This window comes from Ananas comosus, linkage group 16, assembly GCF_001540865.1.
Source record: "Ananas comosus cultivar F153 linkage group 16, ASM154086v1, whole genome shotgun sequence".
Lineage (NCBI taxonomy): Eukaryota > Viridiplantae > Streptophyta > Magnoliopsida > Poales > Bromeliaceae > Ananas > Ananas comosus.
The window spans coordinates 8,920,059-9,059,258 of record NC_033636.1 but is presented as its reverse complement, the minus strand read 5'-3'; the positions used below and the strand labels follow the sequence as shown (position 1 = coordinate 9,059,258).

The window sequence follows — 139,200 nt, the reverse complement described above, 5'->3', positions numbered from 1 at the left end:
TGTCGGCGTCGGCGAAGATGCGTCGTCAGCGAAGATGCGTCGTCGTCGAAGGCAGCAGAGTAGGAGGGAGAGAGAGAGGACAAGAAAGGCGGAAGGGCGAGAGAGGCGTCGTCGCCGAAGACGGTGGAGGAGAGTCGGAGAGGAAAAAAAAAAAAAAGTCGCGGTGCGGCCTCGGCGGGGTCGGAGGCGAGGAAGGTGGGGAGTGCGCAGGCGAGGGCGAGGGCGAGAGCATAAGGGTGAGAGGCGAGACGGGCCGTTTCTGCCTCCGCTCCGCCTCCACTCTACCGACGAGAAAAAAAAAATGAACGAGAGAAAAAAAGAGGAGAGGGAAAAAGTAATAAGGGTATTTTGGTCAGTTTGGTGAAAATTCGGTCCGAATCTGCAAAATCGAAAAAAGTGGCCCACTTTTTCAACAGCGCAAAACTAGTGGATTTTTTATGCAATTTGGCCATATTTTTCTTTTGCTATTAATAGTATTTTAATTTTTTTTTTAAGTATAAGAATCTAAAAGATGTTAAATTTAAGGGAAAACTTCAAAAACCCCCCTGTAGTTTCGTGCATTCTCACTTTACTACCCTGTGGTTTAAAACGTATCAATTTGCCCCCCTGTGGTTTCATTTTTATCTTTTCGGAAGCTTTTTCGTTAACATTTCGTTAAATTATATACAAAAAACTTCAGATAACCATCTATATTTATCGAATATTCACTTTAGTATCCTTTAATTTTAACTTTGTCACTGATTTAAGAAAAAAATAATAATAAAATTGATAACAAAAAGAGAAAAACGAAACCACAGGGGGGCAAATTGATACGTTTTAAACCACAGGGTAGTAAAGTGAGAAAGCACGAAACCACAGGGGGGGTTTTTGAAGTTTTCCCTAAATTTAAATTACTAAATCAAATACTGGCCCATTTTTTATTCTAATATTACCTATCGTTCCCACCGTACGTTGTAAAGAGTTTGGTGTTCAATATCCGAAGTCCCAATTTCGAATCGCATTTTCAGCTAAATTTATTTCTAAAAAAACAAAGCAAAATATTACCTACTACCAAAAAGTGGGAGTGGAGAAAGTGGGCGGACCCCACCAATGCTCCAAGGAAGGAGAGCTCAAAACTAAACTTTATTGATGTTAAGTTAAAGTCAAATTGAATAATGTGTAACAATGTCTTATACACCGAATGTTTAATTTTTTTTACATAATATTTATGAAGTTTTATTATAGAGGTACAAATCTATTAATTTTTCTATCTATATTTTTTATATATTATAAATTATACTTATGAGATGAAATTTTAATTTTATTATATTAATTATTAAAAAATAGGTTTTTTTTTTCTCTCTCTCACACTCTCTCTTTCACACACCCTGCACCCTTTTTTTTTTTTATTTTTTTCGCTCAACACCTTTTTTTAAATTTTTTTTCCTACATCAAGTATAAAACTTTATCGCATGGACTAACCCTATTTTTTAATAGTCGATATAACAAAAATTAAAAGTTTACAAGGTGTAAAACAAGTTGTATACGAGTGTATAAGACATGCTCATATATAATTTATAATTTGAATTTTTTTTATTTTTGCCTACACCAAGTGTAAAATTTTAGCGCATGGACCAGCCCTATTTTTTACACTTGGAGCAGGAAAAAATAAAAAAAAAAGGTGTTGAGAGAAAAAATAAAATAAAATAAGCAGTGTAGGGTGAGAGAGAGAGAGAGAGAATGAGAGAGAGAAAAAAAAGTGTGCCCCCTCTTTGCTTGAGGAGACTATTAAAAAATAAGATTGGTCCATGCAATAAAATTTTGTAGGCAAAAATAAAAAAATTTTAAATTATAGATTATATATGAGCATGTCTTCTACACTTGTTGTACAATTTTTTTTACATCGTATGAAATTTTAATTTTGTATTTCGACTATTAAAAAATAAAGTATTTTTGCCAGAAATATGAGGGTCCTTCTTTGTTATCCTGTACAACTACTGAGTGCACACAACTTTCATACATGTATAATCTACTTTTATTATGACAAAGTATTCGATCAGATTATATTTCCTAGTTATTTCATTTATTGTGTATGTTTAAATTAGATACTTGCATTTTTATACGTACAAAAAAATTTTAACCCAAAGTATATAAGTTCTCTTTGATACTGTCAAAGACGTGTATATGAGCATATCTTATAAATTCGGTGTACAACTTTTTTACACCGTATGAAATTTTAATTTTGTTATATTGAATATTAAAAAATAGGATTATAGAGGTGTAGGGTGTAGGGTGTAGGGTGTAGGGTGTGTGTAGGGTGTATGGATATAGATAGATAGAAAGCTAAACTTTATCATATGCAATACATGTGCACGTCTTATACACTCGGTGTACAATGTGTGAGAGAGTGAGGGAGAGTGAGAGAGAGAAAAAAAAAGTGGAGTGAGCCCCACCTCTTTATTTGAAGTGGTTGCTGTACACTATCAATTATTAAAAAATAAGGTTGATCTATATGATAAAATTTTAAACTTGTGTAGGAAAAAACAAAAAAGAAAAGGTGTTGAGAAATTGTATATAAGCATGTTTTATACACTTGGTGTACAATTTTTTTTATACCGTATGAAATTTTAATTTTGTTATATCGACTATTAAAAAATAAGNAAAATAAGGTTGATCTATATGATAAAATTTTAAACTTGTGTAGGAAAAAACAAAAAAGAAAAGGTGTTGAGAGAAAAAAAGAGGAGGAGGGGGGGGTATAGGGTGTGAGAGAGAGAGAGTATGAGAGAGAAAAAAAGTGGGTCCCACCGCTTTCCTTGAGGAGACTATTAAAAAATAGAATTGGTGTATGCGCTAAAATTTTATACTTGATATAGGTAAAAATAAAAAAAAAATCAAATTATAAATTGTATATAAGCATGTTTTATACACTTGGTGTACAATTTTTTTTATACCGTATGAAATTTTAATTTTGTTATATCGACTATTAAAAAATAAGGTTAGTTCATATAATAAAATTTTACACGTGATATAGACAAAAATAAAAAAAAAAATGTTGAGAGAAAAAAACAAATAAAAAAAGAAAGGGTGAAGGAAGTATGGGAGAGAGAGAAAAAAAAAAAAAAAAAGAGTGGGCCCCACAGGAGCGAGGAGGGCTCTGCTGTACACATGGTTTGGATTCTCCTTTCATGTATGGTACGTAGGGGTGGAAACGAGCCGAGCTCGAGCGAGCTTACCTCGGCTCAAATTCGGCTTGAAATTAATTTCGAGCCTAAATTTAAGCTCAAGCTTGGATTGAAATTAATTCGAGTCGAGCTCGAGCGAGCCTAATTTCAAGTCGAGCGAGCTCGAGCCCTAAACGAGCCGCTTGAAATTCTGAACATTATACGATCAATAGTTTAATTTATATAGAACATTATCTATAATTTGATACAAAAATATGTCTAATAGTTCAAAGTACAAAATAATTATATGAAATATAGTATTATAATATTAAAAAAAATAATTTATGAGTTGAATATCTAATTTTTTCAGCCTCACATGTCTTTTCTTCCGCCTTCAATTTCTATATTATTCATTTTCATTTATACAGTCAAAAATAAATAAATTTTATAGATAAATATTGGATTAAACTACCCAATCATATATAACTAAAATTAAAATTTTATATGAATAATAATTTTTTTACTTTAAAAATATTCTATATGTTTTTTCAAGCATACAATAAATAGTAAGATAGGCAACGGCGAGCATATGATGTTACTTGGTAACTTAGAGAGCTTCCGGCTTGGCCACTTAGGGTGAGAGGCAGAAAATGAGAAAGAAAAATATTGAAAATTTAGAACTCTGTAAAGAAAAGAAAGAAAGAAAGAAAAGAAAAATATATAAATTTAGTAAAATTTTACTTTTTTATTTGTCTATTGGGTTTGTTTTTATGGGCCAACAACATTGGCCCAATTTTAACTAAACTCAGATTATTCACTCAACCTATATATAATTAAAATATATTATATTTATATATATTTTAATATATATATATATATTATATTTATATATTTTTTAATATATATATGTATATATATATATATGTATATATGTATATATATATATATATGTATATATATATATATATATGTATATGTATGTATATATATATATGTATATATATATATGTATATATATATGTATATATATATATATGTATATATATATATATGTATATGTATGTATATATATATATATATATAGTGTAGAACTACTATGCTATCGAAATATAGAGGATTTGATGTTTTTTAATTTTTGACCATTTGATTAAAAATTGTATCGTTGAGATGATTGCGGTCTCCCTAGGATTAAATAATACTCTTAGGATTGAGTGGTCCCTATAAGGTAATAATAATATTAATCCAAAGATAAAAAACGATTAAAGGGATTGATCTAAGAATCAAAAAATCGAGAGCACCAGATCTCTATACTTTCGATAGTATAGTAGCTCTACTATATATATATATATATATATATATATATATATATATATATATATATATATATATGATTTCGAGCTTTTCGGGGGCCTAATTCGAACGAGCGGAGTAAGTACTCAAGTCGGTTTGAAATGGTATTTCGAGCTTTGTTTTTTTGTTCAAGCTAGCTTCATTTTTAATTTCGGAGTCGAGCTCACGATGGCAAATATCGAGTTCGACGCGTGAGCTCGAAGCGAGCGGCTCGCTCATTTGCCAGCCCTAATGGTACGCCTTTAATCTTTTTTTTTTTTTTTTTTTTAGAGATAGGTAGAATGTTATCCGTTTTATTTATTTTATTTATAAATAAACTTAGATGGAAATGTGAATCAACTAGGATTCGAACTTGATATCTCGAATATCAATCATCAAGCTCTTTGCTACTTGCGCTAGGAACAGTCGGTCCCTTTAATATATTGATATTGATAAGGTAAGATAAGATAGGAAAATACCAAAATTGAAGGGTACAAGAATCTTGTAAATGGACAAAACAGGAGGAAAAATATCACCAGTGGATTTTGCATCATTAAGTACAGTATTATGATTTTATTTTGTGTGTTTAAATTTTACTCTAACTTTGTCAGAAATTAATTGTCCAGTGCTACATACAAACTCCTATATGCTAAGTATACTTCAATTATTTTTAAAATCAAATTTGATTTCTGATAGGGTAANAACAATTCTTTCAACAACTTAGAGTGTAATGACCCCCCGCCATAGTGCAAGTGGCAAAAGATTTAGTGATTGATACTTGAGATTCTAAATTCGAAATCTAATTATTTTATATTTTCAGCTAAGTTTATTTTTTATTTTAAAAGAAATCAACGAAATGGATAGTATGTTGTTTTTCTCTCTTAAAAAAAAAAAAACTAACTTAGAACGTATTTGTTTTGATCGAATTCGAGGTGGAGGTGACATAATTCTTGTAACAGGAATTCGCCTATGTTTGGACGAAACGGCAGAGCTCGACTTCCATGGGGCCTACACCGCCTGCATGTGTGAATTCGTCTCAGAAAACCACAAGTTGGCTCACGGACGAAATGGCGGAGCTTGACTTCCATGGGGCCTACACCCTTTCTTGGGAGGAATTCTACACTGTCACACTTGTACCACGTCATCAATAACAAGCCAATCACATTCCTTCTTTTTAAACAAAAGTACAATAAAAATATTTTTTTACAATCATGATGGGACATATATTCTTAAAAGGATTAATTTGATTAGTTTGTTACGCCACGTCACTAATATACCCGTTGCATTCTAGAATTTTTCCTACCATACAGACGGAACTCTAGCTTTACTGAAGTGTAGATCGATTTTACCAAACACACCGTTATACAATAAACCCATACAAGCGTACTGAGTCCCAAATTTAACTTTATATAGAGGACTGGAACTTCCCTACCTCTTGATCGGCTTTTGGATAACTAGGTTTATCTATTACTTAGGTCTATCTATTTATTTTCTTGTGCTGCGTAAAAGTAAACAAAGTATCATATCTATATTTTTGTGAATAATTATTTTTATCAATTATAATTTTTTGTCTAATTAATTTTTTTCATAGTATGCATCATACTATCTGTTAATTTCGCAGGTCATTTATATTAATAGTTTGTTTAGTATGCATCGTACTGCCTGTTAATTTCGCGTGTTATTTATATTAATTTCGCATGAATGTTAGTATACTCAATGAATAGTTTGTTTTTCAGATCAACTTAATACACGTAATTATTTTTTATAAAATAAATAAATTTGAAAACTCTGTTTGAAAATGTCAAGCCATTTGGACCAGGAAAATGGGTGGTTAGTTTTTCTTTTCTTTTTAGATGGTGATTCGAATATTTTATAAGTAATTTCCTAAGAATATAAAAGCTTTTTTGTTTTGACTATATTTGCATCATATGTGACCATTGTTTCTTCAATAAGATTCTCTTATTAATGTAATGGCATGCTAATTTAAGCCAAATTGACAATAGTCAACATCAAAAGAGGGGATGAAGTAACATTCCAAAAAAAAAAAAAAACAAATGGTATGGGACTAAGTACAAAGCAAGTAGCCAAGTCCCGCACTCGAATTTATCTGATTAAATATTAATATACTACTGAAATAAAAGTGATGTAAAATTATAATTTTTGGTGCATCAATAATCACAGTATTACAATATTATTTTTACATTAACGATGCGTGAATATTTAGTCAACTAAATTAGTGTAGATTGGAATATACGCCTGTTAAAAAAAGTGATACTCAATGACGAGTAGAGCTAGAATACTTTTAGAACCACCAACTTATTGGTGCTTCTAAGTTTTTATCCCTTGGATATGCTTTTCAATTACTAATACCCTTTGGATCAAGTATTATTCCACGTAGTACCACCTACCACTATCATCTCAACCCTATATCTCTCCATCAAAAAGCTAAAAACTCAAAAACACCAACCTATTGGTGCTTTTGGGGGTATTCTAGCTCTACTCAATGACTTCTAAATTTAAAAATTAATTGCTTTATGTTGTTTCTAGAAGTTCATCATATTGATTCGGTCCATGAAATATATTTGCTGTCCCACCAAAATGGCTTGTTTGACCACTTGCTCGGATTTTATTTATTTTTTTTTTGAGAGATAGATAGCGCGCTACCTGCTTCGTTTATTTTATTTAGAAATAAACTTAGCTGGAAATATGAATCAACTAGGATTCAAATTTGAGTTTCGGGTACCAACCACCAAGTCTTTTGCCACTTGCTCTAGGGACGGTCGGTACCAGTTGGATTGCTGAGGATTTCATTTGTCTCTTTTACATTTTTTTTTTAAATGAAAGACAGATCCTCAATAAATGTTAAGTTTTTTTTTTTTATATAATTTTGCACTTGTCGTTTTCCTCGTGAGTTGTAGTTGTTAAATTATAGAAAACTAGTTAACGGCCCGTACGATACGGCGGAAAGGTATTATTACAGCAAATTTTTTTTTTTTGAGAGGGTAAGGTAGTATGTTAACTGTTTCGTTTATTTCTTTTAAAAATAGTTATTGGATCAAGTTCATCTAATACCTTAATATAACTAGTAGAATCATTTTTAGACCCCAATATAAAACATAAGCAAAATGGGAGGAGAAAAGTAATTATTGGAATATAAGGTAATTAATCAAGTACAAAAAGAGGAAAGATAAAAACAAAAGTTGGAACAGGATCAAAATGTATTCGGCAGAGTAATTACTAATTAATTAGTAACATGTATGCCCACCATATTATGATAGAAGGTTATAAATCTAAATCAGATGTAAGGTATTTAATCCATCTTTTTTAATATTTTTTTAGAAAAATATTTTGAATGTCTAAAAGATTTTTTTTTATATATATAAATTGTTGATATTGTCGATGTGCCCATAAATAAGGTACACATTAATTGTATACATATATAAAGATATTATTTGTTCCCAAAGCGTACAAAAGGAAAGTAATTATAGCAATTTGAGGATAATTTATCAATCAGCATCATTATTTAATTAATTAATAACTTTATTGGAGGAGGAGGATTAATAAAACTGGTTAATTTAGCAACTGAAATTAAAAGTTCAGGAGTGTATTTTGACAATACTGGTTGAAGGGGAGTTACTAGAATGAGAAATATTTTGATGTATCAACATATTAAAAAGATGTACGCAGTACTCGTCAGCAATTATGCGCATACAATAATTGTTTAAAATGAAATAATAAAAACGTGACGCGTACATACAAATTATATTTTGTTCTAGGTAGTAAGCTTAATATATATTATTATAAGATGCATCTTATCTAAATAATTAGGTTAGCATCTATTAATTATTGTACGTAATAATAATTTGATCAAGTTCATGTACTGTGTTTGTTACTTTATGACTTATGTAACAAATTGCTTTCTAAAATGCTATAACTATTAAAAAAAGTTAAAATTTACTATATTCTATTTATGTCTTATTAAATTGGAAAGGAAGACATAACCAAACACGTCCACAACACATGGAGCCAAAGACGACCGACCTGAGAACATGGCCCACACTTTTTTTTCCCTTAATTCATGAGAAGCTTCCTGACAAATTTTACAAACACAACACAACTCAGACTTCCCTTCTCACGAATATATCTGTATCTCTGTTTTATACTGCACGACAGTCCAAACAAATATTACGATATTAATTATATGGCTGTCGAGGGGAAGGAGAGCCGGCGGCCGCATGTGGTTTTGCTCCCGACGCCGGGGATGGGCCATGTGATCCCGCTGGCGGACTTCGCCGTCCGGCTCACCGCCGCCCACGGCTTCTCCGCCACCCTACTCACCTTCTCCAACTTCGACTCCCCAGCGCAGGCCGCCTTCCTCGCCTCCCTCCCCTCCGACTCCGTCACCTCCGTCTCCCTCCCCTCCATCTCCCTCTCCGACCTCCCCCCCGACTCCCCGATCGAAGCCCACCTCTGCGCCCTCCCCGCTCGATGCCTCCCCCTCCTCCGCGACGCCTTCCTCTCCTTCCGAAACCCCGCCGCCGCCTTCGTCTGTGACCTTTTTGGGGCCGTGACGCTGTCGCTGGTGCGGGAGCTCGGAGTGCCGGGCTACATATTTTACCCTTCCAACCTTACGATGCTCACCCTCGCGCTGCGCCTGCCCCGGCTCGACGAGACCACCGACGTCGACTTCGAAGACCTCCCCGACCCCGTCCGCCTGCCCGGCTGCGTCGCCATACGCGGGACGGACTTCCCCGACCCCTTGCGCAAGAAGTCACATCCCGCCTACGCTCCGGTCATCCGGATCATGAGCAGGTAAGAAACATCGTACGTTTCTAAAATAATTGATAATTTTAAATAAAATAGTAGATTCTTAGTTCGAATACAATTGAGTTGTCAAAGTAACGATTTGTTTTGCAGTTACAGCGACGCGGCGGGGATCCTGGTGAACAGCTTCGAGGAGATGGAGCAGGAGGTGCTGAAAGCCATCAGAGAGGAGGAGCAAGCGGAAGCAGGGAGGCCGCCGGTCCACCTGGTGGGTCCGATGGTCCGGTCCGGTTCGGACGAGGCGGACGAGTCGGGCTGCCTGGAGTGGCTGGACCGGCAGCCGGCCGACTCGGTTTTATTCGTGTCTTTCGGAAGTGGCGGCTCCCTCTCGACGGAGCAGATGCAGGAGATGGCACTCGGGCTGGAGGCCAGCGGGCAGCGCTTCCTTTGGGTTGTCAGGTGTCCGAGTGACAAAGAAAAGAACGCCGCCTTCTTCACATCAGGTACTAAGCTATTTGCTATAAAATTTGATGATGTGCCGATATTATAATATATATAATTTTGATTTATTAGTATAGAGTTTTTACAATTCTTCGCACATCGATTTAGTGCGTAAGTTATTTCTTTCATAGGCCAAAGTTGGTTGGAGAACTCAGTTGCTATACTTGATTTGTCGCATTTTACTGTTTATAAATGATGTTAGGAAACAAGGACGATCCGTCGAATTACCTTCCCGAGGGCTTCTTGGAACGGACAAAGGACGTGGGCCGCGTGGTGCCGTCGTGGGCGCCGCAGGTCAGGGTGCTGGCCCATGCTGCGACCGGCGGCTTCTTCTCGCACTGCGGCTGGAACTCGGCGCTGGAGAGCACCGTGCACGGCGTGCCGATGATCGCGCACCCGCTCTACGCCGAGCAGCGCTTGAATGCCATCCTGCTCGCCGAGGCGGTCGGAATCGCCATACAGCCGCAGGCGAGGGAGCCATACGGCGTCGTCGGCAGGGAGGAGATCGCGGCGGCGGCGAAGGAATTGATGCAGGGGGAGAAGGGCAAGGCGCTGCACCGTCGCGCCAAGGAGCTGCAGGAGGCGGCGTCGCGGGCGCTCGCGCCGCCGGGCGGGTCCTCGTACAAGTCGCTGCAGGGACTTGCCAATAAGTGGAAGGAGGGAGCTAGTCAGAGCGCGTAGCAAAAGCTTGAAACACGTTTTATAAAATATTATTAATGAATCAGTATTAATAATGCTGTGTCTTTATATCGCTCTCTATTCGTAAGCTTATTATTTTAACTCTCGATTTCGTAAAATATTTTGTAATTAAGTTACCAATGCCTCCTGGGTCCTTCAATAAAGTCTTGTATTAAAATCTGACGAGAATTGCCACATTATTTCTAAATCAATTTTGCTATAAATTTTATCAAAATTATTGAACTTTTTGATGAGTGGTACTTAATCGAAACAAATAATATAGCTTAAGAATTTAATTGAGAAAATCTTAAGTCTAAAATCAAAATAAAAATAAATATTTGGGCCAAATGGAATGGTATAATTGATTTTTTCTTTTTTTAATTCTATGCATAAAAGAGTTTATCTATAATACTATTGATAGTATATAAAAGTATTTAATATTAACTTTGTAGTCCTTCAATTTATAATAGCATATATTGTGCCAAATAATAAACTCTATGCATTCAAAAACTATAATATAGGTAGCAAATACTTTTCTTTTGCTATTAATAGTATTTTAATTTTACTTTTAAGTATAAGAATCTAAAAGATGTTAAATTTAAATTACTAAATCAAATACTAGCCCATTTTTTATTCTAATATTACCTACCGTTCATACTGCAAGTTGTAAAGAGTTTGATGATTAATACCCGAAATCCTAATTTTGAACCACATTTTCATCTAAATTTATTTTTTAAAAAAAACAAAGTAAAATATTGCCTACTACCATAAAGTAGTTTGATTTTTTCCACTGTATTGGTAACATCATGATTGTCATGGATTGGGACAGATGAACCACTGTTTTTCTCTAAAAAGAAAAATGCTACCTGTATATTTTTTACAGGAATATATTTGACATGTAAAGATCTAAAAATTAATAATTTTATTAAATTTTAATAAATTAAAAAAATTTGATGAGAATAATGATTTGATTAGGACCTATAAAGTATTACTTAATTAAAACAGTAAGAGAACACAAAATAGCGTACTACCAAAAAACAAAAGATTCACAATAACTGTCTATTTATAAAAAAATAAATCAACCAGATATATAACCAATTTTTTACATTGTATTTATAAAATTTTATTATAAAAGTAAAATTCAGTAATTTTTGTATTTACACTTTTTATAGATTATAGATTGCAGTTATTAAGTTAGATTTTAGTTTATTATATAAATTATTAAAAATTTATTTTTTTTGTTCATGCAAGAATTTTTAGACATGATGCAAACAAAAAAAGAAAGAAAGAAAAAGGTAATGGTTGAGAGGGGAGTGGAGAAAGTGGGTGGGCCCCACCAATGCTCCAAGGAGAGCTCAAAACTAAACTTTATTTATGTCAAGTCAAAGTCAAATTGAAGAATGTGTAAGAATGTCTTATACACCGAACCGAATCTATAATTTTTTTTACACAATATTTATGAAGTTTTATTATAGAGATACAAATCTATTAATTTTCGTATCTAGATTTTTTTATATTATAGATTGTATTTATCAGATGAAATTTTAATTTTGTCATATTAATTATTGAAAAATATGCCTTTTTTTTCTCTCTCTCTCACTCTCTCTCTCTCTCTCTCCCTACACCTCTTTTTTTAAATTTTTTTTTGCTCAACACCTTTTATTTTTATTTTTTTCCTACATCAAGTGTAAAATTTTATCACATGGACCAACTCTATTTTTTAATAGTCGATATAACAAAATTAAAATTTTATACGATGTAAAAAAAGTTGTACACCGAGTGTATAAGATATGTTCATATACAATCTATAATTTGAATTCTTTTTTATTTTTGCCTACACTAAATGTAAAATTTTAGCACATGGATCAACCCTATTTTTTACACTAGGTGTAGGAAAAAATAAAAAAAAAGGTGTTGAGAGAAAATAAAATAAAATAAGGGATGTGGGGTAATTGGGAGAAAAAAAAGTGGGCCCCACCTCTTTGCTTGAAGAGATTATTAAAAAAAATTATTGATATATATATTAAAATTTTACACTTGATTTAGGCAAAAATATAAAAAAAATTTAAATTATAGATTGTATATGAGCATGTCTTATACACTTTGTGTATAATTTTTTTACACCGTATAAAATTTTAATTTTTTATATCGACTATTAAAAAATAGAGTATTTTTACCAGAAATATGAGGGTCCTTTTTTGTTATCCTGTACAAACTACCGAATACACACAACTTTCATGCATGTATAATCTACTTTTATTATGACAAAGTATTCGACCAGATTCTGTTTCCTAGTTATTTCATTTATTGTATATTTTTAAATCAAATATATGCATTTTTATACGTACAAAAAAATTTTAACCCAAAATATATAGGTTCTCTTTGATACTGTCAAAAGCATGTGTGTATACGATCATGTTTTATACACTCGATGTACAACTTGTTTTATACAGTATGAAATTTTAATTTTATTATACCTACTATTAAAAAACAGGATTATACGGTTGTAGGGGTGTAGGGTGTATAGTATGTAGGGTGTATGGATATAGCTAGATAGATAGAAAGCTAAACTTTATCTTATATAATACATATGCATGTCTTATACACTCGGTGTATAATTTTTTTAACACTTGGCGTAGGCAAAAAAAAAAAGAAAAAGGAAAGAGTGTTGGGAGAAAAAAAAAAAAATTGTATAGTGTGTGTATGTGTGTGTGTGTGTGTGTAAGAGAGAGAGAGAGAGAGAGAGAGAGAGAGAGTAGTGGAGTGAGCCCACCTCTTTATTTGAGGTGGCTGCCGTAAACTATCGACTATTAAAAAATAGGATTGATCCATACAATAAAATTTTAAATTTGGTATAAAAAAAAAAGAAAAGGTGTTGAGAGGAAAAAAAAAAAAAGAAAAAAAGTATAGGGTGTGACAGAGAGAAAAAAAAAGTGGGCCTCACCCTTGAGAAGGCTATTAAAAAATAGATCGAATTGCTCCATGCGCTAAAATTTTACACTTGATATAGGCAAAAATAAAAAATTCAAATTATAAATTGTATATGAGCATGTCTTATACACTCGGTGTGCAATTTTTTTATACCGTATAAAATTTTAATTTTGTTATATTGACAATTAAAAAATAGAATTGGTTTATGCGATAAAATTTTACACGTAATATAGGCAAAAGTAAACAAAAAATGTTGAGAGAAAAAAAAAAGAAAAAGAAAGGGTGAAGGAAGTAGGGATGTCAATGGGTATGGATACCCGAAATTTTATCCGAACCCGAACCCGGATATATCTGATGGATATGGATATGGATTCGAATATAGAAATCAAAAATAGAAATCTAACGGATATGAATTCGGATATGGATTTTGATTGTACCCGACCCGAACCCGAACCCGACCCGAACCCGACCCGAACCCGAATTTATTTTGCATTATATATAATATATATATAAAAAATTGATGTTATATTTGAATTTGTATTTTAAAAATTTAAATTTAATATAATATATTTTGAAATATTGAAAAAAGAAATAATTATTTCAGGTTCAAATTTTCGGGTTCGGGTTCAGGTTTCGATTTTGGTCGGGTTCGGGTTTGGATATGAATTTTAAAATCCGTCGGTTCGGGTCTCGGGTTTTTGGAGTCGGGTTCGGGTTCGGGTTTTAAAAATTCGCCCGAATCCGACCGTTGACATCTCTAGAGAGAGAGAGAGAGAGAGAAGAGAGAGAGACGAGAGAGAGAGAGAGAGAGAGAGAGATGAGAGGAGAGAGAGAGAGGGGGGGGGAAAAAAAAAAAAGTGTGACCCACCTGAGAGAGGGGGGAGCGAGGAGGGCCTCTGCTGTTCACATGGTTTGGATTATCCTTTCATGTATGTAGCCCTGTAATGCCTTTTTTTTTTTTTTTTTGAGAGAGAGAGAGAGATAGGTAGAATGTTATTCATTTTGTTTACTTTATTTAAAATAAATTTATCTGAAAATATAAATCAAGACAGATTCGAACTTGAAATCTTGAATACCAACCACCAAATCTTTTGCCACTTACGATAGGGACGGTCCGTCACTTTAATATATTGGTATTGATAAGATAAGATAGGTAAAAGCCAAAATTGAAGGGTACAAGAATCTTATCAACGGACAAAACAGGAGGAAAAATATCACTGGATTTGCATAGTCTAAATGTACTCTAACTTTGTCAGAAATTAATTGTCCAGTGCTACATACAAACTCCTATCTGCAAAGTATAGTTCAATTATTTTAAAATCAAATTTGATTTCTGATAGGGTAAGTAGATGGTTTTTTTTTTCTTTTTTGAAAATAACAAGAAAATTAAGAAAGTCCGAGTTTGGAGCTTAACGGGTGGGCTTGAGCTGGGCTGTTGGAGCCTCAGCCCAGCCCAAAGCCCCGCTCGAAACATAAACAAGCCGGGTTCGGGTGTCGCTCTCGAAAGTCCGGCCCGACCGAAAATATCCCTTAATCCTTTTTTTTGTGTGTCTATGAGTGGCACAAACAATCCTTTCCACAACTTAAGAGTGTACTGACCTCTGGCCATATTGCAAGTGGTGAAAAATTTAGTGGTTGATACTTGAGATTGTAAGTTCGAAATCTAATTATTTCACATTTTCAGCTAAATTTATTTTTTTATTTTAAAAGAAATAAACGGAACAGATAGTATGCTATTTTTCTCTCTCTCTAAAAAAAAAACAACTTAGAGTGTATTTGTTTTGATCACATTCGAGGTCGAAGTGGCATAGTTCTCGTAACAGAAATTCGCCAACGTTTGGACGAAACGACAGAGCTCGACTTCCATGGGGCCTACTCCGCCTGCACGTGCGAATTCGTCTCACAAATCAACAAGTTCGCGCTCTATGCGAACTCAAAGTCGAGCTCTGCCATACAGACGGAACTCGTGGCTTTACTGAAGTGTCGATCCATTTTACCAAACACGCCGTTATACAATAAACCCATACAAGCGTACAGAGTCCCAAATTTAAGTTTGTATAGGGGACTGGAACTTCCCTACCTCTTGGTCGGCTTTTGGATAACTAGGTTTATCTATTACTTAGGTTTATCTATTTATTTTCTTGTGCTGCGTAAAAGTAAACAAAGTATCAAATCTATATTTTTGTGAATAATTGTTTTTATCAATTATAATTTTTTGTCGAATTAATTTTTTTCATAGTATGCATTGTATCACCTGTTAATTTCGCGTGTCATTTATATTAATAGTTTGTTTAGTATGCATCGTGCTATCTGTTAATTTCGTGTGTCATTTGTATTAATTTCGCAAGAATGTTAGTATACTCAATGATTAGTTTGTTTCTCAGGTCAACTTATTACGCGTAAATATTTTTTATAAAGTAAATAAATTTGGAAACTATATTTGAAAATGTCAAGCCACTTGGACCAGAAAAATGTGTGGTTAATTTTTCTTTTCCTTTTGGATGGTAATTCGAATATTACATAAGTAATTTCCTAAGAATATAAAAGCTTTTTTGTTTTGACTATAATTACGTCATATGTGACCATTGTTTCTTCAATAAGATTCTCTTAGTGATATGGCACGCTAATTTAAGCCAAATTGACAATAGTCAACATCAAAAGAGGGGATGAAGTAACATTCCAAAAAAAAAAACAAACAAACAAACAAATGGTATGGAATTAAGTACAAACCAAGTAGCCAAGTCCGGTACCTAAATTTATCTAACTAAATATTAATATACTGCTAAAATAAAAATGATGTAATATTATAATTTTTGGCGCATCAACGATCATAATATTACAATACTATTTTTATATTACAATCAACTAAATTAATGTAGATTGCAATATACACTTATTAAAAAAGTGATAATCAATGACTTCTAAATTTAAAAATTAATTGCTTTATTAATTTTAGAAGTTCATCATATTGATTCGGTCGACTGAATAGATTTGCTGTGCCATCAAAATGGCTTGTTTGACCACTTGCTCTGATTGCTGAGGATTTCATTTGTCTCTTCTACATTTTTTTTAAAAGAAAAGACAGATCCTCAATAAATATTAAGGTTTTTTTATATAATTTCGCACTTGTCTTTTTCCTCAAGAGTTGCAGTTCAGCACCAACTCTGACCAGCTGTGTTTGATACTTTTTGACTTATGTAACATATTGCTTTCTAAAATGCTATAAATATTCAAAAAAATAAAATTTACTATTCTATTTATGTATTATTAAATTGGGAAAGAAATGCACCACCAAACACATCCACAACGCATGGAGCCAAAGACGACTGACCAGAGAACATCGCCCACACTTTTTTCCCGTAATTGATGAGAAGCTTTCTGCAAAATCTTACAAACACAACACAACTCAAACTCCCCTTTTTCTGTTGATACATATCTATATCTCTATTTTGTACTGCACGACAGTCCAAACAAATATTACCACATTAATTATATGAATGCTGAAAGCCGGCGACCTCACGTGGTCCTGCTCTCGGCGCCGGGAATAGGCCACGTGATCCCGCTGGCGGACTTTGCCGTTCGCCTCGCCGCCCACGGCTTCTCCGCCACCCTCCTCACCTTCTCCAACTTCGACTCCCCGGCGCAGGCCGCCTTCCTCGCCTCCCTCCCCTCCGGCTCCGTCACCTCCGTCTCCCTCCCCTCCATCTCCCTCTCCGACCTCCCCCCCGACTCCCCGATCGAAGTCCACCTCTGCGCCCTCCTCGCCCGATGCCTCCCCCTCCTCCGCGACGCCTTCCTCTCCTTCCGAAACCCCGCCGCCGCCTTCGTCTGCGGCCTTTACGGATCCGAGACGCTGTCGCTGGTGCGGGAGCTCGGCGTGCCGGGCTACATATTTTACCCTTCCAACCTCACGATGCTCACCCTCGCGCTGCACCTGCCCCGGCTCGACGAGACCACCGACGTCGACTTCGAAGACCTCCCCGACCCCGTCCGCCTGCCCGGCTGCGTCGCCATACGCGGGACGGACTTCCCCGACCCCTTCCGCAAGAAGTCACACCCCGAGCACGCTCCGCTCATACAGACCCTGCGCAAGTAATAAAAAAAAAAAAAAAAAAATCTGTTCTCTGACACCTTATCCTTTTATTAAGTATATGTTTATCCAGTAGCTTAAGTTTTTAAAATAATTATTAATTATTTTAGAACTATGCTACTGTGCTATGAATAACACTAAGTCACTGGTACTATTAAATTTTTAGTCATTAGATTAAGAGATGTGGTTAGGATGATATGGGCTCCATAGAATTGAGTGAGTGGTTGGTTGAATAGTATGATCTAACGAGTGAAAATGATTACAAGGGTAGATCTAACGGCGGAAAATTTGGTAGCACCAAGTATTTTGTGCTATTAATAGCATAGTAGCCGGACTCATTATTTTAAATAATAATATAGTAAACACTGAGTTGGAACGTGGTCAGTATAATTTTTTAAAGTAAACGGTTGTTTCGCACAGATACAGCGAGGCGGCCGGGATTCTGGTGAACAGCTTCGAGGAGATGGAGCCGGAGGCGGTGAAAGCCATCATAGAGGAGGAGCAAGTGGAAGCAGGGAGGCCGCCGGTCCACCTGGTGGGTCCGACGGTCCGGTCCGCCGGGTCAGACGAGGAGGACGAGTCGGGCTGCCTGGAGTGGCTGGACCGGCAGCCGGCCGGCTCGGTTTTATTTGTGTCTCTGGGGAGTGGTGGGACCATCTCGACCGAGCAGCTGCAGGAGATGGCGCTCGGGCTGGAGGCCAGCGGGCAGCGCTTTCTCTGGGTCGTCAGGTGCCCCACTGACAGCGAAACGAGTGCTGCCTTCTTCACCTCCGGTACCAGAAGATTCCTAGCTAATTGCTTTTCTTTTATTTTGGAACTGTTTGGCTGCACAATAAAACAAATTTAGTAAAATTTGTAAGTTATAGTTTTGGTCTAAATAAAATAAAAAATTTTATAACTCTAAAAGATTTCACGAATTTAATTTTTAAATTCTTTGAATGCACATTGTGCAATTTTATAAAATTTTTCTAAAATTTAAAATTAAAAGTAAAAATTCAGAATTTAAAATTTAAAATTCAAATTTCTATTTAAAATTTAAAATTTTAAACTTTAAAATTTTAAACTTTAAAATCTAGGTTGAAATTTAAAATTAAAATTTGATACATTTTTGAGGTAAGGGAACCCAAGAATGGTAAAATTATTTTTTTTTTGGTTAGAGTGAATTACAATTTTACTCTATTTTTTGAAGTATAGTTTAACTATACTTCAAAAATTACGTTATTTTTTTTTTTCTTCCAAACGTTTCACAGGATAATTTTTCTGCTAGTGTAGTATAGTTTAATTATGCTACGTTCATAGTTATTTAACTTGAATTGAATGGTAATAATTTTAATTATTTTAACAAAGAAAATAAAGAATTATCCAAATACTAATACAAATTGTGATTTAAGCATGCTCTAAAAGTTGATAATGTGCTGATATTATAGTATAATTTCTAAGGTCTTGGTATAATTTTTAGCTTTGATTTACATTGTAGACACACTGTGCTGAAGATTTAACTTTTTGAATTTGAATTATTAGTAAAGAATTTTAATTTATAATCCCTCCTAAATAGATGTCTATCACATCTATTTAATNAATAGAACATTTTATAACTCTAAAAGATTTCACGAATTCAATTTTTAAATTCTTTGAATGCACATTGTGCAATTTCATAAAATTTTTCTAAAATTTAAAATTAAAAGTAAAAATTCAGAATTTAAAATTTAAAATTCTATTTAAAATTTAAAATTTAAAATTTTAAAATTAAAATAAATTTAAATTTTTAAAATTTAAAACTTAAAATTTAAAATCTAGGTTGAAATTTAAAATTAAAATTTGATACATTTTTAGGGTAAGGGAGCCCAAGAATAGTAAAATTATTTTTTTTTGGTTAGAGTGAATTACAATTTTACTCTATTTTTTGAAGTATAGTTTAACTATACTTCAAAAATTACGTTATTTTGTTTTTCTTCCAAATGTTTCACAGGATAATTTTTCTGCTAGTGTAGTATAGTTTAATTATGCTACGTTTTCAAAAATATCCAAGCAGGGCCTCTCACAACTATTTAACTTGAATTGAATGATAATAATTTTAATTATTTTAACAAAAAAATATGAAGAATTATCCAAATACTAATACAAATTGTGATTTAAGCATGCTCTAAAAGTTGATAATGTGCTGATATTATAGTATAATTTCTAAGGTCTTGGTATAATTTTTAGCTTTGATTTACATTGTAGACACTGTGCTGAAGATTTAAGTTTTTGAATTTGAATTATTAGTAAAGAATTTTAATTTATAATCCCTCCTAAATAGATGCCTATCACATCTATTTAATTTGTAAGTTATTTCATTCACAGATCAGCATTCAAATAATTATTTAAGGAGTTTCTAGTACTTCCTACCAAGCCAGTTCGAAAGTTCAGTACACTTTTTACGGATTAAAATAGAAAATTTTATTTTCTAAAAATTTTAATTATTTAAAATAATAATAATAATAGTAATAACAATAAAGACTACGTATGATGGAGTAAGAAAAGATTAATGATGTAATGTAATGAATTTAGGAATGATGCCAGGAAGCAAGGATGACCCTTCGAACTACCTTCCGGACGGCTTCTTGGAACGGACCAAGGACGTGGGCCGCGTGGTGCCGTCGTGGGCGCCGCAGGTCAGGGTGCTGGCCCATGCCGCGACCGGCGGCTTCTTCTCGCACTGCGGCTGGAACTCGACGCTGGAGAGCGCCGTGCACGGCGTGCCGATGATCGCGCACCCGCTCTACGCCGAGCAGTACACGAATGCCATCCTGCTCGCCGAGGCGGTCGGAATCGCCATCCAGCCGCAGGCGAGGGAGCCCTACGGCGTCGTCGGCAGGGAGGAGATCGCGGCGGCGGCGAAGGAATTGATGCAGGGGGAGAAGGGCAAGGCGCTGCACCGTCGCGCCAAGGAGCTGCAGGAGGCGGCAGCGCGGGCGCTCGCGCCGCCGGAGGGGTCCTCATACAAGGCGCTGCAGGGAGTTGCCAATAAGTGGAAGGAGGGGGCGAGCCGGCGCGTAGCAAGTACTTGAAACACGTCTTATGAAATATTATTAATAATTGAGTATTAATAATTAAAAATATTAATAATTTATCCTTTTTTTTTTCAATCTAGTAAGATTTTTTGTATTTAAAGATGAAAATTACCGCATCATTTCTAAATCATATTAATTTGCTACAAATTTTATGAAAATTATTAAACCTTTTGATTGTGGGACTTAATCGAAATAAATAATATATCTAAAAAGTTCAATTGAAGAAATCTAAAAGTTTGAAATCAAAATAAAAAAAATAGATATTTGGGCTAAAATTACCATCTCATTTGGAGTGTAGCGTTAGCGTTTCTCTGGTTATAACATGCATTACTGTTTGATAACATATTCTTTTAAAACCTTTTAATTTTTTTTCTAATTATTCAAAACAAAATATAAAATTAGAATATTCATTTATTTCTATACGTGCACAAAAATTAAGAAATTTATCAAAAATAAATATAGCTGAATACAGAAATAGAAGTAGATCAAATTGGGAACAGTACTTATACCGTAACTCTCCATTACGTTTATTAATTATTTTCCTCAAACAAATCAAAGTTTTATCTAAACTTTTATGCATATTATATTTTAGTTTCCTCGTATCAAAATAAATAATTTTTTTTTTTTTCCTTTTTTGTATTGTAAACAAGACTACAAAAACCAATTTACAGCACTAACCAAAATTTACAAATAATTGTAGATTCTAGTCAGATGCTTAAGTAATAATTTCTAATTATCAGCAATATAGCAGATCTTCCACCTAACACATTAATTAATAATTGATGGGAGAAATAATTTTTTTTTAAGTAACTTTGAATATTTTTTTTTTAAAAATTAGTGATTGGATCAAGTTCATTTAATACCTTATACTATACTATAATTGTTGGAGGCGTGATTTGCTCGGATACCAATTGTTGGGATCGGTACTTGTTTTGATACCGACTATATAGGCCCAAATCTAAAATAGAACAAATAATACAGAGAAGAGATATTGAAGGAGGAATAAAATAAAATAATACTTTATTAATAAAAACCAATTAATTACATCCTATGCAGTTATGTCTACTGTGACTTATTCATCTAATTAACCATACGTAATTATATATAGCCATCAAATCATAACAGATGATAAATCCAATTTTACTATGGATAACAACAAATCTTAATCATAATCAAATAAAAGACTTAAACTTATCTATAACTATATTTTAATTAAGTTTGGATTATTATTTCCAACATCTTTCCTTAATCCAAACTTCATCTTCGAATCACGAACTCCGTGAAACGCGCATTTTGATTTTGCAATCTCTGTCGCTGTTGTTATCGTCGTGTTCAAGTTGTGCAGCATGACGCCTGTCCTATGATGTTGCCATGCACGAAATTTTTGCTAGCTGTAATACTGATTATTCACATCATCCTTAAAGATTTGCGAGTTCCTGCAAATATATGAATTTGATATTTTTGGTTCTCTGGTTTCAATGTTTGCGTCTTGCATCGTACCAAAAATCTGTACTTTTAATTTTATATTTGCGTTGCTATTTTTTTTTCTTCATTCACGTTATAAAAAGAATCAACTTCTTTGATTTGATGTGTAATTATTTTATCGACAGAAATTTTTTCAATTATATTATCATTGTGAATTTTCTCGTCAGCCTACGTTGTACCGTTTTGATCATCAACATACTTTTTACGGATTTGATCTTTTTTATGATTTGGATCAAACTTTTCTTTCAAAATTTCTTTGCAAATTGGGTTCCTATAACTTCACCATTGAGTTGAATTTTTTCTTCTTCTTAAATTTCATTCTCTTCCTGCAATGCCGTCTTTATCGTTGGAATTTTTTCAACCAACGATAGATTAACAGTTTGAAAAATATATAATAGAACTTCTCGATCTCTTTTTTAAAATTCTTTTTTACCAAAATCTTTTTCATAATTTCTATTCTCCACTACGTTTCATAAATCTTGGGATTCTAAAAAATATCGAATGATGATTTTCTATCGTTTAAAGTTTGTTCCATCGAACTTTGGTAGATTCGGTTGAATAAACCAATTATCTAAATCTATAACGAAACTTGAAAATCTGAAAAATAAGTTTAGATTTGTACCTTTCTGTTTGGATAACATTCTTAGTTCATTGATATCTCACAGAATTTTCTGTATTTCGGATAGCTTGTCTAGCCCTTCTGGCTATCTGGTCAAGTCTTCTTAGATCTCTTCAGGGGCTTTCCTCGCTCTCTTTTCGTCAAACGTCACAATCATCTGCTGTCGTTTGGGCAAAGGCCAACTTTTTCAAAGCGATTCCTTCACTTTGGTTTTTCCTGAACGTCACCTTCTTCGATCAACTATGAGTCACTTATCTTTGACGTAGCTATCCGGTACATTGAACCTATATTCTTTTCGAATATGCTGTCATCTGGTTTGTAAGTCGCATGGTACCTTTTGGCTCTGATACCACTTATTGGAGGCATGATTTACTCTGATACCAATTGTTGGGATCGATACTTGTCCAGATACCGATTATATAATCCAAAATCTGAAATAGAACAAATAATATAGAGAAGAAATATTGAAGGAGGAAGAAGATAACTAAACTAATGCTTTATTAATAAAAAGTAATTAATTACATCCTATGCAGCCATGTCTACTGTGACTTATTCATCTAATTAACCTATGCGTAACTATATATAGCCATCATCGACCGTCCCTAGAGCAAGTGGCAAAGGGCTTGGTGGTTAGTACCCGAAACCCAAGTTCGAATCCTAGTTGATTCACATTTCCAGCTAAGTTATTTCTAAATGAAATAAACGAGGGTAGCGTGCTACCTATCTCTTAAAAAAAAAAAAAACTATATATAGCCATCAAATCATAACAGATGATAAATCCAATTTTACTTTGGATAACTACAACTCTTAATTATAATCAAATAAAGACTTAAACTTATCTATAACTATATTTTTATTAAGTTTGGATTATTATTTCCAACAATAATATATATTAATATAACACGTAGAATCTTTTTTAGACCCCAACATAAAACATGAGCAAAATGGGAGGAGAAAAGTAATTATTGGAATATAAGGTAATTAATCAACTACAAAATGAGGAAAGATACAAAACAAAGTTGGAACAGGATCAAAATGTATTCGGCAGAGTAATTACTAATTAATTAGTAACATGTATGCCCACCATATTATGATAGAAGGTCATAAATCTAAATCGGATGTAAGGTATTTAATCCATCTTTTCTAATATTTTTTTAGAAAAATATTTTGAATGCCTAATATATATATATATATATATATAATTAGGCTGGAATACTATTAATAGTAAAACGTTATTTTTGCTATCAAGTTTTAACGGTTGGATGAAAAATTGTAGGATCGAGATGATATTAGTCGATTAGAGTTGAACGGTCTCCTTAGGGTTGAGTGGTCCCCACTGGGTTATAGTATTTAATCTAATAGTTGGAAATAATGAAAAGAGTTAATCCAAAGGCTAAAAAACTGGTAGCAACAATAGAATTTTGCTAGCCCAGTCCAACTCTCTCTCTCTCTCTCTCTCTCTCTCTCTCTCTCTCTCTCTCTCTATATATATATATATATATATATATTTTGTTGATATTGTTGATGTGTCTATAGATAAATAAGGTAAACATCAATTGTATACATAAATAAAGATATTATTTGTTCCCAAAGCGTAGGTACAAAAGTAAAGTAATTATAGCAATTTGAGGCTAATTTATCAATTAGCATCATTATTTAATTAATAATTTTATTTGAGGAAGAGGATTAATAAAATTGGTTGATTTAGCAACTGAAATTAAAAGTTTAGGAGGGCACTGTTCTACTAACGAAGCAAAAATTAAAGGCCCTATCCTCCATGACGGCTACTTGGTGTGTTGTCTGGATGGAAAGGAACAATCTTATTTTTTCGCTCGAAGACCCCCAACGCCACACATGCTCTCGAGCGCATTGTTCTACTAACGAAGTCCTGGGCTGAAACTCTGTAATCACCCTACATGCAACATCTTTTTTATCCTTTTTACCTTCATTTGTTTTTTGTCTTTTCCGATTTCTGTTTTTTCCTGTTCGGCTTGCCTCGGAACTCTTAACTGTTTCTATACTGTACGTTTAGTACATCTCTCAATGAATGAAGCAGGTAACTTGTCTATCTCTTTCTCAAAACAAAAAAAAGTTCAGGAAAGTATTTTAATAATACTGGTTGAAAAGAAGTTCATAGAATGAGAAATATTTTGATGTACCAACATATTAAAAAGATGTACGCACTGCTCGTTAGTAATTATGCACATACAAATTACATTTTATTTTAGGAAGTAAGCTTAATTTTATATTATTATAAGATTCATCTTACCTAACAAATTAGGTTAGCATCTTTTAATTTTTGTACATAATAATAATAATTTGATCAAGTTGATCTACCATGTCTGTTACTTTTTGACTTATGTAACATATTGCTTTCTAAGATGCAATAAATAGTCAAAAAAATAAAATTTATTATTCTATTTATGTATTATTAAATTGAGAAGGTTCCTGCAACATCTTCAGCCCACAATACAAACACAACACAACTCAAACTTATATAGTCTGACAGCAGAGAGCTCCAAACGTATCTCTGTTCTGCACTGTACGACAGTCACACAAATATTACCACATTAATCGTATGGCTGTCGAGGGGAATGAGAGCCAGCGGCCTCACGTGGTCCTGCTCCCGTCGCCGGGAATGGGCCACGTGATCCCACTTGCGGACTTCGCCGTCCGGCTTGCCGCCTACCACGGCTTCTCCGCCACCCTCCTCACCTTCTCCAACTTCGACTCCCCCGCGCAGGCCGCCTTGCTTTCCTCCCTCCCCTCCGACTCCGTCTCCTCCGTCTCCCTCCCCTACATCTCCCTCTCCGACCTCCCCCCCGACTCCCCGATCGGAGTCCATCTCTGCGTCCTCCTCGCCCGATGCCTCCCCCTCCTTCGCGACGCCTTCCTCTCCTTCCAAAACCCCGCCGCCGCCTTCGTCTGTGACCTTTTCGGATCCGAGACGCTGTCGCTGGTGAGGGAGCTCGGCGTGCCGGGCTACATATTTTTCACTTCCAACCTTACGAGGCTCACCCTCGGGCTGCACCTGCCCCGGCTCGACGAGACCATCGACGTCGACTTCGAAGACCTCCCCGACCCCGTCCGCCTGCCCGGCTGCGTCACCTTACGCGGGACGGACTTTCCCGACCCCTTCCGCAAGAAGTCACACCCCATGTACGCTCCGTTCATCCGGATCATGAGCAAGTAAGAAACACCGTTCTCTAGTAACGTAAGTTTCTAGAATAATTCATAATTTTAAATAAAATAATGGATTCTGAGTTCGAATACAATTGAATTATCGAAGTAATGAGTGGTTTTGCAGGTACAGCGACGCAGCCGGAATTCTGGTGAACAGCTTTGAGGAGATGGAGCCAGAGGTGCTGAAAGCCATCAGAGAGGAGGAGCAAGTGGAAGCAGGGAGGCCGCCGGTCCACCTGGTGGGTCCGATGGTCCGGTCCGGTTCGGACGAGACGGACGAGTCGGGCTGCCTGGAGTGGCTGGACCGGCAGCCAGCCGACTCGGTTTTATTCGTGTCTTTCGGAAGTGGCGGCTCCCTCTCGACGGAGCAGATGCAGGAGATGGCACTTGGGCTGGAGGCCAGCGGGCAGCGCTTCCTTTGGGTTGTCAGGTGTCCCAATGACAAAGAAAAGAACACCGCTTTCATCACAACAGGTACTAAACTATTGCTATAAAATTTGATGATGTGCTGGCATTATAATATATACAGTTTTGATTTATTAGTATAGAGTTTTTACAATTTGTCGTACTCCAATTTAATTAGCATGTAAGTTATTTCTGTGGTGGACCAAAGTTGGTTGCAGAACTCAATTGTTAGTTAGACTTGATATATCGATTTTTGCTGTTTAAAATTAAAAAATTTTATTGTCATAATAATTTTTTAACTATTAGAAATGAATATTAAAAAATTTAATAATAAAGACTACATGTGATCGAGTAGGTCAAGACTAGTGTAATGAATTTATTTATAAATGATGTTAGGAAACAAGGACGATCCGTCGAAGTACCTTCCCGAGGGCTTCTTGGAACGGACAAAGGACGTGGGCTTTGTGGTGCTGTCGTGGGCGCCGCAGGTCAGTGTGCTGGCCCACGCCGCGACCGGCGGCTTCTTCTCGCACTGCGGGTGGAACTCGACGCTGGAGAGCACTGTGCATGGCGTGCCGATGATCGCGCACCCGCTCTACGCTGAGCAGCGCTTGAATGCCGTGCTGCTCGCCGAGGCGGTCGGAATCACCATCAGGCCGCGGGCCAGAGAGCCCTACGGCATCGTCGGCAGGGAGGAGATCGCGGCGGCGGCGAAGGAATTGATGCAGGGGGAGAAGGGCAAGGCGCTGCGCCGTCGCGCCAAGGAGCTGCAGGAGGCGGCGTCGCGGGCACTCGCGCCGCCGGGCGGGTCCTCGTACAAGGTGCTGCAGGGAGTTGCCAATAAGTGGAAGGAGGGAGCAAGCCAGCACGTAGCGAGTGATTGAAACACGTCTTATAACATATTACTAATAAACCAGCATTAATAATCTACGGTGTTGTGTCTTTCTATTGTTCTCTATCGTGAGATTTCTATTGTGACTCTCGACTTTGTAAAATATTTTGTAACCAAGCGTTTCTTGGGTCCTTCAATAAAAATCTTGTACTAAAATTTGATGCGAATTGCATATTATTTTAAAATTATATTTACTACAAATTTTATCAAAATTATTAAACTTTTTGATGAGTGGGACTTAATCAAAACAAATAATATAGTTTAAGAATTTAACTGAGAAAATCTTAAGTCTAAAATCAAAATAAGAACAAATGTTTGGGCCAAATGGTGTAATTAATTTTTCTTTTTGTTAATTATATGCATAAAAGAGTACATCTATAATACTATTGATAGTAAATAAAAGTATTTAATGTTAACTTTGTAGTCATTCAATTTATAATAGCACATATCACGCCAAATAATTAACTCTATGCATTAAAAAACTATGATATAGGTAGCAAATACTTTTCTTTTGCTATTAATAATATTTTAATTTTACTTTAAGTATAAGAATCTAAAAGATGTTAAATTTAAATTACTAAATCAAATACTAGCCCATTTTTTATTCTAATATTACTTACCGTTCCTACTGCAAGTTGTAAAGGATTTGGTGGTTAATTAATACCCGAAGTCTAAATTTCGAATCATATTTTCAGCTAAATTTATTTCTAAAAAAATAAAGCCAAATATTACATATTACCATAAAGTAGTTTGATTTTTTCCACCCTGTTGGTAACATTATGAACGTCATGGATTGGGACGGATGAACCACTTGTTTCCTCTGAAAGAAAATTACCACTTGTATACTTTTTATATGAATATATATTTGACATCTAAATATCTAAAAATTAATAATTTTATTAAATTTTAATAAATTAAAAAATTGGATGAGGATAATGATTTAATTAGGACCTATAAAGTATTACCTAATTAAAATAATAAAAGAACACAAATTAGCGTACTACAAAAAATAAAAGATTCACAACAACTGTCTATTTATAAAAAATAAATCAATCAGATATATAACTATTTTTTTACATTGTATTTATGAAATTTTATTATTAAAGTAAAAATTCAGTAATTTTGTATTTAGATATTTTATATATTATAGATTGCAGTTATTAGATTAGATTTTAGTTTATCATATAAATTATTAAAAAATTATTCTTTTTGTTCATGGAAGAATTTTTAGACGTGATGCAGACAAAAAATAGAAAGGAAAAAGTAATGGGAGAGAGAGGGGAGTGGAGAAACTGGGTGGGCCCCGCCAATGCTCCAAGAAAGGAGAACTCGAAACTAAACTTTATTATCTATAGTATATATGAATCTTTAGTTTTGGGACAGGTGGCGGCGAGCGGAGGCTCGGGCGGCGGCGAGCACGAGCATGGGGCGCGGGTAGGCAAGCGCGTGTGGCGGGGCGCCGCGTGGCGCGGGCACGCGGGGCGCGGGCAGGCGGGCGCGCGGGGCGGGGCGCAGCGTGCTACCGGCGAGCAGGCGCGCGGGGCGGGGCGCCGCGTGGCGCGGGAAGAGGAGAGGGAGAGGCGGGCACGCGTGGTGGGGCGCGGGCAGGCTGGCGCANTAAAAAAATTATTAAAAATATATAAAAAAGAAGAAAGAAAATTTAAAAATGAAACATTAAAAAAGTTAAAAAAAAATAAAAATTAAAGGATAAGATAGATAAAAGAAGAATAGAGGCAAAAATATAAGAACAATAAATTATTTTTTCTAAAAATTATATATAATTATAATAATAATTATAATATATATAATTATAAATATAATTATATATAATTTCTTATTAGTATGATTTTTGCCTTTATTTTTTTTAATCTTTCTTATAATTTATTTTTATATTTTTATTAGAGCAATAGTTGTTTATTTTTTAGTTATTTTTTTATTTAATTTTTTGACTCTTTTTTTTTACTATTATTAATTTTATTTATATATTTATTTCTACGAAATCATTCCGCCGCAAGCGCGGGTCCTTCACTAGTTTATATTAAGTTAAAGTCAAATTGAAGAATATGTAAGAATTACTTATACACAGAATGTATAATTTTTTTTACACAATATTTATGAAGTTTTATTATAGAGGTATAAATCTATTAATCTTCGTATCTAGATTTTTAATATATTATAGATTATACTTATTAGATTGAAATTTTAATTTTATTATATTAACTATTAAAAATAGACTTCTCTCTCTCTCTCTCCCTACGCCCCTTTTTTTATTTTTTTTTCGCTCAACACCTAACAAAATTAAAATTTCATACGGTGTAAAAAAAGTTGTACACTGAGTGTATAAGACATGCTCATATATAATTTATAATTTGAATTCTTTGTTATTTTTGTCTACACCAAGTGTAAAAGTTTAGCGCATGGGCCAATCCTATTTTTACACTTGGTGTAGGAAAAAAAAAAAAAAGGTGTTGAGAGAAAAAATAAAATAAAATAAGGGGTGTAGGGAGAGAGAGAGAGAGAAAAAAAAAAAAAAGTGGGCCCCACCTCTTTGCTTGAGGAAACTATTAAAAAATAAGGTTGGTTCATGCGGTAAAATTTTACACTTCGTGTAGGCAAAAATAAAAAAGAATTCAAATTATATATTGTATATAAGCATATTTTATACACTTTATGTACAATTTCTTTTATACCGTATGAAATTTTAATTTTTTATATCGACTATTAAAAAATAGAGTATTTTTGCTAGAAATATGAGGGTCCTCCTTTGTTTTCTTGTACGAACTACTGAATACACACAATTTTCATGCATGTATAATCTACTTTTATTATGACAAAGTATTCGATCAGATTATATTTCCTAATTATTTCATTTATTGCGTGTGTTTTAATCCGATACATGCATTTTTATACATATAAATAAATTTTAACCCAAAATATATAGGTTCTCTTTGATACTGTCAAAGACGTATATATGAGCATATCTTGTACATTCAGTGTACAACTTTTTTACACCGCATGAAATTTTAATTTTGTTATACCGAGTATTAAAAAATAGGATTGTAGGGGTGTAGGGTGTAGGGTGTATGGATATAGATAGATAGAAAGCTAAACTTTATTTTATACAATAGATGTGCATGTTTTATATACTTGGTGTACAATTTTTTTAACAGTCGGCGAAGGCAAAAAAAAAAAAAAAAAAAAAANNAAAAAAAAAAAAAAAAAAAGGTAGTGTGCGTGGGAGAGAGTGAGAGAGAGAGAAAAAAAGTGGAGTTAGCCCCACCTCTTTATTTGAGGTGGCTGCCGTATAATATTGACTATTAAGAAAAGGTGTGAAAAAAAAAAGAAAAAAAGAAAAAAAAAGGGTGTAGGGTGTGAGAGAGAGAGTAAGAGAGAGAGAAAAAAAAAAAGTGGGCCCCACCTCTTTCCTTGAGGAGATTATTAAAAAATAGAGTTGGCTCGTGCGCTAAAATTTTACACTTGTTGTATATGAACATGTCTTATACACTCAGTGTATAATTTTTTTTATACCGTATGAAATTTTACTTTTGTTATATCGACTATTAAAAAAGATGGTTGGTTCATACGATAAAATTTACACATGATGTAGGCAAAAATAAAAAATACGCGCTTTAATGATATTTTTTTTTTGGATTCTCCTTTCATGTATGATAGGCAAAGCTGTAAATATGAATCAACTAGGATTCGAACTTGGAAGCTCGGATACCAGCTACTAAACTCTTTACCACTTGTGCTAGAAATGGTCGATCCCTTTAATGTATTGGTATTGATAAGATAAGATAAGATAGGAAAAGGCCAAAATTGAAGAGTACAAGAATCTTCTGAATGGACAAAACAAGGGAAAAAATATCACCAGTGGCTTTGCATCATTAAATACAGTATTATGATTTTATTTTGTGAGTTTAAATTGTAATCTAACTTTGTCAGAAATTAATTGTCCCTACATACAAACTCGTATACGCTAAGTATAGTTCAATTGAGTTAAAATCAAATTTGATTCCTTATAGGATAAGTAGATGGGCTCCTCTTTTTTTTTTTTGGAAAGAACAAGAAAAGAAAGTCCGAGTTCGGAGCTTAGCGGGTGGGCTTGAGCGAGTTTGTTGGAGGCTCAGCCCAGCCCAAAGCCCAGCTCGAAAAATAAACTAGCCGGGTTCGGGTGTCGCTCTTGAAAGTCCGGCCCGACTGAAACTATCCCTTAATCCTTTTTTTTTGTGTGTCTCTGAGTGGCACAAACAACCCTTTCAACAACTTAGAGTGTACCGACCTCCATAGTGCAAGTGGCAAAAGATTTAGTAGTAGATACTCGAGGTTCTAAGTTGGAAATCTAATTATTTCACATTTTCAGCTATGCTTATTTTTTATTTTAAGAGAAATAAACGAAACGGATAGCATGCAATCTTTCTCTCTCTCAAAAAGAAAAAAACAACTTAGAGCGTATTTGTTTTGATCGAATTCGAGGTCGAAGTGGCATAGTTCTCGTAATAGGAATTCGCCGATGTTTGGACGAAACGGTAGAGCTCGACTTCCATGGGGCCTACACCGCCTGCGCGTGTGAATTCGTCTCACAAAACCACAAATTGGCCCACGGACGAAATGGCGGAGCTTGACTTCCATGGGGCCTACACCCTTCCATGGGCCCTATACCGCCTGCACGTGCAAATTCATCTCACAAAAACACAAGTTCGCACACCGTGCGAACTCAAAGCCGAGCTCTGCCATACGGACGGAACTCGTGACTTTACTGAAGTGTAGATCGATTTTACCAAACACGCCGTTATACAATAAACCCATACAAGCGTATACTGAGTCCCAAATTTAAAGTTTATATAGAGGACTGCAACTTCCCTGCCTCTTGGTCGGCTTTTGGATAACTAGGTTTATCTATTACTTAGGTTTATCTATTTATTTTCTCGTGCTGCGTAAAAGTACACGAAGTACCATATCTATATTTTTGTGAATAATCATTTCTATCAATTATAATTTTCCGTCGAATTAATTTTTTTCATAGTATACATCGTACTGCCTGTTAATTTCGCGTGTCATTTATATTAATAGTTTGTTTAGTATGCATCGTACTACATGTTAATTTCGCGTGTCATTTATATTAATTTCGCATGAATGTTAGTAAACCCAATGAATAGTTTGTTTTTCAGATCAACTTAATACACATAATTATTTTTATAAAATAAATAAGTTTGGAAACTCTTTTTGAAAATGTCGAGCCACTTAGACTAGGAAAATGTGTGGTTAGTTTTTCTTTTCTTTTTGGATGGTGATTCTAATATTATATAAGTAATTTCCCAAGAATATAAAAAGCTTTTTTGTTTTGACTATTTTTGCATCATATGTGACCATTGTTTCTTCAATAAGATTCTCTTAACATAATGGCATGCTAATTTAAGCCAAATTGATAATAGTCAACATCAAAAGAGGAGAAGAGGTAACATTCCAAAAAAAAAAGAGCTAACAAATCGTATGGGATTAAGTACGAACCAAGTAGCAAAGTCCAGCACCTGAATTTATCTGGCTAAATATTGATATACTATTAAAATAAAAGTGATATAATATTATAATTTTTAGCGCATTAACAATTACAAAATTACTATATTAATTTTATATTAATGATACGTCGGTATTTAATCAACTAAATTAATGTAGATTGTAATTTACACCAATTATTTAATAGGTGATACTCAATGACCTCTAAATTTAAAAATTAGTTGTTTTATGCTGTTTCTAGAAGTTCATCATATTGATTCGGTCAACTGAATAGATGTCGTGTCCCACCAAAATCGCCTGTTTGACCACTTGCTCGGATTGCTGAGGATTGCATCATTTGTCTCTTCTACATTTTTTTAAAAATAATAAACAGATCCTCAATAAATATTAAGTTTTTTTTTTTATAATTTTGCACTTGTACTCTTTTTCCTCAAGGGTTGTAGTTGTTAATTCATAGAAAATATATTTCATGTAGTGCAGTTCAGCACCAACTGGTGACCGACCAGCTATGGACAACCACTTCTATCTGTGGTGTGTAAATAATATTATTAACATATAATAAAATATTAATTTTACTTTGACATCTATATATCTATTAAATTTAGTCCTCATTTACCAGCTGAATTTAATCTAATTTAGTTGACTTAACTTATTTGCATCAAAATAACTTTTATAATATGATTCCTTTTTTATAAAGAGCTAATATTCTTCACATTTAGGAGTTGTTTGATTGCACTTGTTGCATTTGTATTGCAATTGTAACTGTCTGTCAATATGAATTTGATGTCTAGTTTGGTATATTAATTTATATTTGAGTGCTGTAGTTGGAACTGCATAAAGAGACTCAATTATAGCATTAAAACCATACTCAAATTGGCCGTACGCAGTTATAACTGTACCGGTTGAAGACAGTAGTTTTAAATAAAAGATAAGCTTACCTCCCTAATAATTTTTTTAACAGAATTTTTTTCTCGCGTACTTATGAAGATAATCTCACTGCTCTATATATAAAAGACTAATCTTATGTTACCGTGGTTTGTAAAATATATTAAGTTATTATATTGTAGTTGATAAATTTTATCAATTTAGTATCTACTTCACGACATATTTTAACGGTGAAATAAACGTAAAACTATATGACAGTAAATGAGACATTTCAAATCATAGAATACCAAATTAAAAATATGCTAAACCATAAGAAACGCAAATTAAAAAAAACTGCACAAGTAAAAAAAAACTGCGTCGCCGTATGCGGGACGGACTTCCTTGACCCATTCCATCAGAAGTCCGATCCGTCTACACTCTACTCATGCCGTCACTGCACAAGTAAAAGAAAAAGTCTCTGTTCTCTAATATCTTAAATTTTAAGCTCTATTAATTTGACAGATGTACTAATAAATTATTCTTATGAATATATTTATTTAGAAACTTAAGTTTTTAAAAGACCGCCGCCTTCTTTGAAGATTGCAACAAATTTTATGAAAATTATTAAATTTTTTTGATTGTGGGACTTAATTAAAATAAATAATATATATTAAATTTTTAATTGAAGAAATATAAAAGTTTGAGAGCAAAATGAAAAATAAATTTGGGTTAATTTGTGTAATTAGTTTTTTAAAAAAATTTCAACTCTAGACGTACATAATGAGTTCCCGATCTTTATTTTTTGGAGTTCAAAAAATATTGTTAAATTTTAATATTGAAAAAAAGAATTAACAAAACCGGTGAAAAATTTTGACCCTTGAATGATGGGATTGTAAAATTACCGTCTCATTTAATTGGAGTGTAGCGTTAGAATTGCTCTTATTACAACATACATATTCTTTTAACCTTTCTTAATATTTTTTTTCTAATTATTCAAAATAAAATATCAAACTAGAATATTTATTTATTTTTGTACGTGCATGCACAAAAATTTAGAAATTTATCAAAGATAAATACAGCTGAATACAGAAACAAAACTTTTACTGTAATTCTCCATTACGTTTATTAATTATTTTCCTCAAACAAATCAAAGTTTTATCTAAACTTTTATGCACGCCGTATTTTAGTTTCCTTTTATCAAAATAAATATATATTTTTTTTTCCTTTTTGTGTACTATAAACAAGACTACAAAAACCAATTTATAGCAGTAATAAAAATTTGCAAATAATTATAGATTCTAGTCAGATGCTTATGTAATAATTTCTAATTATCAGCAATATAGCAGATCTTCCACCTAACACATTAATAATTGATGGGAGAAATACATTTTTTTCTTTTAAAGTAACTTTGAATAAGTTTTTTTTAAAAAAAAGTAGTGATTGGATCAAGTTCATCTAATACCGTACTATACTATATATAATATATAATATATATTAATATAACTCCTAGAATCTTTTTTAGACCCCAATATAAAACATGAGCAAAATGGGAGGAGAAAAGTAATTGTTGGAATATAAGGTAATTAACCAACCACAAAAAGAGGAAATAAGCTTAATATATATATTATAAGATGCATCTTACCTAAATAATTAGGTTAGCATCTATTAATTATTATACATTATACATAATAATAATAAGTTGATCAAGTTGATCTACTGTGTTTGTTACTTGTTGACTTATGTAACATATTGCTTTCTAAAATGCTATAGATAGTCAAAAAAAAAAAAAAAAAATTATTATTCTATTTATGTATTATTAAATTGGAAAGAAATGACGTCACCAAACACGTCCGCAACACATGGAGCCAAAGACGACTGAGCCGAGAACATCGCCCACACTGTTTTGCCCTTCCTTAACTATGCGGAGCTTCCGGCAAAATCAACACAACTCAACCTTATATAATCTGACAGCAGAGAGCTCCAAACATATCTCTGTTCTGCACCGTACGGCAGTCTACTCAAATATTACCATATTAATCATATGGCTGTCGAAGGAAATGAGAGCCAGCGGCGGCCTCACGTGGTCCTGCTCTCATCGCCGGGGATGGGCCACGTGATCCCGCTGGCGGACTTCGCCGTCCGCCTCGCCGCCGCCCACGGCTTCTCCGTCACCCTCCTCACCTTCTCCAACTTCGACTCCCCTGCGCACGCCGCCTTGCTTGCCTCCCTCCCCTCCGACTCCGTCACCTCCGTCTCCCTCCCCTCCATCTCCCTCTCCGACCTCCCCCCCGACTCCCCGGTCGACGTCCACCTCTGCGCCCTCCTCGACCGATGCCTCCCCGTCCTCCGGGACGCCTTCCTCTCCTTCCAAAACCCCGCCGCCGCCTTCGTCTGCGACCTTTTCGGATCCAATACGCTGCCGCTGGTGCGGGAGCTCGGCGTGCCGGGCTACATATTTTTCGCTCCCAGCCTTACGATGCTCACCCTCGGGCTGCACCTGCCCCGGCTCGACGAGACCATCGACGTCGACTTCGAAGACCTCCCCGACCCCGTCCGCCTGCCCGGCTGCGTCGCCTTACGCGGGACGGACTTACCTGACCCCTTCCTCAAGAAGTCACACCCCGCGTATGCTCCGTTCGTCCGGATCATGAGCAAGTAAGAAACACCATTCTCTAGTAACATAAGTTTCTAAAACAAGTGATAATTTTAAATAAAATAGTAGATTCTGGGTTCGAATATAATTGAATTATCGAAGTAATGAGTTGTTTTGCAGGTACAGCGATGCGGCGGGGATTCTGGTGAACAGCTTTGAGGAGATGGAGCCGGAGGTGCTGAAAGCCATCAGAGAGGAGGAGCAAGTGGAAGCAGGGAGGCCGCCGGTCCACCTGGTGGGTCCGATGGTCCGGTCCGGTTCGGACGAGACGGATGAGTCGGGGTGCCTGGAGTGGCTTGACCGGCAGCCGGCCGACTCGGTTTTATTCGTGTCTTTCGGAAGTGGCGGCTCCCTATCGACGGAGCAGATGCAGGAGATGGCACTCGGGCTGGAGGCCAGCGGCCAGCGCTTCCTTTGGGTTGTCAGGCGTCCCAGTGACAAAGAAAAGAACGCCGCTTTCTTCACAACAGGTACTAAACTATTCTTAGAAAATCTGATGATTTGCTGACATTATAATATATATAATCTTGAGTTATTAGTATAGAATTTTTACCTTTCTTGGCATACCAATTTAGTATGCAAGTTATTTCCTTCGTGGACCAAAGTTGGTTGGAGAACTCAGTTGTTAGTAGGGGTGTAAATGAGCCGAACACAGTGAGCTAGGGCTAAACGGGCCAAACACAAGCTGACTCACGAGCTGGCCAATAATGAACAATAAGTTAAAAAGAATTAGATTGAATATATATAAAAAATAAATTTATAAAATCTTATTTATTAGACTTTGACCTAATAATTAAAACTTTACATATAAATGAATATTTTTATAATTAAGCTTTCATTTATATTTTTATTTTGCTAAAAATTAAATAATAAAAATATATATTATATATAATTATTTATTTATATACAAAAATATAAATTAAATAAACTATATAAATATAAAATATATGTATTCGAGCTGTTTTCGAGCCGAACACGAGTCAGCTGACCCCAACTCATGTTTGGCTCGTTTATTAAACGAGCTGAAAATTTCAGCTCGTGCTCGGCTCGTTTACTAAACGAGTTATTCGATCTCAAGCTCATTTCGAGTCGAACATGAGCTGGCTCGTGAACAGCGAGCCGGANGTTTATTAAATGAGCCGAAAAATTCGGCTTATGTTCAGCTCGTTTACTAAACGAGCGAGTCAATCTCGAGCTGGCTTACGAACAGCAAGCTGGATTACCATCCGTAGTTGTTAGTTAGACTTGATTTATCATTTTTTACTGTTTAAAAATAAAAAAATTTATTGTCATAATATCTTAATTATTAAAAACGAATATTTAAAAAATTTAATAATAAAAACTACATGTGATCAAGTAGTTAAGACTGGTGTAACGAATTTATTTATAAATGATGTTAGGAAACAAGGACGATGCGTCGAACTACCTTCCTGAGGGCTTCTTGGAACGGACAAAGGACTTGGGCCGCATGGTGCCGTCGTGGGCGCCGCAGGTCAGTGTGCTGGCCCACCCCGCGACCGGCGGCTTCTTCTCGCACTGCGGCTGGAATTCGACGCTGGAGAGCACCGTGCACGGTGTGCCGATGATCGCGCACCCGCTCTACGCCGAGCAGCGCTTGAATGCCGTGCTGCTCGCCGAGGCGGTCGGAATCACCATCAGGCCGCGGGCCAGAGAGCCCTACGGCGTCGTCGGCAGGGAGGAGATCGCGGCGGCGGTGAAGGAATTGATGCAGGGGGAGAAGGGCAAGGCGCTGCGCCATCGCGCCAAGGAGCTGCAGGAGGCGGCGGCGAGGGCGCTCGCGCAGCGGGACGGGTCCTCATACAAGGCGCTGCAGGGACTTGCCAATAAGTGGAAGGAGAGAGCTAGCCGGCGCGTAGCAAATGCTTAAAATGATCTTATAAAATATTGTTGGTGGATCAATATTAATAATCTACGAGTTAGTAATTTAATGTTGTGTCTTATTATTACTATCTATCATAAGTTTTCTATTGTGACTCTCCACTTTGCAAGATATTTTGTAAATATTTTGTAAACAAACGATTTCTTGGGTCCTTCAATAAAAACTTATATTAAAATCTGACGAGAATTACCATATTATTTCTAAATCATATCTGCTACAAAATTTATCAAAATTATTAAACTTTTTGATGAGTGGGACTTAATCGGAAAAAAATAATATAGCTTAGGAATTTAATTTAGAAAATCTATAAGCCTGAGGTCAAAATAAAAAGTAAATGTTCGGACCAAATGATGCAATTAATTTCTTTTTTTAAAAATTCTATGCATAATGAGTTCATCTTTAATACTATTGATAGTAAATAAAAGTATTTAATATTAACTTTGTAGTCTTTAAATTTATACTAGCACATACCATGTCAAATAATAAACTCTATGCATTCAAAAACTATAATATAGATAGCAAATACTTCTCTAGCGTATTGGAGAGTGCCTTATCTATCCATTTTTTGAGGATTTCAATATCCTCGGGGAGTGGCAGCTGCTAGAGAAGCTAGCGTCCACAAAGCGACGTTTTGACGGCTCTAACACTGGTGGAGAGCGGCTGCTAGAGAAGCTAGCGTATTGGAGAGTGCCTTATCTTTTTCTTCCTAATCTCTCACTTTTGTATTTTCGCATTACCTGTCCTAGCTCTCTAGCTTTCTCCTATAGTTCTATTTTTCCTTGTTCATTTTCTACTTTTTTCTGCTTCATAGGAGGCCTTAGCTGCTTTCATCATGTACGCTTAGTTTATTTTACTTGATGAATGAAGCAGGTAGCTCGCTATCTCTTTCTCAAAAAAAAACACTGGTGGCGGCCAGTAGGTGAATTATCTGACACGAATGAAATAACGTTATTCTTAGAAATTTCACCAATTAATAGTGCATTGTATTAGAGTGTTAGCAAAAAAATGGACTGAGTTCTGTAGAGCTGGACAATATCTGTTTTTTTTTTTGTTAGGCCCTTGTTTTGACGTTTTTCTTGGTTTTTTCCTCATTTTTCTTTCGCTAACCTCTAGCCTTTTGCTTTTCCGCCCTTCTGAAGTACTGACTGCCTCATCTTATATAGGTAAATTCATTTGCTTAATATATAAAGTAGATAGCATGCTATTTTTTTCTCAAAAAAATTATATTTTAATTTTACTTTAAGTATAAGAACCTAAAAGATGCTAAATTTAAATTAATAAATCAAATACTAGCCCATTTGTGATTCTAATATTTACCTACCGTCCCCTGGTACAAGTGATAACGAGTTTGGTGGGTAATATTCGAGATTCCAATTTTGAATAAGTAGTTTGCTTTTCTTCACCATGTGCTAACAAATTTATATAACAATCAGTAATAATATATGTGCCAACCACAAAAAGAGGAAATAAGCTTAATATATAGAGAAATGATTCGGTACTTTTTTAAAAAAAAAATAAAAAAGATCTTAACCGTTGATTAATAAAAGGTAAAATGTAATTTTAATATTTAGCAGATAAATGAATTATTTTATTCAAGGTTAGTTTGGTAATTAAACAATACAACATTTAAAGAAACTTTTAATTGAGGTCCTAAATTTAGGCATTAATTTGCACTAATTTAGGAAATTAATTGATTAACGAAATTTATGCATTAATTAGGCATTAATTTAGGCATCTACTTTAAATGTTTTAGTGTTTCCAAAATTATGCATTTATTTAAATTATAGTAATTTTAGAAATAGTTCTATTTCTAAATGCGATGAATTTAAATTTTAAATATTAAATATTTAAAATTTAAAAGTGAAATTTAAATTAGAGAAATTTTGTATTACTATTTAAAAAAATTGTAATGTTCGTAAATATTTTAATTCAACATATTTAATATATTTAAGAAACTTTTAAATTCCTATAGTTTAGACATTAATTTTGTATCACTTATTTAAAAAATTTTGAATGTAGGTTAAAAAATTTATAATTTAAATGTATTTAATATGTTAAAAAAAATTTAGAGTTATTCTACTTTAGACATTAATTTTGTATGACTATTTAAAAACATTTGTAATGTTGGTAAATATTTAAATTTAACATATTTAATACGTTTAATAAATTTATGAATTCATCTTAGTCATTAATTTTGTATAATAATTTTAAAAAATTAAATGTGGGCAAATATTTAAATTCAACATATTTAATATGTTTAAAAAAATTTAATAATTTTTCTAATTCAGTATTAATTCTTTATTACTATTTAAAAAATTTAATGTAGATAATTTATTAGAAATATAGGGTTATTACTATAGGAATTTAAAAGTTCTTACTAACAAAACTAAAAAAATTTAATGTTTTCTGACCCATTAGCCATCGCAAATTTCAACAAGTTATTACTATCAAAAATAATAAAAAATTAATATCCTACAATCTGATAAAATTTGAAAATTCTCAGATCAAACTAGAAAAAAATTAACTAACAAATTAAATCACAAAATAATCTAAATTTCATTCTTATTTTATTAAAAAATGATTTAAAAAGCAATAGGTATGGAAAGAAATTTTAATGCATAGTTTCTTAAAATTAAACTCATTTGAAATATTAAACAAATAAACAAAGAGAAAAGAAAAATTAAAAGATCATATTGTCAAATAATTTGAAAATTTTTTTATATGAAATGCCAAATTATAAAAGGAAAGATAGAGAGAGAAAAATGAAACAAAGAGAAAATAAAAATTTTGAAAATATAGTAAAGGTAAAATGACTAAATTGTCCATATATTAAAAGACAAAAATACCCTTTTTTGAGGTACCTGGTAACTGGTGCCTCTCCCAAAGTGACTTACTATTGCAGGTCACAATTTTAAAAAAACTAAATCTGAGCCGTTGAATACGTGTGAATTAACGGTAACGAAAAAAAAAAAGTATAGAAGCATTACTCTAATATATATATTATAAGATGCATCTCACCTAAATAATTAGGTTAGCATCTATTAAATATTGTACATAATAATAATAAGTTGATTAAGTTGATCTACTGCGTTTGTTACTTTTTGACTTATGTAACATATTGCTTTCTAAAGTCCTATAAATATTCAAGTAAATAAAATTTATTATTCTATTTATGTATTATTAAATTGGAAAAAAAATGACATCACCAAACACGTCCACAACACATGGAGCCAAAGACGACTGACCAGAGAACATCGCCCGCACTCTTTGCCCTTCCTTAGACTACGTGAAGCTTCCTGCAAAATCAACACAACTCAACCTTATATAATCTGACAGCAGAGAGCTCCAAACATATCTCTGTTCTGCACTGTGCAACAGTCCAAACAAATATTATCACATTAATTATATGGCTGCCGAGGGAAATGAGAGCCGGCGGCGGCCACACGTGGTCCTGCTCCCGACGCCGGGAATGGGCCACGTGATCCCGCTGGCGGACTTCGCCGTCCGGCTCGCCACCACCCATGGCTTCTCTGCCACCCTCCTCACCTTCTCCAACTTCGACTCCCCGGCGCAGGCCGCCTTCCTCACCTCCCTCCCCTCCGACTCCGTCTCCTCCGTCTCCCTGCCCTTCATCTCCCTCTCCGACCTCCCCCCCGACTCCCCGATCGAAGTCCACCTCTGCGCCCTCCTCGCCCGATGCCTCCCCCTCCTCCGCGACGCCTTCCTCTCCTTCCAAAACCCCGCCGCCGCCTTCGTCTGCGACCTTTTTGGATCCGAGACGCTGTCGCTGGCGAGGGAACTCGGCGTGCCGGGCTATATATTTTTCCCTTCCAACCTCACGATGCTCACTCTCGCGCTGCACCTGCCCCGGCTCGACGAGACTACCGACGTCGACATCGAAGACCTCCCCGACCCCGTCCGCCTGCCCGGCTGCGTCGCCGTACGCGGGACTGACTTTCCTGACCCCTTCCGCAAGAAGTCACACCCCGCGTACGCTCAGTTCATCCGGATCATGAGCAAGTAAGAAACACCGTTCTCTAGCAACGTAAGTTTCTAGAATAATTGATAATTTTAAATAAAATAATAGATTGTGAGTTCGAATACAATCTAATTATTGAAGTAACAAGTTGTTTTGCAGGTACAGCGATGCGGCGGGGATTCTGGTGAACAGCTTCGAGGACATGGAGCCGGAGGTGCTGAAAGCCATCAGAGAGGAGGAGCAAGTGGAAGCAGGGAGGCCGCCGGTCTACCTGGTGGGCCCGATGGTCCGGTCCGGTTCAGACGAGACGGACGAGTCGGGCTGCCTGGAGTGGCTGGACCGGCAGCCGGCCGACTCGGTTTTATTCGTGTCTTTCGGAAGTGGCGGCTCCCTCTCGACGGAGCAGATGCAGGAGATGGCACTCGGGCTGGAGGCCAGCGGGCAGCGCTTCCTTTGGGTTATCAGGTGTCCCAATGACAGAGAAAAGAACGCCGCCTTCTTCACATCAGGTACTAAAACTATTACTATAAAATTTGATGCTGTGCTGGTATTATATAATATATATAATTTTGATTTATTACTGTAGAGTTTTTACAATTCTTGGCATACTAATTTAGCATGTAAGTTATTTCTTTCATAAACCAAAGTTGGTTGGAGAACTCAGTTATTAAACTTGATTTACCGTATTTTACTGTCTAAAAATAAAAAATTTTATTATCATAATTTTTTAATTATTGCAAATGAATATTAAAAAAATTTAATAATAAAAACTACGTGTGATCGATTAGGTTAAGACCGGTGTAACGAATTTATTTATAAACGATGTTAGGAAACAAGGACGATCCGTCGAACTACCTTCCCGAGGGCTTCTTGGAACGGACAAAGGACGTGGGCCGCGTGGTGCCGTTGTGGGCGCCGCAGGTCAGTGTGCTGGCCCACCCCGCGACCGGCGGCTTCTTCTCGCACTGCGGCTGGAACTCGACGCTGGAGAGCACCGTGCACGGCGTGCCAATGATCGCGCACCCGCTCTATGCCGAGCAGCGCTTGAATGCTGTACTGCTCGCCGAGGCGGTCGGAATTGCCATCCGGCCGCGGACGCGGGAGCCATACGGCGTCGTCGGCAGGGAGGAGATCGCGGCGGCGGCGAAGGAATTGATGCAGGGGGAGAAGGGCAAGGCGCTGCACCGTCGCACCGAGGAGCTGCAGGAGGCCGCGTCACGGGCGCTCACGCCGCCGGCTGGGTCTTCGTACAAGGCGCTGCACGGAGTTGCCCATAAGTGGAAGGAGGGAGCGAGCCAGCGTGTAGCAAAGACATAAAACACGTCTTATAAAATATTATTAATAAATCAGCATTAATAATTTATAATATTGTGTCTTATTATTGCTTTTTATTGTTAGTTTTCTATTGTGACTCTCCACTTTGTAAAATATTTTGTAACCAAACGTTTCTTGGGTCCTTCAATAAAAGTCTTGTATTAAAATCTGACGCTAATTGGCACATTATTTATAAATCATATTTGCTAAAAATTTTATCAAAATCATTAACCTTTTTGATGAGTGGGACTTAATCGAAACAAATAATAGAGTTTAAGAATTTAATTGAGAAAATCTATAAGTCTGAGGTCAAAATAAAAAAATAAATGTTTCGGCCAAATGATGCTTCTTTTTTTTTTTAATTCTATGCATAATGAGTTCACCTATAATACTGTTCATAGTAAATAAAAGTATTTAACATTAATTTTGTAGTCCTTAAATTTATACTAGTACACATCACGCCACATAAGAAACTCTATGCATTCAAAAACTATAATATAGGTAGTAAATACTTTTCTTTTGCTATTAATAGTATTTTAATTTTACTTTAAGTTTAATAGTATTTTAATTTTACTTTAAGTATAAGAACATAAAAAAATGTTAATTTTAAATTACTAAATCAAATACTAGCCCATTTGTGATTCTAATATTAGCTACCGTCCCTAGCGCAAGGTAAACAGTTTAATGATTAATACGCGAAGTTTTTTCTAACTAATTCACATTTCCACTGAATTTATTAAAAAAAAAAAAGAAGCAAATTTTACCTACTACAAGAAAGTAGTTTGATTTTTCCCATCATGTGCTGACAAATTTATATGACAATGAATAGTATATGTGCAAGAGGCAGTTATTGTACAGTATCAAACCAGAATGTGTCATATATTACAACTTATCTTTTGATTATCATACTTACCCTCAATGTGGTTTGGTAACATTATGAATGTCATGGATGGATGGGACAGATGAACCACTGTTTTCCTCTTCAAAGAAAATGATACCTGTATACTTTTTATATGAATATATATTGGCCAATTTACATAAAAAATTTATAAATTTTGAATTTTTGTAAAATTATATTGATTTTTTTAATTTTATAAATTCGAGTCGGATTTTCAATAAACTGATCAAAAAAAAAATTTTTCTTTATTTTTTTTTTCTCTCCTGCGCTCGTCGCCTCCTCCACCGCCTCTACGGCCTCGGCGACATAACGAGGGCGGCGTCATCACCTCTTCCTCCATCTTCTCTGCCGGCGCCAATAGTCCTCGGCAATGATAACGAAGGCGGTGCCGCCTCTTCTGCCTCCGCCTCCACCGGCGCCGGAGAAGAAAGAGAACCCGGAGCTCCTTGACAACGACCTCATCGCCTTCCTTCGCTTCGCCATCATCTGGGCTAGCTTTGAGTTCTCCGCCTTCTCCAGCGTCGGTGGAGGCGGAGGCAGAGGAAGCGGCGCCGCTGCCGGCGCCGACTGAGAAGGAGATGGAGAAAGAAGATGTGGCACTGCTCTCGTTGCCGTCGTCAAGGGTCGTGGAGGAAATAAGGGTCGGAGAAAAATAAAAATAAAAAAAAAACGAAAGAAAAAAAAAGCGAAGAGAGAGAAAGAAATAAGAGTATTTTGATCAGTTTGTTGAAAATTCAATCCAAATCTATAAAATCGAAAAAGACAGTCCAATTTTGCAAAAGTTTAAAATTATGAATTTTTTTATACAAATTGGCCATATATATATTTCACATTTAAAAACCTAAAAATTAATAATTTATTAAATTTTAATAAATTAAAAAAAAATGATAAGAATAATGAATTCACAAGGACCAAAAAAAAAAAAAAAAGGCCTGTACGTTTGGTGCAAATCGGAAAGATAAGAGGATAGAAGTGGTCCTCCCACCACCCGTCCTATTTTTCTTTGGCTTATCTAGGTTGATTTAGACTGAATAAATTTTTATCTTTTTTTATCCCATTTACCATTTCTTTCTGAACTGGTCAGAATCCGACCGAATTTATTATAAACCGAATTGTTTTATAAATTTATAATAGATTGGGTTAGAAAAAAAAAAAAAAAAATNAAATCCCTCTCCTCCCACTCTATTTCTTCAGCGAATTAGGATGGATGCAGAATGAACTATTTTTTTTTTATTTTCAACCTATTATTTATTATTTTATTCAAAACAGATCGGAACAAGAGCTCCATCAACTTAGATCTATTTTTAATCCCTTTTCGGAGTACAAATTTTATATCTATAAATAAAATGTATATGTAGCACTGCTCCAATTTTTTTTCAATATTTATTAATAACATGTTGAGGGATGCATGCGAATGCACCGGCACAGCAATGTCCAAAAAGCCATATGCAACCTCCTACGACCCCAGCCAATAGAATTATCCTAATTTACACATCCCATGATAATTAATAAAAAATAATTTTATTATTATTTTTAAAAAAATAATTTATTTATTTCTGATAATATAGTATGGCGGATCGTTGGCGCTGACCATTAATCCCAAAAACTCGAACTGTTAGAGATTCACAACCAATTCATTTAAAGCGTACAGATACAGCGCCCATACATTTCGATTGTGACTCGACCCAATCAATCTCACGCCACTTCAAACATGACTCGACCCATCCAGCCTCACGCCATTTCGAACATAACTCGGCCCAACATGACCTTCCGTCACATAACAAGATTCACATAACAGAATGATAACCCATTTAAACTAACATGATACAAGTATGATACAATAAATTTTCACTCTTGCAGGTATCAATAACATCATTGTTAAAAACATAAATGTAGTATTTGTCTTTTTCCTTTTTTTCATGGGTGGGGTTGAGTGGCTTTTTTGGGTGGCTTAAATATTACGGGAATCTTGGGGACCACCAGTTTGCCAGGCAGAGGCACGTGATATTGACAAATCTATCTCCTAAATATTATACTTATTTTATTCGAAATATTCTTTACTTATATCAATAACAAAATTTTATATATTAAAAATATAAAAAATAGACAGTAAATTACTTAGACTTATTTTATCCCAAACATTTACCTAATTATAAAAATTTTAAAATATTTTCCTTTCACTTTTAATTTTTTTTAACAAGTTATTCTCTACTACTTGACAATACGTATTATAAGCTAGCAAACTGTGACAACAAAATTTTTTTTTTTTTTCAATACACAAAATTATATTAGAATTAATATTTTAAAAAATAAAAACAATATAGTATTAAGGCCTTCAACTGAGTCTCTATACAATTTTGGGGTTGTTAGAGCTCTTTCAATCAGTGGAAACTTCAAAGAAAGCTACTAAACAATATATATAGGGCAGGACTGCTGTGCTCTCAGGAGCACGGAGGCCTCCGTGCTCCTGAGCTATTTTCGATGATGGAATTTTAGAATCGACGATTGGCTCCGTTAGACTTGATCTAGCGCATTTGAAGTTTCTAAAAATAATTTTTGCGATTTTTTGATATCATTTACCTAGTGATCGAAAGGATTCAAAATCCTTAATTTTTAATGGTTGATATCTGCCACTTTCAAGTTTAACGGTGTAGAAGTATTCAAATCAGATGAAATTTTGATACAAAATTCTTTATACTATCTACAACAAGATCAATATTTCTGATCGAAAATTTTAGTGCTATATCACCACTTTCTATAGGATTTTTATTTTCAGCCGTTAAAAATTATTAATTTTGAATCCTTTCGATTGCTAGGTAAATGATATCGAAAAATCGAAAAAATTATTTTCTAGAAACTTCAAATATGCTAGATCAAATTTAACGGAGCCGATCGTCGATTCGAAAATTCCATCATCGAAACAGCTCAGGAGCACGGAGGCCTCCGTGCTCCTGAGAGCACAACAGTCCTGCTATATATATATATATATATATATATATATATATATATATATATATAAAAGATGCTTGTAAACATATATTACTCATAGTTGTAAGTAGAAAGAAAAACACAAGTCACTAATGTGAAAATTCACCGTACCATTTCTACATTTATAATTTTGATAGGGTCATATTTGCAAAATAAATTTTTTTAGGGCAATAAATGCAAAGAGAGACCAAGGTGAAAAGGAGATGCCTTTCCAACCGAACCTATATGACCCGTTGTCCAGCATCAAAGAGTAGGGACCATAGATCTTTTTTTGGACTTTGAGAACCATTAATATTGAGTGCTTCAGAAAACAAATAAAAAATAAAAAAAAGAAAGAAGGAATGCGACGATTAATGCGAAAAAGATATGAACTTGTAAATGGTCTTAGGATAACAGAATATAAAGTTTACCGGAGCCCATCTATTGTTGGTTCAATTGCAAAAACTCTGGACTCAACTGCAATCTAGTGTAGCTTGCTCATGCCAAACTCCATTTAAGTTGCATTGCCAGAGCCTAACCATGTCATCAGCCCCTGTCGACGCAAGAGTCATGCCTCCCATGTCCCACTCCAATTGCCACACCTTCAAAATCAGTTAAACAAAGCAAAGAGATAGCTAAGCGGCAAAGCCCTAAATGTGGACTGAGTCAGAAATTTCATTAGTAATGGAGAAAACATAAGTTGCAACCGAGAAGTATCAGAATGGAAGCTCTTAGAAGTCGGAAATGAAGTGAGACAAGTGTTCTTTGAAAAATTGGAGATTTTTGCGAAGAAATAGGATCTGGTGAAACCCAACGTTGGAAGGTGACAAAAGTATGTTAGGATGGCACAAAAATGAGAAAAAGCAACTTCAATTGGAAGCGGAAAACTCAAAAGTTTCAAACAAAAATTGCCATTTATGCAAGCACTTCCATTACCTCATCATCGTGGCCAGAGAGTAACGCAACCTTTTCTGTTGGAAGCCTTCCGTCAGATTCAGGGTTCAATCCTATATGCCAAACTGCGATACCCTTGCAAGTGGCAACAGCTATAATCTCATATGGCCTGCAAGAAACCAGGCAAGGCATTCACACAAACCTACAGATATGATAAGGAGACGACACCAATAATTGACGTGATCAGGGACAAGCATATGGTTTGCATTCATGAACAAAGTATTTGTCAGGGGTATATATGCTGCATATCTTTGTTATCACGTAGTTTTGATTTACAAATGCATACTGAAGGCCCAGAAAGGTTAATCAATCCTAAATTTCATTGCCAAAAGGGCTAACCAAGTCCCAGATAGGACACCATGGTATATGATTTTCTCCTAAACAGTAACAAGTAAAAAGTAAAGAACACGAAATGTGAATGGAAGTCAGAAGTGGCTCAATAAGGTCCAAGAAGTAATTTTAATATGTTCTGGAACTGAACAAGGATTGAATATGTTATACTTTAAAGCAGGTTGCAGAAAACAGAAAATCATGATTTAACATAGCAATGGACTACGTAAATATATATAAGCTTGTGTTGCTCGTAATCAAGACTAACCTGCCTATATTGGGAGCCCAAGCTACAGCATGTACCCTATCGCCCTCGTCCTCAGATAAAACCAGCTCAGCAACCGGTAGCCATCGCTGATGAGCCTCTTCAAACTCCCAAATCTGTTGAAATTTTATTAGGTTGAGATACAAGGGGCTACTTGGAAGTTAGATCAACTATTTTGAAAAGCCTGTAAGCACCAGGCTAATAGCTGAAGTTGTCACAAAATGATATGCCCTAATATTTCTTCATCTGCACAGAACGAGGAAAGGGAAGAATAAAGGAGAATCTATAGGCTGTCACGATTTCTCCCAATCCTAACGGTAAATCTATTCAAACAGTATGCACTGCTTCACCTTGTTGATATATGGGACAGATAAGCAAGGTGATAACAAGTACACAAATCTGAAACATTTATGACTCAAAACTATACAACTAGAAAATCCATTTTATTAGCACAACCAATCTCCCATCACCGAAAAGCAAAAAATCTAAAGCACATGTCAGCAGTAAAACAGAGGTATTCGTAATTTCAAGGTTCTATAGTTGAACAATTAACAAGAAAAGTTGAACCATCGGTTGCTTCAAATCATTTCAGAGGTCATCACCAAGATGAAAGGGTATCTGTCATGCAACCAGTGGTCTAATTTCAAAGATTAAAAGAAAAGGTTATGAAAAAATATATATACTATAATAGAAGTGAATTAGAAGTGAATTCTAGATTTCCAGTATTTCTACAAACCTTAGGGGAGTTGAACTGAGGCAAATCTGAATTGAAGCCCAGAACAAAACTAGCCTGCTGATTTTCGCCTCTTTGCGGATTCCACGCAATTGACGCAGACAAACAAGATGGCCGACCGAACCTGGAAACTGAATCAGTCACGTTTTGGAACTCTGCCTGTCAAGAATGAACTATGTTATTCGTTCAGTGCAAGGGAAAAAAAAGGGTTCCAAGACAGGTAAATGACAAACAAAAGAGTATAGTCAAGTCATGCCGAACTTGCTGCTCATATAACATATTCTGTCTTTTCAGTTTCTTCACCATTTCCCCTTATACATTAATGTTGAGGGGATGGGAGGTCATATAACATATAACCGAACCCAATATCTTTCACATGTTGTTCATTTTCGCATGTAAGTTTTCCATGGAAAAGTGCAAACTATATATTATCCATATATTCTACTATCCAATGTTTGCTTTCATTTTGAACTTTTCCACCGAACATCCAAGGAAGCATTTCGCCATTGTATATCTCAACACATTTGCATAAAAATTTTGGAATATTAGTTGGTCTTCATTGTGCCTCTCAAAATGAGTACTTCATACAGCATTAATTTACGTAGACAAACTGGAAGAATACTCCGATCTTACGAAGGATACTGATGCATTTTAATGTCAATAACAAATACTATTGAATAACAAATACTGAATCACTGATTGAACAGCCCTACAAGTTGAGAAAGTTTCAGCTCAAATGTGAGTTCCACAGAAAGTCCGAATGAAAAACCATATGCAGTAACACTTCTTTATAACCATAAGATGAATCAACTTGGTCACACATAAGCAACATAAGAAGCAGCATAAGAAGTAAGCAAAGCTAAAAGAGAGGTGGAATCACCTGAAGCTGCCACTTGTCTAATTCCAACAGGTCCAGCAGCTCATAGATCTTGACATGGCAATCTGAATAGGCGACAACCTAAACTGATTTAAGAAAGTTAAAATGGAAGAGGAGAGCACTGCAATGCAACAACTGAATAGACGCTAACTCAAAAAATTATCAAGAATGATTTATCAGACATTTTGCCAAATGACTAGATGCTTTCATCAGTTCAAAGCTTACAATTTCTCAAAGGCTCCGTGTGGAACATTTAATTTTTAAATTTCTGTTTGAAGAATAATTACCAATGTAATGTTTGCACTGAATATTAAATTTTATTTTAAAAAATGAAAAAAAAACCAAAGATTGATAGAGTTAAGCCTTTTAAGAAAAAATTTGCTAGACTTAAACTTGTAAGAAATAATGTAAGTTAATTGTTATTATCGCAAGAAAGAAACAGTATGGACAAAATACACAAATTATATGGGCAAAAAAATGCAACAAACATAACATTGTTTCATGTCGCAAGGTCAATCATACAAATTTCCTCTTGGCAGATTAATCCAGAAACAGTAGACAAAAGTAAGAACATCAAAATTCTGATGTCTATTCAAATGAGAAAAATGACAGATAAAAGGTTAAAGAATAATTTTTCTAAAAAAAAGTTATAAGTTAGTACGCACCATTTTAATGCTTGTCGAAAATACTCCAAATTGTACATCAAGTATTTGATAACTACTGCTGTCAAAGAGCTTGCACATCTTCCATGTTACAGGTTGAGAACCTATAGAAGGAAGGGAGGCGTAAGTTACATCTAGCCTAGTTAAATATTTTATTAACAAAGGTCGTACAGATTATTGCTCATAACTATTAAAAAAAAAAGAGAGTGAAAGAAAAAAACAGGCGGCTTGAATTGTCCAGCTCTTATCATACGACACAAAATACAGATTAATCTATTTCAGTAAATGTAGCTTACTAAAATGTTCCAAAACATTTTCCTCATATGATTGAACCAGAAAAGTTGACAAGTTAGCAAGTGTCAGACACACTAAACTGATAAAAAAAGTGCTGAAAATAATAAAGCTTTTGATAAAGAAGAAAATAGAAATAGCTCAGCAACTAGAAAATAGCACGAATAGCAGTTACTATCTCAACTCTATTTACTTCCATAAGATATCTGGCAAAAATTATCAATGTCGTAACAGCTGATAACTGCAACAAACCAGATAAAAAGCAAAAGCTTCAAACTTGAAGCAATAGATTGTTATTCATGCGTATAGTTTTAAACCTACAACTTAAGCCACAAAGCATGTCTCAAAGAGAAATAGCTTGAAATCAGAAACAAATGCGAACAAAATTAGCTAAAGCTCCAAACTTGAAGCAATAGAATGGCAATTCATGTGCAAATTTTCAGTTTTCAAACCTACTACTTAAGCCAAAAAGCACGATTCAAAGAGAAATAATTTGAAATTACAAGCTAATGCAAACAAAATTAGCTAAAATGGAACTAGATAACACCTTCTTCGACCTCCTCCCACAGAGATAAGGTTCCATCACCGGATATGCAAGCCAAAGCATCGCCACACTCGGGAGGAAGCCACACAACATCAACGACGCCACTCGCGTGCGCCTGTAGAGAGCATCAAGCGAAGAGGGTTAGGGTTAGGGTTTAGTCGGGGAGGAGTGGGCGAAGTGGGACCTTCCACTTGGAGGAGGGAGAGGAGGAGGAGTTGTAGATGGAGACGGAGCCATTGACGGAGCCCACGGCGAGCCTCTCGCCGGAGCGGCTCCAGCCGCAGCACGCCGCGCCCTTCTCCAGCGCCGCCACCTCCTTCGCCATTAGAGACCCTCCTCCGCTTCGCTTCCCACTTGTCGCTCGTGAAGTAGGGTTGGTTATGGGCTGGTCCCGGTCCAGCAGTCGTGACGGTCCGGCTCAGGCCCGATCTAGGCCACAAGGCCCGAACTAAGTCCTCGGGTAAAATAGGCCTGTAGTCTGGGTAGGACCACTTGGGGCGTCTTTAGTACTCAGAATCCAATTATTATACCTGAATTGAAATTGAAATGAATAGAACTGACATTTTGAAACCTAAATTTTAATTTATTAAAAATAAAATTTTAAAATAAAAAATGAAAAAAAAATTAAGAGGCAAGTCCGAAACACGGCCTTACCCCGTATGGCCCGTGCCTTCAGGGCCGAACACGTAGAAGATCTCGACCCGACCAGAATTTGAAGCCGGAGTGGACATAATCAGTCCCTTGCCCGTTGTGGCTCGAATAATGTGGGTCGTGCTAGCCTAGCACGGCGCACGGCGCACGTTACATCCCTGAGTGCACCTCATAACAGAAGATAATAAAATAAAATAAAATGTTTGTATAGTTCTCACAAAGCCCAGAAACTTCTTCAAACTTCGACCCCATCCAAGCCACAAAAATCGAGCCAAGTGGACTCAACGTCTCTCCATTTCATACTAATTCAAGCGGCTTCAAGCCCTGCTACGTGTACGGACGCCTCCACCCCTCATCTAAGCTTCCTCCCTCCACGGGGCCCGCCACGAGGATCCCAAAAATATCACGCGACTTATTAGGATCATCCACGTGTCACCGCCCTCATCCATGGATTTTCCCTTTAGCTTTCCCGCCATACGACAAAACAATTTCCTGCACCGGGTGCACAGAACATCTCATGCACTGTTCCTCTACAACTCTAAAATAGAAGCTTTAATGTCAAAATACATATTTAATGGACTCTTTAGATAATATCATACATTATATATTACCTCTAATAGAATTAATTTTTATGTTTAAAATATTTCTCACCAAATACTATGTGTGGTGTATAGAATGCATGTGTACACCGGGTGCAGCAAATACTTTCTCACTCCATATTTATCGCCATTCGTTCCCCTGTCTCTCTCCTCGCCACGTCGCCCATTTGGAGCCCCCCATCTCGCACCGTCCGTTCCACCCAAAGCTCAAATCTCAACCGTCGGATCCCGACTGTACGGCGCGTATGTTTTACCCGCGGTCTCTGGCTCCCCGCTTCCTCTCGTCTCGCACAGTTCACTTCACATACGCACGCTCCCGCCGGAAAAGCGCCCGAGCGCCCGCGATACACGACTCCGATCTTTACGATTCGTGCGTTTCTTCTAGGGTTTGTGATGGGATCCGCCGCGGTCGCGAGCTCGGGTCCCCAGGCCCCGTTCGTCGGCGTCCGCCGCGCGCCCGCGCTGCGGCGGCCCCCGCCGCCGCTCCTCTTCTTCGCCTTCGACACCACTCGCCCCGCCAGGTGCTCGGCGTTGGCCTCGCCCTCGGAAACCCTAAAGGAGCCTCCGAGGAAAACCCTAACCCGAGCTCCGAAGCAGCCGAAGCGGGTCAAGGCCGTCTCCGCCGCCGCCGCCGCCGCGGCGACGGCGGCGGCGTCGTCTCCCTCCGCCGCCGCTCCTCCGCCGCCTCCCGATTTGGATTACAACGAGGTGGCCGCGGCGCTGGAGAACATATACAAGCTCAGCCCCGCCGAGGTCTCCGACATCGAGGACTCCAGCGGAGGCCGGAAGAAGCGGCGCGGGAGGAAGAAGATGGAGGAGGAGGACGAGGAGGGGGAGGGAAATGTCGGTAGGGTTAGCGTGGTGAGGAGTGGGAGGAGGAGGGGGAGGAGACTGAACCTCCAGAAGAGGGTGGCTCTGAAGAGCGAGAGGAAGGGGGAAAAGGTTAGGGTTTCGAAGCGCGGCGAAAATAGGGATCTTGATGAGGATCTGGAGAGATTGGTGAGGGAGCACTCGCAGTCGACCGATCTCGCCAGCTTTGATTGGAAGAAGATGAAGATCCCGCCGGTGCTTAGCTCGTCGGAGCACACTTGGCTGTTCAAGCTGATGCAACCGATGAAGGTAATTGTTACTTTATTTTTGTTTTCATGATTGTGTTTCATATTGTAGCAAATGTTGATATGTTCTCGGTATATCTCGATGTTAATTAATGCTGTATAAATTCAGATTTGGAGATTATTTGTTCAATTTGATGTATCTAGCTATATCTGTTAAAGCTGTGATCGCAAATTAGGGAATAGGGACAATGAACTAATTCATTGCTTGGTCTTCTACTCTTCCGCTGATATGCAAATCATTCTTCGGGGCCTCTTAGGATGATGAAGCAGATCTCTTGCACGGTTTCTTGTTCGGACTTAGGATCAATCATTGAATTTGGAAATTTTGAAGTTGTTTGATCGACGGAAAAAGAATGATAATAAGCATTTTATTGACTATTTTAACGATCGAGTGGAACAGTTGCGCTTATTTGATTGATATGTTGACCGATCTCTCATTTGTACCTTACTTCAGGCAATATTTGAGGTCAAGGAAAATTTGCAGAAAGATCTCGATAGAGAACTGACAGATGGTGAATTGGCGTCTGCAATGAATATGAGTGTCTCAGAACTACAATGGCATATAGAAGTTGGTCAAGCGGCAAGGAATAAATTAATAAAGGTGCACACTTTAACTGGAAAATTTTTCAATTCATATCTAGATGATATGTACTATGGCTTCTTTTCTTTCTTTTTTGGGCGGTAGGCGATGTATTTGCTAGTTGCGTCTAGTTTATTATGTTTTCGTCCTGTTTGAAAACTTCTTATGCGCCCACTATAAGAGCTAGAGTCCTTATTCGCTACTATGAAGAATATAAATAATATATTCAATTGTTGCATTTCATACTACAGTGCTTTCCGTTGGGAAAGCAGCATAGGCGTGAGCTCCTTCTACATACTTAAGACTATATATGGTACTTCTATGTCCTGATCTTCAGCCTATGATCTATTTAGCAGCAAGAACTTAATTAGTCTCAGTACTGCTTGAAATCAAATTAGATGCTTTGATCTGAAAAACTGATCTTCAATAAATATTCTGGGAGCTGCACTTGGTTTCTACTTCTCGGTAAATGAAGATTTCTTGAATTCCGCTAGATGGCTGCTTTCAAAATTGATGTTAACTTTACTCTTGAAGTTGGCATAGCTAAACTGCTCGTATATTGTCATCTTGCTTCTTAACAAGATTTTCATTTTATACTTGGGCCATATACTTGCCCAATGAAGTAACTCCTTTTTACACCCAAACTTTTTGCAGAGCAATATTGTTTGTATAAAAACAGCTTTCTAATTTTGAGGTAGTCTGGTGGACCCTTTATGATTTCGTCACTGATCCGTCAGATTGATCTGTTGTACGATCACCTTTGGGGGTTAAAAAAAATCCCGCTCAAGCAAAAATTCTTCATTTGGATCCTATTGCGAAAGAGATTACTAACAGCGGACAGATTGATTCGTCGAGGGAGTCTGGTGGACCCGAAGTGTATGTTGTGTGGGTCACTACCTGAAACCTGCGACCACCTGTTCGGGGAATGTATCTTCGTCAGAGATCTCTGAATCCATGCTAGAGCTTCAGTGGCGGCCGAGTCGGACACGGGGGATGTTCGGTGGTTATGGACACGGATATCAGACATCTATAACATCACTTTGCGATCGAATAGTCTGACCCAGTTGGCGGCAATCTGGTGGGTCGTTTGGACGGAGAGAAATAGGATCATATTTCGCAATGGGTCTCCCAACGCCTACCGGGCTATCGAACGTGTCGCGGCTCTAATCAGGGACTAGACTGACGTTACCTGAATCCGTGTTTTACCTTTGTTTCCCTCTGATTTCCTCTTTTAATTAGGTTATGTTCGTTTTTTCGTTTTCCGTTGTACGGATTTGCTTTTGGCATTTTTTTGTTTTTCTGTTTTCTGTTTCGTTGGCGCGGTTAGGAGGCTCTAGTTGCTTCCATCATGTATGCCTAATTCATTTTACTTAATGAATGAAGCAGGTAGCTTGCTACCTATTTCTCAAAAAAAAAAAAAATATTTTGAGGTAGTCAGGTTGGTTTATAGCAGACGAGTTTCTTTTTTCCCTTTTAAATTAGTTCTTCACTTCTTTGACCAGCTTCTCTAATCTACTTATTTTCCGGGCTACAGATGTAGACATATGTAATTCGGAGCTTTAATCTGTGCTATAAATGAATTGCGGCTGATTATCACCATGTACTGAAACTCTATGATTTTTTTATGTGGATTCTTGCAGCACAACTTGCGGCTAGTTTTATTTGTTATCAACAAGTATTATCCAGAGATTGCGAATGCCCAGAAGTTCCAAGACCTCTGCCAGGCGGGTGCAAAGGGTCTCATCACGGCCATTGATCGATTTGAACCAAGGCGTGGTTTCCGTCTATCCACATATGGCCTCTTCTGGATTCGGCATTCTATCAACCGGTCTATGACAACCTCAAGCTTCATGCGGCTTCCTTTCGGACTAGAATCGGTATGACATAGTTTAGCATCGATATTTAAACTCTCAACTGTTGTCGAGAAAAATGAAAAGAATAAAAATGTTCTCGTAGGTCTTGAATCTGGTTTTCCTCTCGAGTAAATTATTGGGCGCTTGTCATTAATGTCTCGAAATGTTTTCCTCGGTAATCTGATGTTAAGTAGTTAGCCCGAATGAGAAATTTATCTCGAGGCAAAAGGAAGCTTTACAAATTTAGTCCTCTGGAAAATGAATGCAAGTGATGGAATCTTTCCACTTCGTTAATGACGGGCTTGGCATTCACTTCGATCATGCAGTTGAGGCAAGAGATCCAAAAGGCCAAATTGGAGCTGTCCTTCGAGCTTGGGAGATCTCCTACAGAGGAAGAGATCATTGACAGAGTAGGAATATCACCAGAAAGATATCGTGACGCCTTAAAGGCGTCAAAACCAGTCTTCTCTCTCCATGCAAAGCATGCAGTCACGCAAGAAGAATTCATTAATGCGATCACTGATGTTGACGGCGTCGAAGGCGATAAACGCAGACAGTCTGCCCTTCTTCGACTCGCTCTTGATGATGTGGTAAATATCAATACTAGTAGTTTATAAATAGAGATCGTCAGTGTTTAGCCTTATCCATTTGAGCAGTACATTATCCTTTAACTGCTGCATCATTGTCAAATTTCTCAGTGATGAGAGATCTCAGAGAAAACTGAATGATTTACTAAATCAGCAAATCGGCTTTTCTATGTTGCAGCTTGTTGCTTACAATTTTTTCCTTTTTTTTTTTTTTTTTTTTTTTTTAACCTCTCCTGCAGTTAGATTCGCTAAAGCCCAAGGAGAGCCTTGTAATAAGGCAGAGATTCGGGCTCGACGGCAAGGGATACCGCACTCTCGGGGAGATTGCCAGAAATCTCAATATCTCGCGAGAGATGGTGCGCAAGTACGAACTGAAGGCACTCATGAAGCTCAAGCATCCGGCTCGTGTCAACTATCTCCGCAGATACGTACGATAGATAGATGAAAATATTATACCATGAATACCTGTATAATATATCATGATTTATTGTATGTATATAAACCTCTATACAATACTCATTACTAAAAGAACGTTGTATCATAGATAGAAATGCTATACACATTGAGAACTCACAAGTGTGAAAATGTAATATTTATTTATACGTATATAGAAGTGAGAATATGATGAGTATTGTATAGAGGTTTGTATGTATATAAACCTCTATACAATACTCATTACTAAAAGAACGTTGTATCATAGATAGAAATGCTATACACATTGAGAACTCACAAGTGTGAAAATGTAATATTTATTTATACGTATATAGAAGTGAGAATATGATGAGACTTTGTTTCTGTTTTGTAAATCCCTCGAAGTCCAAATTGTATTTTCTTTTATTGGTATACCAAGGCACCCACGTTTTTAAATTTTATAAATGAAACAACATGCACGAAGCCACGTACCCATAACTCTCGAAGGCTCCAAAAACTACAACCTCCACCTCCTCCCTCTTCCCCGCTACTCTCACGCGCACACACTGAGTCACCATCTCCTGCTCCTGCTACAGCCATGGTGAAGCTCGCCACGGCCCGCGACAGCCGCATCTACGGCGGCGGCCACTCCCGCGGGGGTTGGGAGTATGTCAACGCCGGCCTCTACGCCATCGCCGCTGTCCTCCTCCTCGCAGGGCTCGCGTCGCAGCTGCCGGCCGCCGCCGCTGCCCGGGGGGCCGTCAACGCGGCGGGGATGGTGGTGGTGCTGGCAGCGCTGGTGCTCGTCGCCGCGGTGAACGCCCACGATCTCTTCGCACATATGGCCGCCGTCGACTACCGCCTCGCCCTCATCCGCTACGACCTCCAGCTCGGCCTCGTCGAGCTCGCCGTCCCCGCCCTGCAGCTCCTGGGGACCATCCTCTTCATCATAGGAGCCCTCCTATTAATCTCACAGGTGCCGGATATATAGTGTGTGTATTTGTATGCGTTTTTTGCGTTAAATTCGCATCAGTAATATGATATCAGACTCAATTTTAAGCTTTTAAGCTCCCATTGTTTCGTGTCTTATGGGGTTAAATTTCCAACTCTTGTTATCCATATCCATTTATACACGTGATCAAGCAGTGATCAAGCGGGAATGTTATGTATATATTTCTGGATCTGTTGAATTTAAATTGGGTCAATATATAAATGAAGCCCTGATCAAACATCAGATCAGAGACTAAATTTCGATTTGTTTATGTGGGTAAAAGAAATTAATTCTCCACGTGTAGACATATCACATCAAACTGTAATATCACTCTGTCACTTCTCTGAGGTTTCCTTTCTAATTGTGTGTGTGTGTTGTTGTTTAATGTTCTTAACACATTAAAGCACAATCATATATAACATCCCCAAAGTTCCAAATTAATTCCCCTGCTCTTTGATTTACTCTCTCAATTATATTGACGAATTTGGCCTTCAAATCACATTATTGGTCAATCAGTTTCAGTACAAGCTCAAAATTGTGGCATCTTCTATCTTTCTATGGAAAGCAGGGTGAAGAAGGTTACAGTTATAGCCGCGAAAAGCACGCCGTAAACCTACTGATCGCGGGGCCGGTATTGTGGCTGCTAGGGTCAATCCACAATACCTGCCAGGTCTACGAGCGAGCCGACGGCCACACCCAGATACTGCAGGCGGGCGTGCACGTCCCCTTTCTCCTCGGGAGCTTGCTCTTCCTCGTCGGCGGTTTCTTCAACCGCCACTATGTTTTCGACTCCACTCATCGCGATCTCAAGATAATGGTAAGCGCGAGATCTTACGAACTAAACATGTTAAGAGATCATGAAAGATGGTTTTAGTGCTTAAGTTTGGATGTAGTATTTCGCATATTTCATATAGCGAAAATTCATGCTTTGGTGTTGCGAATCGATGCGAGCAGGCTAAGAGCTGGGTTTGGTTCTGCGTATTCGGGAGTCTGCTGTTCCTAATCGGAGGACTAGTCAATCTGCTCAAAGTGTACAAGATGCAGCAAACCGACGGGCTTCGGCTCGAGAAGCTCCGCGGAGGGGCGCAGGAAAGGCTCAGCCGCCACCGCGAAGGCCGCGTTCCACTCAACTGGGAGGAAACGGCGGGCGCGGGGAGGGCTGCGGTGGCCGGAGAACCGAGAGCAATTCCCTGAGTTACATATCAGTGCTCAACTCAGTTTCAATGCCACAAAGGAATTGTAGTTTATGGGGTTGGTTTCGTGCAAAGTTGTAGTTCGTGATCGGTAAGAGTGGATGTTGTAGATTGTGTGTGTGTTATGCTTATTATGGTCAAACTTGAAATTGCATTAGTGCAGTAGTGCTGAGCCAAACTGGTGGAGACACTTAGGCTGCGTTTGGTTTACGTATAAGTAAGAACTGCTTGTTGCAGAAATAGGTACAAGTTCAGGTATAAACAGGAACTAGACTAATTTTGCGTTTGGATGAAAATTGAATTGTTCCTAAGAATAAGGTAAATAGCGTTTTGATGGTTAAATTGGAACAAGAGAAATAAAAGTTATAATTTAAAATTAAAATTATATTATCTAATTAATTAACATCAAAATATTACTTAAAAATAAATAATAAATAAATTATTAATAAATAATTATAAATAATAATAATTATTAATTATTAATTATTAATATTAATTATTTATAATTATTTATAAGTAATAAATTAATTAATAATAATTATCTAATTATTAATAATTAATTATAAATAATAAATTAATAATAATATCCATTATCTATTTCTTAAGAATAATAATTATTAATAATTATTAATAAATAATAATTATTAAATTAATAATTATTATTATCTAATTATAAATAATTAATTATAATTAATTATTTGTTTATTTATTTTATTATTTAAGCAATAGATAATAATTCAAATATATTAATTAGATTAATTAATAATTTACTATCATTAAAATTTAAATTTAGATTTAATTAACTTTGTTCTCATTCGGGAATATGCTTGTTCCAGAAAAAAGATGGAACAGCAGTTCCAGCCAGTTCTAGTCTCATACCAGCTAGTTCCAGAAATCCGGAAACTACTGTTCTCGGGTCCCAAACACTGCGTTTGGGAACAAAGGGGGAACAAGGGCTTATTCTCCCCCTTGTTCCCGAACCAAACGCTACCTTAAATGCCCGTTTGGTATTGATATTGAGAGTCATTTTATGCTCCGCAGTAAAAGTATATAAAAATATATTTTTATCACTCTCATAATATTTTTTTGAGTAAAAGTAATAACAAGTTCTATTTATAGTTTTCATTATATTTTGTTACTTTGTAATTTGTGTAAAATGTATATTTTTAATATATTAATAATAAAAATTAATATTAAAAAATTATACAAATAATTTTAAAAAAAATATTTTTAAATTATAGGATAGCTAAATAAATCATCGCGAAACGGGTCACAACTTTTTTGTCGGTTCCGTACGTTTTTACCGCGACAGGCGACCGCTTCCGAGGCGATACGGCGCCAACCACGGCACGCGATCGGCTTCTCTTTCCCCCAAACTCAACTCGAATCCTAACCCTAACCCTAACCCAGCTCTTAAACTACGTCGTCGTCTTCTTCGATCGCGACTCTTTGGTACGAGATCAATAGGAATTCGAAGAGAGATCTAGCTCACGATCTCCTTTTCGTCAACCTCCTCTCTAAGATTTCGATTCAGGTATTCCCCATCCTCTTTTCTGTCGCTACAAATTCCCCCAATTTCTCCAGTTTTTGCGTAGATTCCTCGTGATTAGATCTCTTTTGGGGGATCTGAGTTATCAGAATCGCATATTATCTTATCGTGGGGAGATGTTAAAACCATTTCATATAAATTGCATCTTTTTCATGTAAATATTATTGTTGATTGTGTTATGTCGAAAAATTAAGCTAGATTTCATGTAGAAATTGAGAATGATTGGGAGGTTATTGGGCTTAAAAGGTTGTTATTCGTGCCCTTTACCATTAGTTGCAGAATTAGTAAACAAGGATTAGATCTTCACTAGTTGTTCTGGAAAATTTTAAACCTTTGCAAGCAAGTAAGAATTTAGGCAGAGGAAAGATTTTTTTTTTTTTTTTTGGTATTGCGACTGTGTGAGTGTAGGTGATCTAAGCTTTGTTGTTGGTTTTGATCATCCTTGGTACTATATCTTTGTTGATAGTGCTTGTCATACACCTTTGATATTCTGCTGACTATTTCGACCGAATTTAATGGATTCATGTAGTGGAGAACTCCCATTCCTGTTCTCAAATCTACCACGAAAACTTGATCAAAAGTTCAACAAACAACTGGATCTTGAACAAAATCATCTTTTAGGTCGAAAATTTTTTGATGATACCTAAAGAAGAAACAATGCCAACGAGACCACTGCATATAGTCATGTTCCTTCCAGTATCCAATTCACACTTGGGGTATCGATTGTCATTTTCACTGTAGGTTCTCAGCTTGATTTTGACGAACTTGCGCTCCTTGCTATGCTGATTGTTGGTGAACCTTGCAGTTCTACAAGGAACTTGGATGATGATCATGACATTAGTTATTCGTCGCATTGCGCTATGTATTAATTTACATTAACTTACAAATTTTTTAAATACAAATGTAACAGTTGCAGTCATCTTAGCATTTTAGGCTCATATTGACTCGTAGTTTATATTAGAAAGATTTCGGCATATTAACAATAATTGCCTTTATAATATCTTCGTACCTCTAAATGCTCTATTTTTTATTACAGACAGATAGCAAAAGCATTAGCTCTTTGAACTAGTGATGGCGTCTCTCACGGGTCAGCCCCAGTTCCGCTACACACAACCTCCATCAAAAGTAATCCATCTGAGGAATTTACCATGGGAGTGTACAGAGGAGGAACTGATGGAGTTTGGAAAGCCATTTGGTAAGGTTGTTAATACAAAGTGCAATGTGGGAGCAAACAGAAACCAGGCTTTTATTGAGTTTGTAAGTATGATAGAATTATCACTTTCTCCTCTTCCTTATTTGTTCATGCTGAGTGACTCTTTCTATTTATGCCTTGTAGGCAGAGTTAAATCAAGCAATTGCTATGATCTCGTATTTTGCCTCATCAGCAGAACCGGCACAAGTGCGAGGGAAAACTGTATACCTTCAATATTCCAACAGGCAAGAGATTGTAAATAGCAAGAGTACAGCTGATGCCCCAGGCAATGTATTGCTAGTAACTTTGGAGGGTGTGGAGGCCGGCGATGTCAGTATTGATGTTTTGCACCTGGTGAGAAAATTAAAATGTATTCCTAACTATATAGAAAACGGAAGTACTGTTTTAAATGATTCTTTTTCAGTTACAGGAAGATTATAATGTCATGCAATTCTCTTAGTAGTTTGTAATTATTCTTTGACATGATTTAAATGGACAGCAGGCCTATGTCATGGAATCATCTTCGATGGCAGCCTACTGCATCGGGAACTCATGTGTGTTTCTTTTCTCTCCCTCCCTTCTTGCTGCCCTTTGACCCTTTTCCTCCCCCTCCTTTAACTTTCTGTAGTATAGGGCATTTAGCTTTCTTCTCTCCCTTCTCTCCTCACCATTTGTTCTAAAATCCTTTTTTACCTTTTTGAGACTTTTTTTACTGTAGAGATAAAGTGCTCTAGGTCATGTCTTGGAATTGAAGCCTGATTTTGCTTCTACTTTTAAATTAGTTCCTTCAACCTTAAAACCATTGTTAAATAATAAATTTAGCTTATCCACGTTTCTTAATAAAATTTACGTCACTGTATATTCAAACTTCTTTTTTAATATTTAATTACTGTTCTCAAGACACTTAACTGGAATGTAATATAGCAACACACGCCAATAGATTCATATATTTATTTCTCTCTCTGTATATAGATGAGCACTTAGCTGAGGGTACATTTACCTAACTCAAGATTTGATTCACCTAATCATGGCAATGCTTCCTATTGCTTATTGACCCAATATGTTAGTTCTCTATGTCATCAACTAAATGTCAACTTGGGCTTTGAAATGAATGGGTTTTATGTACTTGTTGTTTGCACTAATTTATCAGCAAGGCATTAACTTTTAACTTAGCTTTATAGTAAGCATATGACAGCTGCAGTCTCCAAGTGCAGAAAGGGTGAATAGCGGTCGAAAATAGATATAGCTCTCTAGTTTAAGATTAGACATAAGAAACACGAATAGATTGCAAATAGCATAGTTTCTTAAACTGTGTAACAATTGTATATATAGCTAACAGCATGCAAAGATGAGATGAAATGGAAGAGATATACTTACATTATTTTTTATGAAGTAAATCTATATCATTGCGTCTCAAGAAGTCATTTACAAGAAGATTTGTATTTACATGAAAACGTGTAACGATTACATGATCTCTCTCATGGAATTGAAACTTGGCTTGAGATTTTGAAAGTTTTTCTCAATGTTGCTGTAGCTTGAATACTTTGTTTTTGCAGGAGCTTCTGAGTGGAGACATCACAACGATGATTGATATGATTGATTAGTACTTCTATATGATGCTATGAACTATTAAATATGTATGTGGTATGATATGTTGCAGAAGGTCATTGGTATGATTACAGCCCAAGGTTGTGTACCAAATTCTGTCACGAAGACTCACTTTGGGCCTGATTTATAGAGATCTCCTACATTTTATTCTCTTTCTTCATCATATTTATTGAAGTAGTGTACTCTTTTTTGTTTTTTGGCTAATATTTGTTAACTTCAAGTTCTGCGTCATTTGTTATGTCTGATAGTTTTGAAATAAACAACTCAATTACATACGAGTCTCTTTGACAATCTGAATTTTGTACGTTCAGGTTTTTTCAGCTTTTGGTTTTGTTCATAAAATTGCTACCTTTGAGAAGACAGCTGGATTCCAGGTCATATTCATTTCTCATTCTATTGTAAGTGATTGGGAGTTAAATTGTTGTCTTTGTTGATGTATGTATGTTTCTTGTATGTAGGCACTTATTCAGTTTTCTGATTCTGAAACTGCATCATCTGCGAAAGATGCGCTGGATGGAAGGAGTATTCCTAGGTAGACTGGGCTAGTATTATGCATCTCTATATTTGAATCAGTAACAGAAACTAATTGTTTGCTTGTTGTTCAAATGCAGATACTTGCTTCAAGAACATGTTGGGCCTTGTACCTTGAAGATACACTATTCTGGTCATACAGATTTGAGCGTCAAATTTCAGAGCCACAGGAGTAGGTATGTAATTTAACTTTTCTTGTTCTGTATTTTCATTCTTTGCTACATTCCTCGCTTAACATACCAAAGCTTCCTTTCTCATGTACAAACTCTTCGAGACTTGACTATTGATTGTTACTTGTAAACTTACGAGTTCGTGGTTACTGACACTGTCAGGGATTACACTAACCCGTACCTTCCAGTTGCTCCATCGGCCATGGATGGAAGTGGACAGGTAATTCACTGGAAGAGCTTATTTTGTTTCCTTTTGTTTGTAATAATTCTCTCATTCGTTTATCTTGTCACTGCGTGATTATCATCGATAGATTATTTTTGGTCAGGATGGTCAGAAGCAAGAAGCTGAGAGCAATGTTCTTCTGGCAACAATTGAAAACATGCAGTATGCTGTAACCATAGACGTTCTTCACATGGTATTTCAAGTTTCAGTCAACGCTTTCTGTTTGTAGACATAACATTGCTGTTGACATCTACACAGCGCTTATTTTTATTTTCTTCTCTTTTGACAGGTATTTTCTGCATTTGGTACTGTTCAAAAAATTGCTATTTTCGAGAAGAACTCTGGATTTCAGGCCCTAATCCAGTACCCAGGTAAACTTCAGCATACGATGATATCTCTCTACTGATACACGAACCAGGAATATTATTTCAGATATTTCACATTCTTTTCGTTGTGGTGCTGTAAATGCATGATTCTTAGTCCCAGTAACGGGAATTCCGCTCTTCTTCTTTCAGACATTCAAACTGCTGTTGTTGCCAAGGAAGCCCTCGAAGGACACTGCATCTATGATGGAGGATTTTGCAAGCTTCATATTGCATATTCACGCCATACTGATCTTAACGTGAAGGTATTCTATATTTGTCTAGTTATTCTAATATCCAGGCTGTCAAGCTCTTATTCGGAAATTTATTGAAACACAGTTCGGCGTGACATACCGAAGTGATAAATATTAGTTATCATACCAATTAGAGAGTAGCAATTTTTGTGTCGCTTATACAAAGACTTAATATATGATTTTTTTTTTTTAATTGCTCATTACATCAGCAATGATTCGTTTTAGATCTGCTTGAAAACTAATTGAACTCTTTTTCTATGAAGCTTATGCTAGTGCTTAACATGTAGACTGATCTCGCTTCACAATCTTATTTCAGATTAACAACGATCGAGGCAGAGACTATACTGGAGGAAATGTTGCAACGCTAAGCACCCAACCTTCAATCCTCGGTCCTCAGCCGATTCTGACACCTCAAGCGCCTCCGCCTGCCCAAGTATACAACAGCATCTCTTATCCACCTGCCGCCGGTGGAGTAATGCCACCTCCCCCTGCAGCGAATTTCGGTGCACCGGGAAGTTCGCCTCATCCAATCCCGATGCCTCAAGACCCCTCCCCACTGTACAGCGGCATGCGTTATCCACCGGCGGCCACTGGGGTAATGCCGCCTGGTGCTGCACCTAATTTTGGGGTACCCGGGAACTTAACGGCGCCTTCAAATGCCGAGCAGAACCAACTGTACACCCAGCACGGCATCGTGCCTCCGCCGGGTATGGCGGCTCCGCAGATGATGCAGTTTCCCGGCAATGGCGGGCAAGACATTCCTCCCGGCGTGAGTTCGCAGATGATGCAGTACCACGGCCACGGAAGCCAACAGATCCCCTTTCAACCCTCGCATCCTTTCGGTCGCTGAGTCTTGGCCTCGTCGGTGCTGTAACTGCTATAAACTCTTTTCTTTCGTCCTGCGGTTTCTATTTAGTCGGAAATTCGCGAGTTGTCGTACTTGTACTGCTGTTGTTTCTTGAATGACTTTTTTGTGTATTAGTTGGCATTCCTGTTGCTTAATATTGAGCCAATAATCAACATTCAAGTTTACTGTGAGAAGTTTGCCTGCAATCGGTGCACCATGTCAGCTGTGCCGTCGAGTTAGAAGTACTCAACCCCCGCCCCAAAAAAAAAAAATTCAAATACTATACATGTGGTTTCGCATATTCTCGGTTTCACATATTCTCACTTTAGTATCCTGATGTTTAAAATGTCTCAAGTTAGTGTCTTGTAATTTTATTTTTATTTTTTTCAGTTTTTTCGTTAATGTTTTATTAAATTATATAAAAATAAACTTCAGATATTTCACCTAGGTTTATCGAATATTCGCTTAAGTACTCTCTAGTTTTGATTTTGTCACTGATTTAACAAAAAAAATTAGTAAAATTGATAAAAAAAAAAAAAAAATAAAACCACAAGACACTAAATTGATACAATTTAAACCATAAAAGTACTAAAGTAAGAAAGTGTGAAACCACAAGAGTGGTATTTGAAGTTTTTTCATAAAAATGCTATTTTTTTTTAGAGTGAGAACATTCTAACTTCTAATATTTTTTGAATAAGTGATTTTAATAATTAAAAAAGAGAATTTTATTAGGTGATTTCACCAAATTGGATAACATTAATTATTTTTCAGCGCAATAAACCTAGGTTAATTAACGACTAATAATTAATAGATTCACTAAATTTGATGAATTTTTAACTTAATGAAGTTTAAAATTTCAAATCATAGAAATTGGAGGCCGAGTGATCTCAATCAACAAATAAAATTAAAAAAACAAAAAGCTTAGGGATTTTTTTCAGAACGACCCATAGTTGAGGTGGATCGCCATACATTTTCACCTTGGCGGCAACTTGGCGGTCCACAGTTGACGTGGTGGGCGGGGTTCACGTAACAATATCTGCTAAGCCAGAGAAAATCTACACGTGTCAAACTTTAAGTGGCCTTATCCAAAACTACCACCCCCTCCACCCAAATGTTTTCCCTCCATTACCCAAACAAACAATTTGAGCTCCTCTCTCTCTCTCTCTCTCTCTCTCTCTCTCTCTCTCTCATGGAGAGAACCATCTCTCTCTCCCATCTCCTCCCCTCATCATCTCCTTCTCCCTCCCCCTCCACCTCCGGCGCACAAAATAGAACGAAACTAAGAACTACCCACATCCCCTCCCCTTCTCCTCTTCCTCCTTCTCCTCTTCTCCCCCTCCTCACCTCATCACCATCATCTTTGGATTCAACCAAACAACTCCATGCCCACATCATCAGAACCGCGCACGAATCGGATTCTTCGACTACTGCGGATGAGTTGTTTCGAATGTACCTGCAATTCCACGATCGCCGCTCCGCCGCTGCGGTTTTCCTCGCAGCTTTGCGGAGTGGATCCCTGTCGTGGAGTTATCTGATCGATTTCTTTGGCGGCGATCCGCACCAGTTGTTGAGCATCTTCCGGGAGTTGCGACGATTACCTGTAGAGTTTAGCGTAGGTGTTCTTGTTGCCGTTTTACAGATCTGTGCAGAGTGTTGTGATCTGTTGTTGGGTTTTCAAATCCATGGATCACTGATTAAACAGGGCTTGGATTCCGAAACCTATATCAAGTGCTCTGTGATGGACTTTTATGCGGATTGTTGGAGTTTAGAATCTGTAGATATGCTGTTTGAAGAAATACCAGTGAAAGATCCGATTTTGTGGAATAAGTTGGTTATGTTGAATGTAGAGAAGGGAATGTGCTTGAGAGCGCTCGAACTATTCTGCGAGATGCGGCATTTAGGTGTGGAGGCCGATGAGGTCGCCATGGCCAAAGTGCTTCATGCTTGCGGAAAGCTCGAGGCTCTAAGAGAGGGGAAAGCAATTCACGGTTTTATCGTAAAATCCAGGCTTCTATCAGCTTTATTGGTGAGTAACTCTTTAATCAGCATGTACTCTAAGAACGCCGCGATAAAGCTAGCAAGAAGTGTTTTTAAGTCCATCGAACGACAGAGTTTGGTTTCGTGGAACTCCATGATCTCTTGTTGCTCTCTTAATGGTTTTCTTGACGATGCTTGGGAGTTGTTTGATAGTATGGTTGCGTCGGGAATCAAGCCTGATTTAGTCACTTGGAATTCTCTGTTGTCCGGTTACTCTCGCTTTGGATACGATCATGAAGTCTTCGAGCTACTTCGAATGATTCTAATGGAAGGTTTACGGCTGAATTCAAGTTCCATCACTAGTGTTCTTAGGACAGTTACCAACTCGGGTTTGATCAAACATGGAAAGGAAATCCATGGATATGTAGCGAGACATGGATTTGGGTCCAATATCTATGTGGGGACATCACTAGTTGATATGTACATAAAATGTCGCAATCTAAGTAATGCTCAAAGAGTCTTTGACACTCTGAAGAATAGGAATGCTCTGACTTGGAATTCGTTGATTTCAGGGTATGCGCACGAAGGACTACATGATGAAGCTTTGGACCTTCTACAACAAATGGAGATGGAAGATTTTCAGCCTGATTTAACTACATGGAATGGTTTGATCTCGGGGTATTCGATGAAGAGGATGAGCATGCAAGCAATGTTATTAATTCGTCAAATTAAAGTAAACGGTCTAAAGCCGAATGTGGTCTCATGGACTGCTCTTATATCTGGATGTTGCCACAACGGGGACTACAAGGACGCTTTGTTTTTCTTTACCCAAATGCAGAAAGAAAGAGTTGAACCCAACTCGGTCACTGTTGCAAGCCTTCTCCAAGCCTGTTCAGGCCTTGCACTGCTAAAGAAAGGCACGGAATTGCACTGCTTTGCGATGAGGAAGGGATTTGATACTGACATATTTGTCGCAACTGCACTAATTGATATGTACTCTAAGTCAGGAGGCTTAAAGAATGCATACCGAGTATTTCTTATGATTGCCAACAGAAACTTGGCTTCATGGAATGCTATGATGATGGGTTTTGCCGCCCACGGACGAGGTAAAGAAGCGATCTTGCTATTTGAAGAGATGTGTAGGTTAGGAGTCATGCCCGACGGAATAACATTCACAGCGTTGCTCTCTGGATGTAGACATTCAGGGTTAATCAATGAAGGATGGAAATATTTTGATGAGATGAAGAATAGTTACAAAGTTACTCCGACTCTTGAGCACTATACTTGCATGGTTGATCTACTAGCCAGAGGCGGGTATTTAGATGAAGCAATGGACTTCATACAAGGAATGCCTTTTGAGCCAGATGCCAGCGTATGGGGTGCAATTCTTGGGGGGTGTAGGATTCATAAAAACATAGAAATCGCTGAAACAGCTGTTAAGAATTTGTTCAGATTGGAGCCCTATAATTCTGCAAACTATTTGCTGATGATGAGTTTATATGCTTATGAAAACAGATGGGAAGATGCTGAGAATGTTAAGATCACAATGAATGCAAGGGGAGTGAGGAGTAGAGCTGGGTGGAGTTGGATTCAGATCGATCAAACCATTCATGTCTTTGAAGTGGACGGGGAGAAGCCCCACCCAGAAATTGGGGAGATTTACTATGAATTGTACAGGTTGATATCTGAATTTAGGAAATTGGGTTATGTACCTGATACAAGTTGCATTTTTCACAATGTTGGGCAAAAAGAGAAGGAGAAAATGTTAATGAGTCACACAGAGAAGTTGGCAATCACTTACGGGCTGATCAATACCGATAAGAGTGCAGCAATTAGGGTGATAAAAAACACTAGAGTGTGCAATGACTGCCATAATACGGCGAAGTTCGTGTCGAGAATATGCGGTCGTGAAATTCTTCTCAGAGACGCAGCTCGGTTTCACCGTTTTGTGGATGGGAAATGCTCTTGTAATGACTACTGGTGAGAAGAGGAAATGGGGTGTTTCTGAGCAGGAGAGGAGATGGTTTGATCTCAGGCTCATTAACTTCAAAGATGTGAAACTTTCCTAGTGGGGCTCTTAAGTAGAGAATTGAAGATTGAATCTTGAATAGGTGGCCAAGGAGACTCCAATTCTCCAATTACAGCTGTGATTGTTAGTTGGAAGTTGGCCATGTGGATAAAGAGACTGGGAATTAAGTGTGAAGATGATAAATTTATTCATTGGGTCCAGCTTATTGAGGCACCCTCTATCTTTTAGTGATATTGGGTCCAGCTTAGTGACAAGACCATTGAATGTTATTGGTTTCCTGAGAACCTGCTTCTAGATCTCAATTATTAGTGTGTGCTAATCTTATTTGGTGAGGAGAGTTCCCTTTCCTTTCATTCTCTTTGCCTTTGGAATCTGATGTGAAAAGTAGCTCTCAAGAGCTTTCACTGTGTACATTCCCCTTGATGTCATTGTAGATAATTATTCTTGTATAAGTTATTTCTTAGTGTGAAACAAATAGAGATTTCTTTGTAATCTAACAAAACCATAGTCTATTGACTCTATTCTTGATAGCTTTTATATTCTTGTATCTCAGAACAGGGCATTGCACAGAGAAAACCAAAAAAGCCCTAAAACTCAACAATTTCATTACCAACAGAGGGCAAAGAAGCAGAACATACAGGTCTTGATAGAAGGAAGAAAAAAGAAAGAATTTCAAACACAATTTAACATATGAAAACATCAGTAGGCATTCGTACAAAAGCTTGTCCCAGAAGTGCTGGCCAGTTCTGTACATGGAGAAGGCTGAACCTGGAGAGCCCCGCCGCTCACATCCTCACAAGTCCACGGCCTGTCAGAACCGCTCAGCTTAACATTAGAGAGACAAATCCGAGTAAACGGCGCGTCCTTTATCCCCTTTATCAATCCTGGCTGCTGAATATTTTCACCCCAAACATTCTTTATCGTTAATCCGTCTACGATCGGAAGTGCGTTTCGGTTATAGTTATCATCAGGATGGTCTCCGACATCTCCAGCGACGCGCAAAGCTTTACGAACATTGGACAAATTCACATCTGAGATGGTGATGTTCCTAATATACCCTCCCCTGCCGGAATGGTCTTAACGTGGATTCCAAAGCCGGTGTTGAATATGTTGAGATTTTCGACCAAGACATTTTCTACGCCACCAGATGTCTCGCTCCCGACTGCAAATCCGCCGAAAGGGGAGGAGCCCGTTACCCGGCGGATGGTGATGCCGGAGCTAGGGCGGCCAAAGGCGATGCCGTATTCGTCCCAGCCGCTCTTTATTGAGATCAAATCATCTCCTGTTGAGATGAAGCAATCCTCTATGCAGACGTTGGAGCTCGAATCTGCAAATTGTGTTGGAATTGACAAGCTAATAAGTAGATCAGAGGATTAGATTGTTTTCCTTACAGCCACTAAGCTTTTAATATTGGAAATAACGAAACCATACTAATGAATCGAATGCGATTCTTTAGTATAGTACTGCTTCTTTAATATTCACGAAGAGTGAGCAGGATAACAGTCGTACCCGGATCAATTCCATCAGTGTTTGGAGAGTCGTGCGGAGCCAACACAGTTACATTTTTCACTACAACATTGCTGCAGATACAGAGAAAGCACTCAGTCGCTGTAGGAATTCGACCTTTCTTTCAGAATTCAAAGGCACGCCCATAAAGTAATATTTAATCAAGAGAAAAACATGCAGCACAAGAGTTACTCAAAGACAAGTAGAAAAGCACAAAAATAGTGTAGAAATTATGATGATATACAAAAATTAATAATGTTTCCACGCTATTTAGCAAAAATGGCTCAATTTTTCTTTACAAAGCGAAGCGTAGAAGCTATAATTCATGTATATTCCCTTTAACACGAGATGTATTCCTTTTCTTTTGGCATGCTATGAAAACCATATACCATTTTACAAATCAAAAAAACAAGGAGAAAACATTCTTGTGGCTAAGCTACTAATCACTGCAAAAGTGAAACAGCTAAAGATATTCTGAAAAACGTCGCTTTTCCGTGATGGAGATATCCATTTCTGTACAACAAGATGCGGAATTCTCCAGCTGTCACATCTCATCTGGGACTTTCACTATATATCAGAATTAAACAGGGTAGAGGTACAAACTTACGGATCTTATTTTAAGAGAAATGAAAAAAATATAGCCATTGTAAGTGGAAAATTCACAGAAAATGAAAGAATCCATATGTAAGAACTCACCTGCAATAAACAGGGTGAATGTTCCAAAACGGCGAGTCCTGAAAGACCACATTGGAGATGATGATATCTGTAGAATACATGAGCTCCAATAGATTTGGTCTTGTGAAAGGTAGTGTTCTCTGCCTCCACATATTCCACCAAATGGCACCTTGACCATCAATTGTTCCATTCGCACCTACAGAATCGACAGCATTATGGAAAAAAAAAAAAATAGTCTAAAAGAACCTCCATCAACAATGAACTAAACATCAACGCATTATACCAATGGAGTTCACCTAATTATTGCATCAATAGTATGGTACTTTGCTGAAGTTTATTACCCAGAATTTAGAAGTTTGGAGAAACATTTATTGCACACAACGTACAATCTAAAAGAATTGAATTAGAAGTGCAGTAGAAAAGCAATTTTGGGACTCCAAGCTCGATCATGTGCTTCCATCAATGCCACATGTAGTTATGTTCGTCCTTGCTAAAGACAACTTTTGCTCTCCTCATGTTTCACTCAGAATGATTTCAAGCCTGCGGCTAATTCTCGAGTCAAGCTAAAAGTGCTTTGAGGTAAAAGTGGATTCCTTTAAATCATGATATCTTTTTCTCCAAAAAAGTTTGCTTCAAAATGTTGCAAAGTACGCAAACTCAATAACCCACAATTTCTATCATCAGATCCTACATATCTAACTTACCTAACTGTGTTAGTGTGGGGTTAAGTATGCTTATGATGGTCAACATTTCATACAGTAATGCAATGCATCTGTTTTTCAGATAAGCACCTGTGATTACAACATCCTCAAGTCCAATCCCATGAATCAGACTCATGTATCTCCCACCCGGTAGCTCGCGTCCTCGACCGTACGACGGCAAAGGGTCGATCAGCGGCCAATTTGATGTATCCTGTAGAATATAAACAAAACAAAACACAAAAAAGAAACAGCATTAGTAAAAGAAAGAACCAATACCAACCACTCAAAGTACTTGCTCTTCCATCACATAGATTATAATTTAAAAACCGAAAAAATTCCAGATTCCCTCAGATCCAATCAAACCACCCAAAATTCTCATCACATGCACTTCGCACCTCACGTAAAAAACATAAAAAAAAAAAAAAAAGCATTTTGGAGCCACATAACAAAAGGAGAAGAAGCATCTTGCACCATAATTAGACTCTAAAAATGAAAAAAAAAAAAAAAATTAAAAAAAAACCAATCACCTGTGTGGCTCTGATCACGGCGCCCTGGGCGAGGAAGAGGGTCATGTGGCTGGTGAGGTTGAAGGGCCCGGTGAGCCAGATCCCGGGGGGCACGTAGAGGAGCGCGCCCCCGGGGGCGCGGCGCCGCTCCACCCACGCCACGGCGCGCTCGAACGCCGCCGTGTTGAGCGTCGCCCCGTCCCCCACCGCCCCGAAGCTCCCCACCGACGCCCACGCCCCGCGCCGCCGCATCGCCACCACCCCCGCGCACGTCTCCCCCCCAACCCCATCCTCCGCCACCGCCACCACCTCCTCCGCCGAAGCCGCAGCAGCGGCATCCGCCGACGCCGAGGGCTCGCATTCCAGAGAGGAGAAGAGATGGAACAGAAGCAGCGCCACAAGGGCGAAGCGCGTCATCTTCTAGAAGCGGAAAGTAGGGTTAGGGTTTTAAAGCTTCGGTTTTGGCTAGGGGGAGAGAAGCAACAAAGAGAAGGGGCTAAAGAGAAAGGTCCAGGAAAAGCTTTTGGGAAAGATACCAAAACACTCCCACATAAAAAAAAAAAAAAAAAAAGATAATAAAAACACCGTTTTTATCCGTTAAAACTGCATCGACCAAGAAGAAGCATCCAAAATCGAAACTTTCTTAAGAGAAAGTTAAAAAAAAAAAACACCAACACCAACAACACCAACACAAGAACAAACAAATTCTGAGAATGTTGCAACACGGAAGAATCAAAACGTTAGAGAGAGAAAAAAAAAAAAGAAGAAGAAAAATCCAAGGAAAAAAGCTCCAAAAACAGCTTTTTTTCACAAATCACGTACTGTAGAAGATGAAATTTAATGGTGTTTTTGGGTGGTCTCACAGAAGCGCCACTTCCACCGTCACCTCCACTTCCCCAAATACCACTTCCACTTCTCGCTTGTGAAGTGTATAACACAGGAGCCACAAAGAGAAGGTGTAAAATGTATGGAAACCCCCTCACTATAAGCTATTTCGAAACAGGTATCTTAATTAAATTTTTTGTATTTTTGTGGAAACTTTTTGACTTTTCATTGTTTTGATTGGCTTATTCTGTTCAGTTAGTGAATAAGTTAAAATGAATTATTAATTTTGATAATTTTATATTATATTACAACTATTAAAATTGATGAGATTATTAATAAATTTAATTTTTTAAATAAGTTATAGGTTGTTTATCTTACTTAATATGTCTAATCTCTTAAATCTAAAACTTGAAAACACACTTTTATAGAAGTTCGTAGCCCAAATTTTAAGAATATATTTACAAATGATCGGTGGTGTTTTTAAAATTAAAATTATATAAGTATATAATATAAAATTATTAATTAAAAATTTTAATTTTTATAGTTAGTAAAAATATAATGTATCAGGCTAAGTGATAGACGATAATTTATTAAAAATTTAAGATAAAGAAACGCTTCTATATATTTTTAACAAATAAATATGATATCGAACGACGACTAAAGTTAAAGGGGCTTTCATATATTTTTACCAAAACGGAAAGAGAGTGTTGAGTTCACATACGAGGGTTGAATATTAAAGCGGGGCAAGGAGAGGGGGCTGTGGGGGATTGTAACAGTGGTGGGAATCTTTTTCTCTGATCCATGCTCATTTGTTTTAGTATTAAAAAGGGGGAATAGATCCAAGTGCACAGTGGGGTCGAGTGTGATTAAAACGCCATAGATGGAATAAGAGATCTATTTTATGGAATAGTATAGTATTAAGATAAGATACGCACCAACCATGGAATGAGTTTTAGATTAGATTATTATTTGTTATTGGAACCACTTTGGAATGAGGGTGGGTGTGTTAGGGCCTTAGGGGGGGAGATAGTGCCAAAAATATGGGTGAGTTGGGTCCCACCAGTGCAGCAAATAATAGTAAAAAAAAATTAATTTCAGACAGCAAAAATAGTGAATTGTAAATATATTTCTACAAAATTTAATTTTTATATATTGTCTTTCGAAAAATCATAATATTTTTAAATATATTTCTCTGATTTGTTACCTTTAAAATACTGTTTATTTTATAAGTGAAATGATATTTTTACTGTCATAAATATGTCTCTCCAAAAGTCAGGCTAACTATTAATTAAAAAGGGATAAAAAAGTCAATTCATCTCATTAACTAACTAGAATTAAGTATTTTATCTATAGTTAACTAATTTTTTCTAACGAATCCTAGCGGTAGGGACATATTTAAAACTATCAGAATTTTTTAAAAAATAATATATGAAAATTAAATTTTATAGAGCACTGTATAGAGACATGTATAAAATTAATCATAAAAAATGCCATGCGGGTTGGTTAAAGCAAATGGAACCGGGTTGGTAGAGCCCCTGCTCCCATCCGCATTTCGGGTGGTATGTGGGAACTCCCTCCCTTTATATATTCCGTTTCGATCCGCTAAAAAACTACTCTTTGCTCCATTTCATCCCGAATGAAGCAGAAAGTGTGGACGAAACACTAGAAGACGACCTGCCAGTCTGCCACGAGAATGGAATGAGAGGTGGGGAGACCCATCCTGCCTAGGGATATCAACGGGTCGGATTCGGGACTGATTTTTAAAAATCAAACTCAAATTCGGCTATCAAACTTGAAATCCGAATCGGAGTCTGAATTCAAATCAGACGAATTTTAAAGATTCATATCCAAATCTGAATCCGACCAAAAATTCAAAATCCGAATCATAACCTTAACCTGAAATAATTATTTCTCTTTACAAAATTTCAAAATATATTTCATTAAATCTAAATTTTAAAAAATATAAATTTAAGTATAACATCAAACATAATGTAAAATACGTTCTGGCTTAGATATGGGTTGGGTATAGTCAAACATACTCGAATTCAATTAGGTTTTTATTTTTTATATTCATATTCAAAACTATAACGGTTAGCATTAGATAAATTCTACTCCGTTCAAATTCAGATTCGGATTCAGATTTAGATTCGAATAAAATTTCGAATAATCCGTATCCATCGACCTCCCTATTCCTTCCTCTAGAATTACCTCGTTTGCATCCCTAGTTCAGAGACGTGGTTTAATGAGGGACATACAACATTAATGTTGATTTTAAGCTTTTAATATTTAAGGACTTAATGGATTTGGCATTGCTTATTATCAGATTTATTAAAAAAAGGAGCTGAGATTATCGTAGTAGTTTCATGTATTTACTTATCCAATCTTTTTTCACGATTACTCTTTGTATTATTAACCATCCCACGCGACATGTTGATGAGTTGGGTACCTTAACTCATTAAAGCTTTTCGCGTCATTTAGGTCGTGCGAGATGTAGAGAGTATTTTCCAATCTAGCTTAAAAATAAAAATGTGATTTTGAGACCCCAAAGCATAAACTTACAATTTGAACTTACTACTAGAGTTTTTTTTTTTTTTTTTTTTTTTTTTTTTTTTTTTTTTTTGAGAGATAGATAGCATGCTACCCGCTTTGTTTATTTCATTTAGAAATAAATTTAGCTAAAAATATGAATCAAGTAGGATTCGAATTTGGATCTCGAGTATCAACCACCGAGTCTTGTGCCACTTGCTCTAGGGACGATCGGTACTACTAGAGTTTTTTAATAACGCCTCTTGAACTGTACATCATAAGACAACACTAAATTTTAGAAAGACGCACCTCGCCCAATAAGATTCAACTGTTTGCTTTAAGATTTGTGTTATTGGATGCTGCAGCAGAGCATTTCTGAGAGTACAGGCTGTTCTGATAGGTGATGCCAGACTGGATGGATCTACAAGTTGGGCTATGAAAAATTTTAGAATACACCAATTATATTAGTGACGTAACGTTTTTAGTCAATCAAATTAAATATTTTTCTGGATTAGTCCATTACATCATAATTATAAAGAATATTTTTTATTATACTTTTTTAAAAAAAGATAAAGGAGAAATATGATTGGCTTATTATTGCTGATATGGCGCAAGTGTGATACAGTAAACTTCTTTCTGTACAGGCCCTTTGGTTTCTTCTTAATGATCTTTTTTGAATTTATTATATTTTTATTTTGATTTTTTTTTCAATTAATTATGCTATAAAGAACAAATCCATTTTCGAGAGCCATGATCTTGTCAAGGTTTTTATTTGTTATCTCATTATTGGTAAAATAACTGTACATCATGGAGACTCTTGATCAATGAGAATGATTTTATTATTAACTTGTTTATTGGAATGACATCTCAGGAGAACATCTCATGCATGTTTACTCCATGTGATTGGTGAAGGGGATCACATCTTAAACCATTGACACCTATGGGTTGTTAAGTAGTTCTATTGATCAGGTTTGTTTGGTGGCTGTGAAAAATGCCAATCTTTTATATTAGATGGGAGAGATAAATTCCTTTGGAATTCACAATTTGCGTATGTTGAAGGGCTTGGCAAAATCAGAAATTATTAATTACTACTAGCAAAGCTAAGAGCTTGAGAAAGTTTGAAATCGCAAACTCTAATTATGAATTGTTTATTTTTCAAAAATTTAAGATATTAAAGAATAATAGTGCTAAAATATCTTTTGTTTTTATTATTTTCATCGGAGCCAATTGGATGAATACAAATACAAATCGGAGATAAAGAGAAAAAGACACTCAAAAGAAGAAATATGCATACAACGAGGCAAATGAAAAGAGAGAAAAAAAAACACTCGATAATAACTTTTGTATTCCTTTAGAAATGAAAGTAAAAAAAGAAAAAAGAAAACACAATCAGAAACTGATTTCATTCTTCTATATATGCATCCAAACACCACTCATAAAAAGTAAAAACCAATCCCCTTGTTGTTTTCATTGTCTCTGCTTTATTTTCTCTTCTCTCCTCTTTTCTTTTTCCTATCCAAACAAAGCATCAAATGATATACAAATTGGCAAGAAAAAAGAAAAAAAGAAAAAAGGAAAAAGGGAAAAAGGGTGTGGGGCTACTTGCTTATGTACAAAGACCAGCACTAAACCCCCACCAAGTTCTTGCCTAATATTAACAAGTAAACTATATGAGAAATTGACAACTCTCCCCATGGAGAGGTGATCCAACCATGCTTTGAGATTTATATATTGCATGTGATGGACGGCCGGGCATACACTTTAAGATTCGTGCATTGCATGTGATGCACGACCGGTAACTAGAGATTGTTTTGTCATTTCGTGAGGAGGCTCCCCGTATAATAATTTTTCTTTAAAAAAAATTTTCCCTCCTACGACCGGCTTATCACCTCCTGCGCCACCAGCCCGGGGCTCTCCATGCCGACGAGCGGCGGCCACCACTGCTGCGGCAGCCACTGGTGCTCCCGCGCGTGCCACCGCACCGTGGGCTTCACGTGCTGCTGCTTCACCAGCGCGTCGAGGGCCTTCGCGTAGTTGCTCGACTCGTGGTCGCGCCGGATGGTGCCGTCGGAGCCGTAGGCTCTCGGGTCGCTCAGGGTCTCGAGAGGGTGCGGCGAGTTCATGAACGTCCGCAGGGCGCTGGCGACGGCGGCTTTGGAGGTTGTCAGCGGCGCGTCTTCTTCTTTCGCTCCGCGCCGTTCCTCGATGGCGTACAGCGCGGCCCCGTCGGGGAGGAGGGGGTGCGGCGTCGACGACTTCTCGTCGGGCTGGAGGATGTATGTCTTTCCCAGAGGAGAGTAGAGCACTCTCTGCAATCATCATAAAAAGCAGAAATAGTGATTTTAGTATGCTCGGTGGTGGTACTGTTTTGATTGGATTGTTAGTAATAATAATAATACTACGTCGCACCTCATTGTTGAGGCAGGGGTGGGAGCGGAAGGCGCCGTTGAGCCGCTTGAGCAGCATGGCCGCCTGGTTGGGGTAGCTGCAGGAGAAGGCCCTGGGCACGATGTCGCGGTGCATGATGACCGCCTGCAGGTGCCCGTCGTCGAGGCCGAGGGCGCCCAGCACGCGCTCCCCCCCGCAGAACACGGAGGGCGCACCGAAGGTCACGACGGGGAGGACGGCGGCGCGCACCGCGGCCCCCCGAGCCAACAGCATCAAGCTGACCAACAGGGCCAGGCTGCCCCCCAGGGAGTGGCCGGAGAACCGAAGCCTCGCGCGGTCGCCGTGGGCTCTCAGATGGGCCTCGATCTCCGGCACGAACTGATCGTAGATCCCCTTCGCCGCTTCGTATATCCCGCGGTGCACCAGCACTCCGGTGTCCTGAATTAATTTCCCCCATGTATAAAAGAAAAATTTTAAAAAAAAGAGAGAATAAATTCATTTGCGCCAACAAGATCGACACGCAAATGGGGAGTTGATCATGAACGTAGTCGGTTCGAAGAGTAGATTGGCCTGCCACGAAGCTAGCGAGTCCGATCCCTGGCATTTCGTCAGTAAAAAGAGAGGGTTAATTTAATTTAATTTAATTATAAAGCTGCAATATAAGTAAGAGAGCTAGCTAGGGAATTGTGATCGAGCTAGCGACCTGAATGATGAAGCAGCGAGTGTGGGTGGCGGGGTCGTCGCAGACGAACCACTCGCAGGGGGACGAGAGCGGCGAGCGGAGGTCCTTCGCAGCCTCCTGCCTCGCCTCCTCCTCCGCCGCCACCACCGCCGTCACCGTCGACGCCGCCACGCACGCCGCCACCTCCGACTTGTACGACAACCGCCCCCCGCCCCCCCTCGTCGGCACCGCCGCCGCATTCTCGTCGGCACGACGCGGGTGGGGCCCGGGCGCGGGGGCCTCGCCGAGGGAGAGGAGGCCCCGCGCGCGGCAGCGGACGTAGGAGGCGGCCGACGCGGCGATCTCGTAGGCCACGGAGGGCCGGAACGGGCGGCGCGGCTCGGGTCCGGTCCGGGTCGGGGTCGGGGTTGGGGTCGGGGTCGGGGGCGGGGGCCGGGTGGAGTCGGTCTCAAGCTCCGATTTGATCGCCGCGGCGACCGACTTTTTCTCCAACGACGACGTCACGAAGTGGAGGTCGTAGCGCTTCTTCAAGTCCTCCGCCTGTTTTGTTTGACAGCACAGCGAACCAAAAATGCCAAATATTTTATTATATTCATTATTTTTTAAAATAAATTACTGATTTTATCTTATTTTATTTAAAAATAAATTTAGCTGAAAATATGCATCAATTAAAATTTAAAATTTAAATTTTAAATATTTACCATTAAATATTTTTGCTATTTGCGCTGTGTACGGCCGGTACTTTATATTCATTATTATTATTATTATTATATTTTAGTAACAGGATTGGATACTCTGATTTAGGGTCAAAACCTTTTTTTAATTTTCTACTGCTCTACAATTTTGACCCTTTTATGAGGTTTTAGTCGCCTGGACGGCCAATAAATGTGGAGGCCTCAACCGCAAACTTCTCAACAGAAATCAGCATGCATTTATCCATTCATGTACTAAAACTTATTACATAAGCATGATTAAAAACTTTATGGCCTTGATTTTCAAATTAAAATATTCTCTAACTTTTTTGACATAAAAATTATTTACGATCTAACAAACACCTTTTAATGTTCAGATAAATTTACTAAAACTACGCCCAGTAAATATACCCTCAATAATGGCTACTGTTGTGGTTTTAAAAACTAGGCCCAGTATAATATATGATAAAATTTATTTTTTCTATATATATATATATATATATATATATATATATATATTAAAAAACCAAGACATGAGAGGCAGTTTCGTGCTGGACCAAGAGCAGTTCCCATTTATTCACCACGTGGCTCCGACCTTTATTCTGTGTTGTGTTGAAACTAGGATGAAATGCATTAGTACTACCGCTAGGGGTGTTTAAAACATTACCATGCGGGCCCCAAGTCCTTCTAAAATATTACCAAGCAGGTTGCTTACTACCTATTTTTTTAAAAAAAAATCTGAAATGTTTGATAATAAGAGAGGATATAAATTACACAAGGAGTCTAAGTATGATTTATAATTTTAAAGTTGAAATCTCACCATTAAATTATATAAATTGTGAATTGTGTTTAAGTTGATGGGTAAGATTTGTAGATCAAAGTTTTATTTTATATTCGATATAAATCTATTATTGTACTACGTAATAAAATTGGTGAGAATTAGCAGGATGTAAACCAAACTTTAATGTTGTGTTAAACGAAACTTAAAAGCAACCTAAAAACTTGGTCAATTAAAATGTGGGACCCACTTGTTAGCCTCAGAACCGTGGCATGTAAGCGTTACACCGAAGAGTTTAGTGGCACCCATAATTTTTTCCTACCAGAATCACCAACTCAGGCGGTTTGTGTGGGTTTCTACAACCAAGTAATAAATGAATAATAAATGAAAAAAAAAGAAAAAACAAAAGTAGATTAATAATATAAATTAATTAAATTAAATGAGAAGCAGTTTTTTAGTTGAGCGGAACAACCCGGGCTCGAAACAAAAATCGCTTGATCGCGACCGTCGAAACATGATCGAACGGATGCGAGGAGGTCGGTGGTTGTACGCACCTTGATCGCCGGTATAGCGTAGGCCAGGTTACAGAGGAGCGCCAGCTGGGCGAAGCGCCTCGCCTCGGCCAGCGCGACTCGGCCCAGCACCCGCGCGAACGATTCCCGATCCCACTCTCTCCTCCCCTCCTCCTCCTCCGACGACGAGTCGTAACTCACCCCACATGACTCGTCGTCGTCGTCGTCCTCCTCCTCCTCCTCCTCCTCCTTGTGTTGTCGACCTCTCCACCGCGTGCGCACCTGGAGGACCCTCTCCACCCAATTCGCTCGCCCCCGCTCCGACCCCGACCCCGATCCCTCGTCGGGGCTCTCCTCCGAGTCGAGGGGGAGCGACTCGGCGGAATGGGGGACGATCGGGGCCGGGAATTGGAGGGGGAAGAAGATCCCGACCGAGCGCGCGCCCTTGAGCGGCGCCGCGCGCGGCGCGACCATCAGCGTCCGCCGGAGCAGCCGCGGCTCCGATCGGGTTCGCCGGAACCCTACCAGATCCCCGCCGGAGCCCGTGCGCCGGACCTCCGCCGCCGCCGCCGCCGCCGCCGCCGCGCATCCGAGTGTGGTAAGAGGACCCCCTCCTCCTTCCCTCCTCCCTTCTCTACAATTTTTTTTTTTTTTTTTTTTTTGGCGTGTGTGGGGGAATCGACGAGCTCCGGAAGCCCGTTAAAACGTGCTCTTAAATAGTGAAAAAAAAAAAAAGTTCCCCTCGAAACAATTAGAGCGGAGATCATTAGGACCGGAACAGAATACGAAATGACGCAACTACCCTCGTCACGCTGTTACACCTGGGCTCCCGATCCACCGTCCGAGTCCAACCGACCCCTCCTGACGTGGCGACTTGGACGGCGATCGCGAAGTCCCGTAGCATTACTCCTCGAGATCCCGCGAAGGGGCAAAAGGGTAAAAACAAGACGGCGCGGAAAACGCCGAGGAAAAGTTAAAAAATTAGCGCAGCGAATGAGGAAGGGAGGATGCGTTTTTGCGTACCCGCCGCCACAACGGCTTCGGTTTCTCCTCCCCCCCTCGCGAGAAAAAAGAGAGAATGGGGATGTGAACATCAACTTAAGTTTTTTTTTTTTTTTTTTTTTGTACTGGAGCTTAGATCCGTACAAGGGACAAAACTGTAGTCTAAGAAGTAAGGTAACGTAGTAGAATAGTAGAAGCATGGAATAGTATTGAAATTGTAACTACGGGTCGAATATACCTGGGGAGATATTCGTAAGTAGAAAGTTGAGAGCCGAGGATTACGAGGAAGGAGACGAAGACGAAGTAGATATGGAATGCGCTACGAATACGGTCGTCTCTCTCGGTCTCTCGGTCTCTGAAATACACAAAATTTGGAGAAAAATTTTGAGCGAATAGATGTTGGACCCATATGAGCTAGATTGGAAAAGATGATCGTTTATTTTTTTAGAAATAAAAATTGCATGCTATTTATTTTATTTAAATTTAAATTTAAATTTAAATTCAAATTAATTAAAAATTAAATTTTAAATACTAATCATCAAACTGTTTGTCACGTACGCTAGAGCTCGGTAGGCACGGAGAGATATGATGCAGGGAGGGGAGAGGGGAATCTGAGCACGTGCGTGGGGCTCGACAGGCACGTGCTGCAACAATTGTCACATGACGACAGAATGAGATTCTCCTTTTTAGGCCTAAGTTGAATTTCCATATATGGCAGCATATTATTTTCTGATTCGGTGGAGTCAGGTAGTTTGAAATATGAATTACTTACTTAATCTTCATAATATACAAAATTAGAAAAAAAAAAATAAAGTACTATTTCTAGATCATACTGTAGCAAACTAAACTTCCTCTTTGAGATCTCGAATATCAACAATTAAATTCTTTATTACCTATACTAAGTATAATTATTAAATCATTGAGGCCCTATTTAAATATCGGAATAATTGGTACAATAATTTTTTAATATGATTCCAAATAGAAAGTTTGATTTTTTTATTTTTGAAAGGTGTGTTATTCATTATTTGGTAGAATAGCATGTTTTTATGAGATAATTTATTTTATTCAGAACAAATAATTTGATGCCAAATATAATATTTCATTCTAAAATTTGATTACACTTCTCATGGTCAAAATGTATAAATCTTTTAAATAAATTTTAAAAAAATATCTATTTATACATATAAATAAGATCTAAAACTATCGAAAGGTCAGCTGTTAAAATTATATATTTTTTTAATTGTAGAGTCAGCGTTTGGTAAATTATATTTTTTTTGAGAAAAAGATATCATGCTATCGTTCTATTTATTTATTTTAGAAATAAATTTAGTTAAAAATATGAATTAATTATAATTCAAACTTAGGAGTTCAGATATCAATCACTAAGCTTTTTATCACTTGCGCTAAGAAGGATCAGTCGTTTAGTTATTATTTAAGAACCGTTTTCTATAGAAGCCCACACTTTTGGAGGGAGGGGTGGTGGGACCTCAGATATCAATCAATAAGTTCTTTACCAGTTGCGCCAGGGACAGTTGTTCGCTTGTTTGATAATTATTTAAGAACCGTTTTATTTGGAAACCTACGAGGGGGTTAGAGTGAAGTAGTAGTTACCATCCTTGCGGTGCAATAGGAGTTGGGCAAGTGTTTGGTCGCGTGAGGGTGGGGGAGGGTTTTAGGGGGGCCACGCATCGCCCATGGCTCTTTTTAATTACGGTAGAGAATGTTCTGTAAAAACAATCTTTTTTTCTCTTCTTTTTCTTTCCAAAATCTTTTAAATTCTTTTAACAAAAATAGGTGGGCAGTTGAACTGGAAAGGGCAGGGACACCTGTACAAGCAGGTACGAGCGACACGTCACCGTGTTGCGTCTCATTAGCAACCAAATGCAGTTCAGCTTACAGGATCATGGTTGAGACGAGTGTTAGCATTAATAAGATTGAATATTTGTTAATCCGATTACTCTAAATTGAAATTTAAGAGTGGAGATTTTAAAATATTACTCTCATATATTATTGATATGTTATCATTCGTAATATATAGTACGTAATTAGTTCATGGTTACAGGTTAAAATATTTTATATAATTACCGACATATTAATGACGGACCGATCATTTGGTACTCTTCTAAGAGGAGAGTTCTAGTATCTCAAGGTAAGTTTGGCCCAGCCAAAGTTTATGCCCCATTAAGATTGTTTATTGCAATCTTTCCAACAGGTTTAATTAAAAAAGATCAAAAAGTTTTAGAGCACGCTTAGTATTAGGGACGTCTGGCACTATTGTAAGGTAAAATAAGAATCTTAAGTTTTTAGCAATTTTTTGCAATACAGACGCCACGATATCCTTACAAAAATAAACAAATTATTTTTTTATTACAGTTTTTCATTTTGCAATCCCAACAACTTGTTTGAACTCTAATTCAGAGATATAATTGTTTAAAATCTAAATTTATTTTTGACATCTCACACGGGTAGTAATTGGGATTTTAGCCAAAAAAAAAAAAAAGAAAAAAAAGGGGTGAACCATGGGGATCGTAAGCCCCGTTCTGTTAATCCAACGGTTGGATCAAGTGAATAACTGTGATGGACGGCCATAGGAGCTTCGACTCGCATCCCGAGGGCTCCACGCGTGTCTCAGCCGAGGGATGGAGTTCGAAGTGAACCCGCGTTTTCCGCGGCCGCATCTCTGCGGAATCTCAGGCCCGGGGACTTTCCAGGATACGCAAAAACCCGATCACTTCGTCCCATGGTTCACGGTCGACAACCTTGCATAGTGTTCTTAATATATGGAGGATTCTCTAGTTAATTATCCGGTATGGGACTAAAACCCATGGACACCGAACTATCAATGCTAATGGATCCGACTTGGCGGAGCTGCGATACCGATCCGCTCCGAATAAGGTGCTCCGAATAAGACAGTAAGTGAGAACAAAAAAAGTAAAAAAATATAATCCGTCCCGATCATCTAGCAAATAGAGCTGGTGGGAGACATTTTTTTTTCTTTGATCTATTTTAATTCGTCAAAAATCTCATTTTTTTTTATTTCTAATATTTATTAAAATTTTTAATGTTTGTTCTAAATGGAGCAATAAATGAGGATAAAAAATTAAGATAAAAATTAATCCATAGGACTCCATCCCGACACGACAAGAAATAGGGCTGGGTTGAGAGACCCCTCCCGCCCCAATATCTGCCCAGTCTTGCACACAACCTAATATTAGTAGTTGAGTTTATTAAGCTACGCGATAACGTGAGGTTTGTAACTATACATTTTGTCCCTTGAATATTTTAAAATTTTGAAAATTTGGACATTTATCCCTCTAAACTTATAATTTTTTAAAAAACATTTGTACAGGGCCTTCCAATAAATTTGAATATTTCTATATTGTTTAAGTAAATCAAGGTATTAAATAGAAGTCCTTGTAGTTTAGCGGCTTTAGCCTATTTTTATTTCACCGTCCTAACCTCCTAACAAACAAATTAACTATATATATACTATATTTCCTACAATTATAAAGTGTTATAATTTACTGCTTTTTTATTTATAAAATATAACATTATTTTATGCTGGATTGTTTAAGTTTTTGGACAGGGAAGTATCCTATTACTTAATTAAATATTATACATCTTTCTTCAAACAAAAACAGTTAAATTCTCAAAAACATGACCAAATTTTCTATAATTCAAAATAACTACAAAATTACATACCAAAATCAAAATTTTCAAATTTCAGAATACATTTCCCAAAATGAAAAAGAGCATCAGGTGACAATTCAAAATTAACTACACGAACAAATGCAAACTTAATTAGCTATACTCGCATTCGCGATAACTAAACCCTAGAAAGAAACAAGAAACACCCAAAACAAAACTTGAATAGAATAACACCAGAAAAATTTTAGCTACTATGATATCCTTTTTCTATTAAAAAAACAATCTTTAATGGTAAGGCTGGTAAAAAAGAGAAACCTCATGAGAAAGAAGGGATGTAGAACTTTCCACTTCCTTCTTACTTAGTAGGTATCTAGCCGGATCCGTTGCTTAGAATCTTTGGTCATTACCAGGTCCCGACGTGAAAGAAATTGAACCTCACTACTTTCGATTTGTCGAGAATGATTCTGGTTCTGGTTCATGACCAGTTAAAACTATGAGGTGCTCAGCTAGGATCCCCACAAATAGAGCTTACAAAGAGCGCAACCCTGGGACATTGTTAAGACCCATCTTTCTAAGAATAAGTTTGGGGATAGCCGGAGGATCGGTGAGTCCCATGCTTTGGCTGAACTCTTCTGCAAGCTCCACGAGCTTACGCTTGTCCCGGCCGATAGTTTTGTTTGAATTGTAGTATCCAAGCCATGCTTGATAGGCCGATTCTTTGTTCTTCATTTCCACACGCCGGAGTGCCTCTTCAACCTATCAAGATGAAGAGAAATAACAAGTGTTAGAAAAATCAGTGCGAAATGAAGTAGAACTTAATTATGCATTAACACCTGTGAAAAAGAGTACTAGAGTTTGCAATTTGGTAGAATTACAGGACTCACTGTTCAATATGGTTTGGTTGCTTTTATGAGGTTAAAGGGTTTTCTCTAAACTTTTAGTATCGCACGGTGGCGGTAAGGGCTAGAATTGGAAGGTTTACTCAAAATAGAAAGGCGAAGATATCATTAATGATTTTGACAGAGATAGCAATAATAAGCATTCATATTAACAAACAGATAAAACAATGTATATCCATGTAACTTTGTAAGAATATATAGAAACAAGGGATTCCTATCAGTATGAGTGATTTAGCAAACCATAGTGTGCGGAAAATTGTTTAGATTCATGATAATAACAAAGTGAAGCCACGAATGGGTCCACTGAACATTGTTTGCATCATCACTCACAATAATATGAAGTAATATAACATATATTTCTGAATTTGATGTCCTATGAAAGTAATAAAATTTCCTATACTAGCAAGACACTTACTTTTCTTTGGGTGTTTGAATCTGTTAACGGCAGTGGAGCCTCAGTCACTGGCAAATCCTTGATGCTAGCAAGAAAGAATTTCTCCCATGGAGCCAACATCAATATGCCTTTTCCTTCTTTACCTTTCCGGCCAGTTCGACCAAGTCGATGAATGTACTGTTCTCTATCAGCAGGCAACCCAACCTGGCAATCAAATAAAACAAGTGATAGCTCCGGCACTTCCAGGGAGAATATCAACCCAAGAGCATATATTCGAAAACTTAAGCTTGATAAAGACTACTAGGAAATATATGCACCTTCATTACCAAAACGGATGGACGTAAACATGGTAAAAGTTTGCCAGTGATAAAAACCAGGTAATTTTACAGAAACCTCGGAATGAAAAATCGAACTACCCCTTGCATAGTGTTGTCACTCCTTTGTTATCTATGTATTAGTTAAAGTTTTCCCTCTAATGTCAAGCCAAAAATAATGACTTCGTTTCTTGATTAACTGGGGATAGCAGTACGACTCAAAAATCCGCTATAAGTTATTGCTGTAAAGAGAACCAAAATACAATCTACAATAAAGAAATGAGGCTACAAATTGGTTAAGATAACAGTGCATGTAGAAGTGAATAAGAAAGTAGACGAGAAAAATCACCTGAATAACAAGGGTGACATCTGGGTAATCAACTCCTCGTGCAGATACATCAGAACTAACAAGTATAAGACCCTTCGACTGCCTAAATTCTTCTGAAACCCTACTTCTATAGTTCTGTGCCTTTCTCGAATGGATCTCTCGGATATTCAGCCCCAGCCTAGAGAGGAAATCGGCGACAAGTTTTGTGACCATTGCAGTTGTACAGAACACAATTACCTGCAAATTCTCAAGTAATTAACATATATGATTATTACTAGGAAAAGACAAGATGTTCAGCTACGACTGAATAATACCACCAACCTTGTAATCAGCATCTTCCAATACATGTTCCGTCAATAAGCTATACAATATCGAGAAGTGTTTATCCAGCGGTGCAATCAAATACATTTGTCTGACCTGATTAGTCCAAATATTAAGAGGTCAGGAAAACTGATTTCTGATTTCATGAGTGAAGGCTCTCATACAATCAAGTTATTATACCTGTGAATGAGTCTCCTCACTGCCTTCTTCAACTGTATTAATAAATGCATGGTCCTTTTTCATAGCAATATGGCAAATTTGACGAACCTAGACATTGATTCATTTAATAACTGCAACAGATTTTACAAGAAACTAGAAGAGAAAATAATGTCGAAAAGGAATATACCCCTTCTGGAATAGTAGCAGAAAATAGAAGTGTTTGCCGTTGTTTAGGAACAGAAGCAACTATTTTCTCAATATCCTTTCGAAAGCCCATATCCAATAGGCGATCAGCTTCATCCAGAACAAGGACCTTCATGCCCTTTAGCCGAGTCGCAAATCCTTGCGTATTCTCAATGTGGTCTTTAAGCCTTCCAGGCGTGGCTACAAGAATCTGCAGAGTCAATTCTGATCAAGTAAGATACATAAAAAAAATAAAAATCATAAAATGTATTCAAGAAGAACTGTAAATCATGTCCTGCAAAGAGTAGTCGAGCTATTGACCTGACAAGGATTAGTTTGCATGCGCCTCTGTTCTTGTGTTAGTCGTGTTCCACCTATTACGACTTGTACACCTATTGACGGATGATACTTCAAAAGTTTGTTAGCTTCTGCTGCAACTTGGTTTGCTAGTTCCCTGGTGGGGCATAGGACAAGAACATTGATTGATGGTCTTTTTTGTTCGCGCTCAACAAGAGGCAACTTGGAAAGAACCTCAATTGCTGGAAGCTGAAATTGGACATTATCAACTATAATTGATTGAAAATATAGGGTGAGGTATATAACCGAAATAAAGCAAAAACACCAAGGACAATACCAAAAAGGCCACTGTTTTTCCTGTTCCAGTCTTTGCCTTTGCAAGAACATCGTCGCCTGCAAAGCAAGAAAGGTTGCAAAGTCATATGCATCAAAATATTCCAGCCCATTACACACAAATTGATTTAACTCTTACATCTTAATGACATGTAAGTCAAATCTAAATAATTAACCTTGCAAATCAATTTTTAAATGATTAACCTCCAAGGATGACAGGGAGAGTTGCTTCCTGCACCTGAGTCATCTTCTCATACCCAGCATCTTTTATGCCCCTTAATGACAAGGACGATATGGAGCATTGGTCAAACCTGTAGCACACAACAATAGCTGGTCCTAAGAGATCAAATAACAAATTCAATTTCAAATGCGAAGACAAAAAGTATAGGCCTTCTCTTAATATATCAAACAAAGGAAGGAAGAGAACAATGATGCTTATGCGACTAAACTACTACCAAGCATATCTTTTTTTTCCAACTCCAAGTATGCAAATCCAATATGCAATAATGTTTCCCAGCTAAAATTGTCTCAGCATTTCTTGTTCGGACAAAGAGCTAAAAAATTTTCGCATATAAATATTGAAAATATCATCATCTACTAGCTTAAACTTATAGAAAACGGCACTGTCTCACATGGTAATGGAGTACCATGTCCTGAATTCGAATCCAACCATGCCTATGCACCACAATAAATCAATGTCCCATTCTAGGATCTATTGAAACGTCACGAGCTCAGGCTAAAGGAGTGTTGGATATGAATATTAAAAACACCATTTTGTTTCATATATAAATTGTATGCTATAGCAAGTTTTAATTTAAATCATCCAAAATCTCACAAAACACACATAATTTTTGATATCCCAATAAAATTTTACCTGGTTTCACTCAGGTATGAGTCATCCACCCCTAGCAAACTCTTTTGAGCATTTGAATCCCCTTCCTTCATAAGAGCATGCAATGAAGTAGAATCCTCACTAATCACAGTCACCACCCCTTCTCCCATATTACCAATCTCATCCTCCTCCTCATCCTCTCCATCCAATACCTCAAAACGATAGGGACCTTTGCCCGAACCCAGCGACTTCTCCTTCCTCCCCGATCCCCGATGCTTCTTAGCATCGCCGATCACCTGGAGAAAATTGGAATCGCCACCCCTCTGCCGCTTCAAAGGCGCTCCGTTTCGCGGCGATTTCCGAGACCTTCTCATCCCATCCCTTCCCCCGGCACTCCTCGCCTCGTCCTCTACCGAAACACTACCTTTCTCCCCGGCGCTCGCCATGAGCGGAAGGCGCGGGGGCTTGGAGGAGAGAGATAGGTACTTGAGCTTGAAGGGGAACGCTCTTCCGAAAATGGAGAGGACGCGGGAAGAGGGGAGGGATGCGGCGTAGCCGAGGGGGCGGAGAGGGACGAGCTCCGTGGGCATAGTCGAAGAGAGAGAGAGAGAGAAAGAGAGAGGGTTTAGGGTTTTGGGGAGCGGTTTTTAGAGGGGGCTTGCGAGTTGCGACCCATGCGGTGGAGATAATGTTTTGGCTTTGTTCCTGTTATTATGGGGTTAAAAATAAAATAAAAAAATAAAAAAAAAAACTTTAGAAGAGTAAAATAATGAATACACCCTTCCCTTTCCGTCTTTCGATATTGTTCCCATTTTTTAATTTTTTTTTTCAAAACAGATTTGTATAAAAAATAATGCAAAAAATGATTGTTAAAAAAAAAAATAGTAAGGAAGTAAACAAAATACAAGTTTTTACTTTTTAGCGGGATAAGCGTTAAAATTTACGCCCTTATGCTCGATTTGCAGCGTTACCCTTGTAAGTTGTAAATCACTTATCATTCTTACATTCAAAATACCTATTTAACAACAAAAAAATAAAACAAAAGTACTTTTTAAAAATTTTAAATCTGTTTAAAATAAGTTATCATGCTTGGTTGGAATTAATTGCAAGTTGAACCAAGCATGACAATATATATATATTTTTTTTAAAAAAAAAAACTCTTTCCGTCCATATTAAATTATACTTAATTAATATTTAAAAAATAAAAAGAGCAATAATGCCAACGAAGGTAGAGATTTTCCTTAATATTTGAAAAATAAAAAAAACAATAATGCAAAAAATGGTAGAGATTTTTTCCTGAGTTTGTTCTTTTGAAGATGGTTGTAACTTCAGCCAAGGCATTCAATCTTAAGATACCAGGAGAAGTAGAATCTAGAAATATGTCGAATCTAGAAATATGAAACAACTGTGCTTCGAAATCCAGAAATATAAAACAACTGTGCTTCGAAATCCTTAAGCAACCAGAAATATAAAACAACTGGGCTTCGAAATCCTTAAGCAACGGTATTAAGTATGTCAGTGACAAGTGACAACAACATGGCATTTATTTTAGTCTTATGAAACTAGGCCACTTAAATGTCAGAACTCGTAACCAACAAAAATTCTTCTATTAATTGTTCATTTAAAACTAGCGAAATACAACGGCTCACCTATTCACTCAAGCAATAACACCTAAAACAATAAGAGCCATGTTAATGTTAGTATGTACACCTCTAATATAAATATAATTCTTACACCCTAACTTTCAAAAGACCAAAATTTATTCACTGAACAAATTCTCCTTCAGTACCAACTCAAAAGAGATTTTAAAACCGTAGGATTATATAGTGTGAAATATACATACTATAATAGAGTGTACGTATGACATTTTTTAAGCAATAGTCCTTCAGTGGCTGCTAGAGAGAATCAAAAAACATACTATTCATCCAAGCAAAGCAAAGAGTGGAAATGGAGACATGTTAAGAGAGAGAGAGAGAGAGAGAGAGAGAGAGAGAGAGAGAGAGAGAGAGAGATCCAAAAAAACAGTAAGCACCCAAGCAAGGAACCAAAACATATAACCACCCAAGCTAAGAACCAAAACATATAACCAGGATAATAAAACAAGTTCTCTAGTTTATGCCAAAAACAAAGGAATAAAGAAACAGCTGGGTCGGTCCCGCTCAATGATAGCAGAAGACCAACCCGCGACATAAGTTCAGCAAAGATTCGAACTGATAAATCAACTCGGATCATCTGACTCAGTAGGAGAATCAACTCCAGGTTTCTCATGGTGGAATTTCACAACAATGCATGTTATGTTGTCGGCGCTTCCCCGCGAGAAGGCGGTCTCCATCAGCTTCCGAGCTGCGGCCTCGGGCTCCTCTTCCTCTCTCACGAGCGAAACGGCGTCCTAAATATTTCAGCAAATCAATTGAAGCAGAATGAGATCATGATGCAAACAGATAAGGCAAAAGTTTTTGCATGTCTGTTAATGGATTACTTTTCTTAATTATAAGGGGAAAAGAATCAAATTTTCAAAATCCCCACAATCGAAGTTTCACCGAGCGGATGCTTGGTGCAGTCGACCAATGATTTCAACACAACTTTCTAAGATAGAATGTGGACCAAGTTTACGGCATCAAAATAGATTGAAAGAAGAATTCACCTCATTAGGAACCACATCCCACAGCCCATCACTAGCCAAAATCAGAAACTCCAGCTCATCGCCAATCTCTTGCTCCTGAGAAAATGTTCAAAACAAACCGATTAATTATTTTGGATTTTCATAAGATAGCATAACAATTGAATCATCTATGTAAGTTCTCATGCAATTCTTACAAAAATTGGCATTCAACTATGTTTCTGTAGTTAAAAAATGTATGCCTTGTTGCAATTAAAGGTAGTAATGATCACAAAGAATGCTTCAATCTACTCATTTATTTCGGTTTTGTCAGTTTTAAGTGACTCTTTGAGAGGATATTTATATTTGAAGTTTAGAAATTCTGAATAATCTACTTTAATTTCAAGAACGTTTTTTGAGCTTAACTCTTGGGCATTGTCGCCTTGCACTCTACAAGATAAAAAAGTGAGATGCTACTGAGAGAAAAGAATTAGACTAAATACAGGTTCTTAACATAATAGAGTAAATGACACAATCAAGTAACCTAATATATCGTAGAAAAGTACAGAATCTATTGTGAAGTGTTCTACTGAATTGTGTTAAATATAACTAGAGTCTAATGGTAAAGGTCAAAAAAGAAAAAAAAAAGAAGATAAGAACCCTCTCCCACCAAATTTTCCTGATTTATAATAGGAGATGAGTTTATTCGGAAATTGAGAGGACAAGCTATAGAACCCAGTGCCTACTTAAACTTCACATGAGAGCTGGGTACCTGAATCTCAGGTTCCGCGACAACAAACTGTTTCAAAAGGCGGTTACCAAATGCACGGGACATTGCAAGTACACCTCCCACCCGCCAAGTACCTACAAAAAGAAGATTGCAAGTGTAAACAGATGTAGCAAATATATTCTAGCACATTCTACATGCAACCCCAACACCCATTTCCAGCTGATTCCTCCCCCAAAAAAACACACGTGTTTGCATGTATATTGTGTTCCTCTACCCTAAATATGGGTATACCGTCAAGCACCCAATTATCATCAGAAAGAAACAAATCTCTTAAACTGGAGTGCACTATTTGTACAAAATAAAATGATGAAGCAATCTGTGTTCCATCACGAGGCTAAATTTTCAAATATTAAATATTACCGTAATAACTGCTGAAGCAACTGTGAAAGCATGGATCTTATAGGAAACTGCATAATCAATCAAAATAGCAGCATCATATGATCGAAATTAGCGGACTCACCAGCCCACATGACAACCCCTCCAGCATTTTCAATTCTCTTGCGCTCATCACTTCTATTCGGCTTGTGATCATCTGATAGTGGAATTGCTACAAAATAGAAGAGGAAGAAACATGCTATTTATACCATCAATTAAGATGTAATTCAACATGTACATAACCAAGGGAACATAATAGGAATTGTAGACTAATATCTCCGCCTGAAAGAATCATGGGATGGGAAGTGGAAAGTTACAATGGAAAGTGGTAAATTGAACATTTAACACTTGCATATGAAGTTTGATATCTGGCAAACAAATTATTAATGAGAAACAAACAAGGTTTATTATCTGGATAATTCTTCTCTTTCGTGCTTTTCTTTAGTCAACAAATAAAAATATCTGAGAGAAAAAAACAAACGTGTACTGGTCAAAAATCTCCGATTTCCTGCAGAATTAGCAAGACTGCAATAGTATAACTCAAGAGTTAAAAAACACCTTTTCCTGCTAGTGATATCACAGCCCGTGAATCTCCAACATTTGCCACATACAAGTGGTTTCCAACCAAAACAGCCGTTGATGCTGTGGAACCATCATCTCTGAGAGCATTGCTTTCAGAATCCAAAAAGTCTGAATCAGTTTGTTTATAGGTTTCACCTGCAAATAATATGCATTTACAAAGTTCATTAGTCCACTTTATACCAAAGTCATTACCATGGCTAAAACTACATCAGACTGAAAATACTTATGGCCAATTTTGTGTCGGTCATGAACTGTGGGTGCTTCATGAGGTTTTGAAATAAGTGCTCCTTCAAGTATTCAGCGGCACGTGAGCCACCGTGACCTATTTTACAGAATTATCAATTAACAGCCGAACACTTGACCAGCCAAGGAAACAATGAAAAGATTGGAAAGGAAAGAGATCAGGACCATCAAATATTCCAAAAAGACTAATGTGTTTGCCATCAATTATAGATGATTTTACATCATAAAAATCTTCCATGCTTGCTCTCCTTCCTCTAAAGCTTGAATATCCACAACTCAAACTTCCATCCTCACTGCAGATAAGTCAGGTAATCCGTAAGGGCAGCTGTTTCAAATAAATAAAAATAAAAATAGAGATCCCAATCCCAAATAATATTACATCAAGCGAGAGATCGTCATAGTTTGGCATCAGTGAGAAACCGATTATAAGAGGAAACAGATTGATAGTTGCTAAATGGAGTAACTCTGCCAGGTGCTAAAAGTTGGCCTTCTTGTTAAGAGTAGCAGCTGACGATCGTGCTTATGCAAATTCTTGACACAGCACACAGAATGGTATTCCATCCTCAGTTGTGTATTGGTTCAATTTCCGACAAATGACAACTGATGGGTCAAATCGCATCGATTACTTTTTCTTTCAAAGTCACGAGCATGATTCTTCTGACATCCACCATGCACATGAGTGAGGTTTACAAAGCTATTCATAGTCCTTTTCGTATCAAACAGATCTTGTCGGTGACAGCGCTCACATGATCACAGATATGGTACCAGGATCAAAGAACCAATTAGCGCCGTATCTAAAGCTGCGGCTATTGGTCCATGATTTCCAGCCAAGGACTTCTTTTACAGAGAGACTTTACACGTGCATATATAAGTTATAAGCGACAAATCGACATCCCTAACTACATAAACCACCATGTAGAAGAAATTTAACTGCCAGATCCCACTACACCATTGCACTTTGTGAAAGCATTATAAGCATCATTTCAGTAATGCTATCCACTCCTCTTACATGCTGAAAAAATAATAATTATAACAAACAACCTTAAAATAGTAGTATCAAGCATATCATAGAGCTCCAAAATCATCAAATATAATCACCAATTACCAAAACTACTTCTAAAATTAGCAACAATCACAGTGTTCATGCAACTCTCATTCCAAAGTTCTTACCTTTTCCATCCTCCACTGCTGTATCCACCAACATCCACCGGATCCTTCTCGTGCGGTGCATCGACGACCGGTCCCTGCTCCCCCTCCCGCCCACTCGATTCCACCATCATCTTCCCCACCCCCCAGCCCTAACTCTCCGATGCTTCAGAGGATTCCTCACTCCGATCCCCCTCCGGCTTCGAATCCCCTCACGGCGCCATCACACACCATCTAAATCCCCCAATCGGGGAGCCTACACAAAAGCCCGGGGTTACCGAATCCGATCCCCCACACGCAAAAAAAGAACAAGTTTCCAAATCCGAAAACACACGGATCGGTCGAATCTACGCGATCTACGGAGTACTCAGATGAAACGAAAAAGGTTCGACAGAGGAAATCCTGTAGGGATCAAGCGAAATCGCGCAAACCTTCGTTCGATCCGCAGCGAGGCGAGGAAGACGAAGGCGAGGTCGGATTGAACGATCGGAGAGGGAGGGAGCGTGGATTAGCCCCTTCGATCGCCGACGAAGAGAGAGAGAGAGAGAGAGAGAGAGAGAGAGAGGGTGGGGTGGGTGCACGAAGGAGAAGGAGAACGTGCAAAGAAGGGGGGGGGGGGGGGGGGAGTGGCATCGATCCAATACCGCAGCTCTGAACTCACTTCGAGTTCGAGTTCCGAGTTCCGAGTTCGCCCTTCTCTTCTCTTCTCTCTCTCTCTCTCTCTCTCTATTAATATAAAACTCGTCGCTCTGTAAAGGGAAACGGGTAACGGGAAACGGGAAAACATTGTATTGGTCTACGGTGACCGAGACCGATACCGACACGTTGGACGAATTATTGCGTGTACGCACTTACGCATGAACCTTCATGGCAACGGTAACCCTATTTTTTTATTTTTTTCTTTTTTTTTTATTTGTTTTTTTTTCTTTGAGAGAGAGAGATAAGTAGTACGCTATCTGCTTCGTTTATTTCATTTATGAATAAAATTTAAAATATGAATTAACTATAATTCGAATTTGGGATCTCAGATACCAACCATCAAGTCTTTTGCCATTTACTCTAGGGATAGTTAGATTAATTTCATACAGATTCCTACAAATATAGCGAATAATAAATATATTTCTATAAAGTTCAACTTTCATGTATTGTCCCTGCAAAAGTTATGATGATTTTAAATATGTTTCTGCCGGTACAATCCATTAGAAAATTTTAGATTTAACCCTGGTTAGTTTTTGATATTTTTATCCATCTTACATTATACTTTTATGGCTTTTGAAGGATATATTTGTGATGACAAAATTGAAAATATAAACAGTTCTCTGATAATTATCTAACCTAACAAATTAGAGGAATATATTTGAAAATATTAGAACTTTTGTAGAGATAACATATGAAAATTAAACTTTGTACGATTATATTTGTCATTCACTATGTTTGTAGAGATCTGTATAAAATTAACCGTATTTTATAATTGGGTACAAATACAATATAGAAAAAAACCTTGAAAAAATTTATATTTTATCCTGTTCATATTTTAAAAAAAAAATTTAGAGAGTTTCAGTATTAATAGATATGGCAAAATAATCAAATTATCCTTATATATTTTTTGAAAATCAAAAAGAGAAAGTAAATAAGTAGATATTTATACAGGAGTTTTCTATATTTTGATCATTATAATTAGAATTTTAAGAATTGAGGCATGATTTAGCATCATAACCCTTTTCAAAAAATATTAAATTTTATATAATTTATTATACTATCAGAGAAATTAGTTTTGTCATTATTTATTGATTTGCAATGCATCCGCTCAAATAATAAATGACAACTTCATAAAATAAAAATATAGAGTTAAAAAAATATCACATAAATCCCTTAAATGAAAATTTGTAGGTAATCTATTGTCCCACTCTTACTCTTTTTTTTTTCCTTTTTTTTTTTTTACGTAGAAGTTAAAAAACATAAAAGAAAAATGAATACAAAACCAAATGAGGAATTTTAATAAATGCCATTTATAATATCTAAAGAACTCATACAATTTATTTATTTATTAGGCATCTATTAGGCCCAAAAAAATCAACACAGAACACTTATATGATTTGTAAAACACTTATTTCAGAAACTTATTATTTTTTATATTTCGGTCTTTTGAATATTATAGAACACGTCACACGTCTAATATGTTAGATTTTAATTTTAAATGCTCAGTAATTTTGTTTTAATGTCACGGTCTATGCAATGTACTAATGCACCAGGTGCAGGGGATAATCTTCCCTGAGAGGGAACCGACACCTATACCGATTTACTGCTCTGGTGTCGGTAATGTTATTATGTTTATTATATTTATTATTTATTAAAAGTGTGAAAGTCCAAATGAATTGCATGGACCGTGGCCTATGGACCGGAGTCTTCAGAATCCAAATTTGGAGGTCTAAAATAAAAATACAAATATTTAATGAGATTTCCGATTTTTTTTTTTTTTGCTTATAAAATATTAACATTTTTGCAATTCATTACTATGATGAGCTAATATATATTATTACTTTTTTTAATAATTAATTTAGCCTAGGGTAGGAAGAATTAATTACGTTATTTTAGAGTACAGTAAATCAAACAACAAAAGTAAATAGTTCGGCCAAAAACTATTTTATCCCACTATAATACATTTTTTATGGATTGTACATGTATCATTTTTTTTATTTTTACTTTATGATTGAAGGAGAGATTCTACTATATATTAATCACACCATATTATTTATTAACAGTCAATCATATTTTTTATTTTGAATAAAAAGTATAACAAAATTATTTTTCCAATTAACTATGATAGGACAAATGAATCTAAAAAATTAATTTAATTGATTGGTAATAACACATCACCAATATAACTATTGCATTTCTAGATTTTTTTTTGGCTAAATTACAGAAAACCCCCCTGTAATAACCCGCTTTTTTACTTCCCCCCCCTGACATTTAAAAACCTACACTTTGCCCTCGTGTAAAATGAAAAATATTCACAAGAGGGTTACAGTGTGTAAAATGACCATTTTGCCCCTCGCCATTGTCGTCTTCTTTCCCATCTTCCTCAGCCGCTCCTTCGTTCGGCCGCGATTCCCACCTTAATCGGCCGCGATTTCTCTCCATTTCCTTCTCCACCTGCTCCCCTTCTCCTCCTGCACCCTCGCCGCCCTCGATTTCGGCAACAGTAGGAGAAAACCGAGGTGGGCGACAGTAAGAGAAGGACAAAGAAGGCGAAGGCGAGGCGACGGAGGACGGCGAAAGGGATGTGGGTGAGGGCGAGGCAGTGGAGGACGGCGAGGGGGCGAGGCGGCGGCAAGGTGGCGAGCCCGAGGGAGTCGAAGCAACAGGGAGATGGCGGAGGGGTATTTTCGGCATAAAAATATGTTTTTTAACGGAACCCTAACGGTAGGGGGTGAAATGCATATTTTTTATTTTACAGGGGGGCAAAGTGTAGGTTTTTAAATGTCAGGGAGGGAAAGTGAAAAAGCCGGTTATTACAAGGGGGTTTTCTGTAATTTAGCCTTTTTTTTTTTTGGAAAGAAGAAGAAAAGATTGCTTACACTCGGTGTACCAATTCATCCATGAACCACAGTAGCCAATTTTCCCTCTATGCGGCTCTTGGGTCTCATGCAACTATGCAAGCAAAATAGGAAAAGAAAATCTAATATTTTTTAAGGGTTTGATTAGTACTGAGCGTCCCTTATAATAATACTATTATTATAGGCCAAAAATAATTATAGTAAAAATATTAAAAAAATACTATTTAATTTTTCAATAGAATTATAAAAATTATATTATTTCGAAAAAAAATTATAACAAATGATATACTTAAGTCAAGCTGGTAATGTCAGTAATGTGTTATATCACATATAAACTGCTGAAACATTTTCTTAGTATACTTTCTCACAAAACTTCAGAATCATCTCCATATATTTAGCTATCCCAAACTATAGGGTTAATTTCATACAAAGTATCTACAAATATAATAAATGATAAATATATTCATATAAAGTTCAACTTTCATATATTGTCTCTGCAAAGTTCTAATATCATCAAATATGAATATATTTGAAAATATTAGGACTTTTATAGAAACAACATATAAAAATTAAACTTTGTAGCTATATATTTGCTATTCAATATATTTGTANCATATAAAGTTCAACTTTCATATATTGTCTCTGCAAAGTTCTAATATCATCAAATATGTCCCTCTAATTTGTTATTGTTAGAGAACTGTTTATATTTTCAATTTTATCATCACAAATATATCCATTCAAAAAATCATAACAGTATAATATAAGATGAGCAAAAATGTCAAAAACTAATCAAGATTAAATATTTAATCTATAGTTAACTAAATTTTTCTAACGAATTCTAATAATATGAATATATTTGAAAATATTAGGACTTTTATAGAAACAACATATAAAAATTAAACTTTGTAGCTATATATTTGCTATTCAATATATTTGTAGGGACATGCATGGAATTAATCCTAAAATTATATAATCCTAGTCCTGAAACAAAATATTTCTCATAAATAATGTATTCGGACCGACCGTTCCTAAAACAAGTGGTAAAGGAGTAGGTGGTTGGTATCCGTGGTTCCAAGTTCGAATCCTAGTTGATTCATATTTCCAGCTAAAATGAAATAAATGAAGCGGATAGCGTGCTATCTATCTCTTAAAAATAATAATAATAATAATAATAATAATAATAATAATAATAATAATGCATTCGCCAGGATGGCCCCCGGTGCACGGATGACATGGTAAACCATTCTTGGCATCTCTGCTACCATTCGAACGAGTCGGAGGAATCCAACCAGGAGTTTTTTAAATTTTCTTTTTTAAGGATAAAATTAATTATTTAAGTGGATGGTCGCACGACAATGATTAGGAATCTAAGCCAACCAATCAGAGCTGGCAAATCGGGTTTCAATGCACAATTAAAAGCTGATTCTTTTTCTTTTTTTCTTTTTTCTTTTTTTCTTGGTGTTCATTATATTGATTGTTGACGTCTATGGTTGTACTACCCAATCGACACCTCTCAACTCAGATATTGGTCCTTTTGTTGTTAGCGACAACATCTACGGATGAAATGGGTTCGTCAAAGACGCATTATTGTCCACCGTCCGCTTTAATTTGCTAAGACTTAATTTAATATGGAGACCCATCTAACAATATAAAATTAAATTAAATTAAATTAAATTAAAAATATATAAAAACATGCTTCTGTATTCTCCGATGTAACAAACTCATCGCTATATGCAATCATCGTACTTTCTCACTACACATAATACAAACAAAGCCTAAAATAAGGGATTAGGGATCAGCACACAGGCAGAATAGGCTGGTTGCCAACAATACCTAGTGATTGATACCCAAAATTTTAATACAATTAGTTAAAAGCTACATAACTGATACCTAAGATTCCAAACTCGATATGTAAATTACTGGCGCATTTTCAGTGGAGTTTATTCGGATTAAAATTTGATCATATCCGATAAGCAACCAGCAACAAGCTATAAACTACTAAAATTATTGGGTATGAAAAGCCACAAACACCGATTTTAATTTCTCAAACAAAATTTTTAAACAAGGACAAGCATAACTTCTAGATAACTATTAAGGTCTTAACGAATTTAAGAGTCACAATCGCAATATATCTAGAGAGGTTTAACTGCATTCTAGTCCGAACGCTTTTGTTCCTGGATGATGGATAGCGGCGCAAGGGGATATAGTGACTAGAGTGGGAAAAAGAATGAGCATGAATTTGAATAGAACTCAAATACAGATCCTCAGCATGCGAGCTCGGTCGTTCGGAGAATCTGCATTCAAGCTCTCATTCAAATTCGGATACTTCACCAAATTCCACCAACCATTGGACAAACGGTGACGCAGAGCCGCCTCAAACTCTCTTAACAAAAGAAAATGAGAAATAACAAGGTGCTAAACATAGTCCAGCTACATGGCAAAACTGACATCAATTGGAAACTGAAAACCTAAAGCAAAAGGTAGTCGGCGGTACCTGCATCATGAAAAGAACAAGATAGTGAGATTCATACCCAGGAGCTACATGAGAGATACAAGGATGTGCAATACAATCTCAACTATTATAATTTATAAGCTTATGGTGCAATCATGGTTCCGCTTATAATACCGTGAATTACAATGAAAACAAAAAACGCATGGGAGTACAAGGCATAGACAGCAATGATGAGGTGCGCGAACTCATTAATAAATAGATCAAGTCCTTAAGCTTGGGCTAAATGTTCAATAGATGGCAAGGAATAGAGAAAATGTTTCTAAGGAATAGAGAAAATGTTTCTGTACTTCAAAGTGACCGTTAAATGATCTAAGATGAACCATTAAATCTGATCTCACGACTAAAATCTAATTTAATCCTGATTTCCAAAGATTAAATGAAGTCACATTCAGTCTGATCATAATTCTGACAAAATTCCAACCCCAACGGCATGTCTACCTTTCTCACCTCCTTGCATTGTAGGATTGAAATGCTATCCTATATCTAAATTTTGTCCTTCATATCCTTTACATAAATGCCCATTGCACATGAACCTTTACGAATTGTTGTAAAATTATGAACCTACGTTTAACAGTAGGGAGTAAATACCAACATAGTTTCAAAATATGCAACAAGCAGAGAGAGAGAAGAACAATACTAACTCTAGGCAAATAAAAACTACAAGCTCCAACTATTGCACAAAAGAAGCGCATACAAAGATCCCCCAAAAAATCTGGCATGTAGTTTAAGTAGTTCCTCCTTGAGAGATTACCCCCAGAGATGGGGGAACAAAAAATGTAAAGCACCATGTATTTGGATGGACAAAAGGACTTGCGAATGGTATTTATAAATGTTGTGGTCATTGGAGGCGTGGTTGTGAGTTAAGGTGGAGGAAGAAATCCTTCAAAAGACAACCACGTACTATGAGACCACTGAAATTTCTCTCTGGGGCTCAAAGGTATGGGCACCCTGCAGAGAACCTGCAGGTATTTCAGAGCTATAGTGCTCCCCCCAAAGTAGCATCGAGCCCCGCAGACGAAACAAGATTGAAATAGGACTAGATATAGAAAAAACGAAGCAGAACGAAACTCATAATGAGAAAGTAGAGAAACTCAAATAAAAATCTGAACAAGCTTCTGAAAGCAAAGCGCAACGTTAGAACTTAGAATCCGAAAGCTTTCCAACCAAAATGTTCACATGAATCATGTGCAAACACTAAAGAAGTATCTACTCGCCAACACAAGGCCAGTAAAATGTTTACTAGGATGCCATATGGCCTAGCTTTAGGTGAAAGCAATAACATGTCAGGTTTCTATTAAGTCTCATAGTATGACATAAATTCTGATTTCCCAAAAATGAATTTGCTACAAAGAGGGACAAAAACACACATATAACAAATTTCAAGCAAAAGATAGATGCTTAGTATATAAGTACTAACCACAAAACATAAGAACACAACATAGGCAACACTATTCACAGTAAACAAAAAACGAACTTGAAAAATACTAATGACTATAAATACTCGCAAAAATCTATTTGTTTCAATGAACAAGCAATGCATACAATTTCAAACTGAAACAAGTAACATTTTGCCCATCGCGAATGGAATCTTACCTCAGATGTTGCTCGGATACATAAAAACCCTAACCTTCGCTCCCTGCAAAGTAACAACAACGAAAACTTAAACCATTAGCAGAATCCACGGGGAGGAGGTTTCATTTCGAGCGAACAAACAAGGAGGAAACGAGATCCGCACCATAGATTTCGGGGGGAGGTTCGACTTGAACTTAGCGCGGACGACGCCGCTGTTGCCGTGGGGGCGTGTGACCTTCCCCCAGATGCAGCGGTAGTGCGTCCCCTTCGACTTCGTCTTGGCCTTGTATATGTAGGCCATCCTCTTGCCACAGTACCAGGCGACGTCCTCCTTGGTGGTCACCCCCTCGATCTGAAGCAGCGACGTGTTCTCATATTGATTTGATTTCGATCTGATACCAAAACCCCCAACACATCAAACAAGAGATCTAACCAAAAAACGATCGCAGAAAAGAGAGGGAGAATCGTAGACGGAGATCGCAACTACCTTTTATATCCAAGGATCGTGCCCCGCACATACAACCTGGAACCACATCAAAACAAAGAAGAAGATGAGAGAGAGAGAAGGGATCGGAATTAGGGTTAGAGTGAGAAGGAGGTGAGGATTCCGACCTCACGCGTTCTCCTTGTCGACCCTTCACCATTGTTGACGCCGCGGGTAGCTCCGAGGTCGAGAGGCGCAGGCGCGAAGGAGACAATATCGGCTTGGAGAAACCCTAAAATCGGTTAGGAGCGGGTTTAAATAGGGAGGGGGTCTTGGATCGAACGGTCTCGATTCGTCGTGACTTAGAGGGCTTGATGATGGGCCGGTCCACCGGTTCGGCCCATGAACGCTTGGACTACGAGCCGGTTCAGCCTGAGCCCATTTAATCCAGTGATACGTTTACTGTATATATTTCTATTTTATGAACAAACAAATATAAATTTGATACATGTCTAATTAGAAAACTTACCCCCCTAGCATATTAGCAGTGACTATTGAGGTTTAGAGGCCTATAGCTAAGTTATAACCTTATCTAAGATAGGTTGTATTCTCGTCCCGGAGCATTAGGTCTCAAATTCAGATCCTAATTTTAGCGAAGAGTCGGATGCGCGTTCGTGTGCGTGTGCCTGTGTGGAAACCTGTAGAATTTTTGAGCTACGGGCTCGCCAATCACGGTCGAGGTTGGGTCCATCCATTGACCAGCACGTCAACTGAGGCTCATATAAGCATGCTGTCCAACCTTGACCCGACTCGAGTCAGGCCAGTATCCAGCATACTGCAGGTGGTGAGTTTCTTGCGTTTGTGAACGTTAGGAACAGCAGCATGGAAAAGATTTCTGATACTTCGCTATCCTCCGTTAGGAAAGAAGAAGGATTTAGTAACTCAAAGATGTCCGTAAGACGGTCACGACGCATGATGGGCAAAGGTAATGCCTCTGAGATGGGAAATTTTGGTACTTAATGGATTATAAGATCAGAGTTCTAGTTCCACGAAGGAATTAGTGTGGTCTGCGAAGGGCTCCAAGGCCGAGGAGCGCTAACTAGAATGGACAGAATGTGCGTATGAAGTGTTTGGTTGAGAAGTACCGATAAGTTCGGGAAAACTCTGCAGAGGTACAACTTTACACTTAACAGCTGAGTAAGTGCCTAAGTATTCCCCCTTGCTAACAAAGTACGATTTGCTCGCGCTTAATAGCTAAATCTTTTGAGCCCTCACTGTAGAAATCCAGCGGATCGAAATCCAAATGGTCGTCAATATAGCTAAATTAACCATGGCTAAACTGCCAGAAAACTGCTCTCAAACAGCACGTAAAAAAACATAACGAGAAATACTTGTTCTCTTCATCCAAACGAGCAAAATGATATGTATCACACAAAATGCAAAATTACAAAGAATACTGTTAAAGAACTTCAGCAGCATATTAGTCGAACATCATTCAGATTAAATGCAGTAGTACTGAAAGAGTTTACGATATTTAAAGCAAAATAAGTACAGATGAAAGAATACATCAGTCAGTGCCGCCAAGCTCATTCAATCAATCATAAGGAGCAGTTGCTTTTCACGATCGCTTACTGGGAACTCTTATACGGGCCGTCGATCACATCCTGTGAGTGAAAATAAAGTTACATTGATGACTAAGGGTGGATTTTTGAAATTTTGTAGACAAATACCAAATGAGAAACACAAAATATGACATGAACATTTTGTTTCTTTCCATCCACCAGAATTAGTTGGACTTAAATTACAAGATTGATGGTGTTAGTTTCTTATGTTCTTTTTCTAATTTAACCTTTTCTAATCTTTTGTGACAAGCCATGTCCAAGCCGTAGATATATCTCTAGCATCTAGCATCATATGTCAAATTACCACAGAAGAGAATGATTATATGGTTTCGTCCACTAGGATGCTAAAGCTCTGTAGACACCAAAATTCTTAATCTTGAGAGTTGAGACCAAAGGGTTTTTTTGGCCCCTCTCGTTCTTAACCTTTTCAACTTTTTTCAATATTTGATTTGTTAGACAGGGACCTAGAATAAGATACTTTTGCATGAAGGAGAAAAAAATTACTCCGTAATAGAATCTCAACACTAGCTGCACCTTAACTACATTGGCCCTGTTTGGATGCTTATGGATAATGGCATTGATTGGACGTTGGAATAAATAACTTAGCGAAAACTTATTGGATACGAGGATTTTCTATTATGTTTGGCAGCTAAAAGAGTTTCATTTTTGCTCCTTAAAAGTTTTGGCATTCATGATTTGGTAGGATAGCATATTTGATGGAAAAAAGACTCTCAAGACTAAATATGGTAAGTCATGCTAGGTATCTACCAAATATTATGAGTTTTTTGGCTACATCAAAAGGATATGTTAAATACGATATTCATGCATCTAAATTAGGCAGTAAGGAGAAAATAGAAAAGCAATTAGAGTATTTTTGTTAGTTTCCCTTCAGCTAAAGAGATTTGATTTCATTGTAATGCACAGTATGCCCACTTAAAAACATAGTGCCCTTAAGCAGTCAAAAACAACTACACAAGGTACCTGGTAATACTTGAGCAGCTGTGGTCGCTTCTTCTTGAATGTTGGAGTGATGAGGTCTCGTTCCATATCAAACGGTGCAGGGTCCAGGTGGATAGCTTTTATAAACTCAAATCCTTTTAGCTGATCAAGGAAATGTTAAGATAGGTTCAACAACTTCTAATAAACCAAAAATCTGAGAGCATCTTGAAGTGATAAAAAATGATGATAATAGAAGAGAAATGAACACTCTAGATTAGCATGGTGGTACCTTCTTTTCTTTGCCAATCTTTGTGAGTTCTCCCAAAATGTATTCTTTGGCTTTAGAATTCTTACATAGGTCAGCAAAATCCCCACTTATCTCATTCTGTTCAGCCCAGCGCTCTAGAGCTTCCTTATTGGGATTAATTACCGCAACAAGGAACGACTCAAAACTATTCCCATAAATCCATATCTAAGAACAGTTATCAATGAGAAAAACTTCTGTCAACTTTATTAGTTTAATCAGGCATATCAAGAATCTTGAGACGAGGCATTAAATTCAATTTCTCATCTGAATAACCAAAACCAAAACCAAAACCAAAAAAAAGAAAATTAAGTTCTCATCTGTCAAGTATATCAAGATGCTTAACGTTCTCAAGCCCATATTTTAAACTAATATGCCACTTAAAGCTGCTGGATCAATAACAATTGTTTAATCTCTTTTGTTTGCTTTTCCTCATGACTTGGTAAACAGATGGGGAACATGAATAAGCTCTAATATTCCAGATTGCATATGAAGCTGCTAGTTTATGAAAGACAAAACAGAAGCATAATGTGATGACTACTGTTAAAAAATATCGCACTTTAGAACTTCTCATCAACCAAAAAATAAAATAAAAAATAATAATAATAATAATAATAATAATCCCAAAGGCATAGTCATGTTCTGAGGAAGCTGTTTTTGGTTTAGAAAACATACCGAGTCAATATCAGGAACTAGACCATATATGTTCTCTAGGTTTTCAACTGCAACATACTCCCCTTGTGAAAGTTTAAAAATATTTTTCTTGCGATCAATGATTTTCAAGCTTCCATCAGGCTGCCACTCACCAACGTCCCCTAACAAAAATAAGATTGTATATAAGGACATCAGAGCACCCCATCTAAAAGGAAGATCTATTTGAGGCCAGAAAAAATTACCACATAGACAGGACTAGAATGAACTTTCGGAACTTAAATCTACTCGAGAGGGACCAAACATTGCTTAGAGGAAAAGGCATTAAGTCCCACTATAAATTTTATATGAGATAAATATATCAATGCTGACAGATGAAACAAAATCATTCCTAACTCCTAACCATGATCACTAGGCTTAGCTCGACTTTTCTTCATTTAGGAAAAAAAATTATGTCCTTAATTTTAAATAAATTTCATCAAAAGCATACTATAAAATATAGCGGAAAGAGGCTGTCCACTGCACTGGTCTGTACCAGGTATTATCTACAGAAGGTCAAATGCTGAAATGATAATGTAGCAGCTACCTAAATATGTTATTAATGATTCAATTTGTACACATGGCAACCAGTAAATAATTTAGCTTTCTCAAATTTAGCCAAAGTTAGACAACTCACTAACTACCACATGTACAACAAACCAATTCATCAAGTAATATTCCGGGGTACATATCATATTAAAATCATTTAAATAAGAGTACCTGTGTGAAACCACCCATCAATCATAACTTCCTTTGTGAGATCTTCCCTTTTGTGGTATCCTGAGAACAAGGTATCTCCCCTGATGCAGATCTCCCCTCTAGGGGTGCTTGAAAGAGCATCATATCCCATTTCAGGCACAGATTCTAGACGCACATCAACATTTTGTACTGGGACACCCACTGTTCCTAGCATGGATATCTCATTTGGCAGCGAAACAAAGGTCCCTGCACAGGTCTCGGTGAGACCTAAAGAGACAACAGAACAATCAGAATAGGTTCACTAGTCACTTCACTAAATTAGAATCTGATTTGGCCAGTGATCTGACTCATGAGCAGCTTAACAAATAAAAACGACACTGTTAAATTTTCTAAGAATAGGAAAAATTTTGTTGGTTTTTCGTCTCCAAAATGAGTTCCTAAGCATCAGCGTTATTTTCTTTCCAGTTGCATGTAAGGTCCAGAAACCTTGAAACCAACCAGCAGTCCTCTGATTGCTTCACGTACGGCGAGCATTAATAAATCTCTATCACATATCGTGACTGCCATCATGGAATTCAAATCTGGCATTTTCTGTATGCCTGATATTATTAGTGCTCAAAGAGAAGTTGTACATCATACACATCATACTCTACAAGAGGCAAGTCATGTAAGATAGATCTTAAGGTCAAGGAACTTTTACTCAGATTATTACTTTTGTGCATTTTGGTTTATTTCAATTTTAGTATAATTTGAGTTGATCGGCTATATTAGTTGGCCATGGGTTTGGATAAACCCCTTATCATTTGTTCCAGAAAGAGTCAAAAACATAGGGGAGGTTATATGTTTGAAATTCTAGTGAGACTAAGAGTTGTGCCAAGAGACTACCAACATAAGGCCCCTAGAGGTCCTTTTGTACATTGGTAGTTACAGATTAACAAATTAAAGTCCTGGTGCTTTGGTGTTTCACCTGAAAGTGCTTTCTCCCTTCCAACACTTTGGCACCAGGTTTGGGAAGTGTTCAATTAGGTCAATGCAATCTCTACGAAATTCTACATAAATCGACTCACTAGTAGTACAAAGATATCACACGAATATGATATCTGTCAATATGAGTTACAAATGAACAAGAAATTAGATGTGATCTGCCCATATGAGGAAAGATGGGGAGTTTCCACAGACTCTATGTAATACAAAAGGAATTATAAATGCCAAATCCCACTAGATATCAGATATTAAAAAGGAATTTTAAAAAAAATGCAAACTAAGCTCATTAACTTTCTAAATTTTCTTGTAATTAAGCATGCAGAGATAAATCCTAACTTCATATGAAGTTTTTAAAAAATTAAAGTACCAACACAATAGAAGTAAATTAAAGAGTATGTTCAAAGGATACATTTTACCCAAGTAAAAGGAGGAAATAAAAAAAGTGCACAGCAGTGTATACCATAGCCTTGTATAACATGCGCACAAGTCACCACACGCAAAAATTCTTCGACATGTCTAGCTAGAGGAGCTGCTCCAGATAAAATGATCCGAACTTGCCCACCTAATCCTTGTTTTATCTATACATCATGCAACATAACAAAGACAAGAATATTGGGACTGCTTGATGGATATTAGACATGTCAAACGAATCTGATAATTTTCATTTTCAATTACCTTACTAAAGACTATTTTATCAAAAATTGAAGTTGCTTCCTCATGCTTTTTTCCCTTCAGCATATTCTGTAATTTGCTGGAAAATTCCCCAAAAAAATAAGAGGCAGTATGCCAAATAAGCGACAGCTATCATCTCAAGATAAAAAATATCAAGTGGAGTAAAGCAGACTGATTGAAAGAAATACTTTGAAATAAATGAAAAATCATAAGAAAATGCATTTCTCTAAGAGCATCAAGAATCAAGACAAGTGCGAGTTACATTCTGTAAGCAATGTTGAATAATTTCTGCTTCAGGAAGCCTCCAGAGGATATCTTACTTTGCAGTCCTGAAAGTTCATGGCAATTGACAAAAATAAATGTGCCATCAAAGTAAACGCCTGACTGCTTTCTTGGAAGGAATACAGCTTAAATACTTTATCGCTACAGAACTTTGAAAATATTCTCTTTCAAATCATGCTTGTAGTGCATCAATTTCAACCTTTTTACCTGTATAGATTCTGTCCAGCACACGTGGAACAGCACAGAAAATTGTTGGCTTCAACTCTGTAAGGTCTTCAACTAACAACTTAACATCCTGAATGTGAAAAATTTACTAATTAAATAAAGGTGTAAGAATCTGCAGAAAATACAAATTCTTATATGAATGCCATACCCCACGCCAAAATCCAATTGAAGCACCACTAAAAATGAAGAACTCTTCAATCACCCGATCAAATATATGTGCAAGAGGGAGATAAGATAAATAAACATCATTTTCAGTCACCTGTACGCAGCGAAAAGGGGAAAAAGAAAAAAGGATAAAACACATCAGGAAGTAAGTAACTAAGTTACTAAAGGATAAAAACATATTAGGAAGTCAGTAACTAAGTTACTAAACACAAGAACTACTTTCAAGTTTCAAGTAATCAATGCATTATATGATGCAGAGAAAACTTTCTGATATTTTGGTAGACAAAGATAATAAGAATTTCTAACCTGCTCATTCACATACTCGAGAACATGAGCAATACCAGAAATAAGACTAACAATGCTCCTGTTGGAGATCATAACCCCCTTAGGATCACCAGTTGTTCCACTGGTATACATAATGGTGCATATATCAGTCTTTTCCTTCACGGGAAGATCAAACTGTTGATCACTTCCCTGCAAACAAAATACGGCAAAAATTTAAGTTTGCATTGTATCAAACCAAGAGAAGTAAATCTATCATTGAAAAAAGTTTAAGATGAAGACAGAGATTCAGAAGCTATTAAACTGTAGAAGCAGAATTATTTCACAACTGAACTTGCTCTAGGTCAAATTGAAAGGTGAAAACATCCGAATTACATTTCACCAGAAACTAGAGGTGAGATATAATTTCAAAAGTTGAGTGTCATCTTTAACAGGTCAAATCTGCCAAAAATAAAGTAAATCTTACCAACAGCAGAAATTCATCCCATGAGTAGATTGCCAGACCATGTTTTCCAACCTCCTCTTTTTGTTCAGGATTGACATTGCCAAAGCTCACAATTGCTGAAAATATAGTGAGAATCATTATTATCACTAAAGAAATATATGCAATACAAACAGTTAAAGTGTTAAACAACGATAAACATTATCCAACTTACTTTTTAAGAATTTGGTTGAATTAGGAAAGGTTTTCAACACCTGGAAAAACAGAGGAATTTCCAATGGATTATGATATTTTTCAGAAAAAAATATTTGATACAAGATAGATAACATGCTAATTAGCACAATACTAGTAACGTGCTTCCAATGCTCAGCCTAATATTTAGTTAACTTCAACAGGTTCAAATGAAATGCAAGTAAGGCAGACGGAATACCATTCATGCAGTAAATATTTACTTTGACATTAGTGATATCACTGGTATGTGATAGAGATGCCAGAATTTTTGCTAGATTAGAAAGTGAAGAAAATAGTTGCAAAAGAATATTGTTGATTTTTGCAAGAGAAACTGATTTGCAGAAAGTGCAAACTTAGAATAGGCAAATTCCAAATTTGATTCATGCCATTTAACATACCTCTACAAGTTGTCAATAAGATTTAAAATATTGAAGAATTAATATCACTATTAATGAGAAAAGTATCACTACCACTCCAGAACAATGAGTTTCATATCCTGTTCTTTTTTTTTTTTTTGCAATTTTGAGTATGTAGTTCTCTATGAATTCAATGAAATAATGTCATGGAGTAGGATTGATGTCCTTCATAAACAAATATTTCTGCAACCACGGTAAAATGAAACATACCTCTCCAATCTTCTTTTCCTCAACAAAAGCAATCTGAACTTCAGCATGACATAAAATAAACTCCACTGCTCCAGCACCTACAACCGAGACAAAACAATGGAAGACAGTTCACAATGTCAACAGGTTTGATAAAAGAGTGAAACTTACATTTTAAAGGGTAATTCCATAATGATAGATAATACTTTTAATCTTGTCGTGAAAAATGAGACGTCATATGAATATGGAAAAAAAATTTTGTACAACCAGGATGACTCCACATATTTCAACTCTCGCCCATACTATATTTCCAAGGCAGTTGCTGCACAATTTTATGTGAAGTCTACTAAGAAGAGAATACATACCAAGAGTGTCATATAACGGAACACAATAAATCCCATGAGCGTTGCAAGCCTGCACACAGAGAAATATAAGGTAAAGAAAGAGAAGCAGATGATAAAGGCTACATGTCAAAGAAAAATCTCCTCGAAGCCAGATATACAAGATAGTCGACATAGGCTCTCAATTAGACTAATGGGATATAGCGAGTAGCCATGCTTAACAGTTACTAGTGATAAGTTAACTGATTAAGATGTGGAGAACTAAACACAATAGAAAATAAAATAAAGAGCGTCAGAGAAGTGAAAATTATGCCGGACCAATAAAATGCAAAAGTACACGAAAAATGAACTGTACCTCCATACTGATAACCCACTCAGGACAATTAGCTCCATAGATACCACAACGACCTCCCTGCCAAGGAATAATTTATATATACTCGTAAGCACTAGAATATCATCAAGTATACACAACTTCGAATCTAAAATGACAGTCACAGAATGCTGTTCCTGTAGGTTATTTCTACTGAAGACACCAGGCCACACCTACAAAGAAACAGAAGTAAACCATTTTCTCTCTGAACTAAAGAAATTATCCTAGGCATCTAAAAGGGAGCATGATTAGGCACTCGTCGAACTGGAGAAAAAAACCAATGTTGATGTGATGATAATGAATGCCAGAGTATTCCCAGTTGAGGGTACTCTAGTTATCGGAAAACATAATTTCAGCACAAACTAAACTGAGAACCACCTCCTATATGCCACTCCGTTCATGAATAGGAAGCTTACAGAACAAATATGTGAATAGCTAGTTCAGCTGTAAAATTGTCCTGCGCTGTCGAGTCATCTGAATAAGTAACCACTACATTATAACAGAAATATATCATCCTTACCTTCTGTACTCCACAACTTCGAATGGAAGCACCCACTTTCACAACAGTTTCATATACTTCCTTGTAAGTTAGCCACACGTATTTACCAACCTGATAAAAGACATAAGAACCAAAACTACTCACAGTCAGAGCATGCAAAAAAATATTTATGTATGTACATCGAGCTAGTGTTCTCGCTTAGTTTAACTTTCAGAGAAAGATATATATGTATGGATGATGTTAACATGTAACTAATCCAGGATGATAACGCACCTCGCCATTAACAATCTCACGCCGACCAAGCATTCGGTTATTAGGATGCTTCTCCACAGCTAAACTATATCAGAGGTCCAAGCGTGTGAAAACAGCAATCGACCACGTAAAAGATATCAGCAAAAGAGGAATGAAATAAAAAGAGTTACTTAGCAGGCTAATAACATTGAAAGGAGGAAAAACAATTTTTGAAAAAATCTAAATCAAAAGAATTGGGCTATTTCGTCCAAAAAAAAAGAAAAAAGATTGAACAATAAGTAACGCAAAATGTGAAAAGCAGACTCAAGCATTTTGCAGTTTGAACTAAAGCAAAAGCTAGTCTTTGCGAATTTGAAGAGTTGTTTGGAATGTAAGTCATAACAAAGAGAAGCAAAAATAACAGGTTGAAACCTTCAATTTCACCACTGTTATTGTTATAACAATTATAAGAGAACACATAAAATTCATGAGGTGATTCCCTATGAAGTAGCACATATTAAGAACCATCTCACCACTAAAAGATCCAAATTTGACCAGCAAGGAGATAACTTTGAGTAAGACATCAAAAATCCATTCCATTATGTCTCCCAAAGTTTCCTCTTTTACTAAAATTACTTCTCCGAAACTGATCTCAAATTAAACCAATTTGACTATTCTGCACCACACAATCAATCTACACAGATCAAACTATCTACGAATGAATCAATCTACATATCCATCAATCTATCTAGAGAGAGAGAGAGAGAGATGATTACCGGAATATGTCCCAGCAACTATCAAGCCCAGGGATCGGCGTCAGGAAACCGTCCTTGAGAAAGGCATTCCGGTAAGCGGCGCCGACGGAGGGGGCTCCATCGGCACCCTCCCTCCCCTTCTCCACCTCCACAAGGTGCTTCATCTCCACCTCCCCTCTCCTCCTACCCCCTCCCACCTCTCTCTCTCTATATATATACAAATATACACAAAATATAACAAATCAAAACCAGATATTAATGCTCCGCACAATCAGATCCCGCGCCGCAACCAATCGAATGCTCGATCGAATAATCTAAAGCCGAGGAGACGATGAATCGATCGCGAAATCGCCCTTAGGGTTTTTTTTTTCCTTTTATTTTTTAATTTTTTGACCTCAGCGGGAGAAGCGCGCTCTGCGTGGGGTTCTCTCTCTTATTTCTACGCTGGAGCCGTTGCTCGTTATTCAATCACTTTTTGCATAAAACGCCTCATACTCTTTGTATTTTAAGCAATGAGTCCTATCATTTTCGAGTTTTTTTGCACTTAGATACTTGTATTTCCTAATTATTAAATCTCAGTTTGATGCAAAAAATTAGTTGGTCTAAGACTAAAATTTTATTCTTTTGAAAATTTACATGATTTTGAAACCTTTTTTTTCCTTAATAAAGTAAAAAAAATAAAAATTTCAGGCTCAAAGTGAAAATTTCCTCGTCTTTACCTTTTCCCATGTTAATTTATTATGAGGGACCTAATCTTTTTCAGAGTCAATTAATAAGGGACGTGGTACCACGTGGTCCAAAAATTTGGGCGGTTCTTCTCAAGGGAGATTTTACAAAATAGTCTTTCAAATTTCAAATATTACACATTACTACCCCAATTCTCACTAACACAAATATCCTCTTAGTAAAACTTATTAACGATTCAAAGATGATTTTGTATTATGAAAAGTTGATATACAATGGTGTATAAAAAAAAAAAAAAGTATATACATTTTTTCCTAGCATTTATCCATCAAGTGTAATATATCCTATGAATAAAAAATATATATTTATATAAACTGAATGAAATATTCATTTATTTTAAGGTCTTAAAAGAGAGTGGAAAATATTTTTTTAAAAATGGATCAGGCACTATTCAATCAAAATACAAATTCAGATCCAGTCCAAGGCTTAAATTCCAGTTTTTGATTGGATTCCATATCTATAGTTAGAATTAACAAAACTAATACAAATAGCGATATAAATCCATGTATCAGCAAATATTCAAAATTGAATTCAAATATGATCTATATATACGCATTTTAAGCTATCTTATTTGCTCAATTTTTCTTTAGAAATAAATTCAACTAAAAATGTGAAGTAATAAAATTTTATTTAGAATCTTAAATGCCAATCATTAAATTTTTTGTCAACCCGCTTTAATATAAATGATTACGGGTTTAAGGCTTAGTTGGGTATTGATATTTATCTAACGCTATTAGATAGAATAGAGATGAGAAAAAATATATAGGGATATATTTCTGCGTTTTTTATGGTAACGCAGAAAATATATTGTAACCGACTAACCGCAATATGTGTAACGTAACATCATACATGGAACCAAACAAAATATTTTTCTATCGTCGTTTGTTACCGCACGTAACGCAATCTCTCCGTAATCCTAAATCGTGCCCTAAGTACATAATCAAAAAGGTTAGCTTTTTTTTTAAAAAATACTATAGTTGAGGGATCTCCGTACATTTTTAACTACCTCGACACTTTATTTTAATGACGAATTAGAGACAGCTATTTGACTTTAAAAATCGGGCTTTTAGAGTAATCTGATAATTAATGGTTAAATCAAGTCGCTTTCGTTTTGACTTTGGAGAAAATATTTTTACAATTTCCTCGCTTTCGCATGGATGGATGAGATTAGCTCAATATAAATGTTCTTTTTATTCTCACCCCTGTTTTTTTTCAACACAAGAGTGAGCGGGAAAGAAGGAAATAATTAGAAGGAAAAGAAAGGGAGTTAAAAAGGGTGAAAATAACAAGTTTTTTTTAATAAAAAATTCAAACTAATCTCAGCTGTCGGATCCGATGTAAGAGGTACATCCCAGATTGGGCTCGAATCGAAACCAAACCCAATGCTAATAAAATTCGGATTCGGGTCGAATTCGATTCGTAGAACGAGTCGGATGTGTCGGGATCGGGTTGAACCCAACCTGAGCTACCGACCACATTCAAGTGTCGGTTTGATCCACAGTATTGTCCCGTCCATATATTATTTAGTAGATTTGGGCGAGGAGGATTTTCTCTTTACGCCCTTTCTCTCTCTACGAAGTACGAACGCTAGGGTTTCGTCGTCTTCAACAAGAGAGAGAGAGAGAGGAATTAGGGTTTGTCGATCGAGAGATCTCGAGATCAGGCAACAATGGCGATCTACCAGATGCTCGTCAGGTTCCTCGATGGCACGACCCAGTGCCTTCAATTCCCCTCCCCCACAATCTCCGGCGAAGCCCTAAAGCGCGACCTCGTCGCGCGAAGCGGAGTCCCCCTCGGGTCCCTACGCGTCGTGACAGGATCCCGCGAGATCGGCGACGGAACCCTAATCTCCGCCTCGGGGGACGATGGCCTCTTCCCCTCCTGCGCCCTCCTCCTCCGCCTCCGCGGCGGCAAGGGCGGGTTCGGCTCCCTCCTCCGCGGCGCCGCCACCAAGGCGGGGCAGAAGAAGACGAGCAACTTCGACGCGTGCCGCGACATGAGCGGGCGCCGCCTCCGCCATGTGAATGCCGAGAAGAAGCTCGAGGAGTGGAAGGCGGAGGCGGAGGAGCGGAGGCTGGAGAAGCTCGCGGAGCAGTTCCTGAGGAAGAAGGCCAAGGAGGTGCAGAGGAACTCCTCCACCGCCGTCGACAAGTACCTTGAGAAGTTCCGGGAGGACGCAGAGAAGTGCGTCGAGGAGGTGGAGGAATCGGTGCGCGAATCCTTCCAACGATACAAGGAATCGAAGCGGAAGCTCTTGCCCGTTTCTGAGCCCTCTCTGAAGCGGTTGAAGATATGGTATGCTTTTAGGGTTCTTTCTTTTATACCAAGCTAATTCTTATGCAAAGGTTCTTATATAAGTTCATAATTGTGTAAACTTTACTTAAAATATAGCTCATGTTGAATTGGGCACCAGATTCTTTTAAAAAAATGATTTTTTCTGAAAAATTCTGATAAAATTTTGTCGAATTTTGGTAGAGTATTTGATTAAATAGCAAAATATTCTCTTAGGTTGCTAAATTATTAGTTCAAAAGATTAAAAAAAAAAGAAGAGAAGCTATTGAATTTTGATGTTGGACATGATGAATCAAATGTAATATAAGATTAGGTAGTAGATGATAGGATTTGAAGTTCAGATATCTGTTTCAGATAAGGTCGATATGCTTTTACCTTTCTAATTTTCTGTTTTGGGTCTGAGACTGATGATGTGGCGTGTCTGCATTAGGATGGGAAAGCAAAATGTGGAGGAAAGTGACAGCGACGAAGATGGTGATGATGATGAAGAAGATGATGGTGGTGATGGTAGGGATGAGAAGTCTGTAGTTCTTGATGAGGGGAATTGCTCAGATGGGTTAAACAAGGTCGAGGATGGCTGTTCAGATCTGGATTTGGTTTCCGGTTCTCAATCTGAAGGAGATTCCTCTGGTGCGGACTCCAAGAAGAGTGCTTTGGAGGTATTAAATGGAAATTGTGGTCATGAATCTTCGGAAGAGGCTCAGGATTCTGGAAGTGGAGACGATAAGCTGGAATCAGATGGCAGTGTTGAAGCTGAGACAGTAGCTCCTGATGCAGCTGATGCACAGAATCGTGCCGTTTCTCTTTCCCAAGAAGTGCCGGAAGAAAATAATTCAAATCCGGAGATGGAAAATGTTGTCCAACCTGAATTGCTCCAAAAGGAACTTGAGGTAGATGGTGGAACGGAGACAGTTGAGGAGGGCACTGGTTCTCCCAGTTTGGAGGAGCCGTTGAACCTCAGTACGTATAATTCAGCTGCAGAATTGGAGGTATGGATGTTTAAACCTTTATTGCGCCTGCTCTGTTTCAAATTCTTGGTATTTGTTTTCATGTTTTTGTTGTAATTGTTTTAAACGCTTTCTTAAAAGTTAAAAGTTAGCACTGAATATCATGTAGATATATCCGTTAGCTGGCCGGCCTGATCTCTTGCTGGAACACGTCTGAGCCAAAAGTTGGGAGTTTACTGCTTTTAACGCCTTCAGTGTGTTAGCTTCATTGCTTCTCATAATCTATTGATCTACCTATACGGATTTACTGTGTAATGTCCGTCTGTTATGTAGTGTTGTTAAAGAATTGAAGTCTTGCTTCGCCGTTGTCCCTCTTCTGTTGGTAATTGGCATATTCATTCTCAATGGGGTTTTTTAACTTCTTTTATGTACTTCAAAATGTTATATTAGAAATAGTAAGGATGATTAAGCCTTTAAAAGTATTTTCAGTTTTTTTATGATACTTTGAAAAGAGAAGATAGTTTAGTTTAGTTTTGCATGGTTAGAAGCTTTGAATACACTTGCATAACTTGGTTTTGCATGGCTAGAAGCCTGTTTACATTTAAGTTGGGGTTTTTTGGTCTAGTACTGGTGGTACATGGAAGAGAAAACCAAAGGAGTTAAGAACTGTAGAAAACTACCTATAATCTAAGGAACAATGTACAATTAAGTAATTTACTGTTTGACAAAAAAAATATCTGCCCAAAACCTCTCAAAACTGGCTCATGATTTTTAGGAATTTCACGTTTGGAATTTTCGATTTTGTTTTTGTACTGATCCGTCATCCCCTCAATGTTTTAGTCCCTGTGTGCGCTTCTGAAGTTTCATTAGAATGCAATCTATTCAATCAATAGCAACATTTTCCAGTTTCTAGTATGTGCTGTGTAGAATGCTGAGCAGTCTCTTTTTGATGTCCTTCCATACTTCATTGTTCCTTTCGTTATTTTCTTAAGCACTAGCGGGCTAAATCTTACATCAATAATGGCTAATTCATGTTTGTTATTTAGGCTTTTGGCATGGAGAGGCTGAAAACAGAGCTTCAAACTCGCGGATTGAAATGCGGAGGAACCTTGCAAGAGCGTGCCTCCAGGCTTTTCCTGCTTAAAACAACTCCTATTGAGAAACTACCGAAGAAGGTGCTTGCAAGGCCAGTGACCGGAGGGAAATAGGAGTAGGGCCCCAAAAAGTTGTTGCCCTCGAACTCGGGGATTTATGTGTTCTATGTTTCAAAAAACCCTATATTGTAAGTTTGTAAGAATCGTTCGGAACGAACTTGATGTAATCTTTTTGTGTAAGTGACAAACCTGAATGTTCAGTTTTCAAGCACAGTAAATCTCCGCTGACGTTTCAACAATCTTGGGATTGTTGTTGGTAAACAATTGCTTCTTCTATTTTCTACAAATTATCACAAAACTCTTTTCACGTTGGGGTGTTATTTGTTTCACCAAATGTGGAGGGTGAAGTGAATTTTGGCCATAAATGTCTACCTCTGTGGTTTGATTCGTCGTAATTTCCTTCTTGGTCAAAATTCAAACTTTTCATAATAGCATAATTGATTTTGGCGCATTTCAAGTCGAAGTCAATTACCAAAAAAAAAAAAAAAAAAAAAAAAAACTTAGTTATTTACATACGGTAAAACATGGGCGCTTTCCTTAGGCAGCATTTGGTTAGAGAATAGGGATAGAAATAGGCCCTTATTTCTTCTTTATATCCAAACGCTAATTTTTTATCCGAAAATAGTAGTTCTCGGTTATTCCCATCAACATCTTTATTTTCTTTATAAAACTATCTAAAATTGTTCTTTTCCTCGGAAAGAACCCAATTTTCATCCAAATACTATTTTTCTTATCCTCATACTTGTACCTATCATTGTGATAGCTAGTTCTTGCTTATACCCGAACCAAATGGTACCTTAGGGATTCTCATGCGGAAGAGCTATTAGTCACGCGTTACAGGAGCACTAGGGAGCACTAATGATGGTAATGAAGCAGCGCACAAAATTTGGTGGTGTCGAATTTAGTTAGTTACATCTAGGGGTGTAATATGGGACGTGCCGGGCCGGCCCACATTTTTGGGGCTGTAACGAGCTCGGGGCTCCGGTCAGGTCTGGCCCGAATTTAATTTCGGACTGGACCGTATCGGGCCCAAACTGTCTATCCTCTGGCCAGGCAGGGCCCTTCGGCCCGGGAGGCACGGGCCGTGCCGGGTCGGGCCGTGCTTCGGGCCATGCCGTGCCGGGCTGTTGGGCTCCAAAAGGGAGGCATCGTTGCATTGGTGCAAATCAAGTAATCAATTACTTGTTGGGGATAAAATAGAGCACAGATACCATTACGAGCCTACGACACCTGTTTATGTAACCCGAGGTACTAGAATCATAAATCCGTTTCCCAAATGGACAAAAAAAATATCTTTAAGCATTTTTCTTCTCCAGAAAGAAGAAAAACAAGGTTTAATCCCCAACAATGATTTCCCAACTATTACTTCACCGAATAATCGCTATACATTATTCGTAACAACCCACCAAATGTGGAGTATTCAACCAACGAAATTGCAAAAGAGAGAACAAAACAAACAACGAAAAACCCAACAAAATTTCCAAGCTTACAGCACAAAAACTACTATGATGCAAACAGGCTCTCCTTCCGCGCCATCGGACCATTTTTATGTTTCTTTCACTGCATCAGACCTCTTTTGCTTTCTCATTTCTTCCCTCAAATGGCGAGAAGAATCTTATAGTTCTATGACAATAACAATATAATTAGCACTCACATCCTAACTATTGCATGAGAAATCACTTTTCCACTACGCAGCAATTGGCTGAATGAGATCTTCGCCGAGGTTGCGCGGGTCCTGGGTAATTATGGCCTCATCCTTCATTAAATATTTGTCAATTTCTGAGGCAGCTTGCCGGCCCTCGGTGATTGCCCACACGACGAGCGACTGCCCACGCCTGCAGTCGCCTGCAGCGAAGACCCCCTCGACACTGGTGGAGAACCGCCCGAAATCGGCTTTGAAGTTTGATCTGTTGTCTCGATCAAACCCCAGCTTCTCGGCAAGAGTCTGCAAAGATATAGTGGAAGTATGTTAGTTGATTGCTCAAAAATAATGGGAACGGTTTGTTAAGAACAGGGTTATTCCACGTAACCTCTGAGAGCTAGTACACAAACGAGATACCAATAATTCCAACAATACAAACTATGATAGGAAAATAAAACTAACCGATTCAGGCCCAAGGAAGCCCATAGCTAACAAGACGAGATCGGCTTCAAGTGTCTCTGAAGAGCCGTCAATTTCGGTGAACTTGAATCTCCCACTGGTATCCCTCTCCCATTTTACACGCACCACCTCAAGGCCCTTCACATTTCCATTTTCATCCCCCAAGAAACGCTTGGTTAGGACTTCGTACGTTCTTGGGTCCTTGCCGAACTTTGCTTCTGCTTCTTGGTGACCATAGTCCACGCGGAAAACCTTAGGCCACTGCCATTAAAAAGTGGGGGAAAAAGAAAGAAAGAGAATGAGTATCATGCACTTTCTCTGTGTGCAAGCAAGCAAGCAAGCAAGCGTGCGTGCTTGCATGCGCGAGCGCGCATGTGCGCGCGCGCGCGTGTGTGTGCATGTGAGAGAGAGATAATGAGCCCCGAAAATGGACTGTTTCTTATAACAGAAAAGACCATAAAAATATCCTATTGAACCAACAGTGATGTTGAAGATGTTCTCTAATGAAAATTTTACTAGGATAGATAACAAGAATCATCCTAGAAAAATTGGGCTTTTTTTGCAAATGGCCCCTGAAAAAATTTTATTTTAAAAATAATCCTGTCAAAATTAAATTTGCAAAAATGACCCTGGCCCTGCCACACAGACGCCACGTCAGCGCCACACGGACAGGGCTGGGACCGGTGTGTTAATTGAGATATTACTGCCAGGACCTGGTCGACTGTGTCAGCTCTGGACCGCATCTCCATCCATCCCTCCCCTCGAAACTTTCAATCCGAACAACCCAACTCAAAATTCAAGAAAAGGTGTGACATCTTTTGGTGGTGCAGACGAAAGTCACGAAGGGATGGATGGTGATGAGTTGACCCATCCATGGCCGATACGAACAAAGTCCACATAATTTTCTTCCCCCCTCTCCATTGAGAGGGGAGCTGGACATGCAGCAAATGCTTGTGAATTTTGCATCATACATGAACATAAAGTATTGTACAGTATTAGTGAGGAAAACCCATTATTAACAGCAATGGCGTAAATAGGGAAGAGGGAAGAATGTACCTGGGGCCACGGGTTCCCAGGTGCTCTGTTATTAGGCGGCTTAGTGAGAAGCTCTAGATTTATGATGCTGCTGCAACCATGCCTGATCGATGTCCCAATACAATCAGTCCCTGTATCTCCACCACCGATCACTATCACCTTCTTACCCTTGGCGGAGATGTAATTGCCATCCTCCAAGTTGCTATCCAGCAAGCTCTTGGTGTTTGCATGAAGAAACTCCATAGCAAAATGAACCCCCGAGAGCTCCCGTCCAGGAACAGCCAGATCTCTATACAAAAATTTGTCATAAGTACATCTCGATATGTGAGAAGGATAAAATCTATGGCAAAGAATAACAAATTGTTATAAGTATGTCTCACTATAGCCCTTGCAAATTATTTACGTTACAACCCTGCAATTAGAATTTTCTATACGCCCTTCGAAAATACTATTTCACAAACATACCTTTCTACCTGCAAATATTTCCTTCTGAAAAACTTTTCCTGATGCCAAAAGTCAAAAACCAATTTCCCCCACGAATTGAATGACTCACCAAGTAAAGGGAATTTCTACATGAAACTAACACCTTTCAGGGTCAGACATGAAAATTCAGAATTGCCAAGTATCTAAATAGATGATTTTGCAGGGATTTATATATTCAACCCACTTGCAGGATATATATATATATATATATATATATATATATAGAGTGCGGTTAGGATGCTTATGGAAGCACGGAAGGCTCCGTGCTTCCACTTTGTTTTCGATGTTCGGACTTTCGAATCAACGATCGGCTCCGTTAGACTTGATCTAGAGTATTTGAAGTATCTAGAAAATAAATTTTGCGATTTTTCAATATCATTTGCCTAGTGATCGAAGTGGCTCAAAATCAACGGCTGAAAATAAAAATTTTACAAAATATGATGATATGACATTAAAATTTTAGATCAAAGTTATTGATCTTGTTTTATATGGTATAAAGAATTTTCTATCAAAATTTCATGTGATTTGGATATTTCTACACCGTTAAACTTGCAACCGCCTTACCACGACCATTAAAATTATTGATTTTGAGCCCCTTCGATCACTAGGCAAATGATATCGAAAAATCACAAAATTTATTTTCTAGGCATTTCAAATACTCTAGATCAACTCTAACGGAGCCGATCATCGATTCGAAAGTCCGAACATCAAAAACAACTTGAAAGCACGGAGGGCTCCGTGCTTCCATAAGCATACCAGCCCACTATATATATATGTATATATATATATATATGAGTTCCCCTTTGATCATTTTCTAATCCTTGGATTAATATTATTCTCCTATAGGGGACTACTAAATCCTAGTGAGAACCACCATCATCTCAACCCTACAATTCTTGATCCAAGAGCCAACAAGTCGAAAGCACCAACTATTTTATACTTCCGGAAGCCTAGTAGCTCTACGGTACATATATTACTTGAAGAGGCAATCTTATTTTACATCTTCAACAAAGAACTATCTTCATTACCTCGGTACTGTAGATCCACAAGCTAATAAAAGAGCGTCATTGTCAGCACGGATGCGGTTGATGGAATAATTCGGATCCTTTCCAACATTTGCATTCACCACGAAAGTGACCCCTTCCTCAGCCATCAAATCAACACGTCGTTGAACTACGCCTAACTTGTCAGTCTTCATGTTGGGGACCCCATACATCATCAAGCCACCGATGCGATCTGCACGCTCGTAAACAGTGACAAAATGCCCCATTTTGTTTAGTTGGTCAGCTGCAGCCAAACCAGCCGGGCCACTACCCACAATGGCAACTTTCTTGCTGTATCAACAAAAAAAAAAAGGTCTCAGTAAACCCAGTTTTTATGGTGCAATGATAACTCACACTGACCAAACATTTGGCCAGTGAGAAAACCAGCTGGCCCCATTTTCATTTTAACTTTCATGAAAAGCCAGATATATTTTATTTACCTATCACGAAAATCATCTAATAACTCCAAGGAGTGGGAAAAGTTTAAAATCAAGATAGAACTAAAGAACATTACTCAGTAGTAACAACGTGCAAGTCTAGAGCCCAATCTAATCGAAGATGAATACAGATCAACAGTGACAATTAAAATACCCTGTTCTCTGAAGTGGCGGTTGAGGCACAATCCATTTCTCCTCAAAGCCTTTGTCTATGATGGCACATTCTATGCTTTTTATAGATACTGGGTTTTCAATGATACCAAGAACGCATGAGCCTTCGCAGGGAGCCGGACAAACTCGGCCAGTGAATTCTGGGAAGTTATTCGTCTCAAGGAGCCGATCCAATGCTTCACGCCATCTATTTTGGTGGACCAGCTCATTAAATTCTGGAATCTTATTTCCAAGAGGGCAACCCGCCCCAGCATTTTCCTGGAGAATCAAAGAACTGTTATCCAAAGTTTTAAAAAATATATATATATGAAAAAAAAAAACTGGGAAAAAACACTTAGAAAATCACCTGATGACAGAATGGGGTCCCGCAATCCATGCAACGAGCAGATTGTGTTTTCAGGAGTGGCCCAGGAATTGATTCACTAGCAACTTCTTTCCAATCACCGATTCGTTCATTAGGATCTCTATAACCAATTCCTTCTCTCTCATATTCAATAAAACCTCGATACTTAGCAGCATTGTCAACCCGAGTTGGCCTCTGCAGTTTGTTTCGAGCTGGCACTTCCTGTGTATCAAAAGACTAAATTAGTTTTTTAAATTCAAAAATGTGGATATAATTACAAGCATATTTTGACAGAGAAGATAAACCTGCAGAAAAAGAAAAATAAAATTTTTGTGATAAAATCACTTCATGAGAAATTGCTCACGATTCAATAGAGGCAAAGCACTTAATATGAGAAGAAAACTTCTCATGAATAAGCAGGAAGTTAATCGAACACCAGAATCACTTAAGTGCAATTGTCAAGAGATTAATATTTACCTTCTTGCTAGATGAGGTAGTTACAGATATCTTCGTCTCTTGGTATCCATTCTTTCCCTTCAGCTTCTTCAGTTTCTTCTCTGCTTCTTTTGCAGCTTTCTCTGCCTTCATATTCTGGAGAATCCTCTTATAATCTCGTGGAAATACTTTCACAAACTTCGGAAGAAGATTCTCAAAGTCTGCGAGGACCTCTTTAGCCAAGACACTGCCAGTGTGAGAACGATGCTGTTGTATCATTGATCTCAATGTAATAACATCCTCTTCCTCTACTACACTCTCAAGATCAATCAGTTCATGATTGCATCGACTAGAAAACTTTCCATCCACATCAAAAACAAAAGCAATACCGCCGCTCATACCCGCAGCAAAATTTCTCCCAGTTTTACCAAGAATGACGACAGTGCCGCCAGTCATGTACTCGCATCCATGATCACCAACACCTTCAACCACTGCTTGAGCACCAGAATTACGGACACAGAACCTCTCTGCAGCCATCCCATTAAAGTACGCCTCCCCAGCTGTTGCTCCATATAAAGCGACATTGCCTATTACAATATTATCCTTTGGGTCGAATTTGCTTTCTCTTGGAGGATAAACTACTATCTTGCCACCAGATAACCCTTTCCCAACATAGTCATTACTGTCTCCTTCAAGCTCAAGAGTAATTCCTGAGCAAAGAAAAGCACCAAAACTCTGGCCAGCACTTCCGCTCAACTTGACATGGATAGTATTGGGAGGTAAACCTTTCATGTGATATCTTTTTGTGACCTCATGACTCAGTGTGGTGCCCATAGCACGGTTTATATTCTTAACAGGCGTCTCAATAAATACCTTCACGCCCTTTTCAAGAGCAGCGTCTGACTTAGAAATAAGCACCCTATCCAAGGCCATGTCCAGCCCGTGATCCTGCTTCTCAACACAGTACTGAGCAGCTCCAGGCCGGATTTCGGCAGCTGGTTTAAGCATTAAAGAAAGATCGATATTTTCTAATTTTGGGTTGCTTTTTACCACTTCAGGATCAACTTCCAGCATATCGGCACGTCCAACCATTTCGTTGATCGTTCGGAAACCAAGCTGGGCCATGATCTCACGGAGCTCCTCCGCCAGCATAAAGAAGAAGTTTATAACATGCTCAGGTTCGCCAGCAAATTTCTCTCTTAGTACTGGGTCTTGAGTTGCAATCCCAACCGGACAAGTATTTGTATGGCACTTCCGCATCATAACACAACCGAGAGTTATCAAAGGAGCAGTGCTGAAACCAAACTCTTCTGCACCAAGTAGAGCAGCTACTGCAACGTCTCTCCCTGTTTTCAGCTGACCGTCTGTTTGAAGAACTGCCCGACCACGAAGGCCATTTGCAACGAGGGTTTGGTGTGTCTCTGCTAAGCCAAGCTCCCAAGGAAGGCCTGCATTTTTAATGCCAGTCCATCGTGAAGCCCCAGTGCCGCCATCGTGACCTGAGATAAGAACATGATCGGCATGACCTTTAACGACCCCACTAGCAACCACACCCACACCAGCCTCTGAGACTAGCTTAACACTGATTCGGGCACCTGGATTTGAGTTCTACAAAGGAAAGAGAACCAAGACTGGAGTAAGCATTCTCAATTTATTAAGAAAAAACACACACACACACACACACACACACACAAATCCATTTACTTGTATGCTCCTAAATATATGACTATTCATGTGTCCTTGGAAGGTGCAGTTTCTTGCATATACATGAAAATATGATTTTGCTGGTGTTTATATGTAGCACACGCATGCACGCAATCCATTTACTTGTATGCTCCTACAATATCTGACTATTCATGCGTGCCCTTGGAAAGTGCAGTTTCTTACATATATATGAAAATATGATTTTATTAATTTATTAAGAAAAAACAAAACACACACGCACAAACACACACACACACAAATCCATTTACTTGTTTGCTCCTAAATATCTGATTATTCATGTGTGCCCTTGGAAGGTGCAGTTTCTTGCATATACATGAAAATATGATTTTGTTGGTGTTTATATGTAACACACACATGCACGCAATCCATTTACTTGTATGCTCCTACAATATCTGACTATTCATGCGTGCCCTTGGAAGGCGCAGTTTCTTGCATATATATGAAAATATGATTTTGCTGGTGCTTATATGTAAACTTTCCGAAAGAAAGTGGGAAAAAAAGTAGAACATAGGAAGAGAAGAAAAATTTACTGATGGATCTAAGCAGATGATCAAATGATTCTGGAGAACACATATAAAAGGGTTGGGTTCATGTAAATATTTTGCCATGCTTACATACCTTAAGGTCATGAATGAGCTGGGCGAGGTCCTCAATGGAATAGATATCGTGGTGGGGGGGAGGGCTGATGAGACCCACACCAGCAGTGGAATGCCTTGTAACTGCAATATCACCAATAACTTTATGACCTGGAAGTTCACCTCCTTCACCTGGCTTTGCCCCCTGTATTACGAAACAGGATTTCAAAAACAATGAGAATTTGACAAAGTAACCGAGTAGAACTTTTGTTCCAACAAGGTAGGATGTAAATTGACCAAGAATATAACAACATGGAGCAAAAGAATTGAATAGGCATTCGAGCTACAAGTACATGTTTATGAAAGATACCTGAGCCATCTTTATCTGAAGTTCATCAGCATTGGTTAGATAATAGCTTGAAACCCCAAACCTTCCACTAGCAACTTGCTTGATAGAGCTCCTCTTTGGGTTCCTCGAACCATCCGGGAGAGGCTCCATACGAGATGGTTGCTCTCCTCCCTCACCTTAATAAAAAGCAAAAGATAGGGGAAAAAAAAAATTTAGGGAAAAGTAAATAAATTTATGAAAAAAGCCCCATATTCACTATCTAAACTGATTTCAGTAGAACCATGGGAAGTAAACCAAATATGGATGCTAATATGCATTCTATGAGAACTTAGAAAAATGACTTTACCAAAAAAGATAATTCTTGACATCCAATGAAGGAATGCTTTTCATTACAAAATAGTGCAAACAATATACATTTACACGTGCACTGATTCCCTATCATCCATAAAACTTTTCCTCAATAGCAGTGAGAATCTAGAAGTCGAATTTAAAAAGCACCATGAAACAATTACCTGAAGCGCAGAAGATGAATTGACTTTTTTGTTTTGAAGTATATTTCTTCAAGACTCCAATAAAGCGGATTAAGCTATCAGATAGATGATAAATGGCTATATTGGTCATTAGTCATAACCAAACACATTTATGCCATAATATGATTTTTCAGCTTAAGTGTCAAGTTTATTTCCAAAAAATTCAGTAAAGCTTTGCAACAAATGTTGATAACGAACAGATTATATGATGAGTTTTGAAACAATAATTATTATATAATCATAAAGCCATAATTTAAGTACTCCATATATATAGTTCTGTGCGCTCCGAACACTGGAAAAAATTTGGAGGAATGACTATACAGTAGCAGATACTATCAAATGGAATAATGCATACCAGTATTAGATTTGCCTCCAATTTTATTCATTGCCGTAGCAAGGGTGGTATGCGCTTCCAGAGAAATTGAACCATAACTCATGGCACCGGTGCAGAAACGCTTCACGATCTCCTTAGCAGGTTCAACCTCTTCCAAGGGGATCTTTTCAGCCACATCTTTAAACTTCAACATCCCACGCAGATTGCAGGTCTTGTTGAGCTCCTGAATACGTTTAGAGTACTCTTTATACGCAGCCACACTGTTAACTCTCGCAGCTTCTTGCAACTTGGCAATAGCAAGGGGATCATTAAGGTGAATTTCACCCCCTTTCCTCCAGTGATAGTCCCCAGGATTAGGCAGCGCAACTGCTTCTGCACTTCCAGCTGGTAAAGCTCTTGAGGGAAAAGCCAAATCATGAAGACTAAGATAATCCCGACCAAGCATTTCAAATGTTGCACCCTCAATTCTACTTGGGGTACCCTCGAAGCACTTATGAATTACCTCAGAAGCAATGCCGAGTGCCTCAAAAATCTGAGCACCTTTGTAAGAAGCAAGGGTAGATATACCCATCTTAGCAAGAACTTTCATCATGCCATAGTTGCTGGCTTTGAAGTACTTTTTGACAAGCTCCTTGCGGGAGTGGAACTGGCCATCATCCTTAGGAGGAATTTTGCCATCGATTTGCAACCGCCATATTGCTTCGATAGCTAAATACGGGCATATGGCGTCTGCACCGAACCCGACCAGAGTACAAAAATGGTGCACTTCGCGAGGCTCAGCAGATTCAACTAGCAATCCTATGCGGGTCCGCTCAAGCTGTGAGACAAGATGGTGGTGAACTGCACCCACTGCCAGGAGGGAGCTGGCAGCGACACGCTCCGATGAAAAACCTAAATCAGAGATTCAAAGAAGAGAATGAAGTTCAGAATGTTTCAGTTTCAAAATAGAAGAACAAGAAAAATAAAAAGTCTAGGCCTTTTCATTAAGAAAAAAAGAGTACTTAAAAAGGCCAAAAGGTGGATTAATTGAGAAGAGAAAATAACAACAATTTGACAATTCGGAACGGATGACAAAAGAAGCTAGGACCTGTTTGGATGCTAGAATAACCTATCTTGCATGTCTTCTTGTTGAGTTACTCGAAGACCATTTGATAGTTGAATAGTCAGATATGCAAGAATTTGTCCAAAAAAAAAAAAGCAAAATGGAAAAATAATCCCAATTTTACAGGTATGGTAATGGTAAATCATCTTATAGGCAAAATGCACTATTTTGAAAAATCATAATTGTTAGCACCTTGCAATGATAGAGAAGACTACTGAACTACAATAACCAAATGAAATCCCTATCAGCACAGAAGTTATCCCACGTAGCTCATTCTGGCATCCAGACACAGCCTATAAAACAACGGCATGATCTCATAATGACTACTTGAAATAGTAAAAAATCCTTGGTAGTGGCAGCTGTCGCAGTATAAAAGAAAGGACATGTACTGATGCATGAACTATCCACTCAATAACAGTAGTTATTTACAGCCATTAACTGTACACTGCTTAAAAGTTTGTAATAACAGCTTACCTCTGTCGGACAGCACAATGATCGTATATCCCTCTCGAATAGCCTCATGAGCCTCAGCACAGATTCTGTCCAAAGTTTCTTCCAAGCCCTTTCGACCACGCTTTTTAGGATAAGTTATGTCAAGCACTTTACTACGCCAACCTCGATAGTTCATCTTTTTAATGGCTTCAATTTCGTCAATTGATAGAAGAGGGCCTTCCAGTGTAAGTCGATGACACTGTTCTTCAGTGGTTTCAGATAAATCCCCTTCTGGGCCAATCATGCACTCCATAGACGTAACAATTTTCTCCCTAATAGGATCAATTGGTGGGTTTGTAACTTGGGCAAACATCTGCTTGAAATACTCAAAGGTGAGCTTCTCTCTGTTTGACATCACAGCCAACGGGGCATCATTACCCATTGAGCCGAGAGCTTCAACTCCATCTTTTGCCATGGGCAGCAATAGCATGTCCAGGGCTTCTACTGTGTAGCTGCATGTGATCAATCAGAAAATAACAGAGTCAGATTACAATATAGTAGAAACAAACAGCAAATGCACAATGATTACTTACCCAAAGGCCTTTAGCGGAGTCAAAATTCCATGAATGCCCAAGTTTTCCATGTTCTGATAACGATTTTCTGCCTAAACGGAAGGATATAAAAAAGAAATTAAAATAAGCTATTTTCTCAAGCTCTTTCTCAGTATGTTAAGTGCTCGTTTGGCCTAACTACTGAAACAACTTCTCTTTTACCATGGCTAGTAGCTAAAATGAGCTTTTAACATAGCAAAGCTTCAATTAAGCTTCTTTCTGCAGTATTTCAGAAGCTGTGAAGGCACTAGAATTTTTTTAAAAAAAGACTATTAGTGCTTCTTCAAACAGTTCTACAAACAGGCAAAGAGTGATAAAAATAGGCATTTGACAAGATGAAAGACTTACTGGAATTGATCCAAATATGCTCGGGGGGACCCTCTCAGTCTCAGGCACTGAACCAACAATATCATCAAGGCTTATCTTCTGTCTCTTAAGCCAATCTGCATATGGACGTGCTTGTGAATAAATCTTCTTCAGTTCCTCATCATCAACAACGATATGGTTCTCAAAATCAACCAACAACATCATCCCAGGGTTTAATCTTCCTTTCCTGGACACATCTTCCGGAGAAACATCTACAACACCAACTTCACTAGCCATGATAACACGCCCACTATGTGTGATATAAAAGCGGCCAGGCCTCAGCCCATTCCGGTCCAATGTTGCTCCAAGATACCGGCCATCAGTAACTGGAGGGAAAAACTGAAAGTTCAGCAAGAATTGAAATAAAAGGCGAATGTTTTCTCTTCGCTGAAATAATACAAGTTAGAAACTCACATGATATAAGAGCAGGACCATCCCAGGGTTCCATAAGTGCTGAGAAGTATTCATACAAAGCCTTCCTATCAGGGTCCATATTCTCATCATTCTGCCATGCCTCAGGTATCATCATCATGACAGCTTCTGGCAGGCTTCTGCCAGCTCGGACCAAAAGCTCCAGAACACCATCAAATGCCCCTATATTAAAAATGTACTTACTAGTTATGCTTTACAAGATAAAATGATATGCTATTAATGTGAAAGAACAATGTTCATGCAGAAGCAAGATGGCTAAATGGAACCAGAAGCACTAGACCTTTCAGCACAGTTTCAGTTTGGTCCTGAATCTTTCAAGTGTTACAATTGGGCCCCCGACTTTTTCGTTGAAATCTTACCCTTTTTATTGAATTCCCATCCAATTGAACAAGGAAAGCCATCTAATCATGATCTAACTTCCATGTAAGCAACTTTCAGAAACTTCTCACATGGTGATATACGGAAAATTCCATACAATTAGTGGAACATTTATATAAAGGCAAAGATTGCAAAGGAATCCAAAAATTAAGGACCCAAAAGGAAAAACAGAAGGACGGAGACCAAACTGAAACCTTCTAATAAAGGTAGTTTTTTTTCACTCCCCGTATAAATTACTCTAAACCAAAAAACAAAAAGGCTTCTTGACATAAAATAAATATTGATTTTAGAAGGTGCACATGTAAATTTTCTGCAGGTATCAGGCTAGCAACTCCCACCTGAATCTGATGAGGTAGAATCCACTATAGGTAGAATTTGTGTCATCTCATCCTTTGATAGACCCAGCTGCTTGCACTTCAGTAAACCCTCACGTGCCTTCATCCTATTCGAAGGAAAAAGATTAAGACATATTAAACACCTAAAAACCACATATGTAGACATAATTGGCCAATTGGGAAGGAAAAAAAAACAAAAATAGGGTGCGCGAGACCAGACCAATTTTTATTTCCACGAAGTGTGTTTATCTCTCCATTATGTCCTAAAATACGCATGGGTTGAGCACGATCCCAACTGGGGAAGGTGTTCGTGGAGAACCGTGAGTGAACCTGTATCAAAAAATGGTTTCAAAACTTATTCTCAGTTCCCACATTATATATCACAGTGAATTAGAGAATAAAGGATCAAGACTGTTATAAGACACTGCAGCTTCTATTCATCTATAGATCCAATACAAAAGTAGTCTGGAAACCTCAGCTACCTTCGCAAAGTATTATTCTTCGCAAAGTCTTATCCTCAAGTACTGGATATGAAGAACTGCATCAGGATTCTGCAACATATTTTACTAGGTATCAACTAAGTAGGCCTTCTACCACTTCAGTGAAGGCACAAAATACCCAAACTAAAACACTATAGTACACAACAAGAAGAAGAACATAATTCCAGATTTCATGCCATAAAAGAAATAACCTTTGAAAAGCTTCCGTACCGGTGTTCCTCCGTTAGCCAACTATGATCAGATTATGTGCATAAAAGAAAATCAAAGAGATGAAATTACCAGAGCCATATAACTCGTGAAGTTTTCATCACCAAGATCTGCATAATAGTAATCCTTCAGCTGAGATGGCTTCAGCTGACCTTTGTAAACAACAGTCCTGTCAAATCAGAAGAAAACAAAAACCCTGGTTTAACGATTGTCACATTTTTTAAACTTTGTCCATCGTGAAATTAAACTGACATGTCTTGAGTGCACAAAAGAAACAGAAGTTAGACACTCGCGAGAATTCATTCTCCAACTACATTAAGTCAGATAAAGGTTTCCTAGAATGACATTCTAGCATTAACATGAGATCTACGAGTCACTTAGAAGTAAAATATTTTTTTTTTAAAAAAAAAAGAGCAAAAAAAAGTAGCACCTTGAAGATAGTGAGCATATATAGAAGTCCCTTGCTCCACCAGTCTGAATCAGCAGAGCAGACCGAATTGATACCAATGAAAGCTTCCTCAGTATATACATCTACATCAATGAAAAACAAGTTAAATAGCATCTCAGAAATGAATTTGATCCTCCCTATATGGATAAAAGGATAGTAAAAGAGAAGGTAGATGGCCAGAAGTGGACCTGTTGTTCAAAATCAGCAGCTGATTTGGAACTTTTAGTAAGGAAAACTTGTTCAATTACTGGCTCTGTTTGCAGAGCAGATTCACCTAAATCTGTATTGTCTGTTGGAACGAGGCGCCATCCAAGAACAGTATGTCCCAGCGACTCTGCAACCTGAAACAGACGTAAGCAAACTCAATAGAAATATCTTACACCAGTGAGGAGGTTATTGAAGAATATATAGCACTTTTCTGTCCAAAATACACCGAAACATTAAATTAAATTTACACATTAAACGCGTGTGCCGTTGGATCTTCTAATTGCAATTAAGGTAATAATAAAAGAAATAAACAGTTGATAGGGAACATGGTACCCTATCTGATTATAATCATGAAGTCTTCCATTAGTGACAACAAAAGCCTTATTATTCTTTGAATTTATGATTTTATTAGAACCATTCACTCTGTATAATGGGGAGAAATATAATGAGAATAATAATAATTGTCATTCACCTTTGTAAATACAGTTTTGCTTTGTTCGCGGCGTTTGTCATCAGTTGGCAAGAAAAACATGCCGACAGCATACTGACCGGGTGGTGGCAGTTCAAAACCTGCATCCTTGGTTACCTGAAACCAACAACGAAAGAAGATGAAAGAAGATGGGCATGATATATAACAACGAGTTGTCAAGAAAATGTTCAATTTAGCAATAATAATCTAAGAAACAAACAAACAAAGGCTTTTTTTTTCATTTACGGAACAATCAGATGATCTGTTCATAATTCATCAAGAGAAAAGTTTTTATTAGACAGAGAAAAGACATGCCTCCCTATAGAAGCCATGAGGAAGTGCTACAAGGATGCCTGCTCCATCACCAGTATTCACCTCGCAGCCACATGCTCCGCGATGGGCCATTCTCTCAAGCATCTTGATTGCATCAGCAACCTGCAATACATTTATTCAAAAATCACTTTGCTGAATAGAAAATGGGAAAATTTTAAAAAAAACCCGATAAAGAATAAAACTCACAGTTTTGCGTTTATACTCCCCAGACAGTTCTGCAATGAACCCGACACCACAGGAATCCTTCTCAAAGGAAGGATCGTAGAGACCCACAGGCTTCTCTGGCAGCTGGGAGAAGGACATCGATGCTGAGACAGCACCCGGCCTCTGCGAAGGATCTGAGCCGTCCGCCCGCCATGGCTTGATCCGTTGCTCCTCAGAAATAGGGACCTGCGCGCCGAGGAACTCGCTTTCCAGGGAGACTGAACTGACCTGCTGCCTTGAAACAGAGTATTGCGTGGCACGGCCGCCATGGCGGATGTTCCTTTTGAGGCTCACAGGAGGAGGGTGAGCACCCGACTCGTTTCGAAGCTTAAAGGCTAATCCTTGGGCCGCCGACATAGCCAAATGCTGCAATATTCTTCTTCTCTTGCTTTTCTTTGCAAAGGTGGGATTTTGAGATTAAACAGATCTAGTTAACGCCCTATCGAATTCGTTCTACGGAGATTTGAAGTCAAACGACGAACTAAAGTCCTACAATTTTCTGCGCAGAGAGAATCAAAGAATACATACGCATTATTGAATAAAACTCGGATAAATACATAGCTGGAACCGAATCAAACAAAATCTAATCTCACCTACAAGCATGAGCATCATTTCTATGTACAAATCAAACAAAATCTAATCCCACCTACAAGCAAAAGCATTATTTCTATGTAAGAAATAACAAATGGAAACATCAAAAGCAACCATAAATATACGAGGACACGAGAGACTTCACGGGATCTTATTCTCCGATAGAAAAAGGAATGAAAGGAATCAAAACAGATGACAACAAAAAAAGAGGAAACAGATCCCAAGTCAAAACCGGTAACTTTAAGCAATATAACATATTCTAGTGATCTCACATCAGAACAAAGCATCAAAATCGAAACAAAAACATAAGAAACGAAGCCAAAAACATACACACACACACACACACACACACACACACACACACACACACACGCACACACACGAAAAAAGCATTTACTCGATTCTACGAAGGATCGAAACAACCAAACACCATTCGAATCGTGCGCTCACCTTTTAGTCCGCGGGGAGCAGCCCCAGATCCCTCTACCAACCCCCACCAACCTCGTGGATTCTCCGCCACCAACAACCACGCCCCTCGTGGATCTCAACAAACGCGAAAAAGAGTAGGATCCCAACAAAGGAGGATCGACTCGAAACCCTTATCTCCCTCGATCGAGATCGAGAGAAAAATGGAGGAAGAGGACGAAAAAAACCTAGGGCTCGATCGTACGCGACCACAACAAAAACGCGCCCCTTCGCCTCTCACTTCCCCACTCCTCTCCCCCTCTCTCTCTCTCTCTCTCTCTCTCTCTCCCCCTCCTTGTTTCCACGCCTCGGCGAGGGGGGGAGCTCCGTATTTATAAAAAAAAAAAATCCCGGTGGTGGGGCCCACACAGGCCCACACCACCCCATCTACCCCCGAACCTCAATTTCAAAATGAATCAATGAATTAATTAAGTATTAATTAATTCATTAATTAATTAGCTTGTTTTAGTTTTTAATTTTTCACTTTGGCGACGGCGAGGGAAACGCGACAGCTCGTATTTTCTTTTTTTTTTTTCTTATTTACGGTGATGATGGGGAGAGGGGTGATTCGATTCCCCCATTCCGCGTTTCCCGTTTCCCCGTGGCGATTCCCTCTATGCGGCACGCGACAGCCGCTCATGGTGGGCCCATCTATCCCTATCCCTAGCCTGCAGCTTCGGCTCCGAGCCTCCGCGGCCCCGAAACGGGGGGCGAGGACGGCTCCGTTTCTGTTTCAATGGAAACTTAATTAAGAGTGAAATCAATGTATACTTCCCGTACTATCCAGATATTGCAATTTGGTCCGTTATACATAAAAGTTTTTTTTTAATATCTCAGAAAAAATTACACTTGGTCCTCAAACTATGAATAGCATGATACTTTAGTCCTCAAATTTAAATTTATTATAATTTATGATTCAAACTTTTTTAATTATTACAATTCTAAATATTTATAAATTGTTGATATGGAAGTAATACAGTATTTTTATTATTGTCACAATGTCACATCATTAACTATAATATTTTCACGCTATTTCTATATTAATAGTCTATCAATATTTAGCAAATTAAATTGAATCTGTGAATTCTAATTATAACAATTCAAAATTTTAAGCCAAAAATTATAATAAATTAAAGTTTGAGAACAAAAGGTTTAATTTTGTTTTTATCTTATTTGCACTATAATATATTTTGAAACAGATATTAAAAATTTCAAAAATTTAAATTCTGTTTATAATTGTTATTGTATGTCTGAAATGAATAAATAAATAGAACTTTAGAGATAAGGAATAGGCTTTGATTCATATATTATTTGATTCATATACTATATATCTATACACATGAAATAATATATGAATCAAAGCCTATTTCGGTTGGATCTGAAATGAATAAATAAATAGAACTTTAGAGATAAGGAATAGGCTTTGATTCATATATTATTTGATTCATATACTATATATCTATACACATGAAATAATATATGAATCAAAGCCTATTTCGGTTGGATCTGAAATGAATAAATAAATTAAAAAATTAATTTTGCAGCAAATTTGACCCGTAATTATAATATTTATTAATAAAAGATTTTATCATGTAACAAAATAATATTAAATAATAAGATTAAAATTTTTCTAATTTCTATTTTGAAAGCACTAAACGGTTAAATATTCACATTAAATATACAAATCGTAAAAGATATTTGTAGAAAAATTTAAAATAGTAATCTTTTAGAGATGAAATCGTAACACGTAATAATAATAATAATAATAATAATAATAATAATAATAATAATAATAAACATATTTACAGTGTTTGAGTTAAAAACATAGAAAAATAGTACAGGGACTATGTTAAAAATAATTGAGAAAAGCTTATTTATGGTGAACTTATCCAGTAATAATGACTCACGATAAGGACCATCAGCGAAAAGTTACTATCGCTTATCCATACGCTTACCTCACTCTCTCTTTTTTATACGGTTGTATATATTATTATATATAGGAGGGTTAAAACGGATAGAACTATCTAAAAATTAAATTTCATAATTTTTTAAACTTTATTTATCTAGTGAATAAGTAACCTCTTCTTAAAAAGTAGTCTATTTGTGAAAAATACTCAAATCATAATTTTTCATAATTTTTTGTATTATACCATCCTTAGCAAATGTGGCTAAGGATTTGACGATTTGTATTTGAGGTCCCAGATTCAAAGTTTAATTGCTTTGCATTTCTAGCTGAATTTTAT

The 139,200-nt window shown here is 37.4% G+C and overlaps 16 protein-coding genes and 1 pseudogene across 21 annotated transcripts; 9 read left to right on the top strand and 8 right to left on the bottom strand.

Annotated features, from left to right (window-relative positions):
• Nucleotides 8,602-10,598, top strand: LOC109722253 (hydroquinone glucosyltransferase-like). The gene is made up of 3 exons (XM_020250212.1): nt 8,602-9,284; nt 9,390-9,739; nt 9,940-10,598. The coding sequence occupies exons 1-3, from the start codon at nt 8,674-8,676 to the stop codon at nt 10,416-10,418; spliced, it is 1,440 nt and encodes a 479-aa protein (XP_020105801.1). The 5' UTR covers nt 8,602-8,673; the 3' UTR covers nt 10,419-10,598.
• On the top strand, nt 16,630-20,558 carry LOC109722254 (hydroquinone glucosyltransferase-like). Its single transcript, XM_020250214.1, has 3 exons — nt 16,630-17,438; nt 17,857-18,209; nt 19,999-20,558. The coding sequence occupies exons 1-3, from the start codon at nt 16,840-16,842 to the stop codon at nt 20,484-20,486; spliced, it is 1,440 nt and encodes a 479-aa protein (XP_020105803.1). The 5' UTR covers nt 16,630-16,839; the 3' UTR covers nt 20,487-20,558.
• On the top strand, nt 25,045-27,234 carry LOC109722252 (hydroquinone glucosyltransferase-like). Its single transcript, XM_020250211.1, has 3 exons — nt 25,045-25,782; nt 25,901-26,250; nt 26,578-27,234. The coding sequence occupies exons 1-3, from the start codon at nt 25,172-25,174 to the stop codon at nt 27,063-27,065; spliced, it is 1,449 nt and encodes a 482-aa protein (XP_020105800.1). The 5' UTR covers nt 25,045-25,171; the 3' UTR covers nt 27,066-27,234.
• On the top strand, nt 35,263-38,184 carry LOC109722251 (hydroquinone glucosyltransferase-like). The gene is made up of 3 exons (XM_020250210.1): nt 35,263-36,109; nt 36,228-36,577; nt 37,508-38,184. Exons 1-3 carry the CDS (start codon nt 35,496-35,498, stop codon nt 37,993-37,995), a joined length of 1,452 nt encoding a protein of 483 aa, XP_020105799.1. The 5' UTR covers nt 35,263-35,495; the 3' UTR covers nt 37,996-38,184.
• Nucleotides 41,175-43,472, top strand: LOC109722250 (hydroquinone glucosyltransferase-like). The gene is made up of 3 exons (XM_020250209.1): nt 41,175-42,027; nt 42,146-42,495; nt 42,816-43,472. The coding sequence occupies exons 1-3, from the start codon at nt 41,414-41,416 to the stop codon at nt 43,301-43,303; spliced, it is 1,452 nt and encodes a 483-aa protein (XP_020105798.1). The 5' UTR covers nt 41,175-41,413; the 3' UTR covers nt 43,304-43,472.
• LOC109722634 (protein SEH1) lies at nt 47,277-52,295 on the bottom strand. Its single transcript, XM_020250738.1, has 8 exons — nt 52,006-52,295; nt 51,825-51,936; nt 50,990-51,090; nt 50,328-50,405; nt 49,451-49,606; nt 48,718-48,830; nt 48,102-48,228; nt 47,277-47,767 (listed from the first exon to the last, which is right to left on the bottom strand). Exons 1-8 carry the CDS (start codon nt 52,144-52,146, stop codon nt 47,639-47,641), a joined length of 957 nt encoding a protein of 318 aa, XP_020106327.1. The 5' UTR covers nt 52,147-52,295; the 3' UTR covers nt 47,277-47,638.
• On the top strand, nt 53,289-57,835 carry LOC109721959 (RNA polymerase sigma factor sigE, chloroplastic/mitochondrial-like). Its single transcript, XM_020249792.1, has 5 exons — nt 53,289-54,190; nt 54,641-54,787; nt 56,407-56,643; nt 56,946-57,209; nt 57,446-57,835. The coding sequence occupies exons 1-5, from the start codon at nt 53,465-53,467 to the stop codon at nt 57,641-57,643; spliced, it is 1,572 nt and encodes a 523-aa protein (XP_020105381.1). The 5' UTR covers nt 53,289-53,464; the 3' UTR covers nt 57,644-57,835.
• On the top strand, nt 57,907-66,731 carry LOC109722113 (polypyrimidine tract-binding protein homolog 2-like). The gene is made up of 13 exons (XM_020249998.1): nt 57,907-58,593; nt 59,177-59,425; nt 59,563-59,790; nt 62,407-62,607; nt 62,687-62,896; nt 64,462-64,524; nt 64,609-64,682; nt 64,762-64,857; nt 65,014-65,071; nt 65,163-65,267; nt 65,364-65,445; nt 65,590-65,702; nt 66,007-66,731. The coding sequence occupies exons 1-13, from the start codon at nt 58,216-58,218 to the stop codon at nt 66,538-66,540; spliced, it is 2,391 nt and encodes a 796-aa protein (XP_020105587.1). The 5' UTR covers nt 57,907-58,215; the 3' UTR covers nt 66,541-66,731.
• LOC109722210 (pentatricopeptide repeat-containing protein At4g01030, mitochondrial) lies at nt 67,703-71,073 on the top strand. 2 transcript variants are annotated; one of them, XM_020250158.1, is made up of 2 exons: nt 67,703-68,846; nt 69,087-71,073. In XM_020250158.1, the coding sequence occupies exons 1-2, from the start codon at nt 67,727-67,729 to the stop codon at nt 70,496-70,498; spliced, it is 2,532 nt and encodes an 843-aa protein (XP_020105747.1). In that variant the 5' UTR covers nt 67,703-67,726; the 3' UTR covers nt 70,499-71,073. The 2 variants fall into 2 exon arrangements, with proteins under 2 accessions (XP_020105747.1, XP_020105746.1); XM_020250157.1 differs by having other exon boundaries at nt 67,703-71,073.
• On the bottom strand, nt 71,127-74,850 carry LOC109722211 (annotated as a pseudogene).
• On the bottom strand, nt 78,838-82,913 carry LOC109721976. Its single transcript, XM_020249812.1, has 5 exons — nt 82,377-82,913; nt 80,374-80,892; nt 80,210-80,267; nt 79,692-80,110; nt 78,838-79,591 (listed from the first exon to the last, which is right to left on the bottom strand). Exons 1-5 carry the CDS (start codon nt 82,806-82,808, stop codon nt 79,154-79,156), a joined length of 1,866 nt encoding a protein of 621 aa, XP_020105401.1. The 5' UTR covers nt 82,809-82,913; the 3' UTR covers nt 78,838-79,153.
• On the bottom strand, nt 87,050-91,726 carry LOC109722322 (DEAD-box ATP-dependent RNA helicase 26-like). Its single transcript, XM_020250342.1, has 10 exons — nt 91,087-91,726; nt 90,417-90,523; nt 90,217-90,272; nt 89,904-90,128; nt 89,587-89,793; nt 89,421-89,507; nt 89,241-89,336; nt 88,941-89,156; nt 88,299-88,481; nt 87,050-87,740 (listed from the first exon to the last, which is right to left on the bottom strand). Exons 1-10 carry the CDS (start codon nt 91,632-91,634, stop codon nt 87,513-87,515), a joined length of 1,953 nt encoding a protein of 650 aa, XP_020105931.1. The 5' UTR covers nt 91,635-91,726; the 3' UTR covers nt 87,050-87,512.
• LOC109722436 (probable protein phosphatase 2C 52) lies at nt 93,070-97,350 on the bottom strand. 3 transcript variants are annotated; one of them, XM_020250501.1, is made up of 9 exons: nt 97,211-97,350; nt 96,804-97,035; nt 95,799-95,926; nt 95,614-95,712; nt 95,367-95,525; nt 94,894-94,980; nt 94,416-94,507; nt 93,689-93,763; nt 93,070-93,433 (listed from the first exon to the last, which is right to left on the bottom strand). In XM_020250501.1, the coding sequence occupies exons 2-9, from the start codon at nt 96,911-96,913 to the stop codon at nt 93,263-93,265; spliced, it is 921 nt and encodes a 306-aa protein (XP_020106090.1). In that variant the 5' UTR covers nt 96,914-97,035; nt 97,211-97,350; the 3' UTR covers nt 93,070-93,262. The 3 variants fall into 3 exon arrangements, with proteins under 3 accessions (XP_020106090.1, XP_020106092.1, XP_020106091.1); XM_020250503.1 differs by lacking the exon at nt 96,804-97,035 and having other exon boundaries at nt 97,211-97,346; XM_020250502.1 differs by lacking the exons at nt 96,804-97,035; nt 97,211-97,350 and adding an exon at nt 96,013-96,690.
• LOC109722503 (60S ribosomal protein L35a-1-like) lies at nt 102,349-105,144 on the bottom strand. Its single transcript, XM_020250592.1, has 5 exons — nt 105,033-105,144; nt 104,908-104,943; nt 104,584-104,812; nt 104,442-104,484; nt 102,349-102,830 (listed from the first exon to the last, which is right to left on the bottom strand). Exons 1-4 carry the CDS (start codon nt 105,062-105,064, stop codon nt 104,443-104,445), a joined length of 339 nt encoding a protein of 112 aa, XP_020106181.1. The 5' UTR covers nt 105,065-105,144; the 3' UTR covers nt 102,349-102,830; nt 104,442.
• Nucleotides 106,223-115,606, bottom strand: LOC109721923 (long chain acyl-CoA synthetase 4-like). Its single transcript, XM_020249746.1, has 19 exons — nt 115,201-115,606; nt 114,467-114,530; nt 114,215-114,304; nt 113,680-113,736; nt 113,349-113,397; nt 113,008-113,084; nt 112,365-112,404; nt 112,175-112,269; nt 111,733-111,900; nt 111,410-111,520; nt 111,244-111,331; nt 111,017-111,083; nt 110,758-110,833; nt 110,543-110,660; nt 109,120-109,365; nt 108,385-108,524; nt 107,695-107,877; nt 107,448-107,567; nt 106,223-106,508 (listed from the first exon to the last, which is right to left on the bottom strand). The coding sequence occupies exons 1-19, from the start codon at nt 115,341-115,343 to the stop codon at nt 106,473-106,475; spliced, it is 1,968 nt and encodes a 655-aa protein (XP_020105335.1). The 5' UTR covers nt 115,344-115,606; the 3' UTR covers nt 106,223-106,472.
• LOC109721924 (protein SDE2 homolog) lies at nt 117,468-120,527 on the top strand. The gene is made up of 3 exons (XM_020249747.1): nt 117,468-118,218; nt 118,646-119,204; nt 120,209-120,527. The coding sequence occupies exons 1-3, from the start codon at nt 117,593-117,595 to the stop codon at nt 120,368-120,370; spliced, it is 1,347 nt and encodes a 448-aa protein (XP_020105336.1). The 5' UTR covers nt 117,468-117,592; the 3' UTR covers nt 120,371-120,527.
• On the bottom strand, nt 121,610-137,242 carry LOC109721922 (glutamate synthase 1 [NADH], chloroplastic). 3 transcript variants are annotated; one of them, XM_020249744.1, is made up of 24 exons: nt 136,943-137,242; nt 136,495-136,547; nt 135,884-136,400; nt 135,680-135,799; nt 135,368-135,481; nt 134,877-135,029; nt 134,671-134,771; nt 134,313-134,409; nt 133,754-133,863; nt 133,537-133,640; nt 132,803-132,982; nt 132,371-132,714; nt 132,005-132,075; nt 131,454-131,923; nt 129,899-130,768; nt 129,035-129,189; nt 128,708-128,869; nt 126,407-127,972; nt 125,933-126,151; nt 125,570-125,844; nt 124,964-125,269; nt 123,474-123,741; nt 122,421-122,678; nt 121,610-122,261 (listed from the first exon to the last, which is right to left on the bottom strand). In XM_020249744.1, exons 3-24 carry the CDS (start codon nt 136,256-136,258, stop codon nt 122,004-122,006), a joined length of 6,576 nt encoding a protein of 2,191 aa, XP_020105333.1. In that variant the 5' UTR covers nt 136,259-136,400; nt 136,495-136,547; nt 136,943-137,242; the 3' UTR covers nt 121,610-122,003. The 3 variants fall into 3 exon arrangements, with proteins under 3 accessions (XP_020105333.1, XP_020105332.1, XP_020105334.1); XM_020249743.1 differs by lacking the exon at nt 136,495-136,547; XM_020249745.1 differs by lacking the exons at nt 134,671-134,771; nt 134,877-135,029; nt 135,368-135,481; ... (2 more) ...; nt 136,495-136,547; nt 136,943-137,242 and adding an exon at nt 134,016-134,084 and having other exon boundaries at nt 134,313-134,331.

What these genes read in the sequence shown, in the direction of transcription:
- LOC109722253 (XM_020250212.1), top strand. Translation starts at nt 8,674, where the DNA reads ATGGCTGTCGAGGGGAAGGAGAGCCGGCGGCCGCATGTGGTTTTGCTC. An exon ending in GTCATCCGGATCATGAGCAG is followed by an intron (nt 9,285 to 9,389) that starts GTAAGAAACATC and finishes TTTGTTTTGCAG; the next exon opens with TTACAGCGACGCGGCGGGGA. An exon ending in CGCCGCCTTCTTCACATCAG is followed by an intron (nt 9,740 to 9,939) that starts GTACTAAGCTAT and finishes AAATGATGTTAG; the next exon opens with GAAACAAGGACGATCCGTCG.
- LOC109722254 (XM_020250214.1), top strand. Translation starts at nt 16,840, where the DNA reads ATGAATGCTGAAAGCCGGCGACCTCACGTGGTCCTGCTCTCGGCGCCG. An exon ending in CTCATACAGACCCTGCGCAA is followed by an intron (nt 17,439 to 17,856) that starts GTAATAAAAAAA and finishes TGTTTCGCACAG; the next exon opens with ATACAGCGAGGCGGCCGGGA. An exon ending in TGCTGCCTTCTTCACCTCCG is followed by an intron (nt 18,210 to 19,998) that starts GTACCAGAAGAT and finishes GAATGATGCCAG; the next exon opens with GAAGCAAGGATGACCCTTCG.
- LOC109722252 (XM_020250211.1), top strand. Translation starts at nt 25,172, where the DNA reads ATGGCTGTCGAGGGGAATGAGAGCCAGCGGCCTCACGTGGTCCTGCTC. An exon ending in TTCATCCGGATCATGAGCAA is followed by an intron (nt 25,783 to 25,900) that starts GTAAGAAACACC and finishes GTGGTTTTGCAG; the next exon opens with GTACAGCGACGCAGCCGGAA. An exon ending in CACCGCTTTCATCACAACAG is followed by an intron (nt 26,251 to 26,577) that starts GTACTAAACTAT and finishes AAATGATGTTAG; the next exon opens with GAAACAAGGACGATCCGTCG.
- LOC109722251 (XM_020250210.1), top strand. Translation starts at nt 35,496, where the DNA reads ATGGCTGTCGAAGGAAATGAGAGCCAGCGGCGGCCTCACGTGGTCCTG. An exon ending in TTCGTCCGGATCATGAGCAA is followed by an intron (nt 36,110 to 36,227) that starts GTAAGAAACACC and finishes GTTGTTTTGCAG; the next exon opens with GTACAGCGATGCGGCGGGGA. An exon ending in CGCCGCTTTCTTCACAACAG is followed by an intron (nt 36,578 to 37,507) that starts GTACTAAACTAT and finishes AAATGATGTTAG; the next exon opens with GAAACAAGGACGATGCGTCG.
- LOC109722250 (XM_020250209.1), top strand. Translation starts at nt 41,414, where the DNA reads ATGGCTGCCGAGGGAAATGAGAGCCGGCGGCGGCCACACGTGGTCCTG. An exon ending in TTCATCCGGATCATGAGCAA is followed by an intron (nt 42,028 to 42,145) that starts GTAAGAAACACC and finishes GTTGTTTTGCAG; the next exon opens with GTACAGCGATGCGGCGGGGA. An exon ending in CGCCGCCTTCTTCACATCAG is followed by an intron (nt 42,496 to 42,815) that starts GTACTAAAACTA and finishes AAACGATGTTAG; the next exon opens with GAAACAAGGACGATCCGTCG.
- LOC109722634 (XM_020250738.1), bottom strand. Translation starts at nt 52,146, where the DNA reads ATGGCGAAGGAGGTGGCGGCGCTGGAGAAGGGCGCGGCGTGCTGCGGC. An exon ending in TAGACAAGTGGCAGCTTCAG is followed by an intron (nt 49,607 to 50,327) that starts GTGATTCCACCT and finishes CATTCTTGACAG; the next exon opens with GCAGAGTTCCAAAACGTGAC. An exon ending in TGGGCTCCCAATATAGGCAG is followed by an intron (nt 48,229 to 48,717) that starts GTTAGTCTTGAT and finishes GGTTTCTTGCAG; the next exon opens with GCCATATGAGATTATAGCTG.
- LOC109721959 (XM_020249792.1), top strand. Translation starts at nt 53,465, where the DNA reads ATGGGATCCGCCGCGGTCGCGAGCTCGGGTCCCCAGGCCCCGTTCGTC. An exon ending in CAAGGAATAAATTAATAAAG is followed by an intron (nt 54,788 to 56,406) that starts GTGCACACTTTA and finishes GGATTCTTGCAG; the next exon opens with CACAACTTGCGGCTAGTTTT. An exon ending in GACTCGCTCTTGATGATGTG is followed by an intron (nt 57,210 to 57,445) that starts GTAAATATCAAT and finishes CCTCTCCTGCAG; the next exon opens with TTAGATTCGCTAAAGCCCAA.
- LOC109722113 (XM_020249998.1), top strand. Translation starts at nt 58,216, where the DNA reads ATGGTGAAGCTCGCCACGGCCCGCGACAGCCGCATCTACGGCGGCGGC. An exon ending in ATCGCGATCTCAAGATAATG is followed by an intron (nt 59,426 to 59,562) that starts GTAAGCGCGAGA and finishes CGATGCGAGCAG; the next exon opens with GCTAAGAGCTGGGTTTGGTT. An exon ending in ATACTGATCTTAACGTGAAG is followed by an intron (nt 65,703 to 66,006) that starts GTATTCTATATT and finishes ATCTTATTTCAG; the next exon opens with ATTAACAACGATCGAGGCAG.
- LOC109722210 (XM_020250157.1), top strand. Translation starts at nt 67,727, where the DNA reads ATGGAGAGAACCATCTCTCTCTCCCATCTCCTCCCCTCATCATCTCCT.
- LOC109721976 (XM_020249812.1), bottom strand. Translation starts at nt 82,808, where the DNA reads ATGGTCGCGCCGCGCGCGGCGCCGCTCAAGGGCGCGCGCTCGGTCGGG. An exon ending in ACGCTATACCGGCGATCAAG is followed by an intron (nt 80,893 to 82,376) that starts GTGCGTACAACC and finishes CAAACAAAACAG; the next exon opens with GCGGAGGACTTGAAGAAGCG. An exon ending in CTTCGAACCGACTACGTTCA is followed by an intron (nt 80,111 to 80,209) that starts TGATCAACTCCC and finishes GGAAATTAATTC; the next exon opens with AGGACACCGGAGTGCTGGTG.
- LOC109722322 (XM_020250342.1), bottom strand. Translation starts at nt 91,634, where the DNA reads ATGCCCACGGAGCTCGTCCCTCTCCGCCCCCTCGGCTACGCCGCATCC. An exon ending in GAAAAACAGTGGCCTTTTTG is followed by an intron (nt 90,129 to 90,216) that starts GTATTGTCCTTG and finishes GTCCAATTTCAG; the next exon opens with CTTCCAGCAATTGAGGTTCT. An exon ending in ATGTCACCCTTGTTATTCAG is followed by an intron (nt 88,482 to 88,940) that starts GTGATTTTTCTC and finishes TTTGATTGCCAG; the next exon opens with GTTGGGTTGCCTGCTGATAG.
- LOC109722436 (XM_020250501.1), bottom strand. Translation starts at nt 96,913, where the DNA reads ATGATGGTGGAATCGAGTGGGCGGGAGGGGGAGCAGGGACCGGTCGTC. An exon ending in TCTTTTTGGAATATTTGATG is followed by an intron (nt 95,713 to 95,798) that starts GTCCTGATCTCT and finishes TCTGTAAAATAG; the next exon opens with GTCACGGTGGCTCACGTGCC. An exon ending in CGACACAAAATTGGCCATAA is followed by an intron (nt 95,526 to 95,613) that starts GTATTTTCAGTC and finishes TATTATTTGCAG; the next exon opens with GTGAAACCTATAAACAAACT.
- LOC109722503 (XM_020250592.1), bottom strand. Translation starts at nt 105,064, where the DNA reads ATGGTGAAGGGTCGACAAGGAGAACGCGTGAG. An exon ending in CGACAAGGAGAACGCGTGAG is followed by an intron (nt 104,944 to 105,032) that starts GTCGGAATCCTC and finishes ATGTGGTTCCAG; the next exon opens with GTTGTATGTGCGGGGCACGA. An exon ending in ACGATCCTTGGATATAAAAG is followed by an intron (nt 104,813 to 104,907) that starts GTAGTTGCGATC and finishes TTTTGGTATCAG; the next exon opens with ATCGAAATCAAATCAATATG.
- LOC109721923 (XM_020249746.1), bottom strand. Translation starts at nt 115,343, where the DNA reads ATGAAGCACCTTGTGGAGGTGGAGAAGGGGAGGGAGGGTGCCGATGGA. An exon ending in GAAGTTGTGGAGTACAGAAG is followed by an intron (nt 113,737 to 114,214) that starts GTAAGGATGATA and finishes ATTCCTTGGCAG; the next exon opens with GGAGGTCGTTGTGGTATCTA. An exon ending in AGTGGGTTATCAGTATGGAG is followed by an intron (nt 113,398 to 113,679) that starts GTACAGTTCATT and finishes CTCTGTGTGCAG; the next exon opens with GCTTGCAACGCTCATGGGAT.
- LOC109721924 (XM_020249747.1), top strand. Translation starts at nt 117,593, where the DNA reads ATGGCGATCTACCAGATGCTCGTCAGGTTCCTCGATGGCACGACCCAG. An exon ending in CTGAAGCGGTTGAAGATATG is followed by an intron (nt 118,219 to 118,645) that starts GTATGCTTTTAG and finishes TGTCTGCATTAG; the next exon opens with GATGGGAAAGCAAAATGTGG. An exon ending in ATTCAGCTGCAGAATTGGAG is followed by an intron (nt 119,205 to 120,208) that starts GTATGGATGTTT and finishes TTTGTTATTTAG; the next exon opens with GCTTTTGGCATGGAGAGGCT.
- LOC109721922 (XM_020249744.1), bottom strand. Translation starts at nt 136,258, where the DNA reads ATGTCGGCGGCCCAAGGATTAGCCTTTAAGCTTCGAAACGAGTCGGGT. An exon ending in TGGTCCTGCTCTTATATCAT is followed by an intron (nt 132,715 to 132,802) that starts GTGAGTTTCTAA and finishes TTTTCCCTCCAG; the next exon opens with TTACTGATGGCCGGTATCTT. An exon ending in GCATATTTGGATCAATTCCA is followed by an intron (nt 132,076 to 132,370) that starts GTAAGTCTTTCA and finishes CCTTCCGTTTAG; the next exon opens with GCAGAAAATCGTTATCAGAA.